The sequence below is a fragment of the Canis lupus genome, chromosome 37 (genome assembly GCF_003254725.2).
Source record: "Canis lupus dingo isolate Sandy chromosome 37, ASM325472v2, whole genome shotgun sequence".
Lineage (NCBI taxonomy): Eukaryota > Metazoa > Chordata > Mammalia > Carnivora > Canidae > Canis > Canis lupus.
In genome coordinates, this window is record NC_064279.1 from 26,025,785 (window position 1) to 26,141,562 (window position 115,778).

A 115,778-nucleotide genomic window follows, 5' to 3' on the forward strand; every position below is an offset into this window, starting at 1 on the left:
TTATTTTACTATTGCTTGGGTTGTCCTCTTCCCCATGACCTGAAAGAAGGACAGAAATACCCGTCCCAGACCACGAAGGCATGGGGAGAAGGAGGCTTGATCATTGTAAGTAAATAAGCCAGGAAAGGCCTCCGTGGGTTCTGCCCCGATTCCTTCCTCCACCTAACAGCTCTCAGCGAACATCTGAGCTCTACTTTTTTCTTGTCTCTCCAAAGTAATGTTTCAGATGGTCTTACCTATAGAGAAAACATAGCAGAAAAGTCCAAGGGACTTTGCCAATCCCGGTCTGCTAAATCTTGCCAGACAGGCCCATAGAGCTGGCTTTCTAAGATGCTGCCTATCTCCTACAAACTTTGCCTTTTTTTTTTTTTAAGATTTTTATTTATTCATGAGAGACACAGAGAGAGACAGAGACATAGGCAGAGGGAGAAGCAGGCTCCCTGTGGGGAACCCAATGCAGGACTCGATCCCAGGACCCCAGGATCACGCCCTGAGCCCAAGCCACACCCTTAACCACTGAGCCACCCAGGCGTCCATTCCCAAACTTCACCTTTTTTTTTTTCCCCCCTGTGAAGCACTATTCATTCTCTAGGCCAATTCTGAGAACTCTGTGGCCATTTCTGTTCCCTGCTGTCCTATCTTTTCAAATTCTCCTAGTTACCATGTTATTTGAAGTGACATGAAGGATGGGAGAATAAAATCCCTTTCTCTCCCACTCCAGTGGGAAACTACCTCAGCCCTTGTGCTCGGAGCTCTTTATAATTTCAATCCCATATTGTGGTTTAGTCTGTTGTCTATGCCTTGGAAACAGACAGAAAAACAAAAAAACACCCTACATGAAGTTGGGCAAAGGAGAATAGCAGCAATCTGTTCTGTGCTGTGTCCAGCACGGAGAGAGTTCTCGAGATCAAAGTTCCCAAATGGAGGCTTAGCACAGGCCACACGAGAAGCATGAGAAGAATCTGAAGGAGCAAATCGAGAGCCTAAACTTCATCTAGAGACAACAATGGGTGGGGCCCAGTAAAGTGAAAGAAGTTGGTTCTGTGTTCCACAGAATAAGCAATCTCAAAAGCAGAGGATTTTTTATTCCAGGCTTAAAAGAGAAGTGCGTCTCTGAGGAGCACCTGGGACTGGCAAGGGACTCTTGAGAAAGGTAGATGAGGCTTCCTGAGCATGTTGTGCATTTTGGCTGACTTGCCCTCTGTACCTAAAGTCCATGGGAGGATCCTGGGTCTGGAGAACCTCCAACAAAAGAGAGGAAGGTATGGGGTTCTCAGAAGCTGGCTTCCACTTGGATAGGGAAGGTCAATGCCCAATGGGTGGGAGCCAAGATTCCCTGGGTTAACAGGACCCATGCCTGTGCACATGAACTCCTGCTATTTCACCCTTGCAGCGGGGACTCTGACTATATAACACTGTCTCGGAGATACTGCTGCTATGGGAGCTCCTTTCAAGGTGCCACGAGGAAACCATTCTCCAAGTCCGTCCTCAGCAGTTGAGACAGTGACAGGTTAATTGAAGAGCCCCCTTAGCTTCTTCCTCTTCACCTTTGACAGCTGAGGCCTCTGCCTAGAGCTTGAAGTACCCTAGAAAGAAAAGGAACCCAAATTAATAGAGGTTTTGAACAGATCCACGTAAGTCAGGAGGGACCATCTTGCTCCTGTGGCTCTGGTTGGGATGAGTGGCTGAAACCGGTGTTTTGAAGTCTATGTCAGGCAACGAATGTGATAGAGGACTCTATGCCATGCGTACAGCCCTTCTCCCCTGAGGAACAACCTCACAGACCATCCCTGGAAGTGGGATAAGGCAGAGAAGGAGTCAAAGTCCTTCACTCAGTACAGGAATTGCAGAGAGGAAATACCAAGGTAAGACATGAAAGACCATGACTCCCCATCTATAAATGCATAATCTGATGGCCTGGTTACAAATATCCTCCAATATTGTTCAGGCAGCATCAACTAGGTGACAACTCCAAGGATCTCTGTCTCTGGGGCTACAGATACATGACTCACTGTGGACTCTTTCTCAGGCACTGGGAGGGATGGTGCCGAAGAGATCAGCTCTTTGGGCTGGTTCACAAGTTGGTTTTCAGCTCCTGGTGGGGAGGCACTGCTTGATGGCTGAAGGTCCTCTGAAATCAGAAAGACCAAGGGAAGACTGTGATAAATGCCTTCTTCTTACCAAGGAGGCATTAGCATTTACCAAGCATTCTGACTGAGGCCAGAGTTTAGTACTAATATATAAACAGACAGAAGTAGCCACAAATCTAACTTCCAGCTCATCCTCAGCAAGCCCTGTTTCTACTCTGAAGGTTCTCCAGGCCCACTTTAACTACATAGGGTAAGAGTTTCTTTGATGTCAACAGACGTCTCCTACCAGGTCTCAGGTAGAGAGATGAATCTTTCTCCTGGTCCTCTCACTAATTCTCCTAAGCACCAAGACCAGTTCCAACAGAAGTTTCTGCAGTGAGGGAAATGTTTTGCATCTGTGCTGTCAGACTTGGTAGCCGCCGGCCACATGTGGCTACTGAGCATTTCAGACGTGGCTACAGCAAATGAGGACAGGTATTTTTCATTTTGTTTCATTTGTATTTAATTTAAATTTAGATAGTCGCAAGAGGCTAGAGCTACCATTTTGGATGGTGTACAACCCTACACCTTAACTCTACACCCAGGGAAACCAAATATCCCTGGAGCTACTTACCGGTGCCTAGATGCTCCTGTCTCACTTGGATCTCTTGTCTGGTGACTGCCATATACAGACTCTGTAAATTTGTGACAAAGGGTCTTCCGTTGCCTACACTGCATGCCTCTGGTAGTTTCTACGGAGAGAAGAGATGCAGTCACTGGTTATCCTGTATTGCCAGATAAAAGGAGTTTGATATCCCACTGGAAGGACTGGCATCAGCCCCAAAAGAATTTATATGGAGGGGGGTGCTTGGGTGGCTCAGCCAGTTAAGCATCTGCCTTCAGCTCAGGTCATGATCCTGGGGTCCCAGGATAGAGTCCTGCATTGGGCTCCCCACAGAGAGCCTGCTTCTCCCTCTGCCTATGTCTCTACCTCCCTCTCTGTGTCTCTCATGAATAAATAAATAAAAATAAAAAATAAAAGGGGAAGTTCCTGAGCAAGGTGATGATGGGAAGAAAGTTGAGAAATATTTCCATCATCACATTCTATTCACCTGTTTCCTTTGCTGTGAATGAACCACGGTTTTACAACCACAGGAAAATGCTTTGCCTAGTTCAGGTTTCGTACACTTGGCTTAACAGACTCAGAGTGATGGCAGAAGGCAGAGGAAAGTGCAGTAAAAATGAGTTGAAGGCATATGGTATCCAGGGGTCCTCAAACTGGCTGCGCTTTACGGTCTTGGAAAGGACCTAGAATTACTTCACCTGTGCACGCACATCATCATGGCTCCAAGCTAGCAGGTCTCCGAGGAGGCTAGCCAAGCTAGCAGGTCTCCGGGGAGGCCATGCCAGTAGCTCACAGGGCACCAACCCAAGAATCCTGGATCGACCTGCATCTCGCGTCAAGGGCACTTGCTCTGTGCTATAAAGGCATTCATTTCTGAAGACCCTCCGTGGGAGAAGGACGGAGGCGAGAAAGCAGGAGAAGCAGTGTGCTGCACCAGTCATGATTATCTCCCCCTGAGTATGATGGTGGCTGAAATACTTGCAGATTCCCAGGAAATGTAGCATCCATTTGTACTCCACCCTGACCTTCTGTAAGGACTGTATCAGGTTTGGACTTTCACTGGAAACCACAGATAATGAATCAGGAGACTTGAGTCAGAACGCAGTTGCTCCTGGCCAGCAATCACAGCAGAAATAAAAGAGCCCGGAGGAGCAAACTGGAAATGAAGGCAAACTCTCAGGCTGTCCGCCATTCCCTCCCATGCCCATGCTCCTCAGTGTCAGCTCCTCCAAGTCCTGTCCTCTTGCAGCTCCACCTACATCCCCTACAGCCTGAGAGCCCTGACAGTGGAAAGGCCAACAGCTGGTCTCCTTCCTTATCTCTCATGTCTCCAGGACCTCCCTTCAGATTGCTCAAGAAACGTGGCCTGCCTCTCGTAGGCTTCTCCACACGCAGCTTGGTAGGCACGGTGCTCTCTGTACAAATAGGTGAGGCAAAATCTCAGCAGTCCCAGGTCACCCCTTGCTGCCCTTTCCATGGAACCAAATAGACTCCTACGTTTTCTAGGGCGATCTTTAGCCAGCTCCTGTACTGAGTCTCAAAATGAAGGGGCAGAAATGAGAGGCCACGAAAGCCAGTGCCGTCCTGAGCCTAAGTCCAAAGACAGAACCTATATCCTGGGCCTTCCTCTGTCCTTCCCTGTCTCCGAGAGATCTGGTCCTGCAGTTGTTGTCAAAAGTTATCCCACCTGAGTACTCTCAGAAAAGTACTAGAAACAGAATATTGGGAGGTGCCTGGGTGGTTCAGTTGGCTAAGTGTCTGCCTTTGTCTTGGGTCATGATCTCAGGGTTCTGGGATCGAGTCCCTACATTGGGCTCCCTGCTCAGTGGGAAGCCTGCTTCTCCCTCTCCCTCTGCTCCTACCCCAGGCTCATGCTCTCTCTCTTTCTCTCTCAAATAAATAAATAAATAAATAAAATCTTTTTTAAAAAAGAAGGAAAGAACATTGGTACATTTGCTGCATATTTACTGTGTGCTAGACACTGTCCTAAGCATTTAAATGTATTAACCCATTTGGTCTTATTCCCTGTTTCCCTGGCACCTAGACTGTTGTAGGGGCTCTATAACTACCCGTGAATGAATGAACATGGTAGGCACTAGTATGATCCCATTTTACTGAGGTGGCTCCAACTAGATAGCAGCGGAGCAGGATCAGAATCCAGACAGGGTGGCCTCAGGGCTGACACATATAATGACTCCCCTATTCACCTTTCTACACGGCAGAGTTTTAGTCAAAAGGGCCAGACAGCCTTTCCCAGGGTCACATCCACCTGCGCCTACACTGCTGATGGCTCGCCTCAGTTGCCATCCAGCTCAGGACTAAGCCCTGGCAGGTGACAGCAAAGAAGTGAACAGAGAATCTGGAGGTTCTCCCTGAGAAGCTGGCCCCACCTGGAACCCTCAGGGGCTGAGGCCCTCCCTCAATCCCAGTCATTCCCATCATCACTGATTCCCTAGGCTGATCCTCACGAGATGCAAGGCAAAGGAAGCAGAAAGGCCCCTGGGCCTGGGAAGGAGGAACACTGGCTTCCTGTGCTGGGAGCTGGGGCAGGCGGCCGAGATCAAAGGCCGGTCAGGCCTAAGAAAAGCAAACAGCAGTGCCCCCTGCCATAAGTACGAAGGAGCCAGGAGCAAGGTGTACCAGCCGCAAAGCGGGTCACTGCCCAGAGCGGGGAGGGCAGAGGAGACAGGTCGGTCTACTGTGGAATGCGTTCATCTGATTAACCCAGAATCAATTCTACGCAGCAAAAAGCTATTGAGATCCTGCTGTGAGTTAGGCACTCCGGGAGAGATGCAGGCTTCCCTCTCTCCTCAGAACGGGACTGAGTTAGTTACAGGTTAAGTAAGACAGAGTCCCTGCCTCAAAGAGTTTAAGTTCAAGTGCGTGGAACAGGCAGATTTAGGGTTTTTTCCAAGCGTTGTGCTGTCACAGAGTTATAAAGAAGGGTAATAACCCAGAGAAGAAGAAAGGGAGGAATTCTGATAGTCCTGCAAAAAGCCTGGGGGGAAGTGGGGGGGACCAAGGGGAGGAGGTATCCGTCTAGCCTTGCAAAGTCCCACCGGGAATGTGGAGAAGTATTTGAAACACAAAGGTGTGAAAAGACGGGATATGTTGATGTACCTTGTGGGAAATAAAACCAGAAGGCTAAATTCATACCCTCCAGGTTGCTAAGGGCTTGGTTTTCTGAACTAAGGCCATGCCCCTGGGAGTTTCCTTTTGTTTCACCAAGTGGCTTTCTCTACTACACCTGAGCTTGCCAAGGTTTGCTGGGCTCCAAATGAATACTGAATCCAGGGTGAGGGGTCAGAAGCATCCTCTGGGTTTGCCTTTGTAGACTGCCTGCTACGTTTTGAACCTCTTCACTAACTGAACTGCTAGACTCTGACCCTCCAGGGGACACAGAGCTACACTGCTTTCCCATTTCCAATTCACTGGGACTTTGGCCCCTGCTGTCTGGCCATCTCAGGAACTCTAGGAAAATCAAAGCTACAGAAATCCCATAGGGCATTTTATTTCTCCTCCTTTTCCCTACTGCAGCCCACATCGGTTCCTAGCACCCAAACTCCCCTCTTTAGCGGAGATGTGTGTGTTACTCCCATCGCCGCTGGGAGGTCTCAGACTCACTTCCAGTGGTCCAGAAATCCAAGACTCCCTCCTGCTCTGTGACCCCAGCAGGATCTGCTGGAAAGATCCAATTGTCGCTTTCCATCAGGAATGAGTGGCTCAGTTGGTTAAGCATCTGCCTTCAGCTCAGGTCATGATCTCAGGGTCCTGAGATAGAGCCCTGAGTTGAGCTCCCTGCTCAGGGGAGCCTGCTTCTCCCTCTCCCTCTGCCCCTCCAGCCCCTGCTAGAGTTCTCTCAAATAAATAAATAAAATCTTGAAAAAAGAAAGAGAAAGAAAGAAAGAAAGAAAGAAAGAAAGAAAGAAAGAAAGAAAGAAAGAAAGAAGAAAGAAAGAAAGAAGAAAGAAAGAAAGAAAGAAAGAGAGAGAGAGAGAGAGAGAGAGAGAGAGAGAGAGAGAGAGAGAGAGAGAGAGGGAGGGAGGGAGGGAGGGAGGGAGGGAGGGAGGGAGGGAGGGAGGGAGGAAGGAAGGAAGGAAGAAAGGAAGGTCAGATTTCCCACCCTACTCTCCATCCTTTCTTTCTCTGAGGCTGTTTCAGGAAAGAAACCTTTAGAATCTTGAGTAAGGAAAGGCTGGACCCTGACATACTGCTCACCCTACCAATGTGGGCCCATGGCCCAGGAGACAGGTGTAGGGGACAGAAGAGAGAGTGGAAGCACGCCAACCGGAACTCCCCAGCATCAGCCTTGAGCAGGTCTTCTGGGCTAGCACCAGCCCCAGAAGCCGGGTGCAGCTCTCAACCATCATAGTAGCACACCCTTCAGGGCAGGGCCCCCAACACACAAGTTCCTGAGGGTAGGAGTTCCTCTCTTCCCTCTTAACTCGCAACTTGGTAAACTATGCCAGTAGATCTCACAAACTCCCTGCCCTGGAGAGCTCAAGCCTCCCTTTAGGAAATCATGGACATTTTCATCACCAGCTCTGTTTAGAGTTAAGGGCACATTGGAAACTTCTTCTAACGTCTCACATTGCCAAAGGGTTACCAAGATAAATAGAGAAGAATAACAACAAAAAAATGGTTTAGGATGAGGACTCTACTGGGAAAGACTCTACCAACAGAACTCCTCCCCAGTGCTCCTCTTCACCCTCAATCCATTCACCCAACAAATATTTACTAACCATCTACAGTGTTCAGGATGATTGAGATGCGAGGGATATAACAGATTGAACAAGAGATAAAAAAGAAAAAAAATCCCCTGCCCTCTTGAAGTCTACACTCTGGGGGGGGGGGGCGGTCAACAACAAACACATAGCTAATTAAAACATACACAAACATGCTATCAGATGGTGACAGCACCACAGGGAAAAATACATCGGCACAGGCACTACAAGATAAGGACTGGAATGTGTTACAATTCTGAATAGAGGCCAAAGAAGGCCTCGCTGACAGGGTAATGTTCTTAAAAGACCCAAACAGAAGTGAGAGAATGATCCACGTGGCTATCTGGGTCAAGGGACCAGATTCCCAGTGTGCCTGGGTCCAGCCCTGGCTCACGCCTGTTGCTGTTTATTAATAGAGGTCTCTTTCTCTCCTATTAGGTCCCAGTTAGCACAATCAGTTAGATGGTCACCCAGTATCGGAGGATGGGCAAGGCAGGTTGGTGCATTCATGTCTGTGTATTTATTTGAAAACGCGAGTTAATGTAGCATGTTAGCTTGTTCCGTGAGATGGGAAGCCATTAGAGCTTCTAGGGGAGTGAAATGATCTGATTCACATTTTAAAAGCATCATTCTGAGTGTTGAAGGACAAGAGACCAAGTGGGCAGATTTGCTAGAAGTCTGCTAGGGTGACCAGGTGGAAGGTGGTGGGAGCCTGGGCCTGAGTGGCAGCAAGGGAGGTGGCGTGAAGTGACCAGATTCTGGGTATATCTGAAGGCATGGCCGGCAAGATTTGCTGATGGAGTGAGGTGTATCATTCAAGTGGAGTCAAGGATCACTCCACTCCAGGGCAGAAGGTAGATGTCACAGGGGGATGACCCAGAAACCTAAAATAAATCCCTAGACCAAAGAAAACCTGAAATGACCCCTAGGTCCATAGCACAGACCCAGCTTTAGTAGCAAAAGGGTGAGAGCAGGAGGAAAGATGAACCCAACGCCCAGGGGAAGTATCACGGTTTAAAAAGAGAAAGGCACAAGTGGCTTCTCACTCAAAGAGGAAGCAGCAAGATTATCCAGGGATTAGGAAAAAAATTCTTCGAAGAAAAAAGAGAAGTTGAAACAAGCTTTAAGGTCTGGCTTGAGAACCCAAAGACCCGGATTTGTACCTTAGGTCTACCTGCTAGTGGGAACACTTTGGGCAGTTATTACACTCGTCAAGGTTTGCTTCTTGAGAGAGAATGGAGGGATGGATAGATGGACGGGGCGGGCGGGGGGGGGCGGTGCTGAGACAAACAATATCTGTATCAGGGTTCATGAAAGGATTAAATGAGAGAGTAGAGTAAGTACCCAGAAATATCTGTCCCTTTCCTTTGTAAGGCAAACTGAGACTTTTCTTGCCTGGCCCCGGCCCAGTGCCAAGGAGGCTCAAGAAAAGCCTTAATGCTATAGTGCATACAAAAAAACCCAGGTCTGACCCAAATATTAACCCTTCCCTGCTGCAGCCCGAAACATATGCTCTTCCAACAATTCAGTGACTAGTCAACGCCCAGAGCAGGGACACACGGTCATGGGAACCCTAGCTGGTAACCGACCAATAGCTCCCTGTCCACCATTGACACACGGACCCCCCCCTGAGACTCTGGTAAGGACCAAGGCTGCCTGGCTTCCGTATCAGCAGGTACCAGCTTTGGATCCTTGCTTTGCCACTCAGTGGCTACAGTCCTTACCAGAAAAACGAGGCTGCCTACCAGTGCTTACTTTCGTGAGACGCTGGAAAGGGCCACACATGCAATAATGTAAAGGTCGCCTGCTCAGTATATATATGTCTCCTCATCTCCCCCAAACCTGCCCTGTTGCTTCTCAAAGATCTCCTTTGCTCTCCCAGAGTTCAAGACACCCCCCCTGCAGAGGTCAAGGTCTCAGGTCTCACACTCACTCCCCCTTATACTCTTTCTGGTGGGGTGGGTACCATAGTGGAGAGTGAAGCTAACCTCTCCACAAACAGCCTGCTCCCCCAAAAAATCTGCAGCAAAAGCATTCCACGTAGCCCAACTTGTCCAATGATGCTTCAGCCGGGAGCCCCTTCTCACCACCACTTCCTGGCCCGGAGTGTGCCTTGTGCAAGAGACTATGCCATTTCCATTCCCAAACCACACACACACTCAACAAAGGCTCTTTGGAAAGAAGAAAAACATGAGCTGCAGACACATCATGCACACTGTGAAGAGATAAATGTGTTTTGATGGGATTAATCTCAGCATTTCTTCAGAGTCTGAGAGAAAAAAATGTTACTAGGACAGAGGGAAGGGTGATGTCCGGGTGCCCCAGAGACCACCAGCTCCCTCTCCCTCCTCCTCACTTCAATTATTTCATAGCGGCTCGGCTCTCGAAGGAGCTCTTTCAGAGCTTCGGGCAAGATCCAGCCTCTGTCTTGGGCCTCACAGAACAGCCCTGAGTCTCTCAGCCCACTGATTGCAAATCTCGCTGATTTGGGAGAGCACACGGTACCCTAAGCGCCCAAGGCACGCTGCCCTTGAGATGGCACGCCAAGACCAGACAGCTGAGGCTGCTCCTGTGTTTGGTCTGCTTTAGCTTTGTTTGGGTCTGGGCCACGCCAGGCCTTACCCTGACCACTCTGGCGGCCGCCGTTGACCTGGCGGTGCGGCTAACCCGGCCCTGCTCTCCCTGCAGCCCCGAGCTCCCCCTGAGGCCCTGAGCCCCCACCCACTCAGCGCCCAGCTCTGCGTGGGAGAGGACACAGAAAGGCCTGAACGGAATCATGTGTTTGGGAGCTGCACATCCAGTCCAATCCACCTGGCCCCTCCTCACGTTAAAACAAGGTGGGGGAACGGCTGCATATATCCATTCATACATTCAGGCCTGCAGGTATGAGATCTCAAGTTGCTAAATCACTTTCTTTGTGGCCTGCCCTTCTTATGGGATAATTTCGCTGCCTTTCTCTCTCTCTCTCTCTCTTTCTCTCTTGGTGCTGGAAATGCAATGGAGATAAGATATGTGCAAGTTCAAAACAGTTTGAGATAAAGTCCAGTTCTACTTATGTTATTCAGATTTTTCTGTTTCCACTTTGAGGCCCAGCTAGCTCCCTGGGCTGTACAGTCAGAAGAGATGAGAGATGAGGGGCCGCCTGGGTGCCTCAGTCTGTTAAGTGTCTGCCTGCAGCTCAGGTCATGATCTCAAGGTCCTGGGATCGAGCCCCGCATGGGGCTCCCTGCTCAGTGGGGAATCTGCTTCTCCCTCTTCCTCTGCTGCTCCCCCCGCAAGTGCTGTCTCTCTCTCTCTCTCTGTTAAATAAAAATAAAATCTTTGAAAAAGAAGAAGAAGAAGAAGAGATAAGAGATGGGAAGGGAGACCATAAGAGAGATGTCCAAACACATGGCCTGAATAGTATCAGTAAGATTACCATTCTGGGATGCTTCTGGTGTACCAGGTATGAGGCTAAGCATTTTAATGCGTTATCTCAATTAATCTCCATAGTAACCCTGTCAATGAGGCACTAAAATCATTCTCATCTTATATATGAGAAAACAAAGGCTCAGAGAGGTTAAGTAACCCAGCCAAGGTCACAGCTAGAAACTGGTAGGATGCTGAAGTAGAAGACCCAGGAGGCCGAAGCCCAGAACCTACACTTGAACCACCATGCTATAATACCTCTTAGAGTTACCCAGGGAGATGGGCATTCCTCCCTTCTGCCCCCGCCTCCCACTTCCCCAGAAGGACGCTGGTCCTTGTTCTGAGGCCTAGTACTAGAAGCTAGCCCTCACCTGCTTCTTAAATCCCCAAATGGCCCAAGAGGCTGAGAGAGGAAAAGACAAAAGGCCCTCCAGAGAAGGAAAGCCTTACTCAAGCCTTAGGGTGTCCTCCAATGGTACTAGAAAATCAGCAAAAGGAGTCTCTTGGTACAGGGAGGCTCTAGACTCTAAATCTCCTTTTAAAATAAGTACAGCCCCTCAAAGTCATAGCAGGAAGGCCCCTCAGCTCTGCCCCCAAAAGAAAAATAATGGTAAAGGGAGTGGAAGTGGAAGTGGGGGCAGGGGCCGCTGTGCTCATAAGAGCCCTTTGTGGTGGCTGCCTCTGAAAGGGGGTTTTGCTAGACAAGGTGGAACTTCTCAAGGTGACAAGCAAATGGTACAGCCTAAGCTGTGACCCTTTGCTCACTCCATAGCCACCCCTCCCCTCTGCAGGGCTGAGCCTAAACTGTCCCCGAGGCCCCACCCAGCCCCAGCACAAACCGTGGCTTTCTAGTCTGGAGAGCGCCTAACAAGCAGCAAAGGGGCTGGGGGACCAGAGTGGTTTCCTGGGGGGGAGGAATCCTCGGAGCCCCTCAGAAACTGCAGCAGCAGCTCCCACTCCTGCTCCAAGAACAAGCAGCTCCTGTCCGCTCTGGCTCAGGGAGGGGCTCCGGCCAGCCCGTCTGGGAGACAACCAGTCTGAACGATGGTCAAGCACCCCTCCCGAGTCCAGCCACCTCATCATCCTCTTCCCAAATGGAGATGAAACCGTGTGGTAAAAATCAGGAAGAAAAAAACGTATTAGGTTTAATAACAACAAAAATCACAGCTATGAGGCAGGCACCTGGCTCTGAAGGCTCTGGATCCCTGTCCCGGGCCACAAGCACTGTTCAGGAGTACAGATTTCTTTTCTTTTCTTTTCTTTTTTTCCCGTTTGAGGGGAGAAGCAAGGACAGTCAGTTGGGTCTAGAGGGCACAGAGGTGATTTAGAGGATCTGCTAGTATTCTCTGTAGGACCTCTACCACTAAAGGGATTCTCTTTCACTCCAGATTACACGCTTGACAGCTGGGAACACAGCCCATGGTGGCTGTCATCTCACGGGGCTCCCTGCCCTCCCCGCTCTCCCGCCTGTTGCCTGCTCCCTGTAGGGTGACACAGTGTCCTGTCCACCCTACGAAATTTTACTCTGTAGGGTGATGCATTGCCTCCCCATACACACACACACACACACACACACACACACATGATAAGGGCCTGACCTTCATGACCTTAGGTAGGTAAGAGTTGAATAGGACACAAATCACAAAAGACTGATAAATTGGATTACACCAGAATTAGGAACTTCTGCTCATCAACAGAACACCACTAAGAGCAAAAACAGCTGTAGAATGGGAGAAAGTACCCATAATACACATAACCAACAAAGGACTCATTTCCAGAATAGAAGAATATGTGAAAAAACTCTTAAAAATCAATATGAAAAAGACAAAATCATCCAAGAGAAAATTGACAAAAGGCTTGGTCAAATCTAAATGACCAATAATTACATGAAAAAGTATAGGACCTCAGTTTTTAGGGAAGTTAAAACCACAACAGGGCACTGCTACATATTTACTATAATGGCCAAAAGGGAAGGGGCAGGTGATACAAGTGTTGTGTGGTACAAGGAGAACTCTAAGATGCTACTTGTGTGAGTACAAACTGATATAGTCTCTTTGGAAGACTGTTTGGCAGGATCTATTAAATCCAGTGTATAACTATGAAGCAACCCTTCCAGTTCTATGTATATATCCAATGCAAATGGATAAATGAATTGTGGTATGATCTTACAATGAAAGATTATCCAGAAATGAAAATTAACAAAGCACTGCTCACCACAACATGGATAAACCTTGAGAACATTTTGTTGAGTGAAAGAAGTCAGACACACAAAGGGGTATATACCGTATCATACCATTTACATGAAGTTCAAAACCGGCAAACATAATCTATCATATTAGAAATCAGGATAGTGGTTATCCTGTGGAGGGGGTGTGTACTGAGCACTGGAAACTTTCTAGTTCTTGATTGGGTACTGATTATATGGCCATGTGCACTTTGTAATAATTCTTCAAGCTATACGCTTATGACATGGGCACTTTTCTATATACATCTTACACTTCAATTTAAAACATTTATTAATAAAAGATAACCCACCATGAAAAGCAATTTGGCAGTTCCTCAAAAAGCTAAATGTAAAGTTACTATATGACCTAGCAATTGCACTGCTAGGTCTCTACCAAAGACAACTGAAAACATATGTTCATACAAAAACTTATGCACGAATGTTCACAGCAGCATTATTCATAATAACCCCAAAGTGGAAACAACGCAAGTGTTCGTCAACTGATGAATGGATAAACAAAATGTGTTATACCCAAAATGATGGCATATTATTCTGCCATAAAAAGGAATGAAGTACTGATACCTGCTTCAGAGGATGAATCTTGAAAACATAATGCTAAGTGAAAGAAGCCAGACACAAAAGACCACATCTTGTATAATTCTATTTGTATAAAATATTCAGAATAGGCAAATCCACATAGAGACAAAGTAGATTAGCAGTTTCCTAGAGCTGGGGGGTAGGAGGAAATAAGGAATGACTGCAGATCAGTACAGAGATTCTTTTTTTAGGGTGATGAAAAGGTTCTGGAATTAGAATAGTAGCCATGGCTGCAAGCCTTGTGAATATTGTAAAACCAGGGAATTGCACATTTCTGGTAAATGTTATGGTAGAAGAATTATAACTCAATTTTTAAAAAGGATTCTTAAGAAAGATAAAGTCTCTGCTCTCCCCCTATCTGCTTCCCATTTTCCCACTCTGTTTCCTCTTTCAGGAATAGACTCTCAGGCTCCCAACAGGCCTGGACAACATTTAAAGGACTTTAACACAGTGTAGCAGATTCTTGTCCAGTGACTGAGTGACTGGAGTTAACACAGAACGGAGACAGAGCACGGGATCCAGAGCCACGCAGCCCTGTCTCTGAAAGTAAGCCTGTCATTTACATATTTGTTTTATTATCTTAGCTAAGTGAGTTAATCTCTTTTTTGAAAATTTCTTTTTTATTTTTATTTTTTTTACATTAGAGAGACAGAGTGAGAGGGAGAGGAAATCTGAAGCAGATCCGCACTGAGCACAGAGCCCGACGCAGGGCTCGATCCCACGACCAAGAGGTCATGACCTGATCTGAAATCAAGAGACTGACTGAGCCACTGAGGCACCTCTGACTTAATCTCCTTGAGCCTCAATTTTCTCTCTACAAAACAGGTAAAATAATTCCTATCCATGAAGGTTGTTGTGAGAAGTGTTACATGAGATCACATGTGTAATGTATTAATCCCATTCCCTTGAGCATTCTAAGCAATCTCTACTCCTTGAAGGCAACCAGAAGCACTTTAATTCGGCTGTATGGTACAGGCTCTAGAGTCAAAATGCTTCTGCTCAAATTCCCAAATCCATCACTTTATCTTGCTAAGCCTTTGTTTCTCCAATGGTACTTTGGGAATAACTATAGAGTTATCATGAGGATTAGATGAGCTAATACATGGGAGGTGCTTGCTATGCTGCCTGGCACATAGAAAGCACTCAGCAAATATTAATGATTAATTAAATGATTAACTCAATCATTCAACAAAACTGATGATCATGCCACATAGTGTGCTGTATCCTGAGGCTGAGATGGACCTTGCTGCCTTCAAGAAGCTCATAGTCTGGTTGAGGATTCAGACGCATAAACAAATAATTGTTCTTCATGGCCAGCCACACACTGGAGCCTTTGATTCCCAGTCAATAACGCTAGGTCTAAGGCATTATAAAACAAAGCTGGATATGTAAGGAATGGTGTGGGGTGGGGGCCGTGGTGAACACACTAACCATGAATCAACAGTAGACTCTCCTTTTTTTCTATAAATAGCCTCCAAGAATCTAGATAAATAGGCATGCAGACTTCCTCCTCGGCATGACTTCTAGCTGGCCAGGGGTTTAAGGGCATCTCCTTATATATATATATATATCTAGCCCTCACTGCCTTCAAAGCTGGTGCCTCCTCACCTTTCAGAACTCAGTTTAAATAAACCCACTTCTTTGGGCCCCCGACCATATCATCTTAAGTATTTGTCCTTGCAGAAGTCTATTATTTTCCCTCAAAACAATTTCAGTAATTTTCAACTGTTTCTTTGTTTACTCATTTCCTATCTCCTCGACCAGGCTGTCAGTTCCTAGAGTTCAGGTGCATTCTACAAATACTTACTGAGTGTCTACAATATGCCAGGCTTGGAGGTATGTGCTGGGCATTTGCCTTGGGGGCACAGACGTGGCCCTGTGGAGTCTACAGTCTATATTCACTGCAGAGCTTCAGAGCTTTGGAATGGAAGTGTACCCCAATCCTGGCTGAGGACCTTCTTTTGACTAATTAGCCCAGTTAGATATGGGCCCTTAACTGCCAGTCCCTCACTAAGTCTAAAAAGCAAGAGGCTGGAACTCTTGGTTCTTTGTCCTTTTACAGTCCTAGAAAAAAAAAATTGCCATAACCCAGTAGAGTTTAAGTTAGCGCACACAGCATAACCTGGAGCCATTTCTGGCTCTTTCTTTATAAAGCTATTCCTATCAGCTTGTAAGAGCAAAAACTATTGATATCAGGCAAAGGATGTACTGACTGGGATAGGGGGTAAGAAGGGTGCTGGGGGTAGGGAGATGAGAGGAATAAATAGACCTGGAGGTTGTGAGCCCTGGGTACTTTTGAAATTCAATGCCCTGAGATTTTCTGATGGCAGCTTCCCACAATCTGAGCTCTATCGTTGAGCACTGAGCCTGACCATCCCAAAGGCTGTTTCCTGCTAAAGCCAGCCTGAGGTCTAAGGATGCTGAATTAGACTCTAGTAAATATTCAGCTCCAAGTTCTCTGGGAATAGGTGAAGGGAACACTGTTTTCCAGGACTGGGACTGGGAGATAATAAGATTCAAAGGATTACTGAAAAAGCCGCTTTAAATTCTTTATTAAATAAACAAGGGAGTACACACACACACACACACACACAAATACATACACACACATACAGAATAAATCCTTGCTTAATAGCAGGAGATAATTCCCGAAAGCAGGATCAAGGAAAAAAAAAAATCTCAGGCCACAGAAACAAATACACTTATTCACTTACTTAGCACTTTCCCTTGAGCCAGATTATTCTAGGTCCAAAGAAATAAATGAATGATTGTGGGTTCAGCGAAATATGTTCAGTTCTATGACACAGGTCTATGCCCATCCTGCCCTGAAAGAACAGCAGAAAATCAGGGAGGAGTTTTTGTCTTTGTCAGAGATTTCCCCCAAACTCTCTGCTCTTAACCTGTGCTGGAGGCAAACAGAAGCAATGCCATGTGGTTGATATGAAGGTGGGGCTGGGGGAGGGGGAAAGATAGGTCCATTAATTCAGAACAGCATATTGAGTTGAAAATAGGAGAGAGATTTACAGGAACCAGCCAACTACCAGTCCCCAGCCCAAATCACTGCTGCCAGAGCTATTAGAGTTAGTGGTGTGACTGCAGGAAAGCTAGCAAGGACAAAGTGTCATGTAGGGAATGTATGATATTGTCCCAGGAAAATGAGAAGCTCTGAAAATCTCTGCACTCAAATTCCTAACTCAGCCCCAGGTGAGAAGAATGCATGTCCTCAGTGTTAATGTCCTTTGCCCTTCTTTGAGCAGATAGTTAAGTATCATGCTGTATCCTGGCACAATGACTGCATATCTTGGATGAATATGTTGAGCACATCTATGACAGATTGAACATGGAACCTATAATTAGGAGAAAAATGCATGTGGAAAGAGTGGCTCTCCCAAGGATCCATGATCCTGGGGGAGGGGAGGTAGAGGAGAATTTTTTTCACTAAGCATTAAAATTTTACTATTATTCCAATTACAAACCGTGTTTCCTTGCCATACTAACATGATGCCACTTAAACCATCAGTAGATCTCTTTCTGGATTCATGATGATCTATCCACATTCTACTGGTTTCTCTGATGATCAACAGCACATTTTTTAAAAAATATTTTGTTTATTTGAGAGAGAGAGAGAGAGTACACAGAAGGGGAAGGAGAAGCAGACTCTGTGCTGAACAGGGAGCCTGATATGGGGCTCTATCCTAGGACCCTGAGATCATGACCTGAGCTGAAGGCAGACGCTTAACTGACTGAGCCACTCAAGCACTCTGCACACTTTTTAAAAAGACTTTAAGTAATCTCTATACCCAACATGGGGCTGGAATTCACAACCCAGAGATCAAGAGTTGCATGCTCCACCGACTGAGCTGGCCAGGTGTTCCCACAGCACATATTTCCTAGATAGATGGCACAGCATGACTGTGCAAGAAAACTGTTCTCTGTATCAAATACAAATGGCTTCAAAGCAAATTAAGGTGGCTTGCTCAGTTAAGCTCCCTTCTTTGGAAGTGTGTCCTAGTCACCCACAGTGCCCCATGAAAGGGCAAGATGAGGGGGTCTTATCTGTATTACGTGATCACATCCCCTAGACTCAGCTAATTAGACCAAGGTGGACACCTGACCCAAGAGAACTCAATCCCTAGACCAATCAGATTCTATCAGGAATGTGACCCAAAAGCCACCCAGCATGGGTTCTTAGCCTTTTTTGTGTGCCATCGTCTCCTACACAGTCAAGTGAAGGTTGAGGACTCTTTGTAAAAACATTACAATAAAACATATAAAATTACAAAGAAAACCAATTCATTAAAGTGCTGCTATTCAAATATTTTTAAATGAGTGATATAATAACATAATGCTTCTTTATTAATACATTAAACTAGAAGATTTAGCAGTGGGTCTAATAACTCATAATTTCAAACAGTGATGAACATAAACTATATTTCATATCTGTAGCAACTATAAAATGATATAAAAATATCTATGATTTTGGGGATCCCCAAAATCGGTGGCTCAGCAGTTTGGCGCCTGCCTTCAGCCCAGGGCATGATCCTGAAGTCCCGGGATCGAGTCCCACATCAGGCTCCCTGCATGGAGCCTGCTTCTCCCTCTGCCTGTATCTCTGCCTCTCTCTCTCTCTGTCTCTCATGAATAAATAAATAAAATCTTTTAAAAAATAAAAAAAATTAAAAATTAAAAAAATCTATGATTTCTATTGGTGACAGAAATCATAGATGCTGCTAATGCAGTAGTGGATCTTGCTTATATTTATAATAGAAGCAAATGCTGAATTTTAGATACAAGATACTGAAGATAAGGTTGCAATCCCCCCCATCCAACTCATGAATCCCTGAATTCTTTTGTTTTTTAAGATTTATTTATTTATTTGAGAGAGCGAGTGAGCATGAGCAGGGGGAGAGGCAGAGGAAGAAGATGTAGACTCCAAGCTGAGCAGGGAGCATGAGATGGGGCTGGATCCCAGGACCCTGAGATCATGACTTGATCTGAAGTCAGATGCCTAACCGATTGAGCCACGCAGGTGCCCCCAAACCCTGAATTCTAAGCATGGATGCTCAAGGGAACCATGGGACCCAGGGTTAAAAAAACACTGTAGAGACTTTCACCAGGTAACAGTGGACAGTTAATTAGAAAGGGCACACAGCTAGTCAGAGTGAACAACCAGGCAAGCCAAAGCTGTGTGCTATAAATGAGCTATAAATGTGTGGGCCATAAATGAGCGATCTTGAGACCCCAGAGAAAGAAGCCATCTCTCCAGCCCCTGCGACACATGGTTAAGTGTCCTGAAATTAGGTACTGAGAGATCTCCCTGTGCCTCTTCAGTAAATTTTCTCTTCACTTAAGCTAATGGAGGAAGTTTTTTTCCTTACGATGAATTGCCAAGATAATATTTGTTCATTTATTTAAATTCAATTCATTAACATAGAGTGTATTACTAGTTTCAAAGGTAGAGTTCAGTGATTCATCAGTTGTGTACGCTGAGGTAATATTTAAACAGATAAGCTTATGAGAGCCTCTAATATACTGTGTATATTTGTGCAGATTAATATTTCACTGGATTACAAATTCCTTAATAGTTGAGACTATGTAGAGCCTTAATCATGTCAAGATGCTTCTGCTAGCATCTGTGAGCCTGCTGCAGAAGACACCAATAATGTCCAATGGCTCTAGGGAAGAGGGACAGTGCTTGTCCTCTGCCTATGTGGCCAACCCTGGCAGGCAAACGTGGGCAGTTTATCTCTAGATATGTAGCTGGTAAGAGCCAGGCAAAATGGAGCAGGATGAAAAAAATCAATGGGTCCTGGTACCACCTGAATCACTGTGGATCTTTAGGTTTGGGGAGGCCAAGGGCAAGAGGGAGATATACATGGCCAGAAGAAGACACCAAAGCTGTCAAAGGTCCTCTTGGGAAATGCATCTTAAATAGATAAGCCATTTTATTGGGGGCAGGGAGGGACTGTGAGGGATAAACTGTGTCCTGAACAGCTTTCTTGTTATAAAAGTAACACTCATGGTCAATGCCTAAACTCTCAGTAGGCAGATGTAGGCACTTCTGTGGAGAAGGAAACAGAGTGACCCTCAAGGCTTCTCCAGCTGCTCTTTCACTATTTTTAACCCACTGAGGGGAAAGGGGAAAGGAGACATGAGGAAAGGAACTGAATATTACTGTTAATTGCTTAAAAACGCAGTGGCTGGTGGGTATGCAGTATTTGTTTTCTTACCCTTCATGCCTTAGATACATCATGTATTTTCTTTAATAGGTATCAAATATTTTATAGTGAAAATATTTTAAAAGACACAGTGAAAACCAGATGAAATCAAACATCCCAGTGAAAATGTGAAAATCATTTTACATAGTATCTGCAGTGAGCAGATACCAGAGCCCAAGCACAATTAAGTCTGTTTGAGGAACATGCTCTCCAGACTTGAACCAGTGCCTGGCCCCTCTGGACCTTGAGTTTAAAGATGGCAAGGATTCCAAGGAGCCAGAGGTTCTAGAAAAAAAAATTGGGGGGGTGGGGGTGATACAAAGTCACTTCCCAGAAAGAAAAGAGGACTGGCAGGTTGTGGGTTAGGAAGTTACAGTGCTAGAAGCTCAATTGCTAGGCCCCAGTTATCTGCCACCAGTTGACCTCAAAATATTCATTCACAACAAGACACCTGTTAAACCCATGGCTGGGATAGCAGTGGGGGGACATGACCTAGAAGTGTCCAATGGTGACTCTAAAATCCAGCGCCTAGCAAAAATTGAGCAGGGCCTACCAAGGCCTTAAAGAGCTACCAGAGGAAGGTGGGGTACAGGGAGATGGAGTGGAGGTTGGAAGATACGCTTCAAGTCAGAGCTTGACTCAGAATAGGAGTGTGGTCACACTATGGGGGAACTGAGGGTGGGAGATGGGATCTGGAGAAAGAGAGAAGCGTGAATCTGCAGGAGTCAAGACAGGTCTGACGTGAAGGAAGGTTTCCTAAAAGGATATGATCAGGCCTGAGGGTAAAAGCCTCCTCCTGAGACCTCAGTCCTTCAGCCCAGGACATTTCCACTCCTTGTCCTCTCTCCTGGCCACAGTCCACGTACTCTAAGATCATTTCTAGGTATAGTACATCTCACGCTCTTTTGGATCTAGGTTTCACCGAGGAGGACAGGATGCCCTGGTTACCTAATTTAGCGCTTCCTACTGATACACTCCCCACTTCCTTGCAGGAAGCCATAATCTTGTGGGTTTAAGATTCCCACTGAGTTTGCTAAACTCCTATCCTCAGGCCCAGTTAGGAGGCGAGAACAGGCAGCCCTGACACCAGGTTGACCCTAGGCAACAGAAGAGCTACTCCGGGGTTCATCTCCAGGTGAGGGATGGAGGAAGGACAAAGCTTAGGCTCTGGTTACAGGGCATCTTGAACACCTGCTAATAATAAAACATTATCTGTCAAGGCTTTGGCCCTCCAACCCACCAAAACAGAGGAAGAGGGTGGGAGAGGAATTTTATTCCCTCTGATTCCTACCCCAGGGAGTAACAGCCCTCACCCCGGTTCCAACCCAAAGGCCACTAGCCAAGAGCAGAAGGGCACCCGAGAGAGACTCTAAAGGAAGGGCTGACCAAGGGACGAGAGACTGTATCAGCCCCTTCCTACAAAGGGAAGGTGGGTAGCAGGCATGGGAGAAAGGCTAAGGAGACACTTGGCCAAGTCAGCTTTCCTCCGTTTCCACTTATGTTGTCTCTAACTACCGAGGTGGCTTTTGTAAGATCTGAGGGAGAATAAAGCAGAGAGGGGCAAGGAAATAAAAGCCAACCATGATAAAGAGACCGTGCAGCATGTAGATATCTAGTGCAAGAGGCCAGGTCCCCAGGTTTTGAGGAACATATCTTTCACAGAGAGCCCTGAGTGTTAAAGGAGCTCCCTGCAGTTGTTAGCACATGTGTGTCTGTATCAGGACAATGTTTTACACCTAATGGTCACTTCAGAGCTGGCCTGCACCCAGCTCATTCCCTACACAATAGCAACCTTTTATGCAGGGCCCTTAGCCTCTGCCCACTTCTTATGCCCAGGCCTGATCTGGTTCAGAAAGAGCCTTACCACAGCAACAAGAGCCAACATTGAATAGGGACAGCACCATAAATAGCAGGAATTAGTTTCTCAATCAAATTCCTAATAACCTGGGATCTAGTTCGGAGAGGAGGGAAATGGGCATTATGATAAATGCAATCAGAGGGGTGCCTGGGTGGCTCACTTGGTTAAGCATCTGACTCTTGGGTTTCTCTGCTCAGGTCCTAATCTCAGGGACATAAGATCGAGTCCCACATCGGGCTCCATGCACAGCGGGGAGTCTGCTTGAGAATCTCTCTCCCTCTCCCTCTGACCCCCTCTAAAATAAATTAATAAATCTTTTTAAAAATTTTAAATAAACACAACCAGAGAGGCAACATCACCTGAAGAACATAAAAGGAACTAAGGGGCAGGTTTCACGGAAGTAGAAACATTTTCACTGAGGTCATAAGGAGCACTGAAGGCAGAAAGCCAGAGAAATCCTAGGAGAAGCAATAAATGTAGTAGTTAGGCCACATTTGGGTTTGGCTCAAGAAGAGAAGCTCTGAGAAGCTGACAAAAAGTAAGAAGCTCAGTAAATCAAATTTTAGATTGGGGCGAGAAGTGGAGACTCGTTTACTTGGGGGCCCCTGGGCACAAAGCATTTGGCCTCATCCAGAACACTTCCTAAAACCAGACCCCAGAGCCCAGAAATCAAGGAATCAAACTGAGGGAGGGACACTTGGAGAAGAAAACACGGTGCTCTAAGATTCCTTTCTTTCTACATAACGCAGGGCAGGAGGAAAGTGAGAGAACTGACTTTTTGCTATTTTGGTCTTTTTTTTTTTTAACCTCTTTAAACTTTTTATTTTATAAAGTTGGTAGAATTTTGCAAGACTAGTCACTCATGAGGAGAACACCTGACGGGGTAGAAGTGTCGGTAATGAGCCGAGAAAGATTCTGTACATATCAGGTGCTAGAGATGAAATTACTGCTCATTGAACTCAACCTGTCAGTCGTCTGTGTTCTGTGATCAAGCCTAAAACTAGATGAGCATTGATTCAACAGGTATTTACTGGGGCCCACTGTGTTCCAGCTACTGTTCTTGGTTACTGAGACACAAAAATGAACAAAACATAAAACAATTCCTGCCCTATGGCACTTATATTTTAGGGGTAGAAGATCACTAATATAAAGTAGTATGTTAAAGGATGTTGCATGCTACAGGGGTTAAAAAAAAAAAAGAGTAGGATAAGGAATTGGGAGTGTAGAGATGGAGGGGTGCATTGCCATTTTATTTATCTTCAATTTTATTTATTCATTTCAGAGAGAGAGCATAAGCAGGGGGAGGGGTGGAGAAAGAGGGAGAAGCAGACTCCCCACTGAGCAGGGAGCCCAAGGGGGAGCTCAATCCCAGGACCCCGTGATCATGACCTAAGCCAAAGGCAGATGCTCAACTGACTGAGTCACCCAGGTGCCCCTATGGATTGCCATTTTAAATAGGGTGGTCAGGGTGGGATTTGACAAGATGACATCTGAGCAAAAATTTAAAGGATCTGAGAGATTTAGCACATGGGTATATGAGGGACAAGTGTTGGAAACAGAGGGAATAGCTAGTGCAAAGGCCTAATGAGGGAGAGTGCACAGCGTACCGAATAATAAGATGGTCAATGTATCTAGAGTGAAGTAAAGGAGTAAGAGATTGTAGGAAAGGTCAGAGAAGTTACGGGGGTCAGATAAAACAGGACTTAACAGCCATTGTGAGTGCTGCTTTTACTTAAAGTGATATGGGAACCCTTTGCAGGGTTTTGAGCAAAGAAGTGGCTGATTTAGAACTTTAAAGGATCAGTCCAGCTTCCAAATTGAGAACAGATTGTAGGAGAGCCAGGGTGGCAGCACAGAGACCAGTTAGGAGTCTGCTCTAGTCATCTCAGCAAAAATTGAAGATGGCTCAGATCAAGGTAGAAGAAGCAGAAGAGTCTATATCTATTTTGAAAGAAGAACCAACAGAATTTCTTGATGGATTGGATGAGAGAAAGATAAGAGTTAATTAAACATGACTCCAAGTAGAAGGACAGAGTTGCCATCAACTGCAAAGGGAAGGTTATAGGAGGAACATGCTTGGCACATGTGCGCTAGATAGGGAGGGGGAAATCAGGAATTGGATTTGAATGTGTTGAGTTTGAGCTATCAGAATTTCAATTGGAAATGTTGAACAAGCAGCTGAAAACACAAATCCAGGGTTTGGAAGATCTGGGCTGGAGATACAGGCATAAAAATGGTATTTAAAGCCATGAGATTAAATGTAATCACCAAGAGAGTGAAGGTAGGTAGAGAATAGAAGAGCCCCAAGGACAGAGACTTGGATGTAGTGCAGAAAAAAGGAAAATATCAAAGGAGATTGTGAAGAAGAAAGAGAGAATATAAATAGAAAATAAGTCCAGTAAAGTGCATATCTCTGGAAGCCAAATGAAGAAAGTATGTCAAGAAGGACTGGGTGACCAACTGTATGAAGGTGGCTTGTAGACCAAATAAGAGGAGAACCAAGAACTAACTATTGGATTTTGCAATGAGAAAGTCAGTCTTGACCTCTTCAAGAACAACTCCAGTGATGTGATGGAAGTTAAAAACCCTTCCTATTCTCTTGAAATGGTTTCAAGAGAACAGGAAGAGAGGAATTGAACACAATGAAAATAGACAACTCTTGTACAGAGTTTTGCAGTAAAGCAGGCAAAGAAGCAGGCTAGTAACTGGTGGGCAAAGTGGGGTATCAAGAGGATGATTTTTGAGATGGGAAAAATAACAGCACATTTGCGTGCTAATATGATACACCTATAGAAAGCAAAACGTTAGAGAAAGGAGAATTACTGGAGCAATTTCCTTGATAGGTGACATGGAATCTAATGCACAAATTGAAGAACTGCCTTTGGATGGACAGATGGTAAATTTTTCTATTCAAATAAGTAGAAAGACAGTGTATGAGGGTATATATGTTAGCAGTGAGTAGAAGTGGTGGGGTAAACATGTTAAAGTTCATTTCTGATGATTACCCTTTTTCCCCCAGCAAAACAGGAAGCAGGGTCAAGGTGGCTTGAGGAAAGAGAAGGTGTGAAATAATGGGGGAGTGAATGGGTCAGAGTAATACCATATGATTGCCTGGGAGTTTTTTTTTTTTTTTTTTTTGCCTGGGAGTTTTAAGGGTACATTTGAGGTTTATGGTCAAGAATTTATTTTATTTATTTATTTATTTATTTATTTATTTATTTATTTATTTATTTATTTATTTATTTATATTTGACAGAAAGGGATCTTTTTTTATAATAAATTTATTTTATATTGGTGTTCAATTTACCAACATACAGAATAACACCCAGTGCTCATCAGAAAGGGATCTTTTGTGTAGAGAGACAGAGAAAAGGAGGGGCAGAGGGAGAGGGAGAGGGAGAGAGAGACAGAATCTTAAGCAGGCTCTACGCCCAGTGTGGAGCCCGACACAGGGCTGGAATTCACGACCCTGAGATCATGACCTGAGTTGGAATCAAGAGTCGTATATCAAGAATTTAAATTGAAACTAGTCAGCATGGTTGTTACATTTTTTTTTGTTTGTTTTTCTCCTGAACTGACCACATTTGGCTATATATGTAGATAGAAGAGGCCAAAAAGTTGAGCTTGACTCTACATAAGAGATGGGCAATAGACCAAGAACACATTCAAGGAAGTGCTTATAATGATTGACCACAGAAGCTGAGTAAAGAAGGGAAGCAGGACATAAAAGGAGCCAGGACAATGTAAAGGAGGGTAAGATCAAGGGACTGGAGGTCCTTGCAGGATTAAAGGAAGGTTGAAAGGTTGAGTCAAGGTAGAGAAAAAGAGCTGGAACAATAAGAGGAAGAAGTGCTTGGAAAGTAAGATGTGTAAGACTGAGATTATGGAGCAGTGGCAATTATTAGCCATGATAATGTCTAGAGTAGACTCTAGGGCCAGGTTTCTAAACAGCGGCACTACAGCAATTTTGTGCTGGACAACTCTTTGTCATGGCAGGGTGACGTAGGCACCCTGCGTACATAAGGTGTTGAGCAGTATCCCTGGTGGCTACCCATTACTGCTAGATGCCAATAGTGCCTCTCAAGTTATGATGACCAAACAGGTCTCCAGACATTGCCAGATGTTCCCTGTGGGCAAAATCTCCTCTTGTTGAGAAGCGCTGCTGCAGAGAAATTAGTGAATTGAGATAGAGCAGAAATCAAGATAATTAGGGAAGATTGGAGAAAGTGGAGTGAGTCAGGAGCTAAAGTCCTCAAGAAACAAATGGGAATGACTCAGAGTCATTGCACTGCAACAAGAATGAGTACTGGAGGATAGAATCTGACAAGAGAGTCAAAATTGGGCTTTTTAAGGAAGAAGAAGGAGAATGGTCAGAAAGCAGCAATTAGAAGCACTAAGGACACATATCCCACCACCCCACTCGGTGGTAAGAGGACTATCAGAGAAGAAATAGCTACCACGTTAGAGGAGCTGCAGATAAAGAAGCATCCTCAGCAAAAGCCAGGTTTGTGAGTGAGGAGAAGCGAATGCTCAGAGAAGAGACTAAAGATAAAGGATATTTTGCTGATGATACACCATTAATTCCAGAAGGCACAGCAGAAGGGCTCAGGAACTAGGGAGGGCTGGAAAAAGAGAACAGAGTGAAGTGCAAGACATGTTGTCCCTGAAACTGGAAGGTGGAACCCGGTGGGAGGTCCACTAAGGGGAGTGGTAGCTTAGTGGACACAGATCTTCAAAACAAGAAAAAAAGGAAGCTTCCTGTCATTTAAGCAAGAAGGTGGACAGAAGGTAAGAATCTGCCGGGAATATGGCACAGGCCACTAGCAGTCACACTATAATTACTAACCCCAGGCTAGACCTGGTCTAGAACAAGAGAATAATTTTCCAGGCTTCACCAAAGAACGGCCTTTAATATGAGGAAGTCAACCAAACAGACACATACCTATCAAGAGATAAGGACAGGGTTTTCAAAAACCCAGGAGCTAAGGAAATCTTCAAGAAGGGTGAGGCTTGAGTAAGGTTAGTGAGGATAGCCCTAATGCCCTAAGTGAGATCATGATTGGAGCCGAAGTCAGATGGTACCCCCAGGTCTACCTCATTTCTTTTTTAATGGCATCATTGTATCATATTGTATGGATAAACAGTAATTTTTTTCATATCTACACAACAGGCATTTAACTATTTCCAATTTTCCCCATTATAAACAACACTGCTTTGAACATACTCGTGCACAAGTGTTCTCATGTTAATAATTCTGTAAATCACATTCCTACCTGATGGATTAAAGGATATATCTGATACTGCCAAAAAAAACACCTCGCCCTCCAAAAATAGTATATCAATCTGTATTCCCACTAAAATTGTATGAAGAATGCCCAATTCCCCATAATCTCGCCAAAGACCTAAGAATTTATTTCAATTTTTGCCGACTGACAGAAGAAGATCTCATCCTTGCCTCAATGTGAACTCTATTTTGTTCTCTTTGTTTGGTTTGTTGGGGGACGATATGCCAGTTTGAGAACAATGAGAACTATTTTCAAATTCATTTATACGCATAAACACTGAACCAAAAAGATAGCATCTGTGTTAAATATACTGGCTGCTAAATGGAAAGAAGTACGAGAACAATAACAAATAGACACACCACCAACACTTTTGAATGTTTATTGTGCCCCACACCATGAAAGGTACTCAAGTATGCTATCTTGCTGAGCTCTTACAACTCTGTGGACAGTATGAATATACCCACTTTCCACAAAAAGAAACTGAAGCCAGACAGGTGAAGTAACTTTCTCCACGTCGCACATCTAGTACCTGAACGTTTTGAACCCAGACCGCCTGACTCTAGAGCCTCCATTTAGTAACTTGCTCAACCCAAATGCCATAGCCAGTGGATGGCACAGTCAGGATTCAAAGCCAGGTCTGCCCACCTACAGAGCACCCATATGTAAGGTGTTTGTTTGTTTAACAAAACTTGCATCATCTATATGAATAATGTAATGACAGTGTGGGGAACAATTTGTTCCTATCTAAACTTTTCTTCTCTTTTTTATTTATTTATTTATTTATTTTTGGTTCTGGTTTTGATATTTTTGGTTCTGTTTTGCCTAAGGTTAAAAAAAAAAAAATACCGACATTGCCTTGGTTGAACTGAAGGCAGGGCCACTGCATTGCATGACTCAAGGGGCAACATGCTTTAAGTGAATGGAGTTCAATGGAGTTGTTCAGTACACAACCTGCAGGGCTGAATGTGATGGCCCTGGACCAGATACAAACTAAAGGAAATGGCAGATTTCTCCCCACATTTAGGCCAAAAGAGCTAAGGGAAATGGAGTGTCCCCTAGTGGTTGAGAATGGTGTGGACAACCACAGAAGACCAGCTAGAGATCTCCAGAACGGACAGAAAGAGGGTGGGTGCTGAAGTGAAATCAGGAGACGTGAAAATGAATTGCTGCTCTACCTAGAGGGTGCCCTTATAAAAGAACGCAAGATATGTCAAGACTACTCTTTGGAGAATCAACAGTTCCCCTGGGAAACAGAGGGGAACAGAGGATAAATATCACCCAGAATTTGGGTCTCGAGAATAAGATGCCTACACGTAAACGAAGACAGGAAAGGAAAATGATTTTCCTAAACTAGAGGAGGTGGTAGAGAAGGTGGGAACATACATAAATAGACTTAAGACTAGATAATCAGTCCTGGAAACTTCTGAGTAATCTTCCAAAAGGCACCCCCTCCTCCAAAAAAAAACACTAGAAAATTAGGAGAACCTTGAAAATGTTCTCAAGGGGAAAAATGATGCTAAAAGAAACCCAGATGTGGTGAATGTAAAATGAATGGAATTTTGGATTCATTCCTACTGTCAGCCTCTCTTAGAATTGAGGCAAAGGCAATTGCAGACTTGGGAAGAAAGGCTTAACTTGACCAAATTAAAATGGCTTAAAGCCATGAGGAGACCATGGGTAAAACAGAAACACACATCAGCTGGGCAGAAGATGGGCCCTGCGAATCAGCACAGTAACTCAAAGAAACGGAGCAGATGCAGCCGAGGTAAATACGACGATGGTGAGCGCCAATCACTTGCTCGATGGAGGAGGAGATATTCTGGGTCATCTCATTTTCCAGTTTAATATTTACCATTTGTTACTTACATAGATGATCAGTTTTCAAAGAATTCACAAGTACGTTATGAAATAACAATAACACTAAAATATAAGATGCCTCATAATCTCCCAGTGACACAGGGTGTTCATCAAAAGTATCAATTGTCACAAACTGTGCAGAATCTGGTCTCAGTTACCAACTGGCTAAGAAACAACCTAGAAAGATGTAGATGGCACCAAATAAGGAGATGACGATGCCCAGAGATAAGAGTCATTATTATTATTACTGTTGTTTTACTTCAGAGGACTTAATACAGTTAGAAGTATGGTGATGATAGCAGCAACGGGACAGAGGAAAAGAATGCCACGGTCATGTTGACGACTCACGAGAGTGTGAGTTCCATGAGAGTAAAGGCTTTGTTTTGGTCACTGCTTCCTGCAGCTAGAACACTGACTGGCACATAGTAGGCACTCAAAAAATACTCAAAAGAGGAAAAAATGCTATCCTGTTTAATGCTTTTTTTCTCATCCCCACCTCCACCCCCCAAAAAAACACATTTCCAGAAGGATAGGAATGTTGTTCACTCTAACGTCCTTCTTCACATTCTCTATTTGGGGAAATTCTCACCCTTCGTGGTCCAGCAGAAATTTCTTCACTTTCTTAGTCTTCTCTGAGACCCCTTCCTGCCGCCCACAATCCTACCTCCTTCAAAAGGCCAAAACTAAGCCTTTCTCGTGCTTTGCTTCTACATTTGCTCTCGTTTCTTTCCTCATTGTGCCGTGATTGAGGATTTACATGTCTGACCCTTCTGCTGGGTTATAAGCACCTCGGGGGCCAAGTTCTCGAGGGATTCAGTGATTCTGGAAAGCCCATCTTCAAGCACAATGCCTTACAAACGGTAATTACTTAAATGCCTGTTCAGTTTAACAACACAGAATGACACTCTTGGTGTCTAATAAAAAGCCAGCATCTGGTAGGTGCTCAATAAATGTTTCTTACATGAAGGAACTAAAAGAGACCAACCAAAGGAAGGGCTTTGCCTCCAATCCCGGGGCAGGAGGGCATGCCTTGGAAGACAGAGCAATGGTCTGAGAGACTTGCCTGGAATCACGCCAAGATAAGTGCGAGGGAGTGCCAGGCGGGGAACATCACTGTCGGAGCAGGGGGAGGGCAGGCTGAAAATGCAGCAAGCGATGAGGGGCAGATGGCCCAAGTGACATCTGGGGCCCACAGACGATAATCTTCTGCTAAGGCTGGGAGAGTGTAAACACCCCAGAAGGGAGGAATTGTTTAGCCTGGGCCGAGGAGCTAAAAGTAGGAGAGAGGACGAAACACGGGACGGAAGGTCAAAGCCCTATGACAGGAAAGCCAACCAGGGGAGACACTGCCCTCCTTGGGCTCAGAAAACAACGGCAGGGTCTTCAGGGATATCAACAAGGGTTATCATCCTCGCCTTCAGGCAGAAAGGAGGTCTGCAAACAGATGGATTCTGGAAATGAGAGAAGAATGGAAGCCTAAAACAAAGAGCCTCCGCTTGGAACACAAAGTCCTTTAACCAGGATGCAAAATACAGCCCCGTGCTCAGTGTTGGTGAGTGGTGTCCCCCAAAACCACTGTTTCAGACTACTCCCCGTAGGGAAAAGCACCTTCAAGAGAAGAGAAAAGGAGAGGGGCACCTGGGTGGATCAGCAGTTAAGTGGCTGCCCTCGGCTCAGGGTGTGACCCCAGGGTCCTGGGATCGAGTCCTGCATCCGGCTCCTCACAGGGAGCCTGCTTCTCCCTCTCCCTGTGTCTCTGCCTCTCTGTGTCTCTCGTGAATAAATGAATAAAATCTTAAAAAGAAAAAAAGAGAGAAGAGAAAAGGAAAAAAAGGGAGGAGAAGGGGATTAGCATAGCCCCAGGCCTGGAGCCCACCCCTCTTCGGTGCCCCTGGTTCCATAAAAACACCCGAATTCTCCCTTCCGGGTCCTGCTGTTTCCTATTCCCATTGCTTCCTATTTCCCGTCCCACTGCAAGTCTGCCCGCCTGCTCTCAGGATGTTACAGCAGGCGCCACTGGTGCCTACGACATTAATAGTAAGTGCTGTGCACTAGGGACAGAGGAGATAGGGCCTTCTGCTTCAAAGAACTTGTAATCTACTCGAAGAGACAAAATATAAATATGCGCAGATCGCAAGAAAATCACTGCAGAGCAACACGTGATGCACGCAAGAAAAAATGGGCTCAACTATTTATATAGCTGCAAATGGTCTGGGAAGCAAAAGGCAGCTAAGACGGAACTGATAATTCAGGGAGGCTTCCCGGCAGAGGTGACGTCTCTTCCTGAAGAACAGCTGAAATGGACAGATGGAAATCAAATGTGTGGGTTTAGAAGGGCTAGAAGGAGGCCTGCGGCAGATTCCATCAAAACTGCGTGTTGACGGATGGAGTCCACAGAAGCCCAGGGGGCTGCAAGAAAATGTCCAGTGACCCAGAGAGGAGTGGAAGAACTGGAACTCAAATCAAAGTATTCCATCTTCAAATCCAGGGCCGATGACAGGAATAACTGCAGAGGAACAAGAATTGGTGAATGCCTGTGAGGAAGAGGGGAGCGCACGGGCTTGGCTGTGACCAGGGGCCTATCTCCTGAGGTCCTGAGACAGAAGCAGAGCCCAGGCTAGTCTCAAATGAGCCGAGCGGCTCCACGTGAGGCTGTACTTCTGTCCCCGTCCAGGAACACCCATCATACCTTAGTTACAGGGGCTCTGCAGGACTTCTGGATTTCCTACACTACATGCCCTGCTCTGAGAGTGAGCTCCCAGCAGCCACTGTGCCTACTCCCAGGTCTCTTCTAGTCCCAAGGACCCTGAGAAGCTCCAAGACACACATATGGCAAAACCAACCAAGAAGCAACTCCACCTATGAACTTCTGGTTGTGCTCACAGCCCCACCCTCCTCCTTTACCCCCACCAACACTGAGGAAACCAGATGTACAAATGGTTAACAGAGAGAGAAAGAGAAAAAAAAAATCCCACCCAGACCACTTGAAACGCGGCTAGTCTGGCTGGGCTTCGAATCCGCTCAGCGACTGCTCCACGTCTGCTATTTATAGCCTCTGGGTGCCCAGCCCAGCTTCCAGGTCACTAATTGTGGCCCAGCCCCGAGCCAATCCCCCCATCTCCTCCCCCGCCCTCGCAACACAGGGAAAAAAGAAGCAAATCCAGCTTTGTCTGGCCCAGGAAAAACAGCCAGGAGTGAGATCTGAATCCAAGACCCTATATTCTATGTCTTGTAGGAGGTATCAGAACTGTCCAGAAGGGTCTGCCCTCGTACTGTAAGTCTTGGAGAGCTGTGCTGTCCCTTCCTTCTATATAGCAGGCATCCCTTCCTGAATTATTCAAGTTCATCCAAAGTTGAATCCTAATTTCAGGCTAACCCATTCAAATACTAGAAAGGGGAGATATGGGTTTTGGCCACCAAAGACACCAGCGGACGGTCCAGTAAAGAACATTACCTCTTTGAGTAGGTGTCTAGGCATTCATAGATTGGTATGCTTGCTCCTTCTTGGGGTGGATTTGCTGGATGACCTACCCGTTTATTTGTTTTACTACTCTACAACAAGGAAAGTGCCCAGGGAAGAAGTGCTCTTAGCTTTATACCTCTAAAAACTCTTTTCCAGCACCCACCAAATACTTTGAAATCCCCCACATTCTTAGTTTCAGACAGAGGCCCTGAATACAACAGTTTTCTTAGGGTGCTATAAATAATCCCTTCTGGTCCCAAGATGCTATTATTTGCATATTATTCTAGAGCATTACTTTCCTCCTAAGAATGCAGATGACTCTGAGATGAGCAATGACCATTTTCTGACATATGAGGCTTTGTGACATTAACCTGAGTGGCGAAAAGCTTTTTTTTTTTTTTTTTTAAATAAAGGCCCGAGGGGCAAAGAACAACAACAACAAAAAAGAACTTGGCCAGAAGACTCCATGATGGTCTGTCAGTTCTGTATCTGTGGTACATTGGGGCCATCCCCTGTGGGCCTTATCTGTGACTATTAATTCTACATCTGAAGACCTACCTGTCTCCCTCCCAGTGAAACCCACTCACCGTCAATGACAGCTCATCCTAAGAGCAGATGACTGGGACCAGAAGTGAGGGGACAGTAAGAGAAAGAAGGGCCCTTCCTCTCCCAGTGCTCCAGTGCCCACGCTGGGCTTGCCTCTCTTCTCAGATAGCCTAACAGACTCACGGCCCCCTATACCCTTGACCACTACTGCCCAAGACTGCACATCTCAGCGTCAGTCTTCCCCCTTCTCATTTTGGGGTTCATTTGGGCCACTGGGTAACATGCCAAGGATTCTGGTTGTTGCAGCCAGAACCAGAATGCCGCTGTGCTATCTCATCATCACCCACAAATACCAATTCCCAGCCCCAAATGGCCCCAAATCTTTCCTCCCAAGACCACAAGGGGAAAAAAAAGTTTCCAAATTAAAAAACTAAAACTGGCAACAAAGGTGCCCCATGGCAGTAACCTTTAAAACTGGCCATTAAAGTTTATAAGTCAGACGGGCACCAACGTGAACGATCAAGAAGAGAAAAACAGCCCCCTCCCTTGGGGACCCGGAGCCACAGCCTTCCCCCTAAAGCCACAGAGTTGATGTCACAAGAAGCGCTTGCTGCCGTCAAGGGCTCTCTGTGTCCCGACTACAGCCACGCAGCCTCTATACATGGGAGGCGGGTGGGTGTCTGGCTGAGAAGAAAGGAAGGGGGAGGGGCGAGGAGAATAGAGGCCAGGGGTAGAGAGGAGGTAGGGCAAGGTGGGCAGGGGGAGAGAAACAAATGTCCTCCTGGCCAGGACAGCTGTCTGCAAGTCACAGGCCAGGACGGGTCGGGCCTGGTGGGCTGCCGAGGATGGTGGTTCTCAACTTTTTTCCCACCCAACACACATGAGGCATACTGCATATTTTCATCAGTAACTACAGGTCATTATGCAGTGATTCTTAACCATCCTGGGGCAAAGGGAGGCACATATCAGAAAGTTTTTGGGAAGGGTATGAATAATCTGAAAAAGGTCTCCAAATCATCCCGACCATCTCCCCTAGGGGTTATGTACCCCCTATGAAGAATCATCGGTGTAGAGAGCCTACTTCTCCTTCACTCCCTCCCTCCCTTCCATGTATTCAACAAACACATTCTGAGAGCTTACACGTGCCAGACATTGTTCTAGGGGCAGTGGAGAGACAGCAATGAGCACACGGGCAAAATTCCCTGCCCTCATAGAGAATCCAGGCCTTTGTAGTGGAGAAAAACAATATAATAAAACAGTAAAATCTGTGGCGTGGTGGGTAATGGATGATAAGTGCTAAGGAGAAAAACAGAGCGGGGGAGGGGACAGAAAGTGCTGGTGGGGGCGGGGATGGAGGTGGGGATGAAATTTTAGATAGGGTGGCCAGGAAGTCTTCAACTTCCTGAAGGAAGAGAAGGAAGGAGCCATGCGGATATCTGGGGAACAAGCATTCTTAGCAGAGGGACCAGCAAGTGTGAAGGTCCTAGGGTGGGGCTCACAGCTGGTATGTTCAAGGAAGAGCGGGGAGGTGGCCACCCTGGTGCTCACATGTCCTCTTCTTCGGCTCAGATCCCATGGCTCTAAGGAGTTGGGCTGATCACCTGCTGGACTAAATTGTCCAAGCCAGGCACATGCTCATAAGCAGGAAAAACTTAGATAGCCTGATGAAAGGGGACATGGGTGGTAAGATGAGCTGAGTAGTAAAGTATTTCTCTTTCTTTAAACAGCTCAGATTTCTTTTTTTTTTTTTTTAAGATTTATTTATCCATGAGAGACACACAGAGAGAGGTAGAGACACAGGCAGAGGGAGAAGCAGGCTCCCTATGGGGAGCCCAACGCAGGACTCGATTCCAGGACCCTGGGATCACACCCTGAGCCGAAGGCAGCTGCTCAACCACTGAACCACCCAGGCATGTCTCAGATTTCTTTTACATAAAATCTCATCCACTCGCACAAAATCCTTGTAAGGAGCAAAGGCCCTATACCCTTAACTAAGGGCTGGAAGGGGAAAATGACTGGCTCAAGAACTTGTTTTTAAATGATTTTAAAGCTAGAAGCAGGAATCAAATTTACTCTTGGGATGCAGTCCAATGCTTTCTGATTCTTCATAAAAATCACAGGATGGTAAAAGCTGGAAGAGGCATTAACAAGATTACCTTATATATTCCCTTCATCTTACTCAAGAAGCAGCAGCTGAAATTAGAGCCCAGGATCCGGGTCTGACACTCCTTAGAAAGCAAAGTAGGGGATGGTGCCGATTTTACAAGAAGGGACCATTTCTCTCAAATCCTAGAATCTCTCCTGCAGAGGAAGATACGGTGATAACATTAGGATTTCCGAAGACTAACCAGTGTTCTCTATCCCTGGGCCCCTGAAAGAGTCTGTCTCTACAGGCTAGGTCCTCTGCCCTCTGTCTAGCCCCCTTCAGCCCAAAGGCCCTCCAGGAGACAGAGCCTGGCCAAGCCGGTGGGCTGCAGGTTCAGAACCAAGCCTCCGGGGAGAATACAGATACACACACAGACGTACACAGTCAGTGGGAAGGAGGGGAAGGGAAGCACACACAACACAACACACCAGGGCAGCTGCAGAAAACAACTGCTTGTTAAGTTAAAATTAAACTCTGCACAAATATTGACCTTTGGAGGGGACAGAAACCGGTCCCATATTTACCAGTTTTATAAATGGGACTGACCACAGCTGCCCCACGCGCTTGGCCAGCCTGATGGCAGGATGGGGCGAGGCCGTGCTTTGGGGGTGGGGGATGAATGAGAGGGGGCAGGAGACATTTTAAACACTCTCTGAAATGCAGTGACTACAGGTAGGTCAAAGTTCCCGAAAGCCTTACAAGAGGAATTTCTAAGAAAGCAAATGAGGCTGTCTCTGAAGGGTGTGTATGTGTGTGTGTGTGTGTGTGTGTGTGTGTGTGTGTGTGTATGTGCTGGGGGGGGGGTTGGGGGGATCCAAGAAGTAGGGAGAGAGAGGAAAAAAGGAAGTGACAGAAAGAAAAAGAATTGCTAAAAATAGGGAGAAAGACGACAGAGATTGAAAGAGAATGGAGGGAACACTAGGGAACTTACCCTTTTGAACCCTGGCCCTTGGTCAAACCAAGAGTCATAAGGTAGAAGACCAGGTGACCAACTTAACCTAACGGAACAATCCAAACTGACCCGGTTTGAGTGTTGGCTCTGCTGCTTACTCACCCTGTGACCTTGGCAAACTCCAGACCCCAGTTTTCCATCGACAAAAGAGGGGCACTATTACAAAAACATTGCTCTAATTCACAAGGATAGAACCAAAAGAAGACAATGGAAGTAAAAGCACTTTGCCAACCATAAACACTACACAGATATAAATAATTTTTTAAATTAATTCTACCCCAACTTAACCGTGTACGTTTATACTCCAAACTGGCCAATAAGTTGCAGTCTCTCTAAGAAAAAGCCAGGAGTCAGGAGGGGAACTTGAGCTTCCCCTGAACTTGCTAAAAGCCCCCTACAGGCATACAACTAAATCCTTCCTTGGCTGAGAGATAACAGGGAGGCCAGCTTGCCGAAATCGGCCCCAAAAGCCACACCGCCAGCTTCAAAGGTCCAGATACAAAGTGGGAGAAAGGATTCATCAATACTATTTCCCTGAAAGCTGATCTCTGACAACCTACATTTTTTTTTTTTTAGGAACAAACATCGCAGATGCTGGATAACTTCTGTTCCAAACCTCTGATGCCTTCCTTCATCCTCTTTTATATTTTCCTTATACTTGTCAACTTCCACAATTAATAATAATGAGCATAAAAAGTATGGGTCCAGTCTCTATATGGTTGGGAATGAAAATACCCCTCTCCAACATTTGCAGTTGTGCCACCAGGAATCACAATCTATAAGTATTTCAAATAAAAATACTTTGAAAAAACGTCTGAAGAGATTTTGCCAAAATCTTATTTGTCGCCCAGGTTCATGGAAAGCTCCTGTGCCTTTATGTGGTACGCTATTTACACTCTACACCTTGCAGGCATAGACGAGCGTCTGTCACTTAGAGCACGAGAAGCAGGCAGTGATGAAGTTAGAGCCCTTTGCCTCCTCTCTGCTAAGCAAACACATGTCGCTAGTATCTTTTGACTCTGTTTCACTTGTTCAATGTTTTACCTTAATATATTACAGTTTATATTGTTAAACGTGTGCCATAAAATATAAGCAATGTACAGCACAACCATGTCAGCAAATTCAGGAAGAATTTCCAACGCTGCAGTCTCTGTGGTCACAAGGCAGGGAGATGTTTTGCATTTGGTGCACCAAATATGTGCTGAAGCACAGACTCCAAACAAATTGGGGAGGGGGAGACAGACAGGAAAGAAAACGGGAAGAAAATGGGGAAATTATACTCCATGTGGGGAACCAGCTTCCTTGAATTCCGATCCAAGAACTTTTTTTTGAAATATAATCATTGAATTTCCATAACTCTCTTCCTATGGCTTTGTTCTCCTTCTGGGACTCCAGAGAAGTGCTCTGCCGCCAGGTCCTGCCACTCTGGGGCTTCTAAGGGTTTTGTTTTTCTAACTGTGAGCAAAAGTCCCCTACTGACTCCACCCCTATCTTTCCCAGGAGCAAGTGACTCCCCTCCATAGGCCTTAGCTCTGTCTTCTATAAAACACAGAGAAACTGAGTTAGCTGACCTTCCCTGGATGACCCTAAGATTCCCTGCCAAACCTGGGAAGCTACAGCCAGAACGGAGGGCATCTTCAAATATTCCGTACTTTGAGAAAAAGGAAAATGAGAGTTTCCATATTCAAGGCTGTCACCCATTTCATACTCCAAAGAAGTTCATTCTCTCCCTCCAAGCGCCAAAGCTCAGAGGAGTAGCCCTGAACAGAACCAGTTGGTCTAATCACTCCTCAAGATCCCCCTCCCATGTTCTTGTTTTGTTTTAAGATTTTATTTATTTAGGGGCGCCTACGTAGCTCAGTTTGTGAAGCATCTGCCTTCGGCTCAGGTCATGATCTCAGGGTCCTGGGATCGAGTCCCAAGTGGGGATCTGCTTCTCCTTCTCCCTCTGCCTCTCCTGTCTGCTCGTGCTTTCTCTCTACTCTCTTGTTCCCTGTCTCTCTCTCCCTCTCAAATCTTTTTTAAAAGATTTTATTTATTTATTCATGAAAGATACAGAGAGAGACAGGCAGAGATGTAGGCAAAGGGAGAAGCAGGCTCCAGGCAGGGAGGCTGATGTGGGACTCAATCCTGAGACCGCGGATCACGCCCTGAGCCAGGGGCAGGTGCTCAACCGCTGAGCCAACCAGGTGTCCCTCAAATCTTTTTTAATTTTTTTTTTATTTATGATAGGCACACAGTGAGAGAGAGAGAGAGAGGCAGAGACACAGGCAGAGGGAGAAGCAGGCTCCATGCACCGGGAGCCTGACGTGGGATTTGATCCTAGGTCTCCAGGATCGCGCCCTGGGCCAAAGGCAGGCGCTAAACCGCTGCGCCACCCAGGGATCCCCCTCAAATCTTTTTTAAAAAGATTTTATTTATTTGGTTGAGAGAACATGAGCAGCGGTCTCAATCCCAGGACCCTGAGATCAAGATTTGAGCCAAAGGCAGGTGCTTAACCAACTGAGCCACCCAAGTGCCCCCTCCTCCCACCATGTTCTCAACCAAATAAAATCAATGCCTCAAACAGGGAGGTTTCTAGGCTAGGAAGATAGTTCAGGAGCTGAGCACAAGCATTTTCAAAAGCGAAATATTCTTAGAACACCTGGCTGGCTCAGTTAGTGGAACACATGACCCTTGATCTCAGGGTTGTGAGTTCAGGCCCCATGTTGGGTGTAGACATTACTTAAAAATTAAATCTTTTTTTTAATCTTTTTTTTTTTAAAAGGCAAAATATTCTTAAGGAGAAACACATATGGCTCAGTAGATCTCTGGGGGGGCGGGGTGGGGGGGAAGAAAGCCCACGACAGGACAAGTGATTATCATCCAGCAATTAGAAGTCATGTGTCCAGGCTCAGGGGTTGAGCATCTGTCTTCAGCTCAGGTTATGATCCTGGGGTCCTGGAATTGAGTCCTGCATCAGGCTCCCCACAGGGAGCCTGCATCTCCCTCTGCCTGTGTCTCTGCTTTTCTTTTTGTATCTCTCATAATAAATATATAAAATCTTTGAAAAAAAGAGAAGTCACATGTCCAAGGACACTTTGCCTGTGAGGGCTCTCTTGACCTCCTCCCTACAGCTCCCTCCAGGAGACCCTGCTGATCTCCTCCCCGATTACATTCAAACTGCCTAAATTCAACAGAAATATAGCCCCACATAGGATTTCTAGTTGGATACTGTTTGTTTCAATGATCTCCTGCTCTCTCCTCACCTAACAGGTAGATGGGTCTCTCAGAGAAGTCCCTAAGCAGGTCACGTGCCAGGGCTGATTCCTGGTGAGAATGCCTCGCGAGGTCCACGCCAAGTGAATGATGTGTCATTCCCAGGGGCTTCTAGACAGAATGACACCTTAATACAAAGGACAATGGCAGCGTAAGTGCTCCAAAGGCCTACAAGAGGTGATGCTTAGGGACGTCTGGGTGGCTTAGCGGTTGAATGTCTGTCTTCAGCTCGGGTTGTGATCCCAGGGTTCTGGGATTGTATCCCACATCAGGCTCCCTGCAAGGGGCCTGCTTCTCCCTCTGCCTGTGTCTCTGCCTCTCTCTGTGTGTCTCTCATGAATAAATAAACAAAATCTTAAAACAAAACTTAAAAAAAAAAAAGGTGATGCTTACAAGGCCTACAAAACAGAGAATAGGAGCCAAGGTCCCAGAGATGCTCTGATGCAACCCAACAAGGGCAAGAAGGACAAGAAGGGGACTCGTACACAGGGAGTGGATGAGGCCAGGAGCAGACTGGAGGCAGATACCCGAGGAACTTCTCCACACACGAGTGCACGCCTGTTTTCTCTCTATGGCCCAGATACTGCAGAAGTGTTTGATGGTGTAGGATCTACATCCATGATCCTGAAACGACTACATCTCAAGCACCCTAGGAAGCGTCCCTCCACCGTAATCTCTGAAGCCCCGAGAGAAGCCACTAAGGAAACATTGCTACCGGGTCCCAGGGAGTGCTCCTGACCCACCAGCCCTAGGAAATGTCTGAACAGAGTCTTATTCAAGCCAAGGGAAAAACGCTGTTAAAACACACAAAACTCCTTTGACTAATGTGAGAGGGGGAAAGAGCCTCTATAATTAACAGAAACTGTCACAGGCATTGGGGGCCTCCAACGTGTGCAACGCAAACCACTTGAAAAGACCCGGTCTTCTAGGAGAAGGCTGGGGTTTGTGAGTGCGGCTCCAACAGGCTGGGGACAGCTTTTCCAAAAGAATCCCACCATATTAAAAAAAGAAGGAGGAGGAGGAGGAGGAGAAGACGAAGAAAAAGAAAAAGAAAAAGAAAGGCGGTCGTGGGGGGAGAAAGGAAAAACCCAAACCTCAGCTGAATGTTTTTCTGCCACTAGAACCAACAAGGAGAACAGAAGGAGAAAAGTCTAAATGCAACCGGTTTTCAATTAGGGCCTAATTAGAAAGGAAAGTGGCAGTGCTATTATTACAGATCTGGGGAGGAAGAAATGCAGTCAACAGCTTTAGTTTGGGCTGAGCCGTCCACTTGAAAGCTGTGATGATTAGGGGGACAGTTTATGGTGAGAGATGTTGGAAGGGGAGCTGGGAATAGAAGAGGGCCCAGGCCTAGCACATGGTGCCAGCCACGAGCCAAAGGAGAGTGCCCAAAGCATCCATCGATCACCCACAATTTGCACAAAGCATCACATGAAGGGTCGCAAGGAACAACCGAGATCATCCTAACAGAGGCAACTCTGACCTGAAGAGGCATATGAACACTGTCCCTGCGCTGGGCACCCGCCTCGGAATACTCGGCCACCAATGCACATGCATCCATCTCCAGAGAAAATCTAACCTCGGCTTCTCTTTTTTTATACACCAAGTCCAGTCTAACCACTCACGTGGCCTCTCTCTGCGTCTCCCCCAGCTCCCTGCACACGTTCATGTGGCCCAACCCAAAAAAGGAGCCATTAGAGGTATAATGCCCAAAGGAAACCATCTGGGTTTGCCCCAGCCGCCCAAAGCAGCCAGTCAAGGACTGCACCCTGGCTCGGGTAGAGTGAGATCCTATTGCAACATGGGAGTGTCGGAATAGCTAGCTGCGAGGGCCTTTTCTGCTTTCTTCATGATCCCGAGGATTCCTTCCAGCCCATTTTCTAGGTGAAGGCCACACTCCCTGAGAACAAGCAGAAAAACTAGACTAGGGACGGACACACTCATCCACGGCTCTGGGGGGGTAAGGGGAAAGCTAGTTCCATTTCCCACTTGCAGTGAAACAAAGCAGTCTGATCAGTAGAAGCACGAAGGACTTTCTCCCTTGCGCTGGGGTACCTTCCCCCTTGTTGATTTAGTTTGGGCAACTTGGAGCAGGGACGGGAAGGGCCAGGGCAAACATGTCACAGCCTGCAGCAAATACGGCCAACAGAAAGGAGAGGCAAAGAAGGGAGCTGAGAGGAGAGGCAAAGAGGGGAGGCCTCCCTTCCCATCCCACAACCTGGGCTCCATCCAACACAAAGTTAATTCCTAACCTCGGCTCACCACCCTGCCCACTGCCTGCATGATTTATCCCCCTATCTGCCTGCATCGCCTTTACAAGCCTCCTAGTCCTGCACACCATTATAAAAGCTGTCTGTGCTGCAGGCTCGACCTGGCCTGGCCCGGGCTCCTGCCACAGTAACCCTTCCCCACCCCTGCATTTTACAAGCCTTCCACCATCATGGAAATCTGAAATCCCACGAAAGAACAGTAAACATCACAGGGAAAAGAAAATACCTAGCCAGGCCACTCTGGACAGCAGAGTCACAAATGGACTGAGGTCTCTGAGCCAGGGATGAAGGCGTCTAGGTGACAACAGGGAGCTGCCTTCTCCCCCACGCTGGGCTCAGCTGGGTAGTAACAAAGAGATCCACGCACGGATGTGCCAATCCTTGATGGGGCACAGCCAAGCATCCTGGTGCCCTGGGAATTCCCAGGCTCATAGAAGCAGCCAGAATGGCAGGGAAACTCACAAGTAAACACAGGTGTCAGGTTTAGAGACCATGTGGAAACGTGAAAGTTTTACATAACGGAAAGAGACTAAACATTATTCAGACCACAAATTAAGTCGGAATCAGCTTTGTCACCTTCCTCTGGGTTCCTCGGGGAGGTAGCATGGTGTAGTGGAAAGAGCTCGGGCTGGGGGGTTCGCTGCGCGGCTCTGAAGGCTGCCTGCATCACTTCTCGATTAGCTATGTGACTCGAGGCAACTCATGTTCCCTGAACCTCAGTTTTGCTCTCCGTCCCATGGGAAAATAGCAATGCCTCAGAAGGTTGTGAAGATTAACAACAAGATTCAACAGCCAGAGGGCATGGCACTCAATAGGTATTAAGACACGATTGCTGTTATGATTATTTGGGGGTGTTAGACATCCTAAAATGGGGGGCGGGGGTGTCTATTGCTTCCCTATGCAAATTGTAGCCCACTTAACAGGTTTCTCCTTTATTCTACGCAAACCTTCCCTTTCTAGATCGGTTTTCACCTTTTCATCTCCTGGCCAGAGATTGAGCCAAAAGGAATCCCCTGGGGGAGTATTCTTTCCTACCCACTGCCTTAAGGACCCTTGTCCCTTTGCCACTTTAAACTCATATGACCCAGTTCTGCTCCTGACCCTCCTCACCAGGCCCCCGTTGGCTCCTCCAAGGCTATCAAGGCTCTATCAAGGCTCTTCTTTCTCTTCATTTGCCTCAAGAGAACCTGCCAGCACCCACTGGGTTCCCTTCGTTTCGTGAAATGCCTGGATGCCCTATCACGGCAGAGCCTGCACCAGAAGTCAGGGTTCATACCATCCCCGGCTAACCTAGGAAAGAAACGGACACTAAAGAATTCTCCCCGAGTCTCTAGAGTTCCAAAATGCTCTCTGCCAACGAGGCTGAGTGCTCCCCAGAGCTCTGTTATTCACTTGGGGGTAGGTAGTGGGAGATGAAGGGGGAGGGACGGGGGAGGGCAGGAAGAGAAGAGAGCCTTGATTCAGGGGGCCAGACTGAGTCCGCCACAGGCCAGGCTCCGCTGAGGTTTCTCGGGTGAAACACGCCTCTGTGATGGCTGTGCCTGTGAAGCGGATGGAAATGCCCATAAAGCCGTATCAAACCCTGTGCAGAGAAGGACAGGGATATATATAGAACCGGGAACCAAAGGGGCCACAGGGGATTCAGGCGGACAGCTCCGCCCAGCCCTTAAACCCGCCCCAGGGAAGGGGGGAGGCCCAGGGAACAAGCTCAAGGAATGAAGGCTGGAGACAGCCCGGCGGGGTTTACGAAGGGAGTGGGAGAAACTGGGGGCGTCAGGGACAATGCTGGGAGGGAGCTCGTGGCTCAGCAGTGGGAATCAATGGGGGTTGAGGGAGGCCTGGCTGCTCAAGCCCAGCTGCCTGAGAACCTCTGAGTTCCAGTCGATCCTGACCTGACTTTTAACACTGCTTCTGTGTCCCCCCATCTGGACAGTTCTCTGCCTCCTCCTCAACCAGAGAGCCTCCAATGGACTGGCTTGCCCTCTCCTCCTCCGCTCTCCCGACCAGCACCTCCAGCTGAAATCCACCCGGGGGCCAGTGTTCTCCATTCCCTGCTCCCTTTTCCCTACTTCCAGCCAGACAGGTGGGAAAGAGAAATCTACCCATATGGAGAGTGTCCCAAAACAAGAAAAGTAGTCTAAGATGGACATCTGTCATCATTTAGAAATGAATTTACAGACAGGAAAAAAGAGGCTGAGAGAATGAGGCAAGGGCCTCAGAAACCACGGCACCTGGGAGACTCCGGCCCCAAAGGAAACACAGTGATGCCAGGGACAGAAAGGGGACGGGCTCCTCTTCCACTCTTTGATTTGCTGGGATCCCTCTCTCCCCACCGATCCTCTTGCCAAAGTTGGACACTGGAGGTACAGAGTCTGGCTGATGGGGAACTGGCAGACACTGAGCCCACAAAGATTTCTTACCTGAGCAATGGCTGAGGTGGCCAGTCTCCCTCTCCTGTCCCCAGTTCAAAAGAGAATCCTTCTGTCTATCCATCTGGAGCCTTTTCCCAAGCCAGTGCAATTATGACAATGTTTTGGCGCCACCTGCTGTCCCTTGCTGACATATGAGTAGACTAGATCGGAAAACTGGATGAACCTCAAATTTACCTTTAACTCATCATAAGCCCTAAAAGAATAGAAGAGAAACCATAACTTCCACCAAAGGGACTCTTCCAATGCAGCAGCATGGATTTCTCCAGGGCTCCGCCCCTCCTCTGCTTCCTGGGACTGAGGTCTTAGCAAACCAGCTACCCAGACCCCTGTCACTGGTTTTTAGTTCCAGTCTTTTTTTTTTTTTTTATGATAGTCACAGAGAGAGAGAGAGGCAGAGACATAGGCAGAGGGAGAAGCAGGCTCCAAGCACCGGGAGCCTGATGTGGGATTTGATCCCGGGTCTCCAGGATCACGCCCTGGGCCAAAGGCAGGCGCCAAACTGCTGCGCCACCGAGGGATCCCTAGTTCCAGTCTTAATGGCCATTAGTCTGCAAAGTTCCTTCTCCCAGCACCTTGCTGACTTGAGAACTGTGAATACTCAACAAACCTTTTCTCTGTTTAATGAATTCCCTATATTTTTTTCAGTATTTTAAAATTAATTCTATATCACCCTGTTTGGGTTTTTTGGGTTTTAGGTAGAAATTCTAATTTTGCACCAAGATGACACGATCCTTTGTCATCAAACAGTAGAATGAAAACGCTGTCACCCAACAGCAACGACTTAGATATTTTGCACTGCTCTCTCATTCCTGTGGTCCTCATTATGGTCTGGGCAAACATTCTCATAAGCAATAAGCTCATTGAGATGTCGGTTCATCTCACAAATATAAACATTTGCTCATCCATTTAACAAATATTTCTGCAACACCTACTATGAACCAGGCGCAAATTGGAGGTAGAGAGTGAGTAAGACAAGGTTCCTGTTCTCACACAGCCTCTACCCCAGCATCATCTGCCTGATTCATGAAGGCAGTCTAGCAATCTCTCACTCATCTTAAAGAACACCTATGTGAACAGCAAAGGTCAAGACAAAAAGTATGAGCAGATTCCATAAAGAGACAGAATGAAGCAATGTAAGGGGACAGAAGAGGAAGGATGTATAGAGGGGAGGATGATGGCGTGCGGAAAAAGTTAATATACTGTACCTGAAGCACGCTTGAAGAATTCTAGGAAAGGAGTTTCTGAGCTTTCTCAGTCACATTCCAGTCAGGGAAAAGAAAAGAGAAGAGAAGAAAAAAGAGAGAATGAAAGTCTCTCCACTTGAACTATATCCTTATTGCTATAATTCTAGTTCATCCTTTCTTACAGTATCTTGGAGGAAATGCAGAGAAGTTCTTTACCATCCTACATGTACCAATTTCTCTTATTTAAAAGAATGAGCTACCAATCGATTCTCTGTATTGCTTGGACACTTTTTTAAAAATTTAAAAATAAGAGGATTTCCAATCCTCTTATTATCATCCTGATGTTCCTACAGGCACCGAGGGCCCCACACATCTTTCAAACATGACACCAAAATCCTCAGATGCCAACAAGTGCTAAATATGATGGGACGGTGATCTTGGGCTCTTGGGCTCTTCTTTCAATTATATAACCTGAGATTATGTTCATCTTTTTAAATACCCAAACTTGTCAAAGACTACATCACAGTTGGGAGCTCTTATTAGTTAAATTTCTGAGATTAAAAAAAGAAAAAACAAAAGAAAAGAAAAGTGTCCATCTAGGAAGTAGATTAAATAAGATATTGGAAGAGCTGGAGCATCTGGCAGAAGGAAAGGTAGGCAAGGTTGGTAAGAACAGAGCGCAGGAGGGGCATGCAAAGTGGTTTAATGCCTCGTTGAAGGTTATTAAGAGAGTCACAGAAAATTCTCCTTCACTTTCCTTAGGTTCACCCTCCTTTCAAGAGCTCCCTGCAGAGAAGGACTTCCTCATGCGTACACACCTCTGCACCAGGTGTATGGATTTATTCAGCATGGCACTCTCACCTCGGACTACAGGTATGTACACACCTGTGTCCCCTGCTCTTCCATATGCTGCTTGGGGCCGGAATCATGTCGGTTATCACTGAAGACCTCACAGTGCTGGTTTCCTCCTCCCCGCAGTGCCTTGTACGAGAACCTAAGCCCAGTGGTATTCAATAAACACTGGATAAGGATGATAACATGAGCAGCCATCCAGCCCAACTCTACTGAGTTGTCAGACCAGTTTAGGATATTGGCATGAAAACTCCTTTTTCTCTTGGCCCAGACATTTACTCTTAAGGTTTGCCTCCTCCTCAAAAGACTCCAGGAAACGGGGTTAGTTTTAAGTTCTAGAAACTCTAATCATTCCTGTTTTCTCCGAGCGCAGAGCCTAAAGGAAGACTGCAGATACCTCATGAATATTAATGAGCCTCTGCGGTCACATGAATATTAACAACACCCTGTGGCTTTCGGGAACAGCAACCCAGCTAGAAGGCCTAATATTAACCTTGGCTAGGCCCAAAACGTGGGAAGAGCATATGCCCATAGGTCTCCATGGGGAGTAAAGAGTGCATGGCAGGGCCTAGTTTGGGGCTTGGCCCCTATGCAAACACTGGGTACAGAGGCAGTTAAGAAAGGACTAAACATTGTACCCCACATCCCTGGCACTGAGGACCCCGTTAGCTGCTACCCAGACAGGAACCCCCAATCTTCAAGCTTCGCAGAAGTGAGGATGCAGAAACCACGTCTTGCACAACGCGGCGAGGTAGTGATGGGGAGACACTGGTGCAACAGCTTCCACAGGGGGTAAGGGAAGGTTCCAAGTCAGTTCATTGGACAAAAAAAAAATAAAAAAAATAAAAAGTAAATCACAGAATCAAATCATAAGGCTCAACTGGGCAACAAAATACACCGCTGTAGATCACATAGGTAACAGTAACGATAGAACCAGAGACCGTGGCATTTCCAGCCTCATGAGAAGAGAGGACTAGTGGAGACTAGTGGATGCAGAGAGAGCAGTGACTCAGGTTTAAGAAGACAGATATTCTAGGGTTGAAGCAGCAAGAGGATGGGAGGGATCAGGTTCTTTCAGCACCTCCAGCTTCTGAACCCAGGAGACATCAGAGAGAATGACGACTGCTATTAGAAGTAAATAAATAAAAAGCACCGCGAACCAGAGTCAACCAGAGAAACCCATGCACCCCTCGTCCAGGGTCTCAATTCAAAACCTACTTGTACGGCACATGTCAACACTATGAAAAGGAAAGGCAGGTTGAGTGGCCTCACACGGTGCCTGGAATCTATGCTGATAAGATTATTAGCTGTCCTCACACACCAGGACGGATGGCTCAAAACCGGGAATGTACCTCTCTACTCCTCTGACCTGATCCTACTCAAAGGCCTTGACCCCTTAGTTCTGCCTCAAAAGCTACCCCAGCCCCCTCCGCACAGGCTCAAGAGGAACAGAGAGGTCTGTGGGCCTAGCCCCAGCCCAGGCGGCAAGAGGCCACACCTAGGAAGAGGGTGGGGGCCGCTCACGGGAGCTGTGTTCGGTCACACAATTACCATATTATGTAGCTCTAATAAAAAGAAATACTTGAAGTTTTACTGGTGCCATATAATAAAGTATTTATAGAATCCGGGGGGTGGGGGTGGGCCGGGGTAGAGACCAGGAGGGAAAAAGGAGGAATCAGAATTGTTAGCAGGAGGCCTGGCGAGGACCACTCCCAGGATTCGTCACACAGGTAAACGTCAAAGCCGGCAGCCTGGGACGTCGGGCCACTCTCACCAAGCTAGATCAGGGTGGCTTACTGTCCACCCCCTCCCCGTAACCATCTGTCTCTGTCTTCTTCCAGAGAAAGAGATGAGAAACTGAGGAGGAGAAGGAAGATCCCGAAAGCATGTGGAGCCTTGGCCTGAAAAGGCTGGGGAGCAGAGTCAAGGGGACACAGCTGAAAGAATGAATGGAATGTGAGCTTTAAGAGGTTCTGTCCAGAGGCCACACTCCTAGGTGTCATCATCCTACATACCTGACAGTTTTGCAATTTGCCCAAACAGGGGTTTCCATCACTGCACCAGCCCTTTTCTGCACACCTCCCGCCCCTCTTCCAACCACATTTCCACTGGCCATCAGCACCAAGGCAGTGCGCTCCACACCTACCATGACCTCACAGCACGTACCCGCAGCTTCTCCCACACCTCCCCTCTGCACGCATGGGCCCTGCAGCCACAGACTCTCTCCCTCTCTCTCTCTCTCTCTCTCTCATACACACACACACAAAACAGGCTCGCCACAACACGCTCCTCCCCAAGAGCGCTCACTGGCTGCCTGGACTTCCCGGGCATCTTCCCAACCTGAGACACATCCTAGATAAAAACATTCTCTGAGTCTACAACCCTCTTTACCATTTCAAAATTTTCTATTACCCAGAAAATCTCCCCAAAGAGAGAGAGCAGTGAGGGCTGTGGCATTATTACAGAGGAGACTATAAACAGAACAAATATAGAGCTGCTTTATTACAAGGCAGTGTGGGGCTGGTGGCTGGCTGATTACAGGGACACTCCCCAGAGCTCTCTGCAGTCCCAGACCTCAATAAAGGCCAGACTAGAGCTGCTTTCAACTAGGGGGCAATTGGATCCAGGGGCCCCCTAGAATCCCTTCAGATTCCAGTCCAGGATATGATACCTGCCTTGGTTGAAGATAAGAAGGAAAGCAAACACAATCTAAGAACAACCATGCTTGGCAAAGAGCCACCCAGCTATCTTCTCAAAGGCAAATACAATTAGTAGTATGGTTTGGGTTTCTTGAAATCAGTAGATATCAAACTTCAGATTAAAAAAAAAAAAACCCAACTACAAAAATCAAGAACAAATTGACAGATTAGAACCCATGAATTTCAGAGACAATGCAGAGCCAGGAGAAAGATTGGGTTAGAAGGCACAAAGAGAAGCAGCGCAACCCGAGTGCCTAAAGCAATCGTATTACACCTAAAATCATAGAAGGAAAGAGTGGGAAATCCACAAGTCTTCTCTTCTGGGCTCTGGGCACACGGCGTCCCTTCCTGGGTGACTCACTGTGGGATCACCTTCACCCCCTGCTTCATGTGGTAAGGGCCTCTTTATAAGGAGACACACCGCGAGCCTTCTCCTCATCCCTGCAAGCCAGGGGAGTTGCGTCACTGACCTCCACACACACTCACTCCCTCCTCTTTCCAGCCGGCCACCACACAAGGGATCTTGTCTTGTGGTCCCTGCGATCCTTTCATCTGGGCTCCAAACCCACTGTCACCTTGGCCCTGAATCACTCCCCAGGAGACACTGTGGAAACATTGCCAGACAAAGAGCGTCTGGGTCCCCTTATGGCTAGAATTTACTGATCCCTGATGGTGAGAGAACCCAGGCCATGCTTCTCCCTGCCCCAAAGCCAGGGCGCAGGAGTAATTTTGAAGCTGGCCTTGTGGCCAGCTCTGCCTGCAGACTAGGTTTCCGCTGATCTGGGTGATACGGATTCCTTCCAGCTCCCAAGAGCTAAAGAATAGAAAGGGCTGAGAGGCAGCCTGAAAGGTTCTAGCTCATCCACCTTGTTGAGTGACTGAGAAACTGCTAGAGTTGCAAGAGGGCCAGCAAGTGTCCCCCCAGGCCCCCAGTTCTGCCCTCATCCTACTTGGCTGTCCCATTCTCAGGGCAGCCCCAAGGAAAACATTTTGGCAGCTGAAAATGTCAGCGTTTCTCAGATCCTTCTCCAAGACTGAGGATTTCCCTCCAACTGTGTGCCTCAGAGACATTCCCATGTCTCACGGTCCTGACATTTTTCCTTGACCTTCTATGTGATGGTCATCCAGTTTGGTGCTTAGCCATTCTTCTATAATTTCAGACCTATGTTTCAGTGGGCAGATTTAAGAAGAGTTACAGGAATGCTTTTTTACTCTCTGAGTATCCTCCCTTCTTAAATATATTTCATTAGAACAGAGCCTCTGAGACAGGGTTGTGAGATAGTAGGGGAAAAAAGCTCTGTACTAGAAAGTCGGAGGATGAGCTTCTGGTTTCAATTGCAATTATTTGTGGGACTCAGGACTACTTAATTTCTCTGAACTAAGCCATCATATCTCTTCATCCTGAGGTGGCCCTAGTGGAATTAAAAAAAATTATATAGATTTGTTTCTTCTTTTTATCTGTGTAGGTGATCGATACATTTGTGTTGAATTTTATTCAATGAAGCCTGCGTATTTCACTGGCTAGTTATAAGAGCATCAAATTAAATAATAAAGGCAAAATTTCTCAGCAGAATATATAACACCCCCAAATTTACAGAGTACCTACAACGGATCAGACAAGTTAAATAAAACAGATAATATCCCGGCCCTTGGGGAACTTACCCCTGAGGGGGTGGGGGGAACCAGAAAAACAGCAATTACGATGCAACGTGACAGGGCCTTGATACGGCAAATAAAGTGGCACACAAGAAAGGCAACTAAATTAAACTCAGAGGGCCGGGGAAGATTCCCCAGAGGAAGTGACATCTTCACGGTAATCCAGACAATAAACAGGGGTTATCCAGGTGAAAAGGTCTGCTGGTGGTGGCAGGGGCTTCCCAGAGAGAACAACTTGTGCCAAGGACTAGAGATAAGACAGGGAATAATGGGCTCTGGGAACCGGCAGCAGTGCTCTGTGACTGAAGTGTAGATTTGGGATGGAGGGTAGAAGTGTGGACGGGGAGTGAGTGTGGCCTGCAGAAGAGTGGGAGATGAAGCTGGGGAGGCAAAGAAAGAGATCAGATCATAAAGGGCCTTAATGGTTTTATTAAGGAGTGTGGACTTTATCCTAAGGTCAATAGGGAACCACTGATGAGTTTTAAGCAGGGACACGTGACTCGATTTAATCAGGAGCGTCCACCTGGTTTCTTTTCCTGATTGCAGATCCCTGGGGTTAGTGGGGTGTTAAAAAGAGAAAAGACGCAGGGGGTGAGTCCAGGCCTACTTCTCTTCCTTCTGGCCTTTAGCGAGGGTGGAACTCAGTAGGTTCCTACTCCCTCCCTCCCGGAAGTCTCTAGTCCTTTAAATTCCTGGCTTACTTTCCAGTCTTCCCTCTCACTGCCCTAGTGCTGTCTCTCTGGCAAAGACAAACCCTTCACTGCGTGACCAGTCCCCCCTGCACCCCGCTGGCCTACGGACCTGGGCTAGGAGCCCCTGCTCTCCACTAGCGCTGTCAAGTAACCCTGCCAATAACCTCCAGTTCTAATCCAAGGCCCAGTTCTTATCTCTTACTTGAATTCCACCAACTCTGCCAATATTTACTTTTCTCCTCAATCCTAGATCTCTCAACCTCTGGAAACAATTTGGTGGCCTCCTAACAGAAGACTAAGATAATGCTGACCAAACACATGATCGATCTGTATAAAAAAGACCTCATATCTAGATGAAAATGACAGCTAGTAAATGAACCCTGTGAAAAACATCCCCTCCTTCTCTTTCTTTATCTTGGTAAGTCACCTAGAGCTGGGGTTGAAGACTTAGAGTCACTGCCCTGCAGGAAAATCATCAAGGCCATTAACTTCACCTCTTGGCCTTCCCATTTAGCATGAGAATCACTGAACCTTAGCACCAGCACAGAAACCTTTAATCAGCCAGTTCAAACTTCCACCTCAGTACCAGAGCTCTTTGGCATGACTTGGCAATTGAGATCAGATTCTTACTGCCTGAAATTTCCTTAAGAATTCCTTTAAAAAAAAAAAAAAAGAATTCCTTCTTCAAGGGGCACCTGGGTGGCTCTGTGGGTTGGGCATCTGGCTCTTGGTTTCAGCTCAGCGTGGAGTCTGCTTGAGATTCTCTCTCTCCCTCTGCCCCGTCCCCACTTGTACGCACTCTCTCTCAAAATAAATAAAATCTTAAATTAAAAAAAATTCCTTTTTCTACTCATCCCCCACTGAACTGGTTAAGGGTAGGACCTCTATGTCCAATAGGAAACAGCTCAAACTCACTTGGTCTTCCAGTTCTAGAACAAGGCTATTCAAAGTGTGATCAGCAAACTGGTGCTAGTCCATGAACTCTCTGCAACTAGCCCATGATGGGAGAAGTATGGAAATTGAGTATAATAAACATTTAAAAAGTTTCATAGCCATCTGACATTGCCATGACATCCAAACACTTGGTCAAGAGGACTCATCACAGTGAACAAGATATAAAATGGCTTGAGTATTGTTGAACTTACCACATAGGCCACATGCCACATATCAGTTACACACAGCAAGACCATGTGCCCGATTACTTTGAAAAGCACTGTTCTAGAAGGTTCCATGGGAAGAGAAGAAGATAGGCCTGGGGATAGGAAGGCTAACCTAACTCTTCCTTTTTCCCCCTTTCTGGGTACAATAGGGAGTGAATCTGCTGCCTAAGAGGAAGAACAGGAAGCTGCCCCCGCTAAAGCCACTGGCTGCATGGGGTGAAGAGGAGGGCAGGAGTTGGTGGCCAGGTTATCAGGCAATAACAAACTCAGCATCCAAGCACGCGACTTCCAGCAATGCAAGGAGTTTCCTTTGTTTTGGGAAAACAAGAACTGCAAGAAGCCTCTCCTTGACACGTTCTTGCCTGGCTTCGGGAGGAGCCCAACCACCCCTGACATACAAACAGGACAGTCCTGGCCAACGATAGACAAACCAGTACCCTGACCACAACCCCTGTTTGCTTTTCCTTTTCCACCACTTCCTCAGTTGGAGGGCCACAGTGGGGCCATAGGTAGCAGCCAGCCTAGGTCACCATTCAAGAACTTCACCCCCAATGACCCAATACCTACTCCATGCAACTCTTCTGATGCCCTTTTTACAGCTTACTGTCTCTCCCTTGTCTGGAACTTTAGGTCCCGAGACCATGGGCTCCTGGCCCCTTCCCTAGAATTATAGATAAAGCTAATAAGCCTCAGAGCACCATTCTGACAAAAGCCATGGTGTGCTCTAGCAAACTATGCTATTTTAACTCTAAAACCAAGAAGAGGGGCACTTGTGTGGCTCAGTGGTTGAGGGTCTGCCTTTGTCTCAGGTCATGATCCTGGAGTCCCAGGATTGAGTCCCGTATCAGGCTTCCTGCAGGGAACCTGCTTCTCCCTCTGCCTCTCTCTCTCTCTCTCTCTCTCTCTCTCTGTCTCTCATGAATAAATAAATAAAATCTTTAAAAATAAACAAATAAATTAATTAAAAAAATAAAACCATAAAAAAATAAATAAATAAAACCAAAAGGATCAGTGTCAATTCAAGTGCCCCAAAAGAATAATACTCGAGGTTTCAAGAGAATATTCTAAGTATCTTTATGTTACTTGAACAGAGTTGATTATAGTAGATCCTTAGCTTCAAGAACCCAGTTATCACCAAGACCAAGGTATATATAAAACAATGTACCTCTTTACGATGCACAATGTTGTCAAAACTAAATTTCTAAGTAGCTAGCTAGGGAGCTTAGGACCAAGGACCCAAAAAAAAAAAAAAAAAAAAAAAACCCAAAAACAAAACAGCAAAACTTGGGAGCCTAGCTCTTGGGGTTTTATAAACAGAGTAAGAGTGTCAACCCCTCAGATTTACATGAAAGTGCCCCCTAAGACCAACGACTTCAGGATATTCTCTCTGAGAGCTCAGAGAAGCAGGGCTAGCCAGTTCCACTGATGACTTTAAATCATAATCCAAAATCAAGATCCTTGGGGACCAGAAGCCTTTCTCCCTTTCTGATTAATCAAGAGAGCTTACTCTTTACCCTGATGGCCCAAGAGCCCAAGTTTCTATGAAGACTCATTTGTCCAGTAAGGGGAGGGGAGTGTGGGGGCGGGACTCCCCCCCACTCCAGGCCCCCTTCATGCCAAAGAAAGAGGAAACAGAATAAGCAAAATAAAATTCATAAAGCGAAGCAGTAATTATGGTGTGGTCAACAAGAGGCTGTCCTCAGGCCCATCATTATGTGGCTAAATTTAACGCCCTGCGCGGCCAGGGGAGCCGTGCGCCCCGGGCACCATGTGTCCACACAGACGCCAGCTCTGCCACCTTCGCCCGCTCGACAGCCGCCAGGGCTGCCAGAAAGCAGGTCACAATTTTTTTTATAGTCTGTTTACCAAGATGCTGTTTTTACTGCCGAGGTTTCTCTCATTTTATCTCTTTTTCCCTTTTCCCCAAACAGACTGGCCTGTATTTTCTGTCCTGGTTTTTTTTTTTTTTTTTTTTTCTTTCTCCCTCTCTCAGTACTATTTTCAGAACTCTAATTTTATATGGTATGTCCCTTTTTTTTTTTTTTTTTTTTTTTGGTAAATATTTGCCATGACTAAGCCAGGCACATCCAGTTTAAAAGGCCCCGTCCCACAAAACATCGGGTCTTTAATGATATGCATCTCATTAGCTCGCCCCATGAAAGGGGGTATAGAAAAAAAAAAAAAAAGCAACTTACAGACTCTCTCACTTTTTATATCTAGAGAGACCTATATTTATATATGGGGACAAGCTGAAAACTGACATTCTGAGCCCCGATATGAGGCTGGTACAATGGTCACTTGATTCGGGCTTTGAGGCCTGAGAGAGAAGCAGTTTCAGGAGAGACCGGTTTCTGGTCTGAATTTCACTGCTGGTTGATCCAGGTAGGTCCAACCAGGTCACTGCAGCCAGAACCAACCCTGGGACTGTGAGGAATTAGAGCTGTCTAGCTCGGGAAACAAAACTCTGGGAAGTCTTCTGACCCTGAATTTCCTAAAATGGGTATGAGAAAACAGAGAGAGCAAAAGGGCCAATCTTTTCCCTCCTCCACTGGCGGATGAAGTCAAAGAATGGGAAACTATAAATTATGGGGGTGCTGGGGCACCTGGGTGGCTCAGTGGTTGAGCGTCTGTCTTCGGCTCAGGTGGGGATCCCGGGGTCCTGGGATTGAGTCCTATATGGGGCTCCCTGCGGGGAGCCTGCTTCTCCCTCTGCCTGTCTCTGCCTCTCTCTGTGTCTTTCATGAATAAATAAAATCTTTAAATTAATTAATTACAGGGATGCTGAGAGAGATCCCCCCTCCAAGTCAGAACTTCCACACTTCCACTCACCACCCAAAGGGCTTCTTCAGCTGGGCAAAGCCCCAAAGTGATGGCAGGTTTTCGTAATGTACATGTTAGGTTGGATGAAAGGGGTTGTATGGTCGAGGCCACCAACTGTACCAAACAAGTGACACAGCATCCAATAAGCACTATCCAGGTACTTACCTGGCTGCTTTTAAACCCAGCTTGATCCTCTAAGATGGTTACAAGAGCCCCCACTATTCAGTGTTTGCAATAAGAGATGTTGAGAGAGGTACACAGATATACAGATTGAGAGACCCCCTGAGGAGCTGTTTAACCAGCATCTCATGGGAAGACTATTCTTTGTAGGGGCCACCAAAGAGTCCCCAGCTTGGTTTTACATTAGTTCATTTTCATTAGTCCAGAGGACTAACAAATGCGAACTAAAATCATAGGATGTCATTTTAGAAATTAAAATGCCAGTGTATTCTTTATAAGGTGGGGTCTATATCATACCAGTGACCAAACTATTTTCCACTGATTTTTCCCGAGGAGCCGAATAAACATTGAGTGCTATTTATTAAATGCAGGGAAGAAAAAAAAAAAAGACAGAGAAAACAGCAAATGACTTTATGGGAGGGTTCATATACACTGCGGGGGAAAAATGGGACATTCATCCCCAATCTACTATAGCACTGCTTTGGCACTGTGCTTGATACATTGATAAATTGTTCCTCTTTAGTTTCTCATTTTGAATGTGATACAACTCTGCTCCTCTGCTAGTACATCTCTTCCTCAGACCTCATGAATTAATTACATAAGAGTTTTTCTCTGATTGCTTATAAGAGCCTAGAGGTGTGTAAGACCAAGGGTTGGAAGCAAGGGATGTAGAGGAAGAAAGGAGGCAGTACTTGGGACAGAGCTCTCCAGCCATGGACCATTTTCCCATCTCTTATATAAGTTAGGTCCCCACAATGCTCACAAAACGAGTCTCAGCTACGGTCCACATAAAGTTCCAAGTGCCACTGTGTAACATGAGGCAAGGCAATGGGATATGATGGAGTGATACTGGGCCCAAAGTTCAGAGCCTTGGGTCCTGGTGCCGAAATCTACCACTGTTGATCTACATGAGAGTTCTTTTATCTTTGTAGGCCCTAATTTCCTCAAAAGTAAAGCAAAAAGGCTTGATATACGCTTAGATTGATAAAATCCCTTCCAGCTCCCCAGAGTCCATGACTCTAATCTTCTCTACCTGTATCGGAGATGCCAGGATTTCCTTCATTAAGTCACTAGCTGAGGCGCCTGTCCAGACTTGTAACCTAGTCTCATAAGCACTATATTTACAAGTAGGTCACTTCTGAGACAGCTAATCTCATCCATTTCGTATTGATTCTTATTTACCTCAATCTCAGAGGTAAATTGGGGGAAAGGTGGAGGGGAAAAGAGTCTGCTTGAGATGAGTACCTCCTTTGGTGTCCACTAAATTTAGCAACTTCCCTCTGCTCTTTCCCCAGCTGCTAGGGCTGGAGACAACTGAACCCTAAGATAATCATCAACTATTCCTTCTTTAGATCAAGGAGTATTGTCATCCTGCCTCAAAGCTCCTCCCCACTCCTAGCTTCACTCACACCACCCTGGAAGGGGTTCTGTGGAGTAAAGGATTCAAAGTACAATCAGAGCTGCAGCCTCAGAGCTGCTCAGGCTTCAAGCGTAAGAGTAACAGAAGCCAAGGAGCTTTTGAAGGATTCCCTCAAACCACCACACATAGAAAGAGCCTCTAAGATTGTGTAACTGAATAAAATACCTAGTTTGGCAGCCATTTACCACACAAAATCCCTTCACACTCTTAGCTCAAAGATTCATCTCTTCCAGAAATACCTCTTCCAAACTGACCTGCTATGAAGCCCAGAGCCCATTTCTTCTCCCTCTGCAGTAACATACCTTACGTATTTAGAATATCCTTTGTACATATGTAAATTTCAGGGGTCTAATCGCCCTCAAAAGGCCATCTTTTCAGGGCAGAAACCATGTTTTCACTTTTCAGCATGATTCCACAATGTTTAATATTTTCAATGGTGCTTAAAATGTCCCATCCACATAGAGTTTAAACTTCTAAGTATAAAAACAAATAGACTAAAGATGTCCCATACAGAATGAAAAAAAAAAAAAAAAAAAAAGCTTCCTGAGACTTTCTGGCAATTACTCCCTTGACGATTCCTTTATGGGAGATAACAAGGATACCCATGAATCCTGACATCTTGTTCCACACACACTGGACAGCTAAGTTGCTAACCTATGGGACTCAGCCTCTCACTTTTCAGTGTGGCTCACTATCCAAAAGAAAGATTACCCATAAGTGAAGGCCATAATAAGAGAACACTTTAGGGATAAGGCTAAAGTTATGAAGCCAACACATAAGGGAAACACAAATCAAAACCACAATGAGATATCACCTCACTCCAGTCAGAATGGCTAAAATTAACAAGTCAGGAAACAACAGATGTTGGCGAGGATGCAGAGAAAAGGGAACCTTCTTACATTGTTGGTGCGAATGCAGGCTGGTGCAGCCACTCTAGAAAACAATATGGAGGTTCCTCAAAAAGCTACAAATAGAGCTTCCCTATGAGCCAGCAATTACACTACTAGGTATTTACCCCAAAGATACAAATGTAGTGATCCAAAGGGGCGCCTGCACCCCAATTTTATAGCAGCAATGTCCACAGTAGCCAAACTATGGAAAGAGCTTAGATGTCCATCAACAGAAGAATGGATAAAGAAGATGTGGTATCTATATTCAATGGAATATTCAGCCATCAAAAAAAAAAAAAAAAAAGGGTAGCTGCAGGAGGCTCAGCCATTTAGCGCCACCTTCAGCCCACGGTATGATCCTGGAGACCTGGGATCAAGTCCCACATCTGCATGGAGCCTGCGTCTCCCTCTGCCTGTGTCTCTGCCCCACCCCCCCGTGTCTTAGATAGATAGATAGATAGATAGATAGATAGATAGATAGATAGATAAATAAAATTAATCTTGCCATTTCCAACAATGTGGATGGAACTAGAGGGTAGTATGCTATGCAAAATAAGTCCATCAGAGAAAGACAATTATCATATGATCTCACTAATATGTAGAATGTAAGAAACAAAAAACAAAGCAGAGGATCATAGGGGAAGGGAAGGAAAAATAAAGCAAGACGAAATCAGAGAGGAAGACAAACCATAAGAGACTCTCAATCATAGGAGACAAACTGAGCGTTGCTGGAGGGGAGAGGAGTGGGGGGACAGGGTAACTGGGTGATGGGCATTAAGGAGGCACATGATGTAATGAGCACTGGGTGTTATATACAACTGATGAATCACTGACCTCCACTTCTGAAGTAAATAATACACTCTATGTTAATTAATTGAATTTAAATTTTTTAAAAAAGAAAGGTTTAAGAAATAAGTTATGAAGCCAACAGATCAGGAAAACTTAAAGCTAAGTCATTTGGTACTTTGGTTTTCCCTCTTTGTTTCTATAACCAGAGACAACATTTACCAATGTGAGAGACTCTTCTAACACCAAGACCTTTAAGGTACAACCACTGACTACTCCTATCTACAAGGCAATGTGGTGATAAATGACAGGAAAGACACAAAGTGACATGGGGGTTCAGAAGATGGAAAGAACATGGCTGATATTTTCACCTCTGTCAGTTTTGCTACTTTGGTCATTAACAGAAAAATCATGTAATCATCTGATTCTTTAAGTAAGTAAAATTAAATGCCCTTGGGAAGGACTTTAAAATTCTTGAATGACGGGGATCCCTGAGGGGCTCAGCAGTTCAGTGCCTGTCTTTGGCCCAGGGCATGATCCTGGAGTCCCGGGATGGAGTCCCATGTTGGGCTCCCGGCATGGAGCCTGCTTCTCCCTCTGCCTGTATCTCTGCCTCTCTCTCTCTCTCTCTCTTTGTATGTCTATCATGAATAAATAAAATCTTTTAAAAAAATTCTTGAATGAAAAGGTTATGTCGGGGGATGCCTGGGTGGCTCAGTGGTTGAGCGTCTGCCTTTGGCTCAGGTAGAGATGCTGGGGTCCTGGGATCAAGTCCCACATTGGGTTCCCTGCAGGGAGCCTGCCTCTCCCTCTGCCTGTGTCTGTCTGTCTGTCTCTCTCTCTCTCTGTGTCTCTCATGAATAAATAAATAAAATCTTATTTGTAAAAAATTTTTAAAAAGAAAAGAAAAGGCTATGCTGGGCACCTGGGTGGCTCAGTCAGTTAAGCATCTGCCTTCGGCTCGGGTCATGATCCCAGGGGCCTGGGATCGAGACCCGAATCAGGCTCCCTGCTCAGTGGGGAGTCTGCTTTTCCCTTTGCCCCTCCCACCGCTCATGCTCACGTGCATGTACACGCGCTCTCGCACTCTCTCTCTCTCTCTCTCTTTCACAAAAATAAATAAATAAAAATCTTAAAAGAAAAAAGAAAGGGCTACATCTCCTGGGGAAAGAGGAGGGACATAGGCAGAAATCAAGTTGTCTGCTTCAAAACATTGCCTGTGCCCTCATGCCATTGGCAAATCTCCGAGGAAGGACTAATTCTCCCACTGCATCCAACTCCACAGTTCCCTGCTCTCACATGGTCATTCTCCCTCCACCAGCTTACATTTATCTATTTCCAATGGCTTCTCCTTTGCTTTCAAACACACATGCATCTTCCTATCATTAGAAGGGGTTCTGCTTCGGGCCCTGCTAGCTCAGCAGCTAGCTCTCACTTCCTTTTCATAATGAAACCACTCTGGTGAGAGTTCTATAACTCATTGTCTTCATTACCTTATCAATGGATCCTTCTTTAGCTGCCTGAAATCTGCTGATACTGCCCAAGATCACAAATTGTCTACTGGTCTTTCCTAGGATAGGCAGGCGCCTATTCTCCTTGGTCTCTCTCCCACATGTGGTGCTGTGGATCACTCTCTGGGTGATGGGAAGAACACGAGACATGAGTAAAGACAAATAAGAGCAAATCAGGTGAGCTGACCTGAAACAAACTACTTAGCCTTTGAGCTTCTGCTTCTTTGTCTTTAAAATGAGAATAATATCACCAACCTCATAGGTTTGCTGTAAGGATTAAAAGTTATAAGTTAGATAAAGCACCTGGCAACTATGTCTGGCACATGCACAGATGTCTGTTCCCTTTTCTGGGCTAATTTATTACTCTGTTCAGATTCCCCTATCTGCTCACACTTCCTTCACTGGCTCCTACTACTCCTTCCAATTATGATTGTTCCCCAAATCTCAATCATTGGACTTTTGTTCTTTTCTCTGTGCTCCTCTCAGGGGGAAAAAAAAAAAAAAAAAGTGTCCATTCTTGTGACTTCAAATATTTCTCCTCTGCAGCACACTCCCAGATCTCTCTATTTCTAAAGGTTTTCTCAACCAAAACTTCAGCGCTACTTTGTCAGTGCTTTCCTGAGCATTCCCACTTACAGGTCCTATAATCAATTTAAATCCAACATGTATGTGAAAAAGACTTTCATCTTATATTTTTCAATTAACTCTGATTATATAGAAGCTACCATTTTTTAATAGACTAAAACACTGTTTAATTGTCATGTCATGAATGGACTTTTATGAAACCCATCCTCTACTAAGGGAAGAGGAGAGAGACTCAACTATGTGAATCACTGAAAAATGCTCCAGAGGTACAAGAAGCTGATAGTTTACACCTAAGAAGGCTAGATGTTTGCCAGAAATAAGATCTCAAGCATTTCTGCCTCAGAATTCAATTCTGAACTAAGTGGATTTCTCAGACTGGAAATGAGAATGAAACCAAACGAGCGACTAACAGTGAATTCTGTGGAGCTAAACAAACAAATAAAAAACAGTTTTCATTTTAGAAGGAGCTGGTACTTCCTTTCAGTGAAGTAAACTACACAAGCCCCCAGAACAGTGTCTGTTCAACTGTGCTAACCTATTTGGGTCTAGATAGAGGGGGGCATGTGCGATTCAGTTTTCCACAGACCCCCAAAAACATGTTGTATTATATCCAGCCTGATATAAGATATCATATTTATATTGTATGTCTGTCCCCTTTAGACATTTGAGTTAGTAAACACTTGATTTTGAGGCTTTTAGGATACGAGAATTCAGAAGTTAATGAAGATCTCCACTATTAAGGATTCCCAGCATCAGAAATCCATCTCTTGGATATCAGTAATTTTATCCCATTTGAATTTTCATCCTGATTTCCTTTTTGTTTGCCCTCAGATTTTTTATAAATTTTCTTTTGAAAGCATAAGCCCCTATAACGTTTTATAAAAGGAATATAAAGAAAGAAGCCTTTTAATATATTCTGGGGCCAAAAAGAAAAGAGGTGGTGACCCCTGGTAGCAGGGCTCAATGGTGACTACAGGAACCACATTGAGAAAACCCCAAAGAGGAGGCAAAATTCCCGAGAAATATAGCTGAGAAACATATGCAGCCATCCCTTCCTCCCTGGAGATTTTCATTCCAGAGCTCAAATACTGGTGGATTTGTGTTTTAAATAAGGAAAACCATTCCTTTGTATACCCAAGATTAGATTTAATTGAGCCCCACCCATGATTTTCCTAGTCTGTCAATAGCACCACTATTCTTCAGCTCACATAGGCATACCACTGACAGCCTAATCTTGCCAAAGATCGCTTTCATATGTCAGTTCTCCAGCCAAAACTTTCCACGGCTTCCCACTATCTATAACAGTAATTAATAACTGCGAGAAGGAAGTGCCCATCTCCTTCCTAGGAAATGTGCCTGTTTGAGAATCACTGCGTGTAATGATAGATGTTAATAACTGGATTGAAACAGGCAAATAAATGGATTACTGGCAGAAAAAAAAAAAGCTGAAATACATTTACCTTCAGAATAAAGTACCAATCATCCAGCCCAGCATTTAAGGCTCCCCAACAACCTGGCCTCGAGTTATCATCTTGCTAACCTTATTTTCTGCTAATCCTCACCCACTCATTATGACTTTACATCCTTTGCCCATGTGCTTCCCAGCTAAAATGCCTTCCACCTAGTTCCCTAGCAAAACCCCAAACAAACACAGAAGTCCAGATCAAGTCCTGCCTTTTGCAGGAAGCTTTTTCCAATCACTACACTATTGTAGCCCCTATTATCATTCATTAAGCACAGCGAGCTCTTTGATGATAATATTATCATCCCCCGTATGCCCACAAGAACATGCACCATGCTGACTACCGGAAGAATGAATTAACTGTAAGTTTCTCTAGATCAGAGTACTGACACACACGATGGTACGGAGGACAGTCTCATGCCCCTAGATTTATCCTGCTTCATGATGCCCATGGGGATACTGAAAATACCTATGCTGAGTCCTGTGTCTTCCTCTACATATTGAATAACGGGCTTATGGTGGCAGGGCAGCTCAGGGAGAGGAAAAACTGAGGAAAGAGGAAACTAATTAACTTGCTTTTGGCTGTATGACTAATGTTCTTTCCAGGATTTTGGTAGGTTCTTTTTCTTTTTTTAAGATTTTATTTATTCATTTGAGAGAGAGACAGAGAGAAAGAAAGAGCACCCGCACAAGCACGGGGGGAGGGGGCAGAGGGAGAGAGAGAAGCAGACTCCCCGTTGAGCAGGGAGCCTGATGTGGGGCTCAATCCCAGGACCCTGAGATCATGACCTGAGCCAAAGGCAGACACTTAACCGACTGAGCCACCCAGGTGCCCTGGTAGGTTCTTATTCTTTTGGTTTCTGAGATAGTTGCTTTCTTTTTTTTTTTTTTTTTTTAATTTTTATTTATTTACTTATGATAGTCACAGAGAGAGAGAGAGAGGCAGAGACACAGGCAGAGGGAGAAGCAGGCTCCATGCATCGGGAGCCCGATATGGGATTCGATCCCGGGTCTCCAGGATCGCGCCCTGGGCCAAAGGCAGGCGCCAAACCGCTGCGCCACCCAGGGATCCCAGATAGTTGCTTTCTGAACTGGGTCTAAAAGAGAGGTTTTAGGGGATTTCAGTAATAAAAGATTCAAGGTTTATAGTTCATCCCAAAATTGGGATTATATCCCAGTAAACAGGCAGGTGGGAGAATGAATGGCAATCTGACAGCAATTCTCTCCTTAGGTTACTCATCTATTTATAGTAGGGCTATCTAGGTCTCAGACTACCAACAGGGTGATCATTTCATGGCCTATTCATAAGATAGGGAAAATAAAGAAGAGTGGGAAGCTAAGATTCCTTCATCCATTCAACAAATATGTACTGAGTGCCTACTGTGTGTAGAGGCAGTGTTCTACGTACTCTGGATGAACCAGGGCACAAAACATCCATCCTTGTCCTTGCTCAGCTTACAAGCTCTAACAGGGGGAAGATGCCATGAACAATGAGCATAATGAAATAAGGAAATTTTATAGTATGTTGGAAGATGAATGCTATAGAAAAAATCAAAATTAGAGTCATGTGCAGAGAGGCGAGGATGTGGCTTATGATTTTAAATAGGATACTCACAGTAAACTCCATTGTGAAGGTAACATTTGAACAAAACCATGTATTGTATTTTTGACACACCTCCCCTTAAGAGGTGGAGCTTAGTTACCCTCCCCTTGAATGTGGCCTACATTTACTGCTTCACTACTAATGAAGAGATCACCACAAGAGAGTGATGTGCTGTCACTCCTGAGATTAGGTTATAAAAAGGCTGCAGCTTCCATTTCAGTCTTCGCCTGTCTTTTGGATCACTTGCTCTGGAGGAAGGCAGGGCCATGTCATGTAAGAAACCCCATGGAGAGGTCATGTTACAGGGCAACAGCATCTCCTGCCAACAGCCACATGAGAGAACTTGGAAGTGAATTCTCCAGTGCCTCAGAATAATCACATTCCCAGCCAACATCTTGACTGTGACTTCATGAGAGACCCTGAATCAGAATCACCCAGCTAAGCTGCTTCCAAATTCCTGACCTTCCACAACTGTTTGTTGTTTTAAACCATGACATTTTGGAATGATGTGTTATAAAGCGATAGATAACTAATCCAGACATAAAGGAAGTGAAGGACTTGGCCACACAAATATCTGAAGAAAGAGCATTCCAAGCAGAGGAAATGGGCAGCATAAAGGACTAAAGGCAAGTGGTGCTAGAAAGTGCTAGAAAAACAGCAAGCGGCCAGTGTGGGTGCAATGGAGTAAAGGAAGGAGAAAGTGGTAGATGAAATCAGAAAGGTAATGAGGTCCAGATCACGTAGGGCTTTGTAGGCCACTGTAAAGGCCTTTAGGTTTTACTCTAGAAGTGTAATGTAAACTAATGAAGGACTTTGAGCAGGGGAGTATCATGATGTGATCTGTATTTTAATAAGATCACTTTGCTGGTAATGGGCCAGAAGGGGGCATAGGTAGCAGCAGAGACACCAATAAAGAGGTTATTGCAATGATGCAAGAAAGAGACAATTGTGGCTCAGACCAGAGTGGCAGCAGCAAAGGTGAAATTATGGGTGTGTTTTGAAGGCCAACAGGACTTCCTGATGGACTAGATGTGGGATATGAGAAAAAGACAGAAGTCAAGGATGACTCTAAGGTTTGTGGCCCTAGCAAATGAAAAGGTGACATTTCCATCAGCTAAGATGGAAGGAGGTTGTTAGAAAAACAAATCTGGGGGTAAGGTTAGAAGTTCAGTTTTGGACATGTAGAGTTTCAGATTCTGTTGGACTTCCACATGGGAATATCAAGCAGACAGTCTAGAGTTTGGAGGTAAGGTCTAAGGGTAGAGATTAAATTTGGGATTTGTCAATAAAGTGGTAGTTAAAGCCATGGGACTATATGAGATCACTAAAGTTAAAAAAGAGCACCAATGATTGAATCCTGAGGCACCCCAACATTAAGAGGTAAGGGACAGACACCTGGCTGGCTCAGTCAGAGGAGTATGCGATTCTTGATCTTGGGGTGTTAGCGTTGTGAGTTCAGCCCTGCGTTAGGTGTACAGATTACTTTAAAAAAAAGTAGGGGGACACCTGGGTGGCTCAATGGTTGAGTGCCTGCCTTTGGCTCAGGGTGTGATCCTGGAGACTGGGATCGGGTCCCACATCGGGCTCCCTGCATGGAGATGCTTCCCCCTCTGCCTGTGTCGCTGCCTCTCTCTGTGTCTCTCATGAATAAATAAATAAAATCTTAAAAAAAAAAAAAAAAGAGGTAAGGGAGAGAAAGAACCAGCAGGAGATTCTGAAAAGGAGCAACCGATGAAGTAGGAAGAAAAACAGGAGAGTGTTGCAGTATGGAAGCCATATCAAGAAAACATTGAGGAGAAGGAATTAACAAGTCTTCTAAAGGAAAAATCTAAATGAGAAAAGATCAGCCAACTCAATTTTCCTTGCCTCCCCATCCTTCCTTTTCATTCCCATATCCTGTTCGTTCCATGTCCTCCAAATGCTATGGGAGAGGTCAGTCAGTACAGGAGGCGGCGGGAACAGCAGGAGAGTGTACCTGTGCCGGCAAGGAAAACAGACCAAGGAAAGGAGAAATGGTCATGGAAAGCTCACAAAAGGGATGATGTCTGTGCAGTCAGGAAAGCTGAACAGGAGTCTGCCGTGAGGACAAGAAAGAAGAGAATCCCAGGCACACTGGTCAAGGAATAAATAAGCATCAGGACTTCAATTTGGGAAAGTGGCAGAGGATCAAGCTGTAGAGGTCAAGAGGACCAAATCATGAACGACCCTGTGTGCCATGCAAGGAGTTTGAACCACTAAATGGCTTTAAGCAACTGGATTTCTGTTTCTGTCTCAAAGAGATCACTCTGACATAATACAAATTCAATTGTGGGGTGAGTCGGGTGGGTGCTGCTATTCTAAGGCAACAGACACCAGATTAGAGAGGAGCAGATTCAAAAGATAGTTGACAAGTAGGATTTGAAAGTAAGGACAAAGAGAAAAGTGAGTAACTCCCAAGTTTCTGGCTTAGAAAGCTGAATGGATACGGGTAGGATTCTCCAAGATTAGGAATATCAGAAGAGAAAGAGGGGGAGTGGGTGGCTTATTTTGGACATGTTTAGGGTAGTACAATGTGGGACGCATCCAGGTAGAAACATCAAATGTGCAGAAAGAAATATGGGCTGCATGATGGGAGATATAAAATTGGCACTTGGTGGTATAATAGTGACAGTTCAAATTGGGGTCTGGATGAGATGACCCAGAGAGAGAAGGACAAGTGGATGAGGACACAATTTTGAATTAACACTAACATTTAAGGAGCAGGTAAAGAATGGAACGCCAGCCAAGGAAACCAAGCAGAAGCTGTCCGTGAATGAACTCAACTGGACAGCAAGCAATTTCCAGGTTCAAGGACTCCTCCTCCTCTTCCCAGGGCGGCTTTGATATAACTTCCAGCTTTCTAAGAGCAGCAATGAATATCGTCACAACTTGAAGCATCTGCTCTAGCAACAGGCTGCAACCAGACAGGGAATGAAGACAGTACTAAAACTAGACAGGACACAAAGGCTGTGGCTACATTTAGGATGCTGAGTCAAATCAATGTCACTATAGTCATATAAGTATATGATAGAAACTGCTGAAGGTATTGGATTGAACAGATTAATTTAAATCGTATAAGGCATGCATCAGTGGGAAGGACTATTGTGCTGAATACACTCCTCTGAAGACAGGGAAGGAGAGGATCTCTCTGTCAAGTGCCCCCCCCACCCCCACCCTCACTGAAAGAAGCCAACTTCATGCAATTGCTCAGGTTTTGGTGTCAAGGGCTGATTCCTGGCCAGGGGTTGCCAGCTGCAGAGGGCGGGGCTCTATTTTGGGCTGCCTGCTGTCCCTGAGCCTGGCCGCGTCTGGTTTGAGCAGCATGCAGCCCCAGTGACTCACACACCCATGCAAACCGCCTGTGGCTCAGTGGCATGGCCTCGGAATGCCAGCCTCAGGCCAGCTCCCTCCTCACCCCATTACACTGGGATAAATAAATAAAGAGCCCGCCAGCAGCCACACAGCCTGATGGCAACCAGATGGAGAGGAGGAGGCATGGATGGGGCCGGGAGAAGGAACTCCCTCCAGTGGACCAGAGTGAGAGAAGGCCATGCCAGCCTGATCCTCCTAAACTTCTTTCACACGGTTCCTACTGCCTTGCAGTAATGGTCCCTGATTCGTTGACTCATCTCCTACTCCTAACGGTGCCTCCCAGCTCCCAGTCCTAGGAGATGCTCTCTACGAGGATCTTCCCTCTATGAAAATCATGCCTGAAGCCACCCCGTCCAGTCAACTTGAAGAACACTGCCAGCACTCCCCCTCCAGTCGGGCCACCATCAACTGGCCCCCTTGGGCTCCCTGGAAATGAGAAATCCAAGGCTCAAAGCGGGGGGTAGGGGAGGAAAAACAAAAGAACTAAATATGAAGATGTAACCTCTGTTCAACCCTTAAATATTTTTCCTGGCCTTAGTATCCTAGAAACCTCCCTGTCCTACTGCCCTCTGTGCCCTATCTCTCCAGCCTCTCGCCTAGAACCAGGAAAAACAGACCCCAGGCACTGACCGCGTGGCCCTCTGACATCAGCCCTGGCCCCCCTGCACCTTCACCCCGAGCTCTCTGTCCCTGGTTTGTTTATCTTCCTATGTTGCTTATTTTGATGGCACATCCTTTCAGCTGTTTTAGGTGACCCCATGACCCTTCTGTGTCCTGTTTGTAGGACCCCAGACAAGCAGAGTAACTGAAAAGATGCAATGGCCATAAGAAATTCTGCAGTCCCATTAGAAAATGGGTTCTAGCAGCTATGCAGAACATTTGGTGATCCCAGAGGACGATGCAGTGATCCCAGAGGTCACAATAATTCCCCATGATCCTAGCCCTTAACCATCCTTTAATTGGTGTGTACAACCAGTTAGAGTGGCAAAACAAAATAGAGATGATCCCAGACAAGAAATGTAGGAAGGCTCTAAACATACAGCTACAGCGACATGACCTTAGGTAAGTCACTTAACCTCTCTGAGGCCCAATTTCTTAGTCTGTGAAATGGAAAGCTATAGCTACTTGTCTCTCAGATCCTCTGCAGATATGTAAAATTCTGTACGTCTATGTGGTTTGGGTGTGATCCACCCAGGACTTAAGAGACCAGTATTTCTGAAGTAATTGGTAATTGGTTCCAATGCAGTAATACTCTTCCCCGGGCTGGCACCAGGATTCTATGCTTTCTCATTCGACTCTGCAGGGTTGCCCCTACCCCAAAAGCATGGAAGAGGTGAGCCTCCAATTTTGCAAATAAGAAAACAGAGTCTCTGGAAGTACTAATTTATCCAAAGCTGCAAAATAAAGCAGGAGAATAACTGAAGACCCCAAACTTAGGTCTCACAGCAGCACCATATCCACAGGCCACACTGCCCCAATTTTCATGAGACTCCCCCTAGCACAAAATTAGTAACATCTTCACCCACAAACTTACAGAGAATCTACTACTCCCAGGCACTATGTTCAGGCCCCGGGGATATAGAAATGCATGCAACGCAGTCCTTGCCCTCAGATGGTTTTCAGAGATCAACAGAGGAGAAAGGCATTGTCTTGAAGACCTATAGACAGTAATATCACAAAGTTCTATGTGATAAAACGGAGGTAGGAACCAAGGTACTATAGCAGCAGGGAAGAAGGATTATCTTTACAAGGAGAGTCTGGAAAGGTCTCTCAAAGAAGCCAAAGCTGACACTTAAAAGATTAATAGAAGTTTACAAGGTAGATAAGGCCAGGGCATTGGGCATTATAGATAAAGGAAACAATGTGTGCCAAGACATAAAGGCGAGAGGAAGGCATTTTGGCAATTCAAAGCCATTCTCTGACTGAAGCCTAAGGTTTATAAAGAAAAATCTCAAGAAACCCAGCTGGATAGGTACGCAGGCACCAGATCAGGAAGGGACCTCTCTGCTGGGCTGAGAATAAGTCTTGTATTATTTAACTAAGGGGCAGAGACAGGGAATCAGCATATCATCCTCAGCCTGCATTAACCTCCTTAAAACCTACACTTAGAGACGGAGGAAGCTCTCCGACAGAAAAATGGCCTAGGAAATCTCTGTGCAAGTCCAGGTGTAAGGGGCTCTCTTTCCCCATAAAGACTTGAAATCTACTCTGCCTCAGGACTTCACAGTGCATGCTTTCCTTCTTCTCCAGAGTTAGATTGCTTCAGGAGATAGGCTTGAGCACTCAACTTGCATTTTTGGTTCTCACTGTTAAGACCCCGAGCACGATGGCGTCTTTGCTCAGCCACTGCACAGAGGCAGAACAGAAGGTTCCAAGTCAAAAACACCTGCTTTCTGCCTAGCCCTGCGAAAAATACTAACTTCATGTTCAAAAGAAATATGAGTCACAGTCCCTGTCCACCAGGAGTTTACAAAGTAGCCTAGATGACAAGACAGAAACACGAGTAATCTATACAGAACACAATATTATAATAGCATTATTTGCTTACATAGTAAAGTACCAGCTTGGTTAATGTGTATAATTAGAAAAGAGGGCAATAAGACGAAGGTACTAACTGTACAACCAACAAGTCCTAAAAGAGTGAGAGGAGAAAATCAATATTGACTGGTATTATCAAAGGTCACTATTATTAATACTCCCCTGTTTGCCGTTTAATAGATGTTTCTTTTGGCCAAGCTCAATCCTTAGAAGAGAAACCTAGGCAGGAGCTTCTGACAGGCCACAATTATCTACTCCCCATTCATTCCTTTGCCAGTCCCCTTGTATAAACACTGTGATTTTCCACAGACTACTGTGCCCACAAGACAGTTCCCAAATGGTAACCCTGTGCTTTTCACCTTCCTCTGCTGTGGGATGTTGGAGGGGCAAGTCATGATGACTCCTCCCCCCACCCTGCTCCACAATCCAGACCTGTGATCAGATCTCAACAAGCAAAAATTTGATCGACTGGGCAACCAAACTCTCCAAGGTTAGGGAATTCTAAATGAAACTCCTAGGTACGTTAGCACAGATGTTTTTACAAATGTTCACCAGCCCACTTTTGCCTTTCATAGTCTTGCCCCCTATTTCACCCCATCTTCCCCACATGCATCTCAAGTTTTAACAGATTTTCTATAGGCAACTTTTGCAGAGAAAGGATTCTCCAACCATGCAAACCAGCTAGCACCCAAAACACAAGTCACTACTCGGGCACCTGGAAAGAAAATAAAGCAAAAGTGCACAAGGAGAAAGAAAATCCTTATTGTTGTATACTCTACCTCTACCATAAATTGTTCCAAGAAGGAATTTTCTTCAAATGGCTCCGTCTTCAACCGATCTGTAATAATACAGAAAAGAAATGTTAGTCTTAAGATGAGCTTTCTGCCTGTGAGAAGGAAAAGAAACAGAGCCCAAGATTTCTTGGTAGGGAGCATAAACATGTAACACCCGGAGTCCAGTGGGAGAAGGGATGAGTGTGTGAGCAAACAGAGGAGGAGGAGAGGGTGATTAGCAACACAGGATGTGTTCAGTGGCAGCATGTGCTCTAGGAGTTCATCCCGCCACAAAGACGAAGGTCGAACTGAATTTTTATTCTGAAGCTGGAGCTATGCTTCATAGGGTCCCACCCTATGTTTGTGCTGCCCTCGTACAGTTTTGCACAACTGTTGGCCCCTTTCCAAACTCTTTCCTTGCCATTGCCTGGGGCAATGGCTGGACTCAGCTACAGTTTCTTTTGGCTACTTGGATGCCAGCTGGGTCATCAAGGCAGAGAGAAGTATCACCCAGCCTCAAGTCTCCAGTTATGGTCAGTACCCAGCACCTCCTCAGGGAAGCACACCTCTAATGCAAATGACTCTCCCATTTTCTGAGGCCCTTTGGCCACCTGTACCAGTCCCCACCCAACACCCCAAAGAATGCCCTCTCACCTCGACTCAGCACAGCCCCACTCTCCTGGTAGTCCTGGATCTCTAGATCTTTCATGCGAAGCAAGGTTGCTAGTTCCCTCACTTGGCACTGCAAGGCCAGACTCATGCCCATGAGAGGACGAACCAAATGCTGGGAGACCTTTCATGGAAGAGATATCAATCAGCCAACAGACAGTTACAGAGTACTCCCGAACACTATATTAGGAACTAGAAAAATACTGAAAAATATATGTTTTCACAGGGACTTACAGTTTCATAAGCAAGCAATCCATTTACATGGCTATAAAAATACAGTAACTAAATAGGTATGTGAAAGAAGTTCGAGGGCTTTCTTTGTAGCATAGATAAAAGGGTGGGAAGAAGAGAGGAGAACACATGGATAGACAGCCCAGAGTGGTGATTTAAAGAGAAGGTTGTAACAGAGTTGATAAGAGAAAGGTGTTGTTCCAACTCTCCTGCAGAGACTAACAAAAGCAGAAAATCCAAGTAGGCTTCAGGAAAGTAGGTGTAGTTAAAAGAGTGTGCTAGCTGGCACATAACAGAAGACAAAAGTCAACAGAGAGCAGAAAGCCTTGGAAATTAGACCCAGCCACTGCTTACAAGCCATTTCAGGGCTGATGATAGTCCAGAATGAGAGTTTCGATCTGCTCCCACAAATGCAGCAAAGTCTAAGGTCATCGGAACAGAAGCCAGCCAGTCACCAAGAGGTCAGCCTAGGAAGGATGAAACTGGCCCAGCACACCTTGCTCTTAACAAGGTAAGAAGGACATAAGCATAGCCATGCTGCTGTGCAACTAGGATGCTGTTCTCATATAACAACATATACCTATATAGAATAATTACCTAATTCACCTACACAAGGTATCCAGTAGTCTTAGAAAGAAAAGAGCCTTAGCCAAAGAAAATAACTATAATCAATCATCTCGGAGCACCTGTGTGGCTCAGTCAGTTAAGAGTCTGTCTTTGCCTTTGGCTCAGAGAGTCATGATCCCGTACTGGGCTCTCTACTCAGCAGGGAGCCTGCTTCTCCCTCTCTCCTCTGCTTGCCGCTCTGCCTACTTGTGCATGTACTCTCTCTCTGTGTCAAATAAATAAATAAATAAATAAATAAATAAATAAATAAATAAATAAATACAATCTTTTAAAAATAAATAAATAAATAAAATCAATAATTTCTTTGTGACCAAAGGATGCTATCAAGGTTTCCTTCACATTCCCCAAGGAGATGAGCTAAAGGAAACATTAAAAAGAAAGGCCCGAGATCAGAGGTCAGCAACATTTTCTGCATGGGTCAGATAGTCAATATTTTCAGCTCTACAGCCAATACAGTCCCTGTCACAATACTCAACTCTGCTGTTACTTCATGAAAATGCCCATAGACAACATGTAATAAATGAGGGTAGTGGGTTTCCAACATAACTTCAGAAAAATAGGCAGCAAGCCAGAGTTGGCCAACTGGCCATATTATAGGCACCCCTACGCTTCTCTAAGGACAGATCAGAAGAGAAGAGATTGGGGTGAGGGGGATACGGGCGAGAGGCAGCAGCTTTTGTACCACCACCAGGACCCAATAAATGCAGGGGGGCTGATGCAGAGCAGAAGGCCAGAAGTCAAATGGAGCTGGAAACACCAGTCACTTCTTCCCATCATGCAGCACATCCCAACCTGGTCCTGGTTCCCAGTTCAGGTCCTAAGGATAAACTGAAGCCTCCAAATACTGTTCAAAATGCAGCAGAAGTTCTGCTTTGGGGAAATTCATCTGCTCCAGACCCAACCTTCTTTCCTAGGAACTATTTTGTTAGGTTTTGTCCTGTTCGAGGTGAATAGTGGAAAAATAGGTGAATCCTTGTATGAAAGCAAGTCCGTGTTTAGAGGGGCTGAACTGAAAGTAATTGCAATTGGTAACCAAGCAGCATCACCATCCCTCTGGCGGCAGCCCTCAAATAACAGAAACTCCTAAAGGTGACAACCAGCCTCTCTCTGGGAATCCACCTTAACAGCGATCTCTTTGAGTGGTGGTAAATAAACAGGAAACATAAGGAGAAACAGCTTTTAATCAATGCTGTATCTAAATATATAGGGTAGGGATCCCTGGGTGGCGCAGAGGTTTAACGCCTGCCTTTGGCCCAGGGCGCGATCCTGGAGACCCGGGGTCGAGTCCCACGTCGGGCTCCCGGTGCATGGAGCCTGCTTCTCCCTCTGCCTGTGTCTCTGCCTCTCTCTCTCTCTCTCTCTCTGTGATGACTATCATTAAAAATAATAATAATAAATAAATAAATAAATAAATAAATAAATAAATAAATAAATAAAGTAATGCCATGCCAGGCACCCGAAGCTATGTACCAGACGCCAATGTCTATATAGCAACAAAGAAAAAATAATTTAGCTTTTTCTCAGTAAATATCTCAACTTTTCAAATAATTTCATAGAATTGGACTACACCACTCTGAATCATTGGGGTATAACTCATTTCCAAGTTAGATGCATGCTTAGGACAATTAATTAGGACAAGTCATGTGGCTGAAGTAATAGATTTCAAAGCAAATCCACAGATACTTCAAGGATTTTCAAGGAAAAATCTTGAAGCACTTCAGGTCAGGAAGACCCCCACCCCTTCGTTTGCAGACGATGATATATGAAGAGGTGCGATTCCACAAGCCAATTCAACAGACACCTACTATGTGCCTAGTACATGCTGTGAACCCATGAGGCTTCTGCTCTCAAATTTCTCAGGAGAGTTAAGGAGGTCAGGAAGTGTGGTAGATACAGAAGCAGGAGTTGTCAATCTTTTCCAGAGGAAATCTATTTATAACACCCTCCCACCCCCACCCCCACCCCTGACATCTGCAGATTTCCCATTGAAATGTTGACAGTCAGAGGCAGGAGAGCTGAATGGCAGTTATCAATCCCAAAATGAATCCTATCAGGTTTGGATATGGTGACAAGAGCAACAGACTGGAAATTCCATCTGGATTCTAGCCCTGGCTCTGAGAGCATCTAGATGTGAAAATGGCTTAATCCCAAGCACTCTCACGGCCCTTATTTTCTTCAAGGAAAAATTAGGGAGTCCGAGTATGTGTTCTCAAAGGTCCACAGTAATGCTGAAGCTAAGTACTACTATGTATGTTCTCGTATTTAGTCCCCAGGATTCCATAGTAAGGTTGGGACTGGTGCCTCCTCTTTATCAATGATGAAGCCAAGTCTCATAAAAATTCAATGACTTATCCAAGGTAATACAACGGGTTTTTTGTGTGGCAGGAAGAACACACATGCTTTTGTAACTCAGCTCCACCACTCGATTTCTATTACCTTGGATAAGTCATTGCGAGCACATACTTGGACTCCTTCATTTTTGAGGAGGAAGAAGGAATGAAGGAAGCTGGCTGGAAGTGGAAATGGGCTAGAAAGCAGAAATCTGAGGCTTGAGATATTTCATGATATCCTGCACAGCCTTGAGATCTTGGCGTGAACACACCACACGCTGTATTCTCTTACTCTCCTGCATGGCTAGTAGGAGTTTAGGTGTGCAAGCTCTCTGAGAGACAATCTGGCATTATTGTGAGCAATATTAATGATACAAATACTCCTTTTTTTTACATTTGTTTATTTATTTTTTTGAGCAATCTCTACACCTGATGTGGGGCTCAGACTCACGACCCTGAGATCAAGAGTTGCACGCCCTTCCGACCGAGCCATCCAGGAGCCCCCAAATACTCCTTGATTCAACTATTCCATTGCTAGAAAGTTACTCTTACATTTACACGTAGGAAAAGTAAATACAAGAGTAGCCACTATGTGTAACAGCAAAAGAATGGAAACAACTTAAGTATCTACTAGTAGTGTATCGATTCAATACAAGTTGATATATGCCATCAAATAAAACTCTATGTTACCATTAAAGAATATTAAAGCAGATTGTCCAAGCAGATTGTTACAAATATTTTCTAAGTTCTATAATTAAGTGAAAAGAGCAAGCTACTGAATAGTGTGGATAGTATGCTGCCATTTGTGAAAAGGCATCCATACGCCCAGATAAGTATTTGATTGTGTGAGTACACACATACTTACATCTACACAAACCTACGTATAGCTTTCCTTAAGAAGTCACAAGAAGATGGTATCAGTAGTTGCTTTAAAGAAGGAAAATAACAGACTAGAGGGTGGAGTAGAAGGACCTATTTTTTCACTCTAGACCCTTTCTTAATGCTATTTGAAATGTTTGCCTTTTGCATGAATTACTCATTGAAAAAAAATGAAATAAAAACTATCACAAGAATGAGTAATAAACAAAAATTATGACTGTGTGACCTCACAGACACACACACAAGCCTGGAATAGTATCCGCCTACATCCTTGACAGTGTCCGCTGGCTCTAACTTTTTCCCTATAAAGCTTCCTCAGGCTCAGGGGTTTCCCTGGGCTGGTAGTCTTCCTTTTTATAATAATACATATTTTATTTTACCTTAAAGCCTAATTGTTCACCAATTGTTCAATGGTCTCCCCAATACTGAAGCTTCTTTTCTTATTGGGGCTGCCCAATTAGAGGAATTTGCCTAGAATAGCTCGTTTTCCCTTTACATATTATTTTCTAGTATAATATCATTATACAAGTTTCCTTTTAATTTGGGGGGAAAAAAACTATCAGAGCCCATCACCCTCCTAGAACTACCTTCTCAATCTCACTATTCTGAATTTCGAGGGCTGTGTGATGCACAATGAGACTAGCTATTGCTAGGACTTCCCAAGGGCTCCCGGAACACTTTTTTTTTTTTTTTTTTTTTTTTGGTTCCAGAACAAGCATTATTGAGGGAACAGTGCCCCCTGGTGTTACTTAGAAAAAAATTACAGGGATTTGAACCAGAGGTAAACTATCTAAAGGATGGAAAATTGCACAAAAAAATTTCACGAAAATCAACAGATCAAAACTATTATCTGCTAAACACTGTTGATGGACCTCAGAAATTCAGAGATGAATGAGAAGTTCTCCAAGCACTCAAGTCCACCTTTACTGGATTCCAAATCAAAACTCCACCAGAGGGGCACCTGGGTGGTACAGTCAGTTGAGCCTCTGACTCTTGGTTTCAGTTAAGGGTCATGGCATCAAGCCCCGCATTGGGCTCTGTGCTCAACGTGGAGTCGCTTGAGACTCTCTCTCCCTCGCCCTGTCCCTCCCAACCACACACACACACACTCTCTCTCTCTCAAATAAATAAATAAATCTTAAGAAAAGAAATCCACCAAAGAACAGTTTCTCAAAAATACTTGGTCCCATCCACTCCGTTGGTGCCAAAAGATCACATGACCTCAGGAAAACTAAAGAAAGGATATAGGAAATGATGCCCACTTGTCTTCAAGTGCTTCTGCTGATAAACCTACACCCTTAGGCCTCCCATAGAAGACCTTGGCCTCTAATGCTACTGACTGAAACAGCTCTGTTTATATAAAAGGGTGGAAGGGACCAGTGGCAGTAATTCCTGCAAACAAGTTCTTACTGTTTACTCTCAAACTAATTTATTTTTTTAAAGATTTTACTCATTTATTTATGAGAGACACAGAGAAAGGCAGAGACACAGGCAGAGGGAGAAACAGGCTCCCTGTGGGGAAGCCAATGTGGGACTCGATCCCAGGACCCCAGGATCATGACCTGAGCTGAAGGGAGATGCTCAACCACTGAGTCACCCCAGCGTCTCTCTCAAACTAATTTTTTTTAATTTTTTTTATTGGAGTTCAACTTGTCAACATTTAGCATAACACCCAGTGCTCATCCTGCCAAGTGCCCTCCTCAGTGCCCGTCACCCAGTCACCCCAACCCCCCACCCACCTCCCTTTCCACTACCCCTTTCCCAGAGTTAGGTGTCTCCCATGTCAAACTAATTTCTAATAAAAGCTCTGGGAGGGATCCCTGGGTGGCTCAGCGGTTTGGCGCCTGTCTTTGGCCCGGGGCACGATCCTGGAGTCCTGGGATCGAGTCCCACATCGGGCTTTCAGCATGGAGCCTGCTTCTCCCTCTGCCTGTGTCTCTGCTTCTGTGTGTGTGTGTGTGTGTGTGTGTGTGTGTGTGTGTGTGTGTCTATCATAACTAAATAAATAAATCTTTAAAAAAATAAAAAATAAAAGCTCTGGAAGCCTAGAAAGCTGTGTAAGCAGAAGACATTATCATCCTAGTCCTTGAAAATAGGCTCTCGAATCAGACCTCCCTGGGAGTAAAATTCCAGCTCATTCACTTACAAGTTAGATGACTTTGGACACATTGCCTTCAATCTTGGCTTCCTACTCTGAAAACAAGGAATAAATACTACTTATCTTGCAGGATAGTCATGAGGATCCAATGACAAATGTTCAGAAAGGTAGCTAACACTGGCACGTACTCTATCCTTTGCCAGACTGATCTGAACTGGATCATGTTAAACCCCTGCTTAAAGTTTTTCAATGCAGGCACCTGGGTGGCTCAGTCGGTTAAGCGTCTGCCTTCAGCTCAGGTCATGACTCAGGGTCCTGAGATCAAGCCCCACACTGGGATCTCTGTTCAGCAGCAAGCCTGCTTTTCCCTGTCCCTCTCCCTCTGATCTCTCTGGCTCTTACTCTCTCAAATAAATAAATTAAATATTTTCTAATAATAAAATAAACTTTTTCAATGAATCTCTGTTGCCTTAAGGATAAAATCCAAACTCATTAGAATTCTTCAAAATGCCCACCTCATTTCCCACAACTTCCTGCAGTCATGAAATTCCCTCCCTTGCCCCATACCTATACATCTCCCTGCCTCTCAAAATGCACTCCAGCCTAGACTGACCTGATCTTCTCCCGGTTATCCCCTCCTCATCTCCAAAACACAACTTAGAAACTATCTCTTCAATGGGGTGCCTCAGTGGCCCAGTCGGTGAAACACCCAACTCTTGATTTCGGCCCAGGTCATGATCTCAGGGTTGTAAGATTGAGCCCCATGTTGGGCTCCCTGTTGGGCATGGTGCCTGCTTGGGATTCTCTCTCTCTCTTTCTCTCTCTCTCTCTCTCTCTCTCCCTCTTCCCCTCCCCCTCCACTTTCTAAAGGAAAAAAAAAACTCTCTTCAAAAAAAGGTTTTTCAAACTTTCACTCATCCTGAGCTTACTTCAACCAAAGAATTTACCATACTTTATTCTGCTTCCTGTCTATCTTCTCACTAGATTATAAACTCCAGGAATAGGCTATTTGTTTTAGATCTGGACACCTAACAACCAGCCTAAAGTGATGCTTAATAAATGTTGAATATTAAAGACGCTCAATAAAGCAGGTAAACCCAAACCCTGCTCCCTTTGCAAGGAAAAGATGTACCAGTCGAGAATCTGTTTTGCCTTCTGTCTAATCAAGGAAAGTGTTCTGACTGAAGAAGAATTTCAAGTGGAATCCACACAAAAATAAGAACACCTAAAGATTCATCTTGAAGCAGCTGGCATTCCCCTTCCCCACTCCACACTTGAATTACACTCACCAGGGAAGGGCTAGCAGGAATGCAGTGGAAATTCCAATAAAAGGGGAGACCAGAGAGTTCACTCCGCACCCGTAGTATCAGTGCCTCGGCCACATGATCACAGGTGAACATAGCTTCGCTGGGGAAAGTAGTGTCCTTCAACAGTGGGCGAAGCAGATCATCCAAATGACAGAGAAAAGCCGCAGGTGGAGCTGTCAGGCGCTTGTTCAGCTCCTAAAAAGACAGCAGGAGTTGTATGGAGTCGGGGTGTAACAAGGAAACAGACTCCCCTCAACAGTAAAGGAAAACTCTGGCTAACATGAAGACAGCGCAGTGGAGATGAAGAGAAGACAAAAAGGCAGGAAGAGGGGGCACCCAGGTGGCTCAGTGGTTGAGCATCTGCCTTCAGCTCAGGTGGTGATCCCGGGGTCCTGGGATCGAGTCCCTCCCTATGGGGAGCCTGCTTGTTCCTCTGCCTATGTCTCTGCCTCTCTCTGTGCCTCTCATAAATAAATAAATAAAATCTTTAAGAAAAATAAACAGGAAGAGGAAAGAAGAACACAGAGAGAGCAACTGGCCTACTTCACAATCCTACCTTGTACTGTGGGCAGCGCAAAAAACAAACAAGGACAGAAATATGGAAAGATCCCAGGGCTTTAGGTGGAAGGGCAGGCCATTCGCTGGAATTGTCTCAACCTGATCTGACCTCCCTTGGCCACCTACAAGCCCACAAGCTGGTTGATGTGAATACACCCCAACCCTCACTAAGAGAAATTATATCCACACCGCCCCCACAGCAGTACTTCTCTTCAACTTACCTTGGCTCGCTGGCTGACCACACTAGCATCCACCTCTTCATGCCACACCTGTTGAAGATCTGAAACCAGTAAGGCGTACCCCTGCTTGGTGATATAAGCCTTGACCATGAGGGAGTTCTCAGCAAGTTGTAGCCAGGCCCATGGCTGCATCAACAGGCCTTGCTCCAGTTCCTTCATCTGCAGAAAAGCCTTAATTTAGGAAAGTGGCCCCACAGTCTGGGGATGGGGTACCACTTAAACAGTTCTATATCAAATAAGTCTTGTGAAGGACTCCTCCCTAAGGAGATGGAAGGCATGGATTTACATTTTACACACACACACACACACACACACACACACACACCATCTCCTGCCCCACCTTACTACCTCCTGGCTATGAAAAATCTATTTAGAATTCAATTTTTCAGGGAAGTGAGCAGCGGGGCCGGCGACAGTAATAGGGCCGAGCGGCTGTTCACAGAGCAAGTGAAGATGAATGCCAGAGGACTTGGATCTCAGCTGAAGGAGAGTATTCCAGTTACTGAACTTTCAGCAAGTGGACCTTTTGAACAGCATTATCTTCTTCGAAAAGGTCTCCCTTGTGTGAAAAATGAACTTTTGCCCAGTCATCCTCTCGAATTATCAGAAAAAAATTTCCAGCTCAACCAAGATAAAATGAATTTTTCTACACTAAGAAACTCCAGGGTCTGTTTGCTCCACTAAAATTACAAATGGAATTCAAGGCAGTGCAGCAGGTTCAGCGTCTTCCATTTCTTGCAAGCTCAAACCTTTCATTGGATATTTTAAGGGGTAATGATGAGACTATTGGATTTGAAGATATTCTTAATGACCCATCACAAAGTGAACTAACGGGAGAACCACACTTGATGGTGGAATATAAACTCGGTTCACTGTAATCTGTTGTGCCGTTCATGAAAATAGCAGGGCTGCATGTTGTTTATAGTCATCTTTTTACTATAATTTGATGTATACAACATTAAAAGTACTGACACATGAGAATTTTTGCCTAAATAGTATTTGTGATCATTTGAAATGATTTAGTCTTTGGTTTATGGCCATGTGACTATTGAAGCACTAAAAGGAGATGATTTTAAAACTCCCAATTTATATGAAAACAGTAGCCTTCTATGTGTCTTTCAAAAATTGTTGTTAATGAGTATTTTAAAATTGTACAGGTTTCAATCCAGCCTGTTTTCTGGGTATCCCATAAATTTAACTTTGATTACCATTATCAGCATTTGAGTCTACAACCTTCATAGTAGCATCTCAGAATAAACATCTGTAATTGATTTCAGTGGTAACACTTCAAATTAAGTACAGAGTAGGGTATTTATATTTTACCTTGTTTCAGTATAGCCTGTTGATACTTACAAGAAAAATACTGAATTTATTGATGCTACTTTAGAATTGTAGCTAGCTATTTGATTCTTTCAGTTTGAAAAGTGTAATAAGTTCACAGGTTTTGATTTTGGTCTTGTCTTTAAAATGAAAAATCAACCAGCATATGTTGATTACACTGTTGTAATGCATAGATTTATATATCACAAGGTGAGTAAATTGAAAAAATTAGAATATTCATGTACACACTATGTATCCCTGAACAAACTCCATAATTATTTAAAAATAAATCTTCACTATAAAAAAAAGAATTCAATTTTTCAAATTAAGTTCCTAAAGGGCATAAAATGTCTTTCTTCTATAGTGGTTAAGCCTCAGCATATTAGTCTTAGTATTTCTGCTTTCTAACAATATAACTTAATGTGGAAACCTAAACCATTCTTTACCATATCCCTAATAAATATGCCAACGCTAGCCTTTCCCAGAACTTCTAGAAGATATAATTCTTGTCTTATAAAACATCGTCATAAGTGTTGTGAGCAGGAAATTTAAATTATCTGATCATTATCTAGAAATAAAACTCCAGAAAATCTCAGATTTTCAAATACACACACACTCTCTCTCTCTGTATGTATATGTATGTATATTCTCTAAATATTTATATACACATAGATACATACATTCCGGAAAAGAGGGATTCTTAATCTAGAGCCTACGCATGTGAATCTTCTGGAATTACCAGCAAAATCTGTGTAGACGTGCATATAGCCATTTGGGACGAAGAGGTCCATAGCTATGTCAAATTCTGAAGGGAATCAATGACACAAATAAAGAGCTAATAATCTGTGTCCAGAAGCAAACAAAAAAAAGCCCCAAATCCCATTTCAAGAACCTAGATGACTAAGAAGTCATAAACACAAGACACAGCATTTCACAGAGATAGAAACAATTCATTAAAGTCGGCTTCACTCATCCCCCATATTCCAACCCAAGTACAGCCATGGACAACATCATGCCCTGCTGTACATCCTGGAAATCCTGGAAACCAACTTTTCTACTTCAGCGACTATGTTTGTAGTTTTAACCTAGTAGATATTTAGTGACTATGGCTATTTTGCAGGAAGTTTGGTCATTTTTTCTGTGTGTGGGGGGAAGCAGGGGGCAGAGTGATACCATTCTCTTCATTTTTTCAGTCTATAAATACAAAGTGAATGAAATTCCTTGCATTTCATTCACACATCTAGCATAGTTCTGTTCCTCCAGTCATTCTTCCAACCATAATTTAGCTTTTGAAGTATGGCCCTGTAACAAAACTTCATGTGTGCAGCCCGTAGTTGGGTGAAAAGTAAATATGTACAGCGATTTTTATTTGCAGCAGCCTCAAAACCTTGTGTTTGGAGGATGGGACGACAGTCGTTTCCCACGGGGAGGAGATCTTGGAATGATTAAGCCAGTCCTCACTAGAGTTCCACATTGCCAAAGGTCACAGATTCAGGGAACAAGTGAGGTTGCCTGTCCCTGTAGGACTCTGCAGGGTGCTCCCTAAGAGTGGCCCAAATTGGGTTGATTTCCCTGGTCCATCACTTTGGAAAGCCTGGGAGCTCAAAACCCTCAAACTGAATTGGTTGGGTTGTTTGTTGTTGTGGGGTTGTGTTTTTGTTTTGTTTTGTTTGTTTTTTGGTCCTGTTTGGGGGACAGGGGAGGAGTTTATTTATTTGTTTTAAAAATGGGATACCTGGAGGGCTCAGTGGTTGAGCGTCTGCCTTTGACTCAGGTCAGGATCCCAGAGTCCAGGGATGGAGTCTCGCATCAGGTTCCCTGCTTCTCCCTCTCCCTGTGTCTCTGCCTCTCTGTGTGTCTCTCATGAATAAATTTTTAAAAAAATTAAAAAATTAAAAATGTATTTATTCGATAAAGAAAACAAGGGGGAGGGGTGGAGAGAGAAGCAGACTCCGCATTGAGAAGGGAGCCCCAATATGGGACTGAATCCCAGGACCGTGGGATCATGACCCCAGCTGACAGCAGACGCTTCACCCACTGAGCCACCCAAACACCTGCGAGGGAAGAATTTAAAAATGAGTGAAAATATCAGTGAGGGTGACAAAACATGAGAGACACCTAACTCTAGGAAACCAACAAGGGGGTGGTGGAAGGGGAGGTGGGGGGGGGGGTGACTGGGTGACGAGCACTAGGGGGGACACTTGGGATGCGCACTGGGTGTTATGCTATACGTTGGCAAATTGAACTCAAATAAAATAAACTTAAAAATTAATAAAAATAAAATTTTAAAAGTTAATTAATAAAATTTTTTAAAACTGTGCCCGAGATCCACAGGCCCCATAGGAAGGTCTGAGACATTCAGCTCCAGACCTGGCGTTGGCTGCGCCCGCCCAGCGCGTCCCACTGAGTCCAAGGCTCTGCATCGCGTCCTGTTTCTCCCTTCAAGGCCGTCCGTACCCGCCACGTTACCTACACGCACCGGTTTATTATTCTTGCACGACGCAGAGGGCCCGCTCCCGGCGCAGTTCCCTCGCCATCCTGCAGGGGGCAGCCGGCCCGCGACCGCGCGGGCGGGGCCGCACCCTCCCTGCGGCGGGGCCCGAGCCTCGCGCCCGGTACGCAGCGCCCCCACCCCCGGGGGCCCGACCGGCGCAGTCGCCCCCGCCTTCGCTGCCAGGGCCTTCGCCGTCCGCCTTTGCACGTCACAGCGCCGGCGGCCCCGGGACGCGGCTCGGGACCCCCCGCGGTGACGAAGCCGACGGCCCGCCCCCGGGGACCGAGGAGCCCCCCGCCCGGCGGCCCCCCAAGCCCCGCCTCGCCGCCAGCAGGCGGGCTGCGCACGCGCGGCTCCCGCGCCCGCCCCGCCCCGCCCCGCCCCGCCCCGCAGGCCCGCCGCCGCGCTCCGGGGCCGCCAGCCCGAGCCTGCGAGCCCGCGGGGTCCCGGCGGCCCCTCGCCGCGCCGCCCCGCCCCGGGCCCGGCCCCGAGTCCCCCGACGCCGCCTACCGTGAGCGGCCGCGACAGCTCCCGGCCTCCCCGCTGCAGGCCGGCCCGCGCCAACCCAAAGGCCTAGAGTGGAGGCCTCTCGGGCGGGGGGCGGGGGGCGGGGGCGGGGGCGGGGCCCGGCGGGGGCGGGGCATCTGGGGCTCGGGGCAGGGGAGCGGGAGGAGCGCTCGGGGAGCGGGGCGGCGGCCCTCGGAGGCGCGCGGGCGCGGGAAGAGGGCCCTGCACCGAGCCCGGGAGGGCTCCCCGGGTGTGGCCCTGTCGGCAGCTCAGGTCCCTTACCGCCCGCACCTGTCCAACCAATTTTTTTTTTTTTTTAAATGAGGAGGGGCGCATGCCTGGCCCAGTTAAGAGTCTGCCTCCAGCTCAGGTCATGATTTCAGGGTGCTGGGACCGAGCCCCAAGTCCACCTCCGAGGTCCTTGCTCAGCAGGGAGTCTGCTTCTTCCTCTCCCTCTGCCCCTCTCCCCTCAAACAAATACAATCTTTACAAATAAATTTTTTAAATGAGGGGGTTGAAATTCACTAGATAGTCTCTCTGGTCCTCGCTAGCACTCAAATTGTTTGAGGGGGTCAAACCCCACGGTCGGCCTTCATCCCATATTTCTCCTTCCGCTTAACCCCATGCGCGTGCCCCCTCACCACGGAGAAACCTGAAGCCCCACAACTCATTATCTGCTCTGTACAACTGATGGTTCTGTTTCTGCTGAATACCTGGGCCTGAAATAGTCTCCACATTCACTTTCCACAACCCAAAATCCTCCTCGTGTCGAGGCCAGCCTCGGTGCTGCTTTTGTTTGCCCCTATCCATGGTCAGAATTCATTGTTGCTTCGTTTTTGCTCCCATAGCATTGTTTTAATGTTTATTATAGACTGCCTTTTGCCTTAAATTTTAGTTAGTGATTACATAAGTCTTTTTTTTTTTTTAAATATTTTATTTATTTATTTAGGATAGTCACAGAGAGAGAGAGAGAGGCAGAGACACAGGCAGAGGGAGAAGCAGGCTCCATGCACCGGGAGCCCGACGTGGGATTCGATCCCGTGTCTCCAGGATCGCGCCCTGGGCCAAAGGCAGGCGCCAAACCGCTGCGCCACCCAGGGATCCCCTACATAAGTCTTTTTAAATGGTAAGTACCTTAAAGAAGGCAGGGACTGTGTTTTATCCATATCTGTAATTCCAGGACCTTGCACATGGAAGACCTTTTTTCTTTTTCTTTTTCCTTTTTTTTTTTAAGATTTTATTTATTCATGAGAGACACAGAGAGAGAGAGAGAGAGGCAGAGACACAGGCAGAGGGAGAAGCAGGCTCCCTGCAGGGAGCCCCATGTGGGGCTCGATCCCTGGACTCCAGGATCACACCCTGGGCTGAAGGCAGGCGCTCAACCCCCAAGCCACCTGGGCGTCCCATGGGAGGCCTTCAATAAATATTTCTTAAGTGAATGCTGGGGTTCGACTATAGATAGTTCACATGCAGAATCTCATTCGTTCATTCCTGGCCCACTAAACCATGGCCCCCGCCTGAAGTTAGGCCTAATTAAAAGAAGGGAAGGCAACACACCTATCGAGAAATGAGCTTTAGATGGGCCCATTTCTCACACACATACACACACACACACCTCTACACCTCTTTCTAGGAGAAATTAGAACCTGGGAGCTGAGTCTCCAGCAAGCTGGGAGTTAGGGCTAAACTAACCAGGGCAGGAATAGGAGTCCTGGTAATCACTGGGACCCAAGTTCTCTGCTAGACTCAGGACACTGCTCCCCAAAGCCAGGCAACAAGTCGGCTGTCTCTCCTGGCTCAGAGGGCCCTCCTTCCTCATTCCCAGGGTCTTCAGGCAGCGGGCAGAGGCAACGGAGGGGCTGGGGGATGCAGGGATGCAACTTTTGGATGGGGAAAGGAAGCTCGTACTCTTTGGCACCCTTCTCCCTGGACTTCTCAGGCATCTGAGCCTTTGGGGCAGCAAAAGGAGATGGCATCCCTTGACCTAGGCCTCGCTCAAGCCTTGTACCTGCAAAAGAAACGTTGGTCAGGCCATTGCCCCATCCAGGGAGTGAGAACATCCTGGCTACTCCCCCACTGTGCTTGGGCCTGGCCTCAACTTACCGGGAATGGTGTTCTCTAAGAGGAAGCCCAAGAGTCCTGCCAGGAAGATGGGCTCTGTGAGCAGCGAGCGCAGTAGCACATCCAAGGGGCTCCAGCCTACAGAGGGTTGGGGCCAGGCAGGAGGGGAACTCTGATCCTATGCAGGGTCAAAGAATCTTCTATTTCTATACCTAAATCTAAATCTCAGACTGAGAACAGATCTTTCTGAATTGTTATCTCGTCTCCCCCGGCCTTTGCCCCCCAACTCTGTATTTCCCTCATCTAGGCCCTTCCCACAAGATCCCAGCCCATCATCCTGTCTTCTGACCATCCACAGGCCCTCCAGATATATTTTGATAGTTCCAGGCTCTGGAAAGTTTGATATTAAAAGCCCCAACCATGGGGCACCTGGATGGTTCACTTGATTAAGCAGCCGACCCTCGGTTTTGGCTCAGATAATGATCTCAGGGTCCTGGGGTCAAGCCTGCTCCCAGGCTCCCAGCTTAATGGGGAGTCTGCTTGTGGACTCTCTCCCTCTCCCTTAGCCCCTCCCCCACTAGCACCTTCTCTCTCCCTCTCTCTAAAATAAAAATAAATCGATCTTACAAATAAATATATAAATGCCCCAATCTTGCTCCCCACTTTCTTACCTTCCATGCTCTAGCCTGGTTTTCTCAACCTCAATACTTACTGACATTTTGGACCAGATAGCTCTTTGAGGGGGCCTGTCTTGTGCATTGTAGGATGCTTAACATCATCCCTGTACCTACTAAGTGCCAATAACAATCTCCTCCTTTTTTTGTAGCAACCAAAAATGTCTCTGGATATTTCCTGCAGGGGGAAATCCTCCTGTTGAGTGCCACTGCTATTAGCTAGGCTGCACTAACAAACTAAGGTATTTGCTGCTCCCTGGACATACCCTATGACTTCTTACATCTAGGTTGTTGTTTATGATGGCTCCCCCATCGGAAACAAGCTTCCTCTCACTAAGTACGTTCAGATCTTACCATCCTTCAAACCAGCAAAATGTTACTTTCTCCGTAAAACCTAACTTGGATCATCTTAAACAGAAACTCTCTCTCACCGCTGAGCACCCCAGCTCCTTATCTGACCCTTTCCTGTTATAGTTGTACATAGCTCTTCTCTCTTTTACTAGACTGTAACCTCTGGAGGCACCTTTGTATCCCAAGGGGCTTATCTGATGCTTGATAAATATTTGCTATACGAAGGGATGAACTATTTACACCGCAGCCTAGGAAAGGGTGTGGGACCTGGAGTCCACAGAGCCTCCAAGCCCCAAAGCCTCCAGCCCTGGGTCTCCTCCTCTTCCCATCCCTCCTCCTCCCACCTGTGCTCATCAGGACCGGGGCTTCTCGAAGCCATCTTGGCAGCAGCAGGGCCATGAAGATGGAGAAGCCAACAATGAAGACATTCCGCCCAGAGTCAATGTCAGCCAGGTGGAAGCTGGAGAATCCAGTAGACAGAACCACGGCCTGGGTCACCCCAAGTACCCCACCTGTCTCGTAGGGAAGTAACCAAGGGGGTTGGGAAGGGCTGGCAGGGCAGGGAGGACTGCGGGGCGGGGCAGGTTGGGATGGAGACAGACAACTCATTTTCCAGTTACGCCAAAAGCCCACTCAAGAGGCCAAGACGTTGGGCTGGGGAAAATGATAGCTCACTGCTATCCGTGTCAGGGGGGCTGTTCAGAAAGAGAGGGTGCCAGCCAGCCTCAAGCAACCAGCTGGGCCATCCTGGAGGGGGAGGGGAGTGCTGGTTCAATACCAGACCCGCTGATACGTCCACTCACCAAGCACAGGCAGCGGGATGGCGGTGAGGAGCTGGGCCAGCCTCGGGGAGAGCCCAAGCCCCACGCACAGCAGCCCCGCCAAGTGTGCCACTCTCCGAGATCCCGCCTAGGGGGAGGAGACATGCTGGAAGACACAGCCACCTATTCAAACAAAACTCTTCAAAGTTTTTGCCTGGCTGGCCCATCTCATCATTTGGATCCCAACTCAAATGGGACCCAAGAGTCCAAGAAGGACTCTACCTGAAGGGTCCTCCTTTTCTCAACCACTATCCCACAACTACCCTGCTTTGTTTTCTTTCTTGTTTTTAAAGACTTTATTTTTAATTTTTACCTGCTTTGTTTTCTTTTTTTTTTCCCCGCTTTGTTTTCTTGATAGCACCTATCACTCTGAAATTATCTTACATTTTTCCTTAAATTGTCTGCCTTTCCCCCTCTGAAGTGCCCAAGAGAGCAGGGACTTTATAAGACTTGATCTCACCAACTCCCAGCCCAAGGAAGAGAAGGAATGGAACGGTGGCTTAGTGTCTTCCTCACACTCCTAGCCCCTTTCCACTTCTAGGCACCTCCCTAAATGAGATAGTTGAGGTGGCGAGCGTGACAGAGTGCAGGATGCAGGTGGCAACCAGGCGGCACGAGTGTCCCCCCATCGCCCACATCTCCTGCTCCCCTGCCCCCACCCTCACACACATACCTGGATAAGACTCACTGTGCCCACGTTGGGGAAGCTGGATGCAGTGCCCATTGGGCTCCCCAACATCCCGGCCAGCACACTGCCCAGACCCTCCAGGCTCAGCCCTCGGCTGCACGCATGTGGAGGGGGCGAAGGCAATTGCAACAGCCGGCCACACAGGGCATAGCAGCCCAGGGAGCTGGTGGAGGCTGCCAAAGCCATGGAGATGCCTGCAGCCAGAGCCCTGGGTGTCAGCAAGGGCCAGGTCCACTCAGCTGGGGAGGGAGAAAGAGCTGTGTTGGGGCCAGACCCAAGGCTGGAGCATCTCCCTGCCTCCAAGGTTTTGTGCCACAGGAATCCTTGAGACCCCATTGTCTTTGAAGACAATCTCTTGCGACAAAACCAATAAACCCAGGAGAAACTCTTCCCTTTACCATGGTCTACAAGGCGTCATGTCTCACCACACTCTGCCTCACTCCCTTCACTCCAGATATACTGGCCTTGTTTCAGGCCCTTTGTACTAGGTGTGTTGCTGGCTACCACAGGGCCTTTGCATGTGCTGTTCTCCCTCCTAGAACGCTCTTCTCCCTGGCCTTCACTCTGTTAGCTCCTACTCATCTCTCACATCTCAGCTCAGAGATCACTTCCTCAAGAATACTTTTCCTGATGTCTCAAATACAGAGTCTCCATGATAAGCTGTCATTACACAAGGTATTTCCCCATTATCACACTTGCCACATGCAATTTTACATTTACTTGGGTGACTATTTAATCAGGATCTGCATTCCCCAGCAGATATAAGCTTCAGGGGTATCGGTACTGTGTCATATTTATCACCACGTCCCCTATCACATGCCCAGCACAAAATCAGCACACCACAGACCTCTGTTAAATCGACGAATGAACAACTTTTGTACACAACGCCTCAAAAGCAATTTGTATATGTAGGTCACCAACTCAAATGCCTGTGGGGGGAGGTAGCACAAAGGTGTAAGTTGGGTAAGGAGTATCAACAGGGAGCGGTGGGCCTGCAGATGTCTCTTCACACCCCCAAAAAACACCCGTGGCAAGGGGCTGCCATTGCCCCCCTCAGACTGGCAATTTCTCTCCCCCGTGTGTTTTGAGAAAACACAGGATTTAATTCAGAAATGAAATTCCCTAAATCTTGAGTCCAAAGAAATGAGGATGGAGGACGAAGAACGAACCTACCTGGGTGAGGCAGCCAGACCCATGGTGCCTTGGGGGATGCAGCCAGCTCTAGAGGGATGAGGCGCAGCCCCAGAAGCGCAGAGATGATCCACACACAGGCCACCGGCACCAGTACCTGAGGGGCAAAAACTGAGGTAGGAAAGAACCCTTCCCCAGAACCTTCCAGGCCAGCCTTTGAGGGGTAGACAGAAGCTAAAAGATAGCAGGCTGAGCGAGCATTCTATGCCATTCCTTCTCCCCTCATCTGCCCCTGGCCAGACTCTCACATACCGAGAAGAGCCGGAAGACAGGAATGGGAGTGTGGGGTGAAGAGTTTGAAGCTGGCCGCCAGGGGCACGGGGGTACCTGGCAGGAGCCCAGGTGCTGAGAACAGACCACCACGAGCAGGATAAGCCTAGGAGAGAGAAGGAGTTTTAGGAGCAAGAGGAAGCAGGCCTCCTGTGTCGGGTGATAGAGGTAAGAACAGAATAATTCGTTAAAAGGGGTCCCAGAGAAGAGAGGAAGGAGGATGTCTTGGGGGGAGGTTAGCGGGGGATAGTGTAAAAGCCAGGGAGACCAAACGAATCCAGCCAAAATCCTGGACTCCAAATCCACAAGAGTCTGGCCCTGCTCAGATGGCTGCTGAGTTGGGTAGGGCCAGCTGCTCTCCCCCCGCCCCCCAGGTCCCGCACAGCCCGCTGGTCACCACCCCACACCTCTCAGGACTTACGTACAGCAAGGCCAGGCCCCAGTGAGTAGAGCAGAAGAGGGCCACCTCCCTGTGGGCAGAGAACCCTGCCACCACCAGGCTGGGGGCCAGCACCAGGGGCCCACAGTGGGGGAACAAGTGGCCAGGACCCCCCAACAGCCCCAGCGTGCCCTGCAGCAGCCCAGATACCACCACAGCCCCGGACACCTGGAGGAGCCAAGAAAAAGAACAAAGGGGGAGCGTTCTGCTCAACGGAGTTGACTTAGGCCTGGACTTCTTGATGAATTCTTAGGGGTGGGCCTCTGCCCTCGCTCCTTCCCCCAGACCATCTCAGTCCCCATCAGCTGGAAACAAGAACCTCCTCCTCCCTGCCATCACCTCCAGCCCTCCTACCCTCCATCCCCAGGCACTCACCTCTCGGAGAGAAGTGTTCCAGAGCGCCAGGCCAGGGCAGCCAGGCCCCCCACACCGGCGCAGCACAAGGGAGGCTGGGACAGGGACAAGTTGGGGGTGTGGAGAGGACAGCGGTAAGCGGGACAGAACCCCAGTGTTCTACAGTCCTAGCTGGTGCTTGGCACAGCTCCAAGCCCCCACAGCCTGGTGGTTCCCATCCCCGCCCGCTCTCAATCCAGCACCCACGTACACCCAGAGGCTCAGATTGGTACCCCACCCCACCCTCACCCCTTGCCCTGGCTCTGTGCTCACAGTTTCCAGGGGTCTGGATGGCCAGAGGTAACTTCTGGGTCAGCACCAGAGCAGGGACAAGGAACTCTAAGGATGGAGCCTGGACAAGAGGCAGCCTGTAGGAACAGCAGCCCTGGCAGGTCTGGAAACGCAGCAGCTGAAAGGACTCCTCAGGCCTCTCCCACACTCACACGAGTACACACACACACACACACACACATACACACACACGTGGGACCCCGCCCCCTTCTCTTCAGGGAGTTCCCCTCACCTGCTGCCGATCCAAATTTGCAGGATGGTGGACACACCACAGGAAAAGAAGCTGGAGGCCAAGAGCTGGGCAGGGGAGGAAGAGAGCTCTCCTGGCGGGAGTCCTTGAAGCAGGAGCAGGTGGGAGGCACAGAGCAGAGAAGCCAGGACCAAGATATGCTGCAGGAGGAGTATTGGGATGGGTGGTCTTCAGAAAAAAGTGGAAATACCCCTTGCCAGAGGGCTTCTCAGGTCACACCTATCCCCCCAGAACTCTTCTTCAGCCAGCACCAACTCCTACACCTCTGCTCCTACCTGCAGAGCCAGAAGACAGCTGAGGCCCCAGGGAGGAGGCCCACACTGAGAAGCCCAAAGGTGAGAGGAGGGATTTTGGACAGCAGATTGTGGTGGCGGCAGCGGTGGTGGCAGTGGTGACGACGACAATGGCAGAGGAGCCAGGGCATCCTGCAGGTCCATGGATCGGAGTTGGATGGGATGGTGGGGTGATCGGCTCATGCAGCCCTGCTCTCTTCTTGTCTTGGCTGTCCTGGGCCAGAGTTAAGTAGAGAGTGTAAGAGGTCAGAGTTTGGATGAAGTTAGCTGCCTGGTGTGAGGAGGGGGTAGAGGTGTCAGTGAAGCGGAGCGAAGGGGTGAGGGATTTGGGGCAGGACAGGCCCTTTCACCTTTGCCCAGCTGTTGTGCAAATTCCATCACCCATTAACTGTGGAACCACATTCTAGACCCCTCCCCCCAAGAATCTCCATCTAGATCCCCTGTTCCACGCTCTGCAATGCGGAGAGCAGGGGTGGGGAGAAGACTTATCAAAGATCCTGGGGAAGTTTTACAGTGTTCCCTCCTCACCACCAGCAACTGGAAAGATCAGTGTTACACCAGTTTTCAGCCTTTTCGGAGTCCAGCCCCCAGGACTCCCCAGAAAGGAAATGCATGGGTAATATCCATACATGGCACATGGCGACAGTGACCACAACTCCGTGTAATATCCTCACCGTAACAGAAAGGAGAAATAAAGGTGATCGATAACAAGTATCTCATATGTGAAAGCTTGGGCCCAGCTAAACAAGGAGACAATGTAATGCACTGCCAGCCCGCATGTCGAATCACCGTGGATGTGGTGTCTACAATGCCCACTGATACTGGTGCTTTCCTGGTGACTCACATGCCACAAGCCGCGCTGCCATTGGTGACCTGATGTTCCAAAATAACGAGCAAGTTCTTGGCAAAGTGCTGAACCAAGCAAAGTCCAGTTTTAATTTACACGTAGGTACATTCCTGGCAAACAGTCTTTTTCAAAATGTGCAAACTATCTCGTGTTTACGTGCTAAAAAGTTCTAGGCTCACATAAACAGGCTTTTCATATCTATGATGTCCAGTGGGTCATTCAAGAGTTGCCTTGAGAATTCTTCATAATAAGGGAAGAGTCTCAAGCAGTTCAGGTTGCCTAGCATCCTGCACATAACAGCTAAATGCCAGCAGCATCCCTTCACATTTTTGCCTCAAAAAATGCCTTGTAAGTTACCAGAATGCCCCCTAGGGGGCAGTACTACCTGTCCCAAATGCCCTCAGTCCAGGTGCCAGAAGGGTTATCCTTCCTCCAATGATAATTCAGCCTTGGACTCTTAACACCACCATTACCAAGTGTCAGAGGAGACTGGAAGTCAGGGTAGAGAGAGGATGCTGATCTTGGCCTCTAAGGATCCACAAGGACAGGGCCCACCTCAGGCATCCCAGAGGACCCAAGTCAAGCAACACCAGGGGCCCCAGGGTGCTGGAAGCAGGGATGAGGGGACGTTGGAAATGGAAGCCTGTAACCATTAAACAATACAGACGTTTTTTTAAAAAAAAAATTATTTTAGAAAGAGACAGAGAGACTGCACGCACATGCATGCTAGAACAGAGGATGGGCAGAGGGAGAGGGAGAGAGACTCTCAATCCGACTCCTCGCTGAGCATGGAGCCCAATGCAGGGCTCGATCTCAGGACCCTGAAATCATGACCTGACCCGAAACCAAAAGTTGAACGCCCAACCCACTGACCACCTAGGCGCCCCTCAAACAGGAAGTTCTAAAATGGGGCCCTTAGAGAATGAGTTGCAAGATAATGGGCTCAGGAAGTAGAAAGGCTTAGAACACAGAGACGAGGGGGAAATTCTGCTAGGGCTGCCGCAGAAGAAAAACATCCAGGCCGTGCAACTGAAACTGTTTATTGAAACCTCAGTTCTACAAAAGCGTGAAAAACCCAGATACAAAGCAGTGGCCACAGAGGCCTGTGAAGAGAACACCCAGGAGAAGAACCAGGGGAAGAGGGGAAGCCCAGGAGCAAGGTACTAAGAAGAGGTTGGAAGACAAAAGGGAAAGGCCGAAGGTCCCAGCAGTCCCTGGCTCCTTGAGGCTACATCCGAGGGATGGGTGTGGAGAGGGTTCCCCACCTCACCCCGCCTTCCCCCCGCAGATCCACCTTGGCCCTATCAGTCCCTGACTCTCCTGCTTCAGGGACATCACACAGGCCCCCAGTCAACTTTTCCTCCCTCCCTCACCCCACTTTTCCCCTTCCATCCTTAAAAGCCAAAGTTTAGAACCGAGGGAGGTAGAGAGACAAGGAATCTTCTTGGTCTGGCTGTGACAAGGCCCTGGTCGTGACATGGCCCTGGTCACCAACCTGCAGCCTTCCCTGGTATCATCACTGCCCTGGCCAAGCAGCCAGCCACTGAGAGTGAGTGACCTTCAGTCCTTCGGCCCCATAGCCCCTTAAGCTCCCTCGCCTAGGAGGACAGGGACCAGCCAAGGACCCAGAGAGGTAGAGAGGATCTAAATCAAGCTTTGCCCCTCCAGGTTCTCAGGGACTCCCAGATCCTCTTAGTGTGTTCCTCGGAGGCCCGCCTAGCCTGGGAAAATGAAAGACTTGAGACGGGCTAGCTCCATGACACTGAAAAGGGAACACTGCTGAGGTTGGGGGAGCAGAGGGAGCATTGGGCTCCAGGGCCAGGGGGGAGCCAGGTTACGGGAGTGGTACCCAGGGTTGGGGGGCCCAGTGGGAACTGTATGGTTGGAGTGGTGGCAGGCGTGGCAGCTTGGGGTATCTCTCTGGAGCTTCTGGCAGAGGGGACAGTTATGGAGCAGAGTGGGAGGGGCAGGAGGGTCTGGGGGAGGCAATGGTGGAGGTGTCAGTGAAGCCAGAAGACTGCCCCAGAGTGAACGCAGCCCTGTGTCGCCATCTAGGCAGCTGGAGACATTAACGGGACGCGGCAGGCACTGTGGCACAGAAGAAGGTAGGCAGGGTTCCAAGAGGCACCTGGAGACCAGTCCAAGGTCGGGGGGGCCTGGGGAGGGGCTGCAGGACAGCCCCAAGGACTGATGAATTACGGCCACCGATGCCACCGCCAGGGCCACACTGCTCACATATGCCATAGCCAACAGGCAGGACAGCTGCAAGAGAGAATGTAAGAAAAGTCCGTTCGCAAACACCCTTCCCCTAAAACCTGCTTCTGACTGTCTTTAACTCACTCACTCTTTGTCCGAAAGCTTGTACTCAAGTCAGAGCTGTCATCGCCTAGTCTCAAACCCATCTCCCAAGACCTGCAGCACTTGCCCATCCCACACCTACAGAGCAGTCCGCCCGCTTGCTCCAGGCCCCTCGCCTTCGCAGCCATCCTCACCTTTGCCAGTCGCTGGCAGAGGGAGCCCAGGGCCAACTGCCAGGCTGGTTGCTCCAGCAGCACACACAGGTCTGTGTAGGTATACCAGCCCCGCCGCCGTCCCTGCTGCTCAGCCACACTGTTGGCAGGGGAGAAAGACAAGGGGAGTCTGCAGCTCTTCTGCAGCTGGCCCAGTGGCACCCTCATTCCCCTGGAGGCCCACCAGGACACACTGGGGAACTTGTTACACGTACAGATTCCTAGGCTACCTGTTGATCCAGAAACTGAGAGTGAAACTGAGATCTGTGTTTTAAAGGAGCTTCTCCCGCCCTTCCAAAGGTGATTACAAAGAGGGCAGACAGGTTTAGGAGCCACTATCTTGGGCAATTTTCTTTCCTCTCTCCTCCCTCCCCCCAGCGACACAGACCCTTATTTCTGTTTCCTTCTTACGATTTAGGGCTAAGCCCCCAAATCCCTTGAGCCTTTCTCCCCAACTCCAGAACCTACCAGCTCTCCAGCCAGCTCAGCACCTCAAAGATCTCCCGAGGATCAGTATAGAGACGCCAATCCTGTGGGCAGGAAAACAAGGGCGCCAGACCAAACTCAGATACGAGCCACAGTCACTGAATAACCAGGACCATGGCACCAACTACAACCACCACTCCCGCAGATACTTACTCGGCACTTCCTACCTGCAGATACTCGTTTCGAGAGCTTTTACATATTAACTCATTTAACACCATGTTATTTTGTTTCACAGTACGCCCCTCAGCTAACCCCTCAGTTATGCCCATAGGAAGCTCAGAGTTGTGAGGCAGAGAAAGTCTGGAGGCAAATATTCAGAATCCAGTGAGATAAGCTCTGACTCAGATTGTAACATGTAGGGCCTGAAGGAAGGGGTGGGGGATACTTCGTTTCTGGCCTCACCATGCCAGGAACCTCCAAAGGCTGTGGTTGGTCCAGAAGGGCTGGGAAGGGAAGCCACTAATAAGAAAAGACACCAGGAAAAGAGGCAAAAACAGAAAGAAAGAAACTACAGAGCACTACCAGAAAAGGAAAAAAAAGAAAGGAACATAACGAGAGCTCAGAGAAGCCGAGTGAGACAGAACAGCTACTCACCATGGCACTCAGGAAGCCCCGCTCCAGGGCGTTGAGAGTGGGCACGGCCACGCCCCCTGCCGCTCCCCATTCATCGTTGAAGACCTCCTCCTCCTCCCCTTCATCATAGAGGTACTTACTGGCCACCATCTACAGAGGAGCCAGAAGCGGTGTCTCAAGAGCTCAGGGCCAGCCTCTGGCTCAGCAGGGAGATGGAGGGGAGGGGGCGTCTTACCATGGAGATCAGGAACAAGTCAGAGGATGACACGTGCTGTAGGTAGCCTGGGTTTCGATGCCGGAGCCGCTCAATGTACACCAGGGCAAGCATCATAGCACATGGGGAGATGCACGCCTCCCTGGGTGGCAGAAAGGATCTCTAATTAACCCCAAGGGTCTTTCAGCCCTTACCACTCTTACAACGCTCATCCCTGTGCCTTTACGTCTTTGCTTTACAGATAAGCACTTCCCTTTCTCTGGGGCCCAAACACTCTCTCGTCCTACCGGCCTCAATTCCAGGCTCACCTGGACACATGAGCTACGTATTTCTTCTGGAGTCGACGAATAGGGCTGGGGGCTGCCTTCTGGAGCAGTTCCACAGCAATGTCTGCAGGAGGCAAAAAGGCAGGCAGATAGGCAAGCAACTCCTCCCTTACCACCTCACCCCCACACACACCTAGTTCCCACTGCTATCAACAGAACAGTCGGATCAGTATAATCTGAGGCCTCAGGGACAGAACCACAGTAAAACAAAACAAACTCTCCCACCCTGAGACAAAAAGCCCATTCCACATTTGACTTTCAGCTCCTTCCAGCAGGAAGGGCTTATTTGCGGGTCACCTGAAATTACCCAGATTTGTCTTTCATCCCACCAATCTGAGAAAATAAACACACCTTGTAAATTTGCATTACATGTGTTACGTTGCCCATTTACAAATCAAGAGCGATACAAATTCCTAAGACAGTGATGTGTTTCACTCATCTGAACTAAAAAAACATGTGAAATGGAAACCAACTCCTTGTACCAGGTATTGATAAGTTAGCTACGAACAGACAACATAGCTCGTGGGGTATACACCCAGTCATTCTGGTGGCCTCTGACAGCCCCACCTTCATGCTTCTCTCTAATCCCACAACACTAACCTGCCACGGGGCTGGAGAGCTCCTCCAAGCTGCAGTCAGCTTCCCAGTCCCAGCCATAGTAGAGTCTCCTTCGGATCCGAGCACTCAGTTTCTGGTGTCCTGGGAGGAACTGAAACGGCAGGTGGTGGCCGGTGAAGGCCAGGGAAGGGAGGCTACGGTGGAGATCCTGGCTCCGGGGTGGGAGTGGGGTGCGGGCAGCAGGCTCAGCTCACTGCTAGGAGGCCCGTGCCCCCACCCCGCCCGGTTCTCGGGATTATTTGCCAACGGCGGCCTATCTAGGGGGTGGGGGGAGATCCTGCACCACGGGCTCGCCCCCGGAGAGGTCCTCCCGAGAAGGTCCTGGAGGCCAACCCTACCCCGTTCCTCTCCCCCTGGGCCCAAGGCGCCAGGGCCTCGGGTAGGCATGGCTCGAGGGGCTCGCGCCCGGCTTCCAGACCCAGCCCGCAGGCAGGCGCGCTGGCGGCCGCGCTCGGCCGCGGGGAGCGCCCGGGGAGGCCACGGAGGGGGCGGCCCCCACGGAGGGGGACTCACCGTGAAGTCCTGGAAGCCGGTGAGGCAGAAGGTGCCCTCTTCGTCCCGCAGGAGCCCGGCCAGGTCCATCGCGCCGCCACCTGCCGCCCTGCGAACGTGGAAGGGAACGCGCGCGTGTCCGGGAGCCGCGGAGCCCTCGCCCGCCCGCGCCCTCCCCAGCGCAGCCCCCGGGCCTCGGCTCCTCGCGCCGGCGGCGGCAGGCGGGGCCGGGCTGGCGGGCGCCTCTTCCTGTTCCGCCCCGGGCGGGGCTCCGGGCTCGGCGATCCGGCCCCGGCGCGGGGTGCGGGGTGCGGGGCGCGGGGCGCGGGCCTCGGGGCCGGGGCGCTCACCTCACCCAGCGCCGGCCGCCCCCGCCCGGAGCTTCCTGCCGCCCGCTGGGCCCGCCTTCCCCGCCCCCCTCCCCCCGACCGCCCCGAGCGCGGCGAGCCCTCGCCTGGGCGACGGGGACAGTCCCGGGGGCCACGCCTCGCGGGGGGGACCGAGCCGGCCGCCTTCTGTACCGACGCGGACGTTCGAGGCACTGAAAAGCGAGATGCGCGACAACGAATTGCTGCCAAATGTTTCCTTGTTTGTTTGAAGACATCCCTAACGTGCCTAAACAACATTTTTGGAAAGAATACAAAAACGCTTCACAGTGCGTGCCCTGGGGTCAAGGTGGCGGAGAAAGAAACTTACGTCTTGCCGTATTCCTCCCTTTCCGTAGTTTGCTACATACAAGTAGGTGTTTTGTGGGGCCGCTGCAGAAATTAGGGATCACGAGGGACGATAAAGCGCCTGGGACTCTGGAGCCTCAATAAATACCATTAATACGCGCCCCCAAAGCGAACACCTCAACAGGATTCTATTTTGAGACTCACCCCGCAACCCCAATCTCCTGTTTGAGCGAGGGAGTGATTGCAAGGAGCTCCGAGAGGCGCTGGCCGTGAAGGTTACGGAAAGGGACGGGAGGAAACTACTCTTCCGACTAGGGGAGGCTGTTTTTGAGTCGCTCGGGTCACGCGCCGGTGTTTGTTTACCCGCTGAGGGGAGGGACCTGGGAGGACCAGAAAGTCAGGGGCTGAGTAACAGGGCGGCCGCCGCCCTCCGCGGGCCGCAGCAGGTCCCGCCCGCGACCCTGGGCATCTGGAAGCCGACTTGCTGCCCCTTCGGGCCGCAGCGCACCGGGAACACCGGGGCAGTCACGGACCCCCCAGCCGCCCTGCCCGTACAGGGGGGAGAAACCGGGCTGGCGTGAGGCCCCGCGGCCCCCTCGGGCCGGAAGGGCAGAGCAGCGCCGCGGCCCCGGCGCCGACGCGACTCCAGCAGCTGCACCACGAACCTGCGCAGGAGCAGGGGGGCCGGCAGCCGCCTGCGCGCAGGCGCGGGCCGCGCTCTCCCGGCGGTTAGGGCGCGTCACGTGACGGGCTCGTCGCTCCGCCGTCACGTGACGGGCCTCGGCGGCCGGGGCTGCGCTCTCCGCGGCGTGCGCCCCCTTCCGCCTGACGCGCCCCCGGCGGCGGCCGCGCAGCCCTGGCTCCTCGCGGGCTCGGGCGGCGGCTGCGACGGGGCCATGGCGAGCGGCGGCGGCGGCGGGAGCACCGGCGCGGGGGGCGGCCCGGGGCTGGGCCTGAGCCTCGGGCTGGGCCTGGGTCTGAGCCTGGGCATGGGGGAGGCGAGCGGCGAGGCGGAGGAGGAGGCGGCCACGGCCGAGGCGGTGGGACGCCTGGCCACGACGCTGTGGCTGCGGCTCCGCGGCTGGGAGGCGGTGCTGGCGGCGGCGCAGCGGCTGCTGGTGTGGGAGAAGCCGCTGCACAGCCTGGTCACGGCGGCCGCGCTCAACGGCCTCTTCTGGTAACCGCCACGGAGGAGGCGGAGGGGGCGGGGCCGGGCCGCGGGGGTGCGCGGGGGGGCGGGGGCGGGAGCGCCGGGAGCCCCGTGTCCCCCGTGTCGGTGCCCGGGCTTGACGCTTGCCGCGGGGAAGCACCCCCGTCGGGGTTGCCCATCCCTCTCTCTGGGGTCTCGAGTTAGGCCCGGAGCTTCCCGTTCCCCCATCAGTGGGCGCTTTTCCGCCTTTCGCGGTGGATGCGGGAGGCTCAGCCGCTCAGCGCCGCGGTGCCCGTCTCTCCCGAAGGTTGCTCTCTTCGTCGTCCCTCCGGCCTTTCTTCCTACTCAGCGTCTCACTTTTGGCCTATTTTCTGCTGGATCTCTGGCAGCCTCGCTTCTTCCCGGACCTCTCGGGTGAGTGTTAACTTCGCCCACCAAGCCGTGTCTTGCACTTGCCCCGTGCCCGACCCCGCCGGGTGGGTTGACTGGGGAGGAGGGCGAACGTGCGGGGGGCCGCCAGCGTCCAGGCACCCCCACTTCTCCAGCTCAAAATCACTGTTACCGTGAGCGTAGTAAACAGCGTGGGCTCTACAGCCACATTGCCCGGGTTCCATTCGCCGTGTATGTGACCTTGTAATAGCGACTCAATTTGTGTTTGCCTCGGTTTTCTCTTCTATGAAACGAGGGTGATAAAATGTATTTAGTAAAGAGGGGAGCACTGAGCGAGCTTATAGGTGTTATGTGCTTAGGATAGAGTTCCGCATATTAGAGGAATCATGGCAGTGTTAGATTCTTTTGTTGTTGTTGTTATTGGTGTTATTAAATAGGTATTTTTGGAGCAGTTAGATGTCAGGCTGTGTGAGCTGCTTGGGATGTAAACACGAGTAAGGTGTGTTTGAAAAGAGTGAAGTTTAGGGGCCCTTGGGTGGCTCAGTCTGTTAAGCATCTGCCTTCAGCTCAGGTCATGATCTCTGGGTCCTGGGATCAAGCCCCTCATCCTGCTCCCTGCTCAGCAGGAAGTCTGTTCTGCTTCTTCCTCTTTCTCTACTCCTGTTGCATCTTTCTCTTTTAAATAAATCTTAGATTTTATTTATTTATTCATGAGAGACACGCAGAGAGAGAGAGAGGCAGAGACACAGGCAGAGGGAGAAGCAGGCTCCATGCAGGAGCCCGATGTTAGACTTGATCCTGGGTCTCCAGGGTCACACCCTGAGCTGAAAGCAGACACTTAACCGCTGAGCCACCTGGGCATCCCAATAGAGAAGTTTGGAGCACTTGACTGGCTCAGTTAGTAGAGCATGTGACTTTTGATCTTGGGATTGTAAGGTCAAGCCCCACTGTTAGGTGTAAAGATTACATAAAAATAATTTTAAAAGTCCTTAAAAAAAGAAGAGTGAGGTTTAAAGGAGTCAGGCATACAAATGCAAGCCATAATAACAATGTAATTGTTCCTGCGTTTGGCATCTGAATAAAGTGCCCTGGGAATGCAGAGGTGGGGCAGTTATTCCTGGCCCGGGACATGTCTCCACTCAATTATTTTCCCCTCCTCTCTTTATAGCATCATCCCCAGAGGAGCCCCACTCTGACAGGTGAGTGCAGGTCATCTCTTGAAGACAAATACCCCAGGCCCTATCTTGCTTTGGTGTCAGTGTCACCACATTGCAGGGTGACACTACAGCACAGACCCCAGCATAGCAAATGGACTGGCAACAAGTTTGGTCCTGGGTTCCTGTGTAGGTGTTTGGGTGCCTGCTCCTTTTGGGGCAGAGGGTTGGAAACTCTGGGCTTTGCTTCCCAAGACCAGGCCAGCCTCCCTTTGGGAAGTAGGGTTGTCCACATGTTTAGACTGAAGATCTCCTTGGCATTCTCAGAGGGTTATGAGTGCCTAGGAAGCTGGTGTCTGAGGCTTCCAGGGGTCATGTCCTGTCTCCCCAGTGAGGGTGCGGGGTCAGGCGCCCGGCCGCACCTGCTGAGTGTGCCCGAGTTGTGCAGATACCTGGCTGAGAGCTGGCTCACCTTCCAGATTCACCTGCAGGAGCTGCTGCAGTACAAGAGGCAGAATCCAGCTCAGGTAACCTCCATGTCATAAAACAGTTTTCTGCGCTGTGGGGAAACAGAGGGGGGTGGCAGATGGGGAGGAGGAACATGAAATCTCTGGATGGACACTGAAGGAAGAGGGCTGGTGCCTTTTAAGGCAACATTCACAGGTAGTGTCCTGGTACAGGAGTAGTCTCATTTCAGGGAATAATGTGTTTGATGTTCTCATGCTGCTGCTTGTTAAGGCAGAGGCAGCTTGGATTATAGGTGTTTGGTGAGGTCTGGGGTAAACTTCTTGAATTGGTGGTCTTGGACATCCTCTTGACTAGAGTGGATCACCACATCCCTAGAAGACATCCTTACCCCTGCTCCTGCCAGCTGAGCAGCAGTGTCTTGCCCAGGTGAATGGGGCGTATGCCTTTTAGCCTTGCTTCTCTCTGCAGTTTTGTGCTCGAGTTTGTTCTGGCTGTGCTGTGCTGGCTGTGCTGGGACACTACGTTCCGGGGATTATGATTTCCTACATTGTCTGTGAGTAGGGTTCAATCTCTGTCCTTCCCGAAGGCCTTTCCTTTCTCTTTTACTGCACTGGATTAAAGGGACTGACTGACTCTAAGGGAGGGTGGTGCGTGCGCTCTTTCTCTCTTCCTCTCTGGTTGTCCATTCACGGAGATCTCCAGGGGATGCTGGAGAATTAGTAACAGCGGAAGAGTCATCTGGGGAGGAGAGTAGGAGATGTGGAGGGAGGAGGTTGGTACAGCCTCCAGAAAGCCTTCAGTCTTTTCTGTTTAGGGACCGGTTAAATGGGGGCCCTTAGGAAATAGGCACAGGGAGCTCTGAGTGAACTCTCTAACCCCTAGTGCTGAGCATCCTGTTGTGGCCCCTGGTGGTTTATCATGAGCTGATCCAGAGGATGTACACTCGCCTGGAGCCCCTGCTCATGCAGCTGGACTACAGCATGAAAGCAGAAGCTGATGCCCTGCATCACAAACATGACAAGAAGAGTAAGGGGCTCCTGTACCCAAGAGGGGATCCTGGGGGAGGGCTCATGAAGTGCCTTGGAACTTCCTTTCCAGTTCCTTGGCCACGTCTGTCCTCCACCACGGTCTCTACTTGGTCACTACTCTGCTATTATTTCTCTAGAGCGACAGGGGAAGAACGCACCCCCCGGAGGTGATGAGCCACTGGCGGAGACCGAGAGTGAAAGCGAAGCAGAACTGGCTGGCTTCTCCCCGGTGGTGAGGTCCAAGGGAGATGGGATGTCAAGTAGAACGCTGGAGGAGCATCCATTTCAGAGCAGCCACCTCCCAAGGGACTGGGAGTCAGTGGGGGGTATTTTTGAATAATTGGATTTCTTCTCACCTGTTGTGTTGTCTGGGCTCTCCTGCAGGTGGATGTGAAGAAAACAGCCTTGGCTTTGGCCATTACAGACTCAGAGCTGTCAGATGAGGAGGCTTCTATCTTGGAGAGTGGTGGCTTCTCTGTATCCCGGGCCACAACTCCACAACTAACTGATGTCTCCGAGGGTATGAGAAGCGTTTTGCCCTTCCGATCTTCCTGTTTCCTGTTGTGGATGTTGGCTGTGCTCTTTGGTTGTCACCCCCGTAAATATTTCCTCTGGGAACTGATCCTCTAATTCGACTTCAAGCTTCTGAAAGACCTTAACACCTGAGGCTGGTCCAGTATTCCATGTCCTGAGTTCTCATCCTTGAACTGAGTGCCTGTTGTGATGGTTCAGAACAGCAGGCCCATACACCCATTCCTGACCCTTTGTTTCCTGCACAGATTTGGACCAGCAGAGCCTGCCAAGTGAGCCAGAGGAGGCCCTGAGCCGGGAGCTGGGAGAAGGAGAGGAGACCGAGCCGGCCCCCCCCGAAGACCTGCTGGGCCCCCCTCAGGCCCTCTCAAGGCAAGACCTAGACTCGGAAGAGGAGGAAGATGTGGTAGCCAAGGAAACCTTGCTTCGGCTCTCGTCCCCCCTTCATTTTGTGAACACGCACTTCAATGGGGCGGGCTCTCCCACAGATGGAGTGCAGCTGTCCCCGGGAGGACCAGTGGAGACACTGAGCCCAGAGGCAGTGAGTGGTGACCTCACCACTGCACCAAGCACCCTGTCACCCTTACTTTGCCTTGCTGAGAGTGACCCAGCCCCCTCCCCGTCCCCCTCCATGCTTCCCCCTCTCCCCCAAGACTTGCCCCAGCCCCTGCCTGCCCCCGAGGAAGAAGAGGCACTCACCACGGAGGACTTCGAATTGCTGGATCAGGGGGAGCTGGAACAGCTGAATGCCGAGCTGGGGTTGGGGCCAGAGACATCCTCAGAGCCCCCCGATGCCCCACCCCCTCCATCCCTGGGGCCCGACACCCTGTCTCTGGTACAGTCAGACCAGGAGGCTCAGGCCATGGCAGAGCCATGAGCCACGGGGGAAGGAGTTGCAGGCACAGTAGGGTTTCCTGGCTAGGGGCATCCCTGGTTCCTCTTCCCTGCTCTAGGGAGAGGGCATGTGTGGGGAAGCTGGCTGTCAGATGGGAGCCCGTCCACCCTCCGCCTGCCTGCCTGCCTGCCTGCCTGCCTGCTGTCCCAGGCCTGGTACAGTACCCATGCCTGGGATTGGTTTTAAGTTTGTAAATAATTTTACACTTGGGTTAGTGGATGTGAACAGGGCTAAGGGAAGTCCTTCCCACCCTGCACTTGCCTCCCTGCCTCATCTCTCTTCTCATTCCACTATGCCTCAAGCCCTGGTGGTCTGGCCCTTTCTATTTTCCTCCTATCCTCAGGGACCTGTGCTGCTCTGTCCTCGTGTCCCACTGGTGGTTTAGTTTGGGCACTTTATCCTTTTCCTCTCCTGTCCCATGTCCCTCTCTGCTTTATTTCCTGGCTGTGTCCTGTCCTTTGCAGCTCACTCTGCACTCTTTGCCAGCTCCTCCTCCCCAGCAGGCTGTGGCTAAGCTTCAAGGAGGCTCTTGTCTGGGTGGTACAGACTAAACCTGGAGTGGTAGGTCAGGCCAGTGGTTATGCGCTTAGGTCACTGTAGCTCACAAAAACTCCACTGCACCCTTGCCCTACTTCATCCCAACCTTCCCTGAGAAGGGAGGAGAGTGGGAATCCCACAGCACGTGCACCAGCACTGCATTAGTGAGCAGCAGCTCCATCCTGTTGGGATGAAGGGCTTTCTTAACTATCCTAGGAAGGTTTAAAGAGACTGCTCTCTAGGGGGCCATGGATGTTCCCAGTGTGGTGGGACCCCCCCTTCTAGGGTCAGGACGTGGACAGTAACATCTGTGCAAGTGTTGACTGGAAAAATAAAGTGTTGATTGGCTAGAACTGCTGCCGCCTGCCTGCCTGCCTCACTGCCAGCTGCCTCCCACACTGCTCTGTTCCCTCCTCGCCCCCCTGTCCCCAGTCTTGCTCCTGGCTATTTATATTTACTGTGGTGCAAAACTAGGCCAGAAGCAAGGATTACCCTAACAGCCCTAACTTGCCCTTAGTCATCTTCCCTGACAGCGTGATATGTTAGTGAGATTTAGCATGTGTGAATAAAGTGTATGCAGGAGGAAATTGCCTCGTCTTCCCAATCAGTAGAAATTGAGGACCGTAACAGTTGTTTACTATGTCGCCTACAACCTTAATGTCTTCAGAAGTCCTTACCAATCCACGTTAACAATTAGCACGTTCAGCCATGGCTTCTGTATCCTGGGGACCCAAACAAGGAGGACTTCACGCCCATGTCAGAACTGTTTTGAGGCCAAAGTACACTAAAGAAATAGTATCTAACGCATTGAAAGCATAATATGTGTGCTCAGTATTCTGAGTAATTTATGTCTACTTTTTAAAAAGATAAGAGTGTGTGTGAGCAGGGGTGGGGGGAGCAGAGGGAAAGGGAGGGGAAAAGAATCTCAGGCCCACTGCACCAAGGCGCGGCCCTCCACTCGGGAGTCCATCTCCCGAGCCTGAGTTCATGAGCTGAAACCCAAGAGCCAGAGCCACCCAGGGGCCCCAGTGATTTAGATTTATTAACTCACTTTTTCCCTCATAATCCTGAGATACTCCATTTTACATATGAGTTAACTTTTCTGAAGCTCACAGTCCTAGTGAATGACTCCAGTGATCACACTGGAACAGAAAGCCCCTGTCCATTAAAAGGGTACACATGGGGAGATGCCCAAGGACACGGGAACTATAGAGAACCAATCTAGTATCTCAGCTTCACGGAGTGGACTCATAGTGGTCCTGCTCTTTGCGGGGAAGAACAGCACTAGAGAAAGCACTGACCTGAGCAGGTGGCCTCTTGGTGAGGTACCTGATTGTGATGCTACCTGACTTCTTGGAGTTGACTCCTATGCTATGTCTCTCCACAGAGTGAGAATATTTTCCCTTCTATTTATTTCACCCTCTCCTGAGAGACCATCTTTTAGAGTTGGGGCCATCCTCTGCCTCCAAAGGAACATGAACTTTTAATCATCTAGAGGTCTCAGAAGGGAATAGGAAAAGGTTTTAATCAACAAACCGGAAGTTCAAGAAAAATAGAATCAACTAATCAGAAATTCAATGGCTGCCCTACGTCTCACCTTTAATCCGTTTCCTTAAACTTACAGTCTGAAGATGGAGCTAGAAGCTTTAGTTAGATCAAAACCTTCGCCACAGATTTGGAGTTCAATGAGGGTCAGTTGTTGACATTCACCTTGATCTGATGGTTGCTCCATGTTAATCTAGTTTTTTGGGTGTCCTGGCTAGAGACAAGAAAGCTTTCCCTGTGAGTGAAAGAAAAGTGAGCAGAAATATGAAACCTACAATTTAGGCTAAACAAAAATCACCTGTAGAGTACAGGCGGGGGCAGGAAGAGCGGGTTACATTTACATTGGAGGGAAGGGCAGTGCGCTCTAGTCAACTACATACTCCCAACAGCTCATAGTGTAAGGTGACTGGTTATAAACTAAATTTTAGGTTATATTACTGGAAATAGTCTCCAAATCTAGGAAGTTAATACCTGTATATAGTGTACTGCCAGGAGATGACTTGCTTTGCTCATGAACAAGTTGACAAATGCAGTGTTCCCCGGAAAGGATCGCCAGAGATGAACGCTGAACATAGGGTCTTACGGGGAACTATGGAGGGAACAGAGAAGCTTCCAAGAAGAGAGAGCGGAGTTGAGCCACATTAGCTGCCTTCAGACTTTGAAGGGTGCCCTGTAGGACTTCAGAGGGCAGAAATGAAGCCTTCAAGAAGAATTTGATCAATAATAGTGCTAGGCAGATTTTTTTTTTTCTGGTCAAGGGATATTGCAGAACAGAGTAGATATAAATGATCTTTCAAAGTACAATAATCAAGGATTAATAGGCCAAGAATTGTTCATTCCATCATGAAAGGACAATATATAACCACATGGCTTTGCTTTTAATGGCTGACTTCAGCTTCCTTGGACTTCTTCCTCCTGCTCCCTTAAATGTTGCTGGTCAATGAGTGTCACTGGCTCATTTTGCTTCTCACTGCCTGGGCAATTTCACATGTTCCCCTGCTTCATTTCCACTCACGTGATGATGGCTTCTACATCTTAGCTCAACTCTTTGCCCAGAACTTCCAACTAGGCATCTCCACTTGAACATCCCATAGGTACTTTCCACTCTGCACACCACCCCCCACCTCCCCTAAACAGACTTTTTCTGTATTTTCCATCTTGCTTGCTGGCACCACCAACTATGAAGGCCCACACCCTCATCCCACACCCAATCACAGCTGGTGCTAACTTGATGTCCTAATTATTCCTTGATTCTGTCACATGTGTCACAGCCCTGATTCACATCCTCCTCATCTCTTACCCGACATACTACGACAGTTTCCCTGTCTACACTCTTGTCCCTCACTGAAATTCATGCCCCCAAATGTCACTAGATTATTTTAAAATACAAATTTGATGACCTTTCTGCAGTAAAGATTTTATTTATTTATTCATGAGAAAGAGAGAGAGAGGCAGAGAGACAGAGACAGGTAGAGGGAGAAGCAGGCTCCAAGCAGGGAGCCTGACGTGGGACTCATCTCGAGTCTCCAGGACACGCCCTGGGCTGACAGTGGCGCTAACCTGCTGAGCCACCAGGGCTGCCCTCTACCGTTTAATATTGATCAAAGGCTCTCCTACAAACTTTCATCAAGCTCCCTGATAATGGATGAAAAGCCTCTGACATCTGCCCCTGCCTGTCTTGACTTTTTTTATTTTTTTATTTTGGTGGTGAAACAAGAATGTAATTTATTTCAGTGAGGCCTGAAAATTGAGTATGCCCTGTCTTGCTTTTACACTACCTCAAACAGCTTGTCCTTCCCTCTGTTTGGCTACTCTGCCCTCACCCACCCCTGACCTTCACACAAACACACACCCTATCCCTCTCTTTGGCAAACATTTCACTTGTCTTTTATTTTAATTTATTTATTTTTATTTATTTATGATAGTCACACAGAGAGAGAGAGAGAGAGGCAGAGAGAGAAGCAGGCTCCATGCACCGGGAGCCTGATGTGGGATTCGATCCCGGGTCTCCAGGATCGCGCCCTGGGCCAAAGGCAGGTGCTAAACCGCTGCGCCACCCAGGGATCCCTTCACTTGTCTTTTAACATGTACTTTAGGCCATACTCCATCTACAAAGACTACCCTGATGTCTCAGGTCACCTGCCCCCATATCAGACTTGCTCTTCTACTGTTCCCTCAGTGTACTTCTATTTTTTCTACATATCACTTAGGAGCTTCATTCTCTCTATACAAGTGTGGTATAGGAGACATAGATGTATGTGTTTATGTGTACCTTGCACTGTAATACTTATTCTTGAAAGCAAGGACTATGTTCTAGTCATCTGGATATTCCCAGAGCCCAGCACAGTGCCTGGCACATAGTAGATACTCAATAAACATATGTTAAGCTAAACTAAATGGTGTTTGAACTTTTGAAGCAGCCAACAGAAATAGATTTTGGTGATTGGTACATACCTATTGAGAGTAGATACCTTGGCTTTGTTACTTTTTAGAGCAGATGGTAGCTAAATTAAGGTAATCTGCATATAGGCTTGTGAACTCTTTGTTCCTGGACTAGGCCAAAGGCAGTGAAAATGATCTAGATTTGGAGGTTCATATTTGTTGGTTTTGGAGCTAAAGGCTTTTCTGAGTTTAAAGCAAGATTACCCAATGGGCTTGATCTTCTGCGATTATATAGAAGTATCATATTATTTCAAAAACAATCTTGACCAAACTATTTAGACTCAGCTAAATAGTTTGATCAAAAATCCAATTAGATGTATCAGTGCTTGTTTGAAAAAAATGTGATTCTGCAGAAATGGGATAAGGTTACAAGAAATCTCACTTTTTCTTTTTAAGTATGAAAAGTGAGTTGACTCCCCTTTAAAAATGTCCATTTCATAAAAGGTAATGAAAAGCTGATGAACTATTCAAGATTTAAAAAGAGACCAAAGGGAAATGACAATAAAGGCAATAAATGATGGTCTTGGATGGAATGCTAAGTGGGAGGAAAATGTTACTATAAAGGACTCTACTGGGAAAACTGGTAAAATTTGAATATGGATTGTATATTAGATAAAAGATTGCATCAAGTTGAAACTTCTTGAGATTCATTTTGTTTATATAAGAGAAGATTAAATTACACATTCCAAAGATTTTAGAGGTGAAGGGTTATGCTCTCTGCAAATTATACCAAATGATTTAGAAACGTGAATAAATGAGTGTATGAATATATGGTGTGTGTGTGAGGAGAAAGAGAATGATAAAGCAAATACGGCACAATGTTGGGAAGAAATACATATGATAAATATAACACATAGAAGTTTGCTATTCAATGGATAAGTGTATATTCAGAAAACTAAATAGAATGAACAAACTATAAGTACAAAAATATGTGTAAATATCATAAATAAAATATTGAGTAAAAGAAACTAGATATAACAAAACAAAACAAAAACAAAAAACAAAACAAACAAAACAAAACAAAACAAAAAATATGATATATGGGATGCGTGGATGGCACAGTCAGTTGAGCTTCTGACTCTTGGTTTTGGCTCAGGTCGTTTTTTTTTGTTTGTTTGTTGTTTTTTTTTTTTTTTTTTTTTTTTTTTTGGCTCAGGTCTTCATGGGATCAAGCCCACCCACATCAAGCTCCATGCTCAGCAGAGTCTACTTGAGATGCTCTTTCCCTTCCCTCTGCCCCTCCCACCTGTGCTCTCTTTCTCTCCAATAAAAAAATAAGTCTTAAATAAGGCCAGATAATTCTTTGTTGTCTTAAGTATATAAAAAATAAAGTCTTAAGTATATATATATATATACACACACACATATATATATAATGTATGATTCCATTTATATAAATACATTTATATTGTTAGAAGTCAAGATAGTGGCTACCCTTTGGGGTAGAGGAGCAGCAATTGGAGAGGTCTTCTTGAGAGTGGTAATGTCTTATTTCCTGATCAAAGTGCTGGTTATATGGGAGTGTTGAATTTGTGAAAATTCAATCATGTACATGTCTGTATGTACGTTATACATCAATAAAAAATGTCAATACCAAGTGTATTGATGATCTATTTCTGCCCAACAAATTACTCCAAAACTTAGCAGCCTAAAACATTATCTCACACTACTTCTGAGGATCAGGATCTGGACTGTATCTTAGCTCAGTGGTTCTTGTTCAAAGTCTTCCACAAGATTGCAATGAAGATGTCAGCTAGGGCTGGGTAGCTGCAGTCATCTGAAAGCTTGACCGGGGCCAGGACATCTGCTTGCACAATGGCTCCTTTACACGGCGTTGGCTAAAAGCTTCAATTATTCACTTGTTGTTGGCAAGAGGCCTTAATTCCTTATCATATTAACCTCTTCCGATGGCTGCTTGAGTATCATCACAAGATAGCTACCTTCCCTAGAGCAAGTGATCCAAGAGAGAGCAAGAAGGAAGCCATAATGCGTTTTCATTCTGACATAGTGTCAAAAGTCACACTCTATGGGATGCCTGGGTGGTTCAGTCAGTTAAGCATCTTGCCTTTGGCTCAGGTCATGATCTCGGGATCCTGGGATCCTGGGATCCAGCCCCGCATTGGGCTCCCGCCTCAGCAGGGGAGTCTGCTTCTTCCTCTGCCCCTCCTCCGGCTCATGCTCACTCTCTAGCTCTCTCTCTCAAATAAATAAAATCTTTTTTAAAAAGTCACACTCCACTGTCTTCAATTTGTTAGAAGCAAATCACTGAGTCTAGCTCACACCTGTGAAGGGAGAAGTAGCAAAGCATTTGTGGATGCATTTTAAAACCACCACACCGGGGGATCCCTGGGTGGCTCAGTGGTTTAGCGCCTGCCTCCGGCCCGGGGCATGATCCTGGGGTCCCGGGATCGAGTCCCACATCGGGCTCCCTGCGTTGAGCCTGCTTCTCCCGCTGCCTGTGTCTCTGTCTCTGTCTGTCTCTCATGAATAAATAAATAAAATCTTTAAAAAATAAATAAATAAAAAAATAAAACCACCACACCAAGATTATCTGGAAATTATATTAAAAGATTTGGACTGATAATCTACATATTTAAAAAAAGACCAGTGTATTAATACATGGGAAGTGGATAATTTAGTAATAACTAATTATATGCATTTGCTAAGTTACATATATATATAATATATATATATACACACATATACACACACACATGTCAGTCATAGATCTAAGTGCTTTACCCATATCCTTTTATGTGATCCTCACCACTGCATTTTGATGTAGGATTCCCCTGCCCCTGCCCGTTTTACAGATGATGAAATTAAGGCTGAGTGAGGTATTGGGCTTGCCCAAGGTTACACAGCTAGTTGTGGTTATGGCACTATTTTTCAGTATTCTGGTTTTCCCATATAGCCTCATATTTTAAATTACCAAAACAGAATTTTAGTTGAGGTAAAATCATTCTTTCAACATTAGAAAAAGAAATCTGAATTCTGAATCATTTATAAATGATGAAAAATTTGAACCTAACGTTTTATTTGTTTAGAAAGCGTTGTTGCACTTCACGGACTTCAGGAGGAGAGACAATGTCAATGAACAAAACAAGCTTCTCTTTAACAAGAATAGTGGTACTAGTTCAGAGATATTTTAGACTAGTACAATTAGGAACAGGACAATATATATTTTTAAATATTTTATGTATTTATTCATGAGAGACACACAGAGAGAGGCAGAGTTTAGGCAGAGGGAGAAGGAGGCTCCCTGTGGGGAGCCTGATGCAGGACTGGATCCTGGGATCCCAGGATCACCACCTGATCTGAAGGCAGACACTCAACCACTGAGCCACCCAGGCATCCCAGAAACAGGACAATATTAAAATTAATTTCAATTCTCTGCATCAGAATCTCAATCTATGAGATTGAAGAGATTGATACAAATCAGAAACTTTGTATTTGAAACAAAAACTAGAGCTGCCAGAAATCAAAGGAAAAACATCACATTTAACCCAAGAAACAAAAATATTGGCTAAAAATTATCTCCTAGTTACACTTGTGCTGAGCCCAGCACAGTGTATAGACTTGTCAAATCACTATGCAGTACACTGGAAACTCATGTAACATTGTGTGTCAACTATTCCTTTAAAAAGTTAAAATCACACTTGACATAACACTGGGTATTATGCTATATGTTGGCAAATTAAACTCCAATAAAAAAAATTTTCTTTTTTAAGTTAAAATCGGGCGGCCTGGGTGGCTTAGCAGTTTAGAGCCGCTTTCAGCCCGGGACCTGACCCTGGGGTCGCGGGATCCAGTCCCACCTTGGACTCCCTGCAGGGAGCCTGCTTCTTCTTCTGCCTGTGTCTCTGCCTCTCTATCTGTTTCTCGAATAAATAAATAAAATCTTTGAAAAAAAAGTTAAAATCAAGAGATGAATTTATTTGAATAACGAAGAGCCAGATAACTATATTTGAAGTTAGATTTATAACTTCATATCCTCACATGCTCTTAGAAGTATTGTACCAGAAAGGGCTTTTTCAGCAGCTAGGAAAATTTGCACAAAAAATACACTTAAGACTCAACAGTGACACCTTTATATATTTTCGTAAGGAGATTACTATTCTTAAAAAGAGCAAATAATTTTATTTTCAATGATTTATGATCACATTTTAATTTGTACTAGTGTTTAGTGTGTACTTTAAAATTTTATTAATTTTATATCCTAGTAATTTATATTAAAATAATGTATATTTAATATTCATGCTTCTTAAACTTACATTTTTACATTTAGTTATGTGCATATGTCTTTTTTTTTTTTTTCTTAAAGATTTTACTCATTTATTCATGAGAGACACAGAGAGGGACACACAGGCAGAGGGAGAAGCAGGCCCCATGCAGGGAGCCTGACTCGGGACTTGATTCAGGGTCTCCAGGATCACGCCCCGGGCTGAAGGCGGTGCTAAACCACTGAGCCACCCGGGCTGCCCTGTATATGTCTTTCAGTGGTATTCAGAAACTACTTTTTAAAATGATGAGCAGGGATCCTGGGTGGCCTAGTGGTTGAAGGTCTGCCTTCAGCTCAGGACGTGATCCTGGGGCCCTGTGATCAAGTCCTGCATCTAGCTCCCTGTACAGAGCCTGCTTCTCTCTCTGCCTATGTCCCTGCCTCTCTCTCTCTCTGTCTCTCATGGATAAATAAATAAAATCTTTTTAAAAAGAATTTAAAAAATGTTAAGCATTTTGCTGTAAAATAAATGATTGTTTTATGTAAAATAAATACTGAAATACCAGTGAAGTCATTTTGCTCTGATCTGTTAACTCCTAACAGCGAGTAATTATTGACACTGATTTGAGCTCACTCAGAATAGCTTCAATTTTACATTTCATCTAAACCAGGGTTTCTCAACTACTGACTAAATGTACTATTGACCTTCTTTGCCAGATAATTCTTTGTCGGTGGTGATAGGGACTTTCTTGTTTATCATAGAATGGATAACAGGATCCTTGGCCTCTGTCCCTTAGTTGCCAGTAGTAGCACCCTCCTTGATTCCCCTCCACCTACACAGATGTTCCCTCATGGCAAAATTGCCCCCTGTTGAGAACTATTGATCTAAATTATACCGCCCCTGGCTGTACAGAAAAAATACTACACTTGGAATCAAGGTGAGTTTGAATGCTATTTTACCAGTTGTGTATAAATGTTTATAAGCACACATTTCAAAATAATACAGAAGTTACCTGGCTATTTGGCCTCTGTCTCTGTCCATTTCCCCTCCTCTGATCTGATATTCCAACCACAGCACAAGTATCTGTAATGCCTCATTGTCATTAGTCACTCCTCTGCATTTGTGTCTCTCAATCGGGAACATGGTTCCCTACGTTTTCCTCCTGGCCAACTCTGACTCCTTCTTTAAAACAGAGATGTTCTTATCTTCGCTTTTCCATCTTTACATTTCTTTTATGCTCTACTTTCTAAAAGATCTTCTCAATTTTAGATGGCAACCATTCTCCTGAATTTTTTTTCTGTGATTATATTTTGTATTTCTAAGCACTTCGTTTTCCAAATATCCTTTGTTATAGTTTCTTCCTCTTGTGTGTTAGATGAAAAATCTGCTCTGTAAAGGTATTGTATTAATCATTACTAATGTGTCCTATAACCATACATTACATATAATTATACATAATAAAAATATTATTATATACCAGTATCTGTGGATCTTTTCTCTTAGGCTGGTCATGACCTGAGCCAAAGGCAGACGCTCAACCGCTGAGCCAACCAGGCGTCCCCTGAAGCCAGTTCCAAAGAGCTTCTCCATCCTGGTTATCTCACTTGGATATTTAAAGACCTTGCTGTGATAGGGTGTTTGATTACTGATAACCCATAAAGAGATTTGGGATTTCCCACAAACAAAGCACCACTTAAGTCTCCTCTTTTCAGTTGTTAAGAAGGCTATAGAGTAGATTTCAAGGAGGCAATGTTGTGTAATGAAATAACATGGGACTTAAGCAATACAAAAATCTGGCTTCAGATCCCATTTTCGCATAGAACTTATCTCAAACTCAGTTTTCTTACCTGCAAAATGGGAACACATAATATCTACTTCAAATGGGATTAAATTAACACCTGAGGAAGAGCAGGACAGGATCTGGTTAACGACAGTTTTCCTTTCCCTTTCCTAATGCCCTCTTTCTCTAAGAGTTAATTGAGGAGGACAAAAACCACCGAACAGATACCATTAAGCTAATATTTGAGTAGAATTGGGCCTGAGACATCCTTGCTGACATCCTCACTTTGACCTTGTCTGCTTTAAACCTGCTGATGAGATAAGAGGTGTCCGGCCATGACCCCACCTGCCAAGCTGTAGAGGAGCTGATTTCTGCTACTCCAGAAAGGAGGCTGCCGCTCAGTTATTCGCAGCTGAAGCACGAAGCTGCTTATCAGGTCTGTGTAGGCTTTGTTGGGCTACAATAAAAGAGACTTTACTCAGTGCTCAATTGTTAACTGATCCCTTCTGATACAGCTTGGTCAAGGTGGAAATGTTATTGGATTTCTCTCCTTTATTCCTTTATTCAGAAAGTGAAGAACCTACAACCAAACTCTGCACTAAGGAGTGGTGATTTTGATCTGTTCATCGCCCTTTTGAAGCCTTGGGAAGTTCCTGGGCTGTTGATCCCCATGAATAGCTTAGACTCTAACCCTTAGTTAGGAGAAGTCTTGCCTCAAAAAGAGAGAGCTTCACTCTCTCTTACAATCTCTGTGGTGTCTGAAGAAAGTCTTGTGACGGTTAAAACATTTTGGCTCATGCCCAAGAGAGAGCTCTGAAGACTTTATTTTCAGGGTTCTCTAAGCCTTGGGTTATCTGAGCAACCGTGGAGCAGGAGTAGGGAGAGACAGTGTTTATCATTGTTTAGTCTGCTCAAAACAAGGTTCCAAAAACTGAAAGCCTACAATTCTAAAGCCACTGATGAATGCAGAGAGAAAAAAAAAAATCTTGAAACCAAAGGATTATAGTTTAAAGATGATTTAAAATCTGACAACTGTATATTAAAATAAAAGCGCCTGGGGATCCCTGGGTGGCTCTGCGGTTTGGCGCCTGCCTTTGGCCCAGAGTGCAATCTTGGGGTCCCGGGATCGAGTCCTGCATCGGGCTCCCAGCATGGAGCCTGCTTCTCCCTCTGCCTGTGTCTCTGCCTCTCTCTCTCTCTGTGTCTATCAAAAATAAATAAATAAATAAATAAATAAATAAATAAATAAATAAATAAATATTTTTAAAAAATAAAAGTGCTTATAGAGCCCTGGAAATTATTTAAAATTAAAAAGAAGTAAATAGAATATTAATGCACAGAGTGTAATGTTAGTATATCAAGAGTCTTACCAGAGCTGTGAGGGAAGGGTCTATAAGTTTGGTTTAGGGAGCTCAGAAATCATTCTACTGTTACCATCACAGCCAACACCATATGTAGACAATACACCAGCAAAAAGTTCCAAATGAATGAATCAAATATTCATTTCTATTGATATGAGCTTCCATAATAGGCACATCACAAAGGAAGCTTTGGGTTACAAAATGCAGAAGATTTTGCTAATAAGGACACTTACTCTCTTATAACAAAAGATCAGATGTGGTCAGTGTAGTTAATTTATCAATGGTCCTGGGTCTTTTCCATCTCTCTTCTCTGCCATCTTCAACATGTTGATGTTGTAGATGTCATCCTCTCTGCTTGGCTCCACTCATGGTCACTATGTGCAGCATGTCACACGTATGTTTAGAACAGAAATAAATTCT

General features: G+C 46.8%; 4 protein-coding genes, 1 long non-coding RNA gene and 1 pseudogene across 18 annotated transcripts; 3 read left to right on the forward strand and 3 right to left on the reverse strand.

Moving 5' to 3' along the window:
* Positions 1-1,065: 1,065 nt before the first annotated feature.
* Positions 1,066-83,504, reverse strand: NHEJ1 (non-homologous end joining factor 1). Of its 3 annotated transcripts, none has more exons than XM_025441822.3 (8): positions 83,396-83,504; positions 79,054-79,230; positions 78,257-78,469; positions 70,788-70,926; positions 70,140-70,198; positions 2,704-2,821; positions 2,013-2,131; positions 1,066-1,586 (listed from the first exon to the last, which is right to left on the reverse strand). In XM_025441822.3, exons 2-8 carry the CDS (start codon positions 79,228-79,230, stop codon positions 1,512-1,514), a joined length of 900 nt encoding a protein of 299 aa, XP_025297607.1. In that variant the 5' UTR covers positions 83,396-83,504; the 3' UTR covers positions 1,066-1,511. The 3 variants fall into 3 exon arrangements, with proteins under 3 accessions (XP_025297607.1, XP_025297608.1, XP_025297609.1); XM_025441823.3 differs by lacking the exon at positions 83,396-83,504 and adding an exon at positions 82,871-83,017; XM_025441824.3 differs by lacking the exon at positions 83,396-83,504 and adding an exon at positions 82,762-82,901.
* LOC112656458 (proteasome maturation protein-like) lies at positions 79,480-80,064 on the forward strand (annotated as a pseudogene).
* A 44-nt stretch (positions 83,505-83,548) lies between the features above and the next one.
* Positions 83,549-91,828, forward strand: LOC112656769 (uncharacterized). 3 transcript variants are annotated; one of them, XR_004812523.2, is made up of 5 exons: positions 83,549-83,665; positions 84,342-86,369; positions 86,836-89,294; positions 89,419-89,616; positions 91,103-91,828. It is a non-coding gene; the product is annotated as an uncharacterized LOC112656769 (long non-coding RNA). The 3 variants fall into 3 exon arrangements; XR_004812522.2 differs by having other exon boundaries at positions 84,342-84,518; XR_003134674.3 differs by having other exon boundaries at positions 84,342-89,294.
* SLC23A3 (solute carrier family 23 member 3) lies at positions 85,111-91,297 on the reverse strand. Of its 4 annotated transcripts, none has more exons than XM_035710838.2 (12): positions 91,097-91,297; positions 90,804-90,961; positions 90,554-90,648; positions 90,263-90,336; positions 89,874-90,055; positions 89,431-89,554; positions 89,161-89,275; positions 87,973-88,226; positions 87,282-87,387; positions 86,823-86,990; positions 85,496-85,531; positions 85,111-85,400 (listed from the first exon to the last, which is right to left on the reverse strand). In XM_035710838.2, exons 1-12 carry the CDS (start codon positions 91,295-91,297, stop codon positions 85,111-85,113), a joined length of 1,803 nt encoding a protein of 600 aa, XP_035566731.1. The 4 variants fall into 4 exon arrangements, with proteins under 4 accessions (XP_035566731.1, XP_025297998.1, XP_025298000.1 ...); XM_025442213.3 differs by having other exon boundaries at positions 85,496-85,591; XM_025442215.3 differs by lacking the exon at positions 89,874-90,055 and having other exon boundaries at positions 85,496-85,591; positions 89,431-89,523.
* Positions 91,829-92,985: 1,157 nt separating the features above from the next.
* CNPPD1 (cyclin Pas1/PHO80 domain containing 1) lies at positions 92,986-98,529 on the reverse strand. Of its 7 annotated transcripts, XM_025442223.3 has the most exons (11): positions 98,410-98,529; positions 98,059-98,234; positions 97,702-97,795; positions 97,202-97,289; positions 96,671-96,779; positions 96,053-96,134; positions 95,766-95,886; positions 95,552-95,680; positions 94,940-95,001; positions 94,454-94,571; positions 92,986-94,223 (listed from the first exon to the last, which is right to left on the reverse strand). In XM_025442223.3, the coding sequence occupies exons 3-11, from the start codon at positions 97,782-97,784 to the stop codon at positions 93,678-93,680; spliced, it is 1,338 nt and encodes a 445-aa protein (XP_025298008.1). In that variant the 5' UTR covers positions 97,785-97,795; positions 98,059-98,234; positions 98,410-98,529; the 3' UTR covers positions 92,986-93,677. The 7 variants fall into 7 exon arrangements, with proteins under 7 accessions (XP_025298008.1, XP_025298007.1, XP_025298003.1 ...); XM_025442222.3 differs by lacking the exons at positions 97,702-97,795; positions 98,410-98,529 and adding an exon at positions 97,877-97,938 and having other exon boundaries at positions 98,059-98,362; XM_025442218.3 differs by lacking the exon at positions 98,410-98,529 and having other exon boundaries at positions 97,702-97,938; positions 98,059-98,362.
* A 206-nt stretch (positions 98,530-98,735) lies between these two features.
* On the forward strand, positions 98,736-104,594 carry RETREG2 (reticulophagy regulator family member 2). Its single transcript, XM_025442217.3, has 9 exons — positions 98,736-99,031; positions 99,312-99,418; positions 100,563-100,593; positions 100,940-101,075; positions 101,485-101,569; positions 101,899-102,042; positions 102,182-102,276; positions 102,429-102,564; positions 102,824-104,594. Exons 1-9 carry the CDS (start codon positions 98,751-98,753, stop codon positions 103,450-103,452), a joined length of 1,644 nt encoding a protein of 547 aa, XP_025298002.1. The 5' UTR covers positions 98,736-98,750; the 3' UTR covers positions 103,453-104,594.
* Positions 104,595-115,778: the final 11,184 nt, after the last annotated feature.

Excerpts from the sequence above, each read along its gene's own strand:
- SLC23A3 (XM_025442213.3), bottom strand. The coding sequence starts at position 91,297 with ATGAGCCGATCACCCCACCATCCCATCCAACTCCGATCCATGGACCTG. Across the intron at positions 90,056-90,262 it reads GGAACACTTCTCTCCGAGAG|GTGTCCGGGGCTGTGGTGGT; the intron begins GTGAGTGCCTGG and ends TGGCTCCTCCAG. Across the intron at positions 85,401-85,495 it reads CTTAGAGAACACCATTCCCG|GTACAAGGCTTGAGCGAGGC; the intron begins GTAAGTTGAGGC and ends TTTCTTTTGCAG.
- CNPPD1 (XM_025442223.3), bottom strand. The coding sequence starts at position 97,784 with ATGTCTTCAAACAAACAAGGAAACATTTGGCAGCAATTCGTTGTCGCG. Across the intron at positions 94,572-94,939 it reads CTGAGCTGGCTGGAGAGCTG|TGTGGCTGAGCAGCAGGGAC; the intron begins GTAGGTTCTGGA and ends CCCTGCCAACAG. Across the intron at positions 94,224-94,453 it reads TCTGCCAGCGACTGGCAAAG|CTGTCCTGCCTGTTGGCTAT; the intron begins GTGAGGATGGCT and ends TCTCTCTTGCAG.
- RETREG2 (XM_025442217.3), top strand. The coding sequence starts at position 98,751 with ATGGCGAGCGGCGGCGGCGGCGGGAGCACCGGCGCGGGGGGCGGCCCG. Across the intron at positions 99,032-99,311 it reads GCGCTCAACGGCCTCTTCTG|GTTGCTCTCTTCGTCGTCCC; the intron begins GTAACCGCCACG and ends TCTCTCCCGAAG. Across the intron at positions 102,565-102,823 it reads ACTAACTGATGTCTCCGAGG|ATTTGGACCAGCAGAGCCTG; the intron begins GTATGAGAAGCG and ends TTTCCTGCACAG.
- NHEJ1 (XM_025441822.3), bottom strand. The coding sequence starts at position 79,230 with ATGAAGGAACTGGAGCAAGGCCTGTTGATGCAGCCATGGGCCTGGCTA. Across the intron at positions 78,470-79,053 it reads TGGTCAGCCAGCGAGCCAAG|GAGCTGAACAAGCGCCTGAC; the intron begins GTAAGTTGAAGA and ends CTGTCTTTTTAG. Across the intron at positions 1,587-2,012 it reads TGCCTGAGAAAGAGTCCACA|GGTACTTCAAGCTCTAGGCA; the intron begins GTGAGTCATGTA and ends TTTTCTTTCTAG.